Raw genomic sequence first — 107,717 nt, 5'->3', positions numbered from 1 at the left:
CGTGTGTAGGTCCTTGACCTGAAGAGAGTGAATTCAACTGAAGCATTATTATCATCAATAAGTTTGGAAACAGAGATAATATTTTTGTTGATGTCGGGAGCGTGAAGAACATCAGAAAGTTTAAGAGTGGAATATGGCATGGTAATGATAGTTTTTCCAACATGAGAAACAGGATGGTGGGATCCATCTCCAGTGACAATCTTACTTTTTCCAAAATAAGGAATAGGGTTAGAAAGTTTACCTGCATCGCCTGTCACATGAGTTGCTGCCTCTGAGTCGACAAACCAAGTGCCTTCATCACTCTGCTTCAATTTCAACTATGACAAGGCAGATATCAGCAGATCTTTAATCTCTCCATTGTCTTTGATATTTGTGAACTTTCTTTTGGTTTCTGTCTGTGGACCCTTTCCTTTATTTTCTGGATTATGCCAACAAGTCGCCTTGATATGCCCCTTTTGTTACAAAGGAAGCAAGTGGGGATGGATATTTGTCTTTGCACATGAGTTAACATATTGGGAGTGGGAAGCAGACCACATCCTCCGTGTCCACTTCGCCCTTGCCCTCCTCGTCCTCGTCCTCTACCATAAGTCACTCTTGTGGCAAAATTTTCTTGGGAATTTATGTGAATGTGAGTTTCTTTAGAGAAACCCTTCAGAGTCATTTCACACTGAATCAATTTAGCTCGTAGCTCATTAAAGGTAGGAAGGACAATGAGGCACAATAGTGAAGTGACTATCATATTGTAGTACGATCCCAATCCACTCAGAGTCTGTTGCACCATGTCACGGTCACTTACCGCACATCCTATTACTGCAAGCTGATATGTGATAATCTTTATCTTGTTCAAATATTTCATTATGGTCATGGAATTTTTTCTTAGCAACTGAAATTCTTTTTTGAGAAAAACCATCCTCGCTTGTGAAACCTATGAATACATCTGAACCAGTCGCTCCCAGAGTTGCAGTGTTGTACAATTGTCAGGGATGGCAACAAGGACCTCTTGAGACAAGGTAGAAGTAATGTATGCAACAACTGATTGATCTTTCCTTTTTCAGTTGAGAAATTCTACATTTTTGACATACACGATCGAACTCACCCCTTTATCATCTTTCTTTTCTCTCGAGACAAATTCTGGTGAGACTGGAGTGGTTCCATCCAGGTGACCTAAGAGACCTTGGCTCCTTATAAAATGAATAATTTGTCTCTTCCAAATCAAGAAGTTTGAGGTATTCAACTTTTCAGAAACGAGTTGGTTGAGAAAACTTGAAAAAATATAAGATTGAGAGGAATAAGGGTCCATTGAGAATAAAATTCAACAAGAGTGTTCACGAAATGCTCAGCCCTTCTTCTTTTTTTTAATGAACAGGAGATCGCAGGCTGTTAGATTCAGAGAATAGAGAGACTGAACCTTTTTCTATACACTCAAAGAACGAGATTGACATGATGAAAACACTTTCACACGTTAGATACATTTTCAGACAAGTATAGAAAATGAGAATCAGGAAGGAAATTACACAGCAGAAATAATAAAAATTCACGAGAAAAGCTGGAATATTTGAATATGTAAAAGTAGATGCGTGGAGGAGATTGGGCAAAAGGGAGATCAAACAAATGATATCAACAAAAAGAGATCAAGCAGATAATATCAAACGAAAACAGATCCAAAATAGGGGTCGTGATTGATTTGGTGTTTCACGTGAATCGATTTCAGTGATTCACGTGAAATACAGTGACCCCTTTTTCATGGTCTGGGTTCACGTGAACAGAATTCACGTGAATCTCATATCCACGAGAATATCAAGCCCGCGTGAGATGTGGGTACACAGAAAATTTCAGAAAGAGGGGAAGAATGAGAGAAGAAGAAAGGAAACGAAGAAGAGTAGAAAGGGAGGGAACGAAAAAACCTCAAATCTCTGATCGTCACACTTGTCGGAAACCTCTTCGACACTTAGATGGATCTCGGCTTTGATACCATGTTAGAATCTCCACCTGTACCGGTATCGAGAAAGGAGAGAGAGAGAAACGAAGAAGAGAAGCAAGAGGGGTCTGCGGCTGTCACGATTTCTGTTGAAAGGAATCGTGACCTAAAACTCATATTAATACTTGAATGTACAGTATGGGTCTGGATCCATTATAATATCCAGACTCGAAGAAAAGAAACAAAAGTAACAATAGTAACGTACGTACAATAGGTGGATGTGGGTCGGGTCTGGAGTCTTGATATCGAAACCCGAGACCCGTACACCTAAACACCTTTTTCAAGTTGAGCCCGATTATCTTAGTTAGTGGGTCAACAGGAGGGCCATGGGCCAGGTTTTATATCCAAACAAGCCGAGCTTGAAGTGTTCAAACTTGGCTCATTCTTGTGGCGAGCAGAGCTGAGTTCGAGCTTATACGTTGTTTCAGAGCTGGGAAGTAATGCAAATCAAATACGCCAATCATTTGTTTTACACTATATATAATATAAAACCTACCTAAACGTATTTATTACTGCTTATACGAGCTGAGCCAAGTCAAACATCTATTGTTCGTGTTTGGCTTTGCAAGCCCATTTTACAAGTTCAAACTAGTTCTTTATGAGCTCGGATTGTTTCCCAGCCCTACCAATAAGGCCTGGGCATAAACCTGGCCTACCAACTTATCTGGATGGGCTTTGTTAGTTTTTGGTTACTCTACAAAATATGGTAGATTGGATCATGTCAGGTTCAGTCAGGGCTGGGTCCGGCTTGATGCCCACTTTTTTCATCGTCAAGCCTTCTAAAGAAGCTTAAACACTGATCAATGGAACAAATACAAAACCCAAGTAAAATGGAGCTATAAACAAGCTCTCAAATCCTGCCCATGTAGAAACGCGAAACTCACCTTTTTGCCCAACCCAGACCCGAATTTGAAACTGGAATGTCTGAGAATATTAACCAAGCAACCCCATCCAAACTGCTTTTGGACAAAGCATATCGATATTGAGTAAACTACCGACTCTCTACATGGTATGTACCCACATAAACAGGGCAATATTCTTGTGCATGCTCCCTTCATGCACATACACTTAGGTATGAAATCACACGCACACTTCTGCATGCTTAAATGTGCTACACTAGCTACATACATGCACACATGGAATAATGCAATCCTATGAATCAGAATCTTATCGTACAAGCTGAGATTTTTGAAGTTTTTTTTTTTTAATCTGACTGCACGGATGGCAGTGGACCGGGGGAAAGCGGGGGCCCGCCCCGCCTCGGCCCGTTTGGACCGGGGATGAAGGGTATGAAACGGGGACGAAGGTTAAAATCCATCCTCGTTCCGGGATGGAGGCAGGGATGGACGTACCCTTCCCCCCCCCCCCCCTGCCACTTTTCCCCGCCTCACCTCATCCCCGTTTGAACCGGGGATGGAGGACATGAAACGGGGATGAAGGCGGGGTGGAGGTTAAAATCCATCCCCGCCGGGGATGGAGGTTCTAATCTTGAGGCGGGGCGGGGGTGGAGACCTTGTCTTCCGCCCCACTGCCATCCCTACTTGAATTTGTATGAATCAGCTCTTGGATCATCAGATTACGATAAATTGAATACGTTTTTGGGGGCTTTAAAATCAAGAGCCTAATATTTTTGCAAATATTCAACCTCCAGAAAAATTGTCAATTTTTTGCTAAAAAGTACGATTCAGGTATTGATTCCTGGCAAATGTATCGTGCTGACTGCAAGGATGGATTTTCAGCAAAAAAGGCGCCATAAATACCCAGTTCTCATATTCGCATGACTAGGGGTATCAATGGGTCAGGTTTACCCAGACCCAACCTGGACCAAACCTTATAGAGTCCAGGTATGATGATAAATAATAAGACCCGGGTCCAGACCCGAAGGCCCGATTAGTACATGGATCTGGGTATAGTTTGTAAATTTTTATACCAGACTCGGGCCTGACCCGAGTTCCGATTAAGACCTGCAATTTTTCAATGTAAAAATGATAAAAAAAACTATTATTTTACAGGGTATGGTTTGTGTCTAGTTCTTATCGGGTCCGGGTATGGTTTCTCTTGTAATGGACCCGATTAGACCTAGGCCCGGACCCGATACCATACAAGAAATCGTTCCCAAGTCTGGTTTTACCTGAGTACAAACCAAACTCCACCCATTAACCCTTACTCAGGACCCTACGCACATGCACTTATTTTGGTTTTTAAAAGTTCAAAAACCCCTTCAATATATCTAAGTTTTACCTGGCTTACTTAGATTGGGGTAATATTTTCTACCTCGTGGACAGTGAAAATATAATATTTAATCTTTTTCAGTTTTTCTTTTCACATGTACAGGTATGTCAGATTTTACATGTGTTGAAAAAATCAATATACCAAATTTTTAAAACTCAAAAAACATAATTTTACATCGAGAAACTATGATCCATGGGCTCATTCTTACTATTTTGACCATGCTGAAGTCAACCATGACTCCATTATGTCAGATTTGGTCAAAACAACCTCCCCCTATGAGTTTCAACTAGAGGGTTCTTTACCCACGATGGTAACAAATTGTTATCTCCCCTAGCTTCTTACCTCCGTCTACTGAGCACGGATCTGGGTGGGAGCAGATCAGGTCATGCTGAACATGAGCATTTTTTTTCATGCCGACATCGTGGCCATCCGATTTGCATTTTAAAAAGCTCAAAAGTCAACAAAACCACGTGGCATTCATCCGAAATGCAAACAGACGGCCACGATGTCGGCATGAGAAAAATGCTCATGTTCAGCATGACCTGATCTGCTTCCGATCTGGGTTGGTCTTATATCCGTACAAAACCCACATTACTGGCAGTTTGACATCCCTGCACAAGAATTTATTGGGGTCAACCCCGCCCCCGCCCCCAGCACCACCACCCCTCCCCTGCATACACACACATGCAAGCATAGACCAGCCAGGAGGGCGAAGACAGTGCAGTCCTAACCCCCAAGGCAGTAGTAACCCCAATAACTAGGGCACACACATATAAGGAGCGATTAGCCCTAGAATTGGTGGGGTCCAATTCAAAGGAGGGAATATGAACCGTCCGTGACTGCTAGGGTCCTACACCACAAAAAGCCCTTGGGCTGATACCAACAAAGTTGGCAGGGGCTGGTCTACATTTCACCAACTTATTGAAGGAGACCACAAAATTAACCAAGGAATGTGATGCATCATAAGCCCCCTGATAGGGTTCACATGCCTAACAAGACCACCACTTACCCTTTCCTGTTGCCAGTACTGGACCATCCCACTTTTATTCCCCCTCTGAGCTCTCCTTTTGGTTCCTTGCCTTCAACCGTGTCTTAGGGGCAACTTTCTACCTTACTATGCATCTACAAGAAGGAACCAAGTGGAAGGTTAATAATTTTCACCAAGATTGACACTATCATTATTGTTAATTAGTAGGACTGGGAAATGAGCCAAGCCGCTTGGAACTCAGCTTGGTAATAAGTTTGTTCGGGTTCCTAAAATGAGCTTGCATTCGACTCTATATGAAAGCTTTCCAACTCGGCTCGGATCCGGTAGGCCCGTAAAAACAAGACTACGCTTTGTGGGATATATGAATCACAGAATACTTATGTAAATAGACCTAAGGGGTTTGGTGTAGTGAGATGGGGCCTAGACCGTTTGACGAGGCAGTCTAGGTTCAAATCCCATGGGCATCACCCCTTGCGTAAGCCGAAGCTTGGTGACTCGTTGAGATCGAGGGGTAAGCCTTCAGAGTTTTACACCCACATGGACAGAGACTGCAAGTATGGTAGGCTGAGCCAACGCAGTTAGGTCTCTGCGCCTGGGGCGGTTTCTCCGAGTAAAAGAAAAAAAAACTTATGTAAATGAATTGGTTGTTAGGCATGATTTAGGCACAAAAGTAAAGATGTTTAAATGAGCATAAGTGTTCCATTCTTCAACTTCTCCTTCATGTTAGAGCTCGTATTGAACTAAAACAGACCAAGTTAGCATTAATAATTCTATTTATCCTCGGGGTCGAATAAAATAGGTGGATGGTTAAGTCTCACTATCATAACCAAGGATTCTCAGGTTTGAATAGGGCAAGTAGGGTTTAAGTGTTTAGACCAAACGGGTTTTACTCCCTTGTCTAGGTCCAAATATTTACTCAAATAGTGTGCTTGGTGGTAGTGCTGGTAACCTTTTGTTTTTGTTTTTTTATTTATAATCAGAAGAAACCGCACCTGACACAAAGACCTGGTTGTGCTTGCTCAGCCTGCCATACTTACAGTTATCATGTCTACAGCGTAAAACTCTAAGACTAAGACCCCTGACCTCCAGGTCTATGCTGGCATTGGCTTACGCAGAGGGGTGATGTTAACCTTACTTGCCCCTAGGAGTGTCATGAGACTCATACCCTTGGTGTAATACCTTGGAATAGGTTTTGTCTCTTTCTTTCTTTTTCCTTTTTTTTTTCTTGCTCCTTTTCTTATTGGTGACTTTTGAATACCTGGGCTCAAGGTCGGATATTGTGTGGGGCCCATGACAGATCCAACCATCAAGCAAACCCTCTTATCAAATCAAGAATCTCTGGCTCAATTTGGGGATGGGGAATGGGTCGGGCCAAAGATCACTACCAACATAAGTTTGTTAATTACACTAATCAAGAATCATCTTCTTGGTTCTCTTTCTAAAAGTAAGACGCATCTTGGACTATCTGTGGATCGGATCCCGGCCTAAGTCCTAATGTGACAAGATGATGGACCTAGAAGATCAAACGGACTTATTGGGTCTGTACCAAAATCTGATCCAGATCCAGCTCAGCGTATGTGTAGATTTCAGCCATGCTTAATTGTATCCATATAAGGACCCAAATGCATTCCCAAGCCAAATAAGGTGGGTCCCTTAAGTCAGATTGATGGCTAAAGTTCCTGTCATTGATTGGCCAGGCCATTGACCGGGCCGGGCCGGCCCGGTCAACATCCCGGTCAGCCTGATCCATTAGCAGGCCGGCCCATGCCCACCCATACCTGAAAATGTGCAGTAAGTAATGGAGTGATTTTTTTCTGGCTAAGAAAAGAAAAATGAAACATAGGCATTTAAATGTAACAGTCCAAAAGTTAGATGGCTATCTATAAATAGCTCACATTTTGGTGCATTCCTTGTAATTTGCTCCAAGGGGTTTGGCCTAGTGGGATTGAGCCTAGGCCCCTTGACGGGCAGTCTAGGTTTAAATCCCATGAGCGTCGCCCCTGCATAAGCTGAAGCTTGGTAACTCCCTGGGTCGAGTGGTATGCCCTCGGAGTTTTACGTTGACAGGACAGCGATCATACGTACGGCTCGCTGAGCCAGCGCGACTAGGTCTCTGAGCTTGGGGCAGTTTCTTCGAGTATAAAAATAAATAAAAAACATTACCTTAATTTCTTCTTCGATCCATAATTATTGAATTGCCAAAGAACATTGATCGAGAAAGAAAGTTACAAGTTGGATTTTTCTAAATAGATTATGGACTATCAATTATTTTGAGTGGATAAATGTAGATAATGAAAATATGAGTACTTGATTTGAGAAAAGGTTTTGTTTTTTGTGTCTCAGTTTCGAACCTGAGGGGGTCTATTCCCCCGATTGGCAATTAAAAAAAGTGAGAAAGAAAAACAGTTTTATTGAGTTTCACAAAAACTAGAATAGATAAAAATTATATGTCAATTTTAATTAACTATTTGTAAGAAAAAATATTGTTTTTTCTTCATAGAAATTGAGCAAAAAAAGTGTTTGTTTTATACTAAAATTGCCTTAAGAAATGTAACATGGAATTATAAAGTTCAAATTCAGTAAAAAAAAATTTGATCCGTTTAAGGTGATTAAAACCAGCTTTCTTTCATATTGTTTGGCCAAATGGGATCTAATTTTCTTTTATATTTGTATTTATGCTAAACTGGGATATTCTTAATTATTTGCCAACCCTTGACATTTTGAAATAAATAAGTTCGTTAGTCAAGTAAAAATATGAAAAAATTATCAATTACCAACGTGAAAAAAAATTAAACCCTAGGCCTAGATTTAAATCTTTTTTTCCTGGCTTTTTTTGTATATAAAAAAAAGAATGTATATCATTAAAAAGATAAAAGAAAAACACAACAAAAAATATGTAATTCACAAGTATTTTTGCTATAATTATGTGGATTAAACAAATAAAAATGTGAACATTTTCCTTGAGTTACCAAAGGGGAGAAAAAAAAACTAAACTCTAAAACCCTCGATTTGAATATTTTTTTGTTGAATCATGAGAACAAACACACTCAACTTGGATTTGTGATTGATGCTTGATTGCATGCAATAATGCATGCAAAATGGGTTCACGAGCAGCCCCTTGAGTTCACGAGCCCTAAACGCTAAAAGACGCCGTGTCATAACGCATAGTTTGTCCTCACCCATGTGGGGACCACAAGAAATTATTGGTTTTACCCCTAACAAATTTTATGCGAGCACGAATTTCGGTCCTCATAGCATGAGGCCTCCCTCACTTAGTAGCATGAAGCATCTTTTTGTGGACCTTCAGTTTCCTGGTAGGCAATCTAGGGCTGTCAATGGCGTCAAATCCAAGTTAGGTCTGGTCCCCACGTGGATCCATTTTTCGAGGACGTGGCACGAATATTTAGGGCATGATTCTTTGCATTGGGTCGGATCCTTAAGGGGGGTGATTGAGTTCCGTGGATCTCAAATTAAGGTTTATGACCCAATCAGTGGCTCGCCCACCCCAAAATTAGAAACCGAAAAAAAAAAATTCGAACAAGTGTCAGGTATAATATCAGTAATAGTTTTTTGCACATTATCCAATAATTTTGTTACTTTACCGTATATTTTTACATACATTAGCTTAAAAGAGTCGTTGATTAGCCCATAAATGAATTGATTTGACCTAAATTCACACGGGTCTGGACTGCAGTCCGACCTGTATGCAGCCTTAGACTCTCTATTTCGCTCTCTCTATATGTCTCTCTCCCTCTGCCACCAAGGCCGAAATAGAACAGGAGAAGACGACCATCTCTCTCTGAAACTGATGGCCTGCACCATCAATTTTTGGCGTCTAGATGAAGGGCTGGGAGACCACCTTCGGCAAGCCCACCTACGATGGAGTCATCGCCGGGAACTTCTGGCATTGTCCCTGAGACCCGAAGTCTGCCCACCCAACGAAAAACTTTTGGCTCCGCCACTGGACCCAATGATTTACCGATCCTTGAATTTCAACTGAAACATGCACCCTCCAGTTTTAATGTCCCTAAATATGGGTTTGGATCTGTATGGTCCCATTTGAAATGCTGGCATAGGTGAAACCAAGATCCGCTTGGTCCTAAAAGCTGATTTAGATCTGTACGGTCTGTTTGCAAAGAGTCAAATATGAATCGATTGGATAAAGGTTCAGAACGGGGTCCATCATATTTGATCCAGATGAAACTCTTTTTTTCCCAAGTTCATCTTTTTATTGGATTCGGATCTGAAGCCACTTTATCAGAGGTGCCGTCGCCCGACGTGGATGCCGGGTCCACAAATGCAGTACTTGCGGCACAAGCCCGGCAAAGATTTGGGAATTGAGAACACAGACTGGATTGAGATGGATAAAATTGGATTGTTTCTTGTTTAACATTCCAAAGAATGATGCAGTATTTCCGGATCGGGAATGATGATGCCCAGTTGGACCACATGCTTGCCCATCTGACCCACCGGGTCAAGGGTGCAATCAGTGGGTCCGAGGAATCGGAACGGACGGTCCGGAACACTAGCACTGCCTCATAGGGCGCACGTGACCTCACAATCTGGACCCGGTAGGGCCCACTGAATTCGCATGGCTAATGGGTCCTAGTGAACCATTACTGGTGGCCCAAATCATGGCCTCACTAGGAGTCACATGGGGACGCCCTCATGCCAAGACAACTAAAAACCTTTTTAACAAGTTCATTTCCCTATCTTCATCCCTCCAACGAAAAAGGGCCGAGGATCTCGGTTGTGTGGTCTGGATTGCACAAATGAAAAAGATTATAATACCCTTAGGGTTTTCTAAATATGACAACCGCAAAATTCCTGTGGTACGAACAGGACCAACTTGTGTACATCTCCTTATCATATGCTGGACATTTTTGTCATTTTTGAAAAGATAAAAACCAACCAGCCTGTCTTTAGCAAAATTGGCAATAAGGTCTGATCTCAAATACACATTTTCTACTTTACCAATGTATCGGCATATATATATATATATATATATATATATATATATATATATATATATATATATATATATATATATATATATATATATATATATATATATATATATATATATATATATATATATATGTGCTATAAAATAAAACAAAAAAATCTAAAATTGACTAGTATTTACAAGAACTAGATACATACCCATATCCATATCCATATCCATATCCATATCCAGTTATGTGCTACAAGATAGTAATAGAAGTTTTAAACAAGAAACCATGAAATTTTTTATTTTTATTTTTATTCATGAGAAAATATCACCAAAAATAAAATAATTTCAAAGATTTGAGAAAAAATATAAGTAAAACAGAATAAAATTAACAGCGTGTGAATGACATGCAATTGCAACCCAGTAAAAACAAAATTATCGTAATTTTTCAAAATAACAATATTTTTTGAAACTTCAATACTTAAATAGGTGACAGAATATAATGATGTTTTTGTAATATCTTAAACGAAATATTGTTGTATTTTTTTATACTTAAAATGGATATGGATCGACCGGTGTTAGACCATCAAATGTTTGAAACCTATGAATAGAGGGTATTTTGGTCATTTGCTAATAATCCAAAAGCCGTCCTATTCAGTTGGTCTTTGGGGTCATCACAGAAATTATGGAGGAATTTCGGTCCCTCTATCCGACGACGAACAATGATGGCATTTCCGTAATTTCTGCACGTTGTTGGAATGATTTCCGTATGATTCGTTACGGTTGGACGCTTTTGGTTAGTTGATAGTTGAGCCCCCGTGAGCACCCGTGACCCCGTCTTTACCCTAGTACAAAATGCCCCCTTGTTCAGTCAAATAATATCGAAAGTGCCACTTGAAATCCGGTTTGACTAGTATACCCCTAAACCATCTTCAAATGTCAAATCGTACCTCTATCCCTAAAGCACTATTATTGTATTATGGCAGCGTGCCCAATATCTGAAATGTGTTTTTGGCCTTTTCATCCAACCCCGCCCGAAACTTGACCAAGATCCGTATCAGTTTACGTGCAAATCTCGTTTTTGGAATTTTTCTAGGCATGGAAAAATCTCCCAAGAAATCAAATATATATATATATATATATATATATATATATATATATATATATATATATATATATATATATATATATATATTCTTGGAAAAATATTGTGAAAAATCTTAGTGCATTTAGATGTAAATAATAAAAAAATTAAGAATTGAAACTATAAAAACCATGAAAAAATATTGCAATTAAATATGTGAGATTCTGAAAATCTCAATATATATTATCATTGTTATTTCCCATTTTTTCGAATCTGTCCATAATATCACAAGATTTTCAAATTTTTAACAATATTTGTAACTATGGTTCAGACTACAAACCACATAATTTGGATCAGGATCCACCTCTTATTTGCTTCAGCACCTCAGTTATCACATTCAGGTTAACACCATATAGCCAAGTCGGATAGGATGCAGTGGATCTATGCCCACGAGGTCTAAGAATTCGGATATTTGATACAGATCCAAATATAAGACCACTAAGTATTCGGATATAGACCAGTTTCAGCCTACTCAATCATGGCTCTCTCTAAATTCACTAGGTGCATGGGTTTCTTAAAAAAATAAAAAACAAATGGAATCGATCTTGAATCGGCCCTTTTTACTATCAGATGACATTTGTCATTAAGAAATAGAAGATGTTAAAAATTATTTTTTACTCTTTTAAAAATATTAAAAACTAAACTTAATCATCCCCTTTTGAATCGCATTTGGGCTGGTTCCGATTTTGACCAGATTGCTCTCTAGAGACAGGAAAAACAAGCCAAACCCACGTCAGATCCAAATCCAATTTGCATAAGTTTTGCCATTATCTCAGCCCAATTTCAGCTGGAGGGTCCAGATCCAATCCATTTGCCACATAGGCAAGAAGTAGGTAATGTTGCTGCAGCAGCAAGATACCTACTATTGCTTACAGTTGTTCTTTATTCTTTTATAGAGAAAGGGAGGAAAAAAGAAGGAATTGGTTGCCATGCTGTGAATTGCAGGTGAGGTTCAGGTGCAACCATATAGTAAATTTTTGTGGGGTTTCTCATCATCATTATTTTATGATGTTTGCCTTTGCATGGAAAGGTCCCAAATTTGCATGCAAATAATGTGAGGCAAGTGGAGACTAAGAAGAACCAAAAAGAAGCAAGAATATGAAAAAAAAAAAAAAGGAAGAAAAATTGAGAGAGAGAGAGGGGGGGGGGGGGGCTGTACAGTGAGCTGAGCTGGCTCGGGCTGGGCTCGATTAAGCTTGTCTGAATAAGGGAAAGAAAACTGAGTCTAAGCAACATGATAGACTTAACGTATTAGAATAAGCTACCTTCAAGCTGAATTTTGAGCTCAATTAAATCGGATAACTTGATTAAACTTGGCTCATGGTAGACATGTAAAGGACATGTACTGTTTTTATTGACTAAAATGCAGAATAAAATGAGGGTGGATAGCGATCAATCACATTGCACATTTTTAGTGTGCAGCTGCACCTGATCGCTCTCTATATTTGGGATGCAAGGAGGTCAAGTGATGAGGCACACTAAAATTTTATGATTTAAAAAATCATACATTTTTATTGAAAAAGTGAATCCAAGGACGATTCTTACTAAATATACCGTGTTGAAACCATCTGTAGGGTCAGATTTGATCAAAACAATTGCATCATAAAATATAAGAGGTATGAAGATGGGGGAATGACATAGGGGATGAGCGGAACCGAACTATCTCACAGAAGGTCCTGTAAAGTAGGACACTTGCTTCATATAAAAGAGTAGGAAGCTTGCCTCACTTAAAAGAGGTGTGATGAATTCAATTCTAGTCCCCTCCACAATGCATCTATTTATTTCTTTTAATAAAATCAGTTCAGTTTGAGCTAACTAAACTAGGCTCGAGCTTGGCAAGTTCAAGCTCACCTCAGGCTTGAGTCAAGCTTGAACATTCTGTTGGGTGAATGAGCCGAGCTTAAACATCCCAAACCGGTCACAAGCTCGGCTCAATGTGCAGCCAGAGAGGTGAAAAGGATGTGCTGTTAGTGAGAGACACATTGCCCAAGGAGAGGGCATGTCCTATGGTGATTGTGACAAAGTACAGAGAGAGAGAGAGAGAGAGAGAGTACTCTGTTTTCTCGCCCGTGAGTGTTGCATGTGAAGGGAGGGAGGGGAGGAGGAGCTGTTGCCATCAATGCGACGACTCACATGTCTTCCTGTTTGCCCCTTTCTCCCAGACAGACAACGCCCTCTACCAACCAAACCAACAAAATTGCATGAACCCACATTACAATTTTTAATTTAAAAACAGTTAAAAAGGAGAATTGAGCATTAAATGTCTGATGCACACACACTAAAGAACTTGGTGTGGCTGCCCACACGTGTGTTTTGCATCTATCTACTGCCGTACATGTTTATGTCCATTGTTCCATTCATGTATACATGTTGACCATAAAACTACGATGCATGTAACATGGTATGTAAGCCACAAGCTATATCTATAAAAAGAGACCAATAGAGACTAGAGAATGAGGTAATGAGTGGTCTTAGAAAAGAATGTAGGATGATTAGAAGCCTAGCCCATGATGGTAATAAGCAAGAGAATAAGACTCATATAATAAAGCCCATGGTACAGGTGGGTGAGTCTAGAACTTGAGAGAAGGTTGATGATGAGCTGCTTGAAGTGGCCCTTACTCAAGTTGGAGCATATGTGAACATGAAAACATGGTATAACCATACAAGGACCAGTTCACTTGCTCCTGCTTGAGTACGTATTTTTGTGCCACTTGCTAGTTCTTGTAGATAATATAATCTAACTTCTATGCAAAGAGCGGCCAAGTGCCATGGCTAGCATTTCATCTGGGGCCTGCACTATGTAATTGTGGGCCTCATGCAATGCTGTCATGTGATTGGCTAGTATCACAAAGCCATGGCACTCCGCAACTGGTTGGTATTACTGATTATATGCGTGGTTGGTAAGAGCTGCCGGTGCACGGCATCTTGTGATGGGACATTGTATGATCAAAATCCAATAGTAGATAGAATAATAATCGGTAGGGGTCTGCCTAACCCCAGCTTGCCTTTTAAATAAAAAATTAATTATGTTTTCATGCATATATATATATATAGAGAGAGAGAGAGAGAATAATGGGTAGGTGCGAAATGATAGGTGTGAAATGATGGGTGCTAAATGATACGCGTTAAATGAATTTTTAGGGTTTTTTATTTTATTTTAAATTATAACCGTACAAATGTAATCTATGTACTTGATTTTATTGGGATCGAACTGTTCTATTCCGACACATTAGTAGGTTTTTATAAGGTTCAAAAACTTGATGCCTCAAAATGTTTGTAAAATTTTTAGGCTTCAAATATCATTTTTTCATCAATAATGACTACACTCTTCTGCTTAATGACAATAACCAAAATTCCCTTGACCTTTAGAAAACCAGCATACCCGCTGGCACCTCGCATCACAAACTTTCAAGGGCAAATTTGTCATTACAAAACTAGAATTACGTCCCTAAAGACCGGAGTGTTGAAACCTTTCATGTCAAATTATCAACTGTCATTTTTCAGGGGGCACGAGGGCCATACCCGTAATTACAAGAGGGTAAAACAGACCATTTCATAGGCAAATATTTGTGTGCGGCTACACCTATATAAACCCTCCATGTCCTACCATCCAACGCACGTAAAGAAAAAAGAAAGAATGGTGGGTGTTACAGTTAAGGGCCTCTCTCTGCTTGTTCTCTTCTCTTCTCTTCTTTGGCTGTCAAGCTTCCACGGTTGTGAGGCGAACAGAATGCACCATTGGAAGCACAAGAAGCCGTCTCCAGGCGCCACATTGGCCAAAAAGAAAGGCAAGAGTGATGGTGGTGGTGGAAAACACTCCGACCCAGCTGCTCCAGCACCTGCACACCCTCCATTGCCTGCAGGCGAATATGCTGCGATTTTTGATGTTCTTGATTTTGGAGCCATTGGTGATGGCGCTACCGATGACACTAAGGTTATTATTATTATTATTATTATTATTATTATTATTATTATTATTATTATTATTATTATTATTATTATTATTATTATTATTATTATTATTATAGCTACCGCTACCACCACTATCATCATCGTATCTCTCGTTGAAACATTGCTCTCATTCTGGGTATTCTGTCTCTGTTCTTTTCTACCACAGTAACTTTGTTTGCATGAAAACTGAACTCTCGTTAGAATAATTCTAATGCCAATCGGAGCCAACCGTATGACTCCAAAACGCTAAAAAAATGCGAGATTCATTCTATCGCAGCCCTGTTTTGCACCGTTTGCGATGACATGAGAAAATGGGACAAACACGACGAAAAAGAAGCTCATGAAAATCATTCTCCCACAAATGTGTGAGAAAATGTTTCTCACAATGGGCCAAGCAAAGCTCAACTCTCGATGAAAAACTGTCGCATGCTGTTCAAGCGTCAAATTATTTCAAATAGGACACTGCACGTTTGTGATTATTGTAGAAAGAGAGTATTATTTAATCATTTTATTAAATGATTGTGTTAACCGTTTGAAAGATGGAAGTGGCTGTCTCTGTTAACACATGCTGTCGTCACTGATTTATTTATTTTTTTAATAATTATGGAAACGTGTGGCAGAATAGTCATTTATGAAATTTTATGGGACATGGATGGCAATTTCGAATTCCACAGTGTTTGTTCTGCTGATCTTTCTCTAGAATGATAGTCATGTCCCTCATCACATCATGGCATTCTGGTTTCACTTTGGAGCCCAGATTGGCAATTCTGATTTAATCTAAGGGCATCAAGGTCATTTCCCTATAATCTATAGGGGTACCACCATCTAAATTGAAGCAGCTTTTTCTATCCTGGTATACAGAATTTTGCTGGTTGCTGTCTTGCTGATCAAAAGGGGCAGAATGTCCCGTGACATCTTTTTCAAAAATGCCAAGTATGTCCCCATAACCCTAATGTTCCTCGTGGGGTCCTCGTTTTTTTTTCAAGGAATGGAATGGTCATTTTCTAAAATATAGGGGTGGTCTAAGCCCATGAATGAAGGGAAGGGTTTTAAGATGTAAATCAATTAAAGAATGAGGGTATTTTCAAAATTTGATTTCGTCCATTCACGGGCAAGATATGTGGGGCCCATTATCGTAGGCCTGCTCTCAGATTCGTCGTGCCGCCATGCAGGTCAATTAATTGACCAAAATGCCCTTGATTTGAACTTTAATGCCAAAATTATTCTCTGCCAAGTGAAGCTAATTAGTTGTTTGGCGTTTGGGATGTGGTGTGCAGGCATTTCAAGCAGCATGGGCAGCTGCGTGCACGGTGGAGGCATCAACAATGGTGGTTCCATCCGAGTTTGAGTTCCTCGTCAGCCCGATCTCATTTTCTGGCCCGTATTGCGAGCCTAATATCGTTTTCCAGGCAAGTTTTCCTGCCAAGAATTTCCTAACAAGTTCTTTGTGAAAGCATATAATTCACAAACCAGTGTGCATGGTATTCAGTGTTGTGAGCCTAACAGAGGTATTTCTTGCAGTTGGACGGCACTATAATCGCACCCATGAGCGCGTCTCCATGGGGCTCGGGGTTGCTGCAATGGCTGGAGTTCACCAAGCTCAGAGGGCTAACTATTCAAGGTCAGGGCATCATCGACGGCCGGGGAGAGGCCTGGTGGGGCGGCACTCAGTCATATGATCCGGTAACTAGCACACTATAGCTCATAAGAGGTATTTTAGTCATTTAAGAAATGCATGAGAGCAGTTTGGACAGTTGCTTCCATAGCAGCCCAAAATACCCTGAATGCAGACTCCAATGTCCAAGTGACAAAAATATCCCTATAAAAAACTTTATGTACAACTGTATTTTCCTTTCCTGCAACAACATCGATCTTCAGGTGGTGATTTTGGTGGATGGTTTTTTGTGTGCAGATAATCAATGAAATGCTGAAATCAGTGATGCCAAGTATCAAACCAACGGTGAGGATTCCTTCCTTAACTCGTAATCAACGATTTTGGTGTATGGTCCTGTTATAGAGGACCAAGCACAACACTTTATGGTACTTGGTCGCCTATTCATCACCATGACCAACGCATCTCGCCCTTCTAGACATGGATAACATAGTCGCCAACATTGCCAATAGATCTAGAGACGTGATGAACACCGTCCATCTTATAGATGGATGGAGTTGGATGGGGGGGAGGGAAAAACCGCAGTAAACATCATGTTTGGCTCCTTCATCTGACTTTGGAGTCAGTAACAAAGAGACGAAAAGCTCAAATGTTTCTACATAATCAGCCTCTCTCTCTCTCTCTCTCTATATATATATATATATATATATATATAGGAAGAGGCCCTAGCACCATCTCAAGTAACAAATCATGACCAACGAGATCTTCTCCATGTAAAACCCGCCAGATCCATATCTACTAAATTTTTGTACGGACTGGAAGAGACCATGTGCTATGGCCGGAATCCAAAGTGACCCCATCCATTTCTAAGAGGATAGCAATGGATCGGGGAGGAACGGGGCTCCGCCTCGCCCTGTTTAGATCAGAGATGATGGACATAGAACGGAGAATGGATCGGGAATGAAGGTTGAAATCAAAACCCGTGCTGGGATGGACTTACTCTTGCCTCCGCCCTGTCCCGTCCCTGATCTCCATTAAAAATTACTATTATACCTTTATACATATTATAAAATCATATATATATATATATTAACTCTAACATAAAACCTTTTCTCGAGTCTCTCATTTCCTTCATCTAACAAGACGCACAATCTCTCATTTCTCTCCTCTCCTTCCTCTAACGGTAGAAGGCGACAACGGCAAAAGGACCGAAGGAACATAGCCCTGCCAAACCTCACTCTGCTTGGACCAAGGATGGAGGACATAAAATGGGATGTGGACTGAAGATGAAGGTTAAAATCAAAACCCATGCAGGGATGGAAGCAGGAATAGAAGGCAAAATTTTGAGACGGGGCAGGAGTGGAGACCTTGTCCCCCGCATGCCCCAGTCCACTGCCATACCTAAGCACTTTATCATGCTTGATCACTCAAAAGACAAACTTAGCTCAATATGAATCGATTGAGGTAAGGTAGATGACCAAGTGAAGAATTGTCTCAACATTATCTGGTCTGGTAGTCATACCTCCATTCTTTTTTTTATTTTCTTTTTATTTATTACCTGAAGAAACCACACTTGAGATCGAAGACCTGATCGTGCTGGCTCAGCCTGCCACTACGATCATCGTCCCCAAAGTGTAAAACTCCGAGGCAAGGAACCCTGTTCCCAGGGCCTATGCTGGGTGTTGGCTCGTGCAAAGAAATGACGCATGCAGGATTTGAACCTAGACCGCAAGGCCCAATCCCATTTCGAATGATGGATGGACAACAGAGAAGAGAACTAACAATTGGGAACCTGGTGTTGGACTTCCGTACAACCTTAATTCAAGAGTGCTAAGCATGATATGATCATGCATAGACCTCCATCACATGGCGATTAGCAGTGGATCAGTTCATCTATTTATATTTAGTAGTCAGTGCAAGTTAAAAGCTAAATATTGGGTCAAAGATAGGGATGTAATCGAGCCAGACTCAGTTTGGATATAAGCATTACTAAACGTGACCAAATCAGCACCTCATTTGGTTATATATCCAACCTGAGTCAGAACCATTTACATCACTATTTAAAGACGATCAAGTTGGCGTTTTAGTTAAAAGGCAAACAGACCCTTCAGTCAGAAGGGTAGTTTTTGTCACTTAAGACTCAAGAATAGAAGTTCTCTGTAGTTTCATGAAAGATCAATGGAAGCTTAAGGACCTCTGAATCTTCCTCCTCTTTCAGGCTTTGCGGTTCTATGGAAGCACGAACGTGACCGTCACAGGCATAACAATCCGAAACAGCCCCCAGTGCCACCTGAAATTCGATAGCTGTGCGACCGTGTCTGTCTACAACATGACCATTTCATCCCCAGGAAACAGTGCAAATACTGATGGGATCCATTTGCAAAACTCAGTGGATGTGAAAGTTCAACACTCAAACATATCTTCCGGTAACAGCCTAATACTCCAAAGACATTTTTGTCATTTTAAGCAATACAAGGTTGCTAGAGCAGTGACCAGCCTTTTGGAAAGCTTTGCCATGCAAAATAAGCTCAGTAGCTAATGCTACAATATTTCACCAAGCAGGGGATGACTGTGTATCCATACAAACCGGCTGCTCGAATATACGCATACACAACCTCAACTGTGGACCTGGCCATGGGATCAGCATTGGAGGGCTTGGGCGAGACAACACCAAAGCTTGTGTCTCGAACGTAACCGTGCGAGATATAGTGATGGAGGGTACAATGACAGCAGTCAGAATTAAGACTTGGCAGGTAAATTCAGCAAACTTCACCAGGCACAATAAGCATATACAGATCCTAGCTGGTTATTGAATACGAACCATGAATAACTTGACTTTAGCTACTTGAGTCAACTGCCCAAGTCAATTCTGAGTCTGTTAGTTAAGTCAGGCCAAGCCAACTTAGTGACTCATGTTTGGTTGGTCACTCATGGATAATTGGCCCCACCCTAACAGCTAGGTCTCTAACCTCAGCTGCAAGCCCATCCATTAGTCTAACACTTTCAGTAAATTTAACTGCAGGGAGGTTCAGGCTCTGTTCAAGGTGTACTCTTCTCCAACATACAGGTCTCTGAGGTACAATTCCCCATTGTGATCGACCAATTCTATTGCGACCGGAGCTCGTGCAAGAACCAGACATCAGCAGTAGCACTATCCGGCATAACCTATGAGAGGATAAGGGGCACCTACACTGTTAAACCGGTGCACTTTGCATGCAGCGACAATGTCCCATGCACGGATGTCATCCTAAATGATATTTCACTTCAACCAGTTCAGGAGGCCTACCACATGTCTCAACCATTCTGCTGGCAAGTTTTCGGAGAACTAGAAACTCCCACGGAGCCGCCGATAGATTGTCTACTGGTAGGAAAACCTGCTAATGCTCATATTCAGTCAGATCATGATTCATGCTGAGCACCAACGCATCATATGGTTCTTAGAATCCATGTGCATCTATGTAAGCAAGAGGCCTAGAAGTTCCATACCAGTTATGCCGATTTTGTGAGAAATAGCAGGAGCTTTAGCAGCAGGTTCCAGCTACCAAGATATGGTGTATATGTATGTGTGGTTGCGATATTCAACCCCGGCACACCATCATTGTACGTGTTTATACTAATTTTTATTGGGGAGTTTTGTATTCATATTCCATGCCTTTTCTCGCTCCTGATGCAAGATGAGCTCAGAATTTTCATCAAACTGAAGCCAATGCAAGTAAAACTTATCATGCTATCATAGCATCATCAATCAAAAGCAAAATCCACACATATAATAAGAATGTACAGCACTATCTCTGAAGAAAATATCATACTAAAGCAAGAAGAATCAAGAAGGTGATTCTTGAGCTACCTGATAAATGTCACAGGCCATTACCAACAGGAACTGTGTAGGGTTCGCTTCTACCGTTAGTAACTTGCATTACCTGAAATTATCTGTAAGAGGACATGAATTTCATTTAAGCAGCTTAAACAAGATCCTAGCACCTGGAAGATGGAGTTGACCAACTTACTGGAGTGAAGGATTCTGTTAATAATTCAACAGTTTGAAATGATGCATCATAAAAAAGGAAAAAGGTGGAAATTTTGCACAAGCAAAAAAACTGCCAAATGCCTAGATAGTAAGAGATCATGGGTGTGGGAGATGGGCAGAGAAGAGGATAGGAAACAATGAATGTCTTATTACAAACAAAATTACAATTAGATAAAAAGGTTTTGGATCCACATATGATACAGAAAATTTGTTAGGTCTCATTTCAAGTTTTTAGCCCAGTGGGCATCATACAAGATGCAGCTACCTCCAAGCAATGTCTTCTCCAAAATCAGCCAAGTCCATCTGTCGCTGATTATTGGTGCCTTCTGCATTACATCATTTTGTGAAGTTATAAATCACGCTCCCAAATTCTAGCTAGTTGCAGAAAATTAAGAAACCACAAGATAACAGCCTTAACAGAGTGCTATGCATTGAATCAGTGTAAATGGTTGACATATACACTTTCTGCAGTGTAAGTTGCTTTTATATCTATCTTAAGCAACAATAGACACAATCAATCAGTGTCGACAAATCTATGGCAGTTATTTTTCACTAATGGATGATTAAAAGTGAAATCCAATATCCAGAAAGCAAATTGCATATGAAAGAGTGACATGGCAGTTAAATATACAAATTTAACCGGACCGTGAACGCAAGTACCTTCCACCAAAAAAGTTCTGTGTAGAATGTTGCATGACAGTGCATATGTTCATATGAATTTCTCAACGTGCAGTTTCTATATCAATTTTATAGAAAATTAATGACAGTACTCACATAATTATCATAAGTATCGCATCAACAATCAACTGTCGGAGTCTCGCGATCATACGAAACCAACAACAGCCTTTTTTCCCTTAACATTCTCAATCTGCTCGGGGCTCGGCAACCCTGTTCTACTTTCATATCTCTTTTCCAGATCCTGACAAACATCAAACCAGATAGTTTAGCAAAAAAAAGAGAAGATTGAAAATTGGAAATGTATCCACATTACTGTTTCCAACATCACTTTAACATTCAGACTGTTATTTCAAATTGCAATTTTCGGTAGCCAAAGGCCATTTTTCATGTCTTTTTATCTAAACGTAAGCAGTCATTTATCCTGCAGAATCCTCATAATTGAGTAAATGAAATTCACATTTTAAAAGGATTAGAACTTGAAAGATCTTGAGGAACCGGCCAACAAAAAGACTTGTCAGATCCCACAAAAAGACTGCTTTCATCAAAATAAATCTCACTTGACAGATCAAATAATTCATGAAAAACAAATACCCGTTAATTCTGTATGGGGAGCACAATATCCCAAAATATTCTCATTAAGAATTGACACATTTATGAATACGTCAAATGTTCAATCAACTAGATAAACACCACATAGAAGTCTATTTAACAGTATGTTTTCAGGCAAATAAATACCCCCTTTTACATATATAATGATTAACATGGGAAGTTGCATTACATCAGACTGTGAAGATCAGATATTGTGAGAGCTATTAAAGAAACTTACAGGGCAGAAATGGTATCAACACTCACCTGTAATGATTGTCGAATACTGTCAAGCACTTCCTGAGTCATTCTCTCAAAGAAAAGAATTGCCTGGAGGACAAAGGACCAGCATCAGCTGTCAAAATTACTAGTTACATCACGATAACACTTATGCAGGCAGGAAACAATGTTAGTGCAAGGTGTTATAGTAGTGGCATGACAACATGTAGTACCTACACGTAGATGCGTAAGACAACCAGTAACCTTATGCACAGCAGCAGGCAATAACCATGTGCAACAATGACATGGTGCAAAAAGTTGCAGCTAGGTCATATTGTTGACCAGTACACACAAGTCCACCAGGTGGATGTTGGCAGATCAATATGTTCATGCCCATTGATTGGTACACATATAAGTGCATTGGTAGAATCAATTATTGCAATATTCAGTAGTCCATTGGAACTCATGAGTTCAATCTTTGATATATAGGAATGATGGGATAGATGGACATGCCTTAGCATCCATTGGATGGATTGAACGCCTCATGCTCCCCTATGATCGGGCTACTGACACATGGTTATGCGATACCCAAGTGGTCCATAACATAGTAATCACAGGTTTCCAATCATATCAGTGCTCCATGAAGCACCACAACTCTTGGAGAAATTTTGTTGGTTGGAAAGCGATAGTTCAAAGCCCACAGCCCACCCATGCACGCAAGTGCACACACACACACAGTGAACTTGAGCAAATTCCATTTCCTAGAATTGCCAATTTGTTGAAGAATCTATCTAGTTCTTAGACCCGGTTCAATGCAAACTCTGCTAGTATGCATGCCTAACCCTACTGATCTTATGGTACTGTCCAGATCCATCCAAAAATAATTGAAGAAAACTTCATAAGAATCAAAAACTAGTACGCAGCAGGGTTTCATTTATTCCACCTGAATATACTGATGCATGAAGAAGCTATATGTCATTTTCACTCTTGACATGTCATTACATCTAAAATCTTCAAAAAGCACGGGTTCCAGATTCAGTAACATGAGAGGGAATGAAAGTCGATTTTTCACATTTAGCTGACTAATAGTAACTTCATATCCTTTTGTTTTGAGAATAAACAGTCTAGCAATGTTGTACGTTAAATTATCAACTATAACTGATTTTCTACATCAATTATAGTATTTTGATCAAAGTCCAGTAGTAAGTATTTAACTACAAAGATCTAATTTTCCTCATTTCCAGCATCCAGTATGGTTCAAAGCTAGCTACAAATTTTACAGGAAAAGCACAAATGAACCAAGGCACGTCTGAAAAACTTAAATAGCAGAAATGTAAAGAGCTAAGTATTTCAGTAAGAAATTAAAAGGGCATCAAAATGTGAGTCCCATAGACAAATTACCATTACAAATTCTCAGAAAAGAACCAACTCCAAGGTATCATAAACTAAGATTCCTTGCTTGTTTCTTAATATGTAATTTAACTCCAGGTGGAAAACGTGAAAAGAAAAAACAAGTGTACAAGTGGCACCTGAAGATGGTCAAACTCATGCTGGAATACCCTTGCTGGAAGACCTTTCAGATTAATTGAAAATTTAGCACCATTAATGTCCTGAGCATCTACCTTTACTGCTGCAGGCCTCTGCATGATTGAATGAAGTATATGAACAACTTTAATTATTCACCTGAAAAAGTAATAGAAGTACCAAAATACATACGGCAGCAAGAGACATAAGCAAGAGTAGCATGAACAGTAATCATAACCTTTTTAAAATACGAGACAGAAGAGCTATAGGGCACAGTAACACAGGCTCTCGTCAGAAATGGATATTCACTAAAGAATTCTCTGGCACTAAAGGATCTTTCAAGTGAAAAGAACATGTGATGTCTGAGAGAGTACAACCATTGTGAAAATATAGTTATGTGTACATAGTACACACACACACACACACACACACACATGTGTGTGTGTGTGTGTGTGATATTTTCTATCTTGTAATAGGGAATACCCTCTAGAGGCATTTTGGGAATTCTGCACATGTAATAGGTTCTGCCCATTAGGGGCAGAATTGATATTTTCATTTTCTATATTTTTTTCCTTTTGTATTTTGCTAAGGGAAATATGGTCAAAAGACCATATAGTCATTGGGGCCTCCCCAAGAGCTATAATGGACCCTCTTGTGAGTATAAACAGGGACCTCTTGTAAAGACCCGAAATTTAACCCGAATTTCGAGAATTTTTTTTTTAATAACAGCAAAAATATTTAATTTAAACCAGGTTAAGCATCTCAGGCACGTCACAGGGAAATCAAAGCAAATACCATCCATTTCATTTCTAATAATAATTAATAATAAACCAAGTGTTCTTAACATTCTAATAACAGAATTGAAGTTAACTAAACTATTTCTAAACATCCCGAGAACATCAATAATTCATGCAACACAGCTCGTACAGCATCCTACAATCGCTCTAATTAATCTATTCTTCACCTGAAAAATGGTAAAGTAAATGAATCAGACTACAACCAGTCTGAGTAGTAAGATTTCTATACATGTTCATAAGTGCAATGTAACAAGGAAATATGATACCATGATTTTCAATAATTGAACTATGACATATCATGATATGATCAATTGAAAATTAAACGAAACAATCATTCTCATATGTTAACTAACTGCATGTCACAATAAACAATCAATGTCATGATTTTTTTTCGACATAAGAATAAGCATTGTTCATTATAAGCATATTCAGGTACAAATTCCACATGAACCAAGAACACAAAAAAAAATAATTCCAGTTTCTCTTTAATTATCCTACGGGTACTCGCAGGCCAAAGCAACCGTAACAGAAGAGAACAACCGGGGTTTATTATGTTGTGTGTTTAATTAACCCGAACGTCTAACTGAAACTGAAATCCTAAGAGAGCGGTGTAATAACCAAGAGAATCTCTCAAAGGCCAAAGAAACAGGATGCATCCCTAACTTCTGCAGAAGAACTTGGAACTACTGTAAAACCCACGACTTAAAACAAATAAAACAAAAAAAAAACTTTTATTAGATCTGAATCCGACCTGAACCTGAGTCGGGTACCCGATAACACCCCCCCTGTGCTTATTTAAAGCACGGGATGGGTAGGGTTTCTCATTCGAGAAACCCTCCTCCCTATCTCTGTGCTCGCCCTCTCTCCCCATCACCTGACCAACCCCCTGATCCCTCTCTGTTTCTTTCTCCGACCTCCGTCCGCTGCAACTCGTCGAAGTCCCCGCCGACGACCCCACCCTGCACACGGTCGAGCCTCCCCTCTGTTGTCCCCCTCTCCTCATGATCTCTCTCTCTCTCTCTCTTTGTTACCCTTTCCCTTTGTCCCTAGCTCACTGCAGCCACCCCGACAGTGGTGGCCTCCGCCAGGCAGCCTCCAACTGCTGCCTTCCCCGACATCGTCCCCGAGCTCCCCCTGCCCTGGTTCCCTCTCAAGTAACCCTCCTCCCTCTCTTCTTCTTCTTCTTCTCGTTGTCTTCTCTTCTTCGTCTTCTCTGTCTTATTCTGACATCCAGCCGGCAGGCAAGGGCAACGCCCCTGCCGCCGTGGGTTTTCCGGCCGGCAGGCAGGGGCAAAGCCCTGCCTCCCTTGTGATGTCGACTGGTAGGGGCTTTGCCTCCTCTGCCTCGTTGCCCCCAACAGGCAGGAGCTTTGTCCTTGCCTCTTTACCTTTTCAGCAAGCAGGGGCGAAGCGCCTACCTCCCTTTTTATCCCCTACCTCCTTGTTTTTCGGCAGGTAGGGGCGAAGCCTTTGCCTCTGCCTCGTTACCCCCAACAAGCAGGGGCAAAGCCTGGCAAAGCCTGGCAAAGCCCCTGCCTGCCTTTTTATCCCATGCCTCCTTGTTTTTCAGCAGGCAGGGGCGAAGCCCCTGCCTCCCCTACCATACTCCGTCAGGCAGGGGCAGGGCCCCTGCCTCCTCCTAACTTTGTCAGGCAGGGATTTTTGTCCCTACCTCCACCTTTCGTCTGCAAGGGAGGGGTGTTGCTATCCCCTCCCCTTTCGGTCAGGCCGGCGGGTAGGAGTCGCGCTTATGTCCCCCTACCCCTCTTTCCCTCTCAATAGGTCGGCGGGCAGGGGCACCCCTACCCCTCTTTCCCTCTCAATAGGTCGGCGGGCAGGGGCATGTTGCCCTACCCCTGCATCCTTTTCGGACCGAACAGTGGGCAGGGGTTGCGCCCCCTACCGCTTTCCTCCTTCCTTTCGTTGTGTGGCGGGCAGGGACGCAGCCCTGCCTTATTGGGGGTCTCAACCCCCTTTTCTCTTTTTTTTATTTTATTTTAAGAATGATTCCCACGCTTTTACTTTCGCAGCTTGCGCAACGAAGCCCGCCCGCGCCCCGTGGCCCAAGACTCACATTACTTATGCTCAAAGACGTACACAGCACCGTGACTCCCCAAGGTATGGGAAAGTTGCGCAAAGGACAATGGATGAATTAAAAATAAAGCAATTAAAATAAAATTTTAAAAATGGAAAAGAAATGACCAAAGAAAATATATATGTATACGTATATCTATATACGTACGCCTTTAACTCAAGGATGCGGTTTCACGATCCTTATCCTTTTTACTTTGTTTTATTTACTGCTTTTTGTTGTCGTTACGCTTGATATGCACAGGCTTTTCTTTCTGTATTTACTTTCATGTCTTTACTACTTTCTGTTGCCGCTGCGCTTGATGTGCATAGGATTTTCTTTCCGCATTTACTTTTCTGTCTTTATTATACTTGTCTTTACTTTGCTGCCACGCTTGATGTGCACAGGCTCTTTTTCGCATTTAATTCATGTCCTTACATTCCTGTCTTTACTTTCTTGTCTTTATCATTCTATATTGTCGTCGCCCTTTATGTGCATGGGCTTTGCTTTCACACTTTTGTTTTCTGCCTCTTTCCTTGCCGCCCTACTTTGGGCGTAGGCTTGCCTCTTGTGACTCCTCCCATGCAAGCCTCACAGGAACATCTACCAACTTCGCTCTTTGTAAGAAAGATGTGAAGTTGTATACAGGCGCTTTAGTATCGAGAAGAGAATTCCCTGTGCAGGGCTTCGGCTTCTCGAACGTGCAGTTGTGCAAAGCAAAGCTGAAGCAGTCTAGCTTCTAGCTCCACCCCGAGTCGATGCACTTCGGAGAGATATTTTGGATCCGTAGTAATCCTAGAATATGTATGATATTATCTGTTTTGCAAAGATTTAGCATGCTAAATGTACTTGTTGTATATCATATTATTGCGAAATTTTGTGTTGGTTATCCTCAAAAAACCCATACCCTTATCATCGTAACCATACCCTTAGACAGGTATGATTCTACGATGAGTAGGATGAGAGGTCATTGGTAACCTTGAAGTGTGTGATGTGCACATGTTGAAACACATAAGAATGGTGTCGTTTTGCTTTCACAGGCAAGATGCTCGAGTGGGTCTAACAGACCATAGCATATAGGATGAGGCGTCAGTTAAGTAACCTCTGACGTGCTCATTCGCCTCTTGTTTCTATCAAGAGAGAGGATGGATGGTACAAAAACTTTGATGGATAGGTTGTTAACAACCACCCCTCGAGCAAGTGGCTCGGTGTCCCCAGTCATCGAAGTCAGGGGACGGGACTATCAGAAATTATCTTAGGTGGTAGATCTGATGGACTTCTGCAGAAGTAGGATGCATCTGTAGTCATGAATGTCTTTGAGGAATCCTCTCTTGGTCACTAACCGTCCCCTTAAAAGCGAACTCAGCTAGTAATTTGAGGTATCATAAAATACATAGCATAACAAACCCTCGGATCAGTCTCAGTTGTTTCTACGTTTCGCGTCGGTGCGTACCCACAGGCCAGCTAATATCGAAACAAATAATATCTTATTCACAAGAACTGTTTGAATGCGCATTTTTTAGAATGATGAATTACTTTTTTTGTACATGTTTATAATTTGTGTCAACTGATGATTATTCGTTAATTGCTATCTGCTTGTGGAATTAATTATCCATGTTAAAGTAGATTATTTATTTGCATAAGATAATTGCTTGTGCTAGCGTAGCTAAATTTTTGTTCTAAATTGTTTATCATGTTAGTTTAGCTTAATTATTTTTTTAAACTGCTTATCATGCTAGCATAATATGTCCTGCAGTATTTTTTTATTTCATATTGTCTCGCTTGTGTACCTGTCAGTTTTTCGTGAAACTGACCCATTTTATGGGAACAGGTGACGAGTAGGTTTATCAGACAGCCAATGGCGGGATGCGAGATGGCCTGAGACTTCAGTTTGCTCGCAGTTTTGTGTTTGGGACACCTGTTTTAGTTGGAGTGTTGTATAAGGGGAAACCCTAACTTTTGTACAACGGATAGTTTTCATAATGAATATTTGGCTCACTAATTTTCTTGTTAAAATATTTTTGATAATGATGGCTTGATAATGGATTTTTACGGTAATGTGCCCAAAGTTGTCAACGTATTTTGCTTTTCAAAAAAAAATCGTTTCCGCTGATAAAAACTCTGAAAAAAAAAATGAAACCAAGAATAAAGATCAAGTACAAAAGTTACCCACATGTATCTCCTACCAATTGTTGATTAGTTGTGGTTGGTACAGAATAAAGATCACAAACCAAGAAGCATCGTTTCTTTCTTCGTTCCTTTCTTTCGGAGACGTATGCACAAATATCTTTTGTTGGCTATGCTTTGGTTGGAGAGAACATGTGCAGGCTCTTGAGTGTTTACGATTAGTCAGTTATAAAAGAAAATTTTCAGTGAAGGGTTGAGTTATCCTATATCAATACTTTTTTGTTTGATGCATGCGCTGATGACTTATTTTCCTTATTATCTCATAACAACTGTATTAGAAGCAGCGTACAGCCTATGCAGGTTCTGATATCACGTTTTACAGATTTTATAAAGCTTCGTCAGATTATCGATTTGCATAAGCTTTGGTTAATGTAAAGTCTGGTTATTAGTCTGTTTGTTTTGGGGTTTTATTAGCCTGAACCAGTTTTGTTTAAGTGAATAAGTTCTGGCATTGTTTAAGAACCTGAGCAGAGTTCTGTTCCATGCTCACATTTACCCATACCTTGATTATTTTCTCATGCATTAATTCATTTAGACTATGTTTCTTGTAAAGACTTTGGTGCATAGTGCTATTTTGAAATCTGATATCTTTCCTTGACTTAAAGCCTATTATTTTTAACAGCATGTGGAATTAATATCCTTAGTTATATGTTCAGTGTTAAATAAGCATGTTAAGTTGGTCACATATTTTAGATCTTGGATCTGATGTGATTATGCATTATGATTGTCAAGAGTTGGTACTGTTTGGGTTTTTGGGTTGATACAAAGAATCTATCCAAACACAATTTACGCTTGGATTGGACTGACTAAGGCCAAAGGGTTCGGTTGATCAGTTTCTCGACGGATTTGGACCGAACCAGAGTTTGGTTTGGGACTGGTTAGTGTGGGTGTCTCGGACTGAAAATAAAATTTTTATCCTTGCAAAGGGACTGTTTCAGCCGTGTGGTTTGGAAACTCCTTATTTTGATAAAGGTTTAAGTAAATCAATAATGGGTTTAAAACTTTAAATCTGGGTTAGGATTTAGCAATATAAACCTGAGTTTTATCCAATTGAAATTTAACTCAGGACCCAAGTAGGTGAACCAGAGTTTTCGTCTAAATGTTATTTGAGTCTGAAATTAATTAAAACTATCTGAGTTTTTAGTTAAACATGTAAATATGTGATGTTGCTAAATAAAATCTAAGTTTTTGTTTGTTTTCAAAATCTGATTTTTAGATTAAATAAAGTTTGGGCACTATATAGTTGATCAAATCTGATTTCTCTAGGTTAATAGATGAAAATCTGATCTTTTTTCTTCACCATTAGGAAACGAACCTTTGGGCTGAATCTTAAAAATTTAATTACTGATTTTAGAATCTAATTGAACGAGCTTTAAATTAAGAGTTTAAGAGTGGGCTTAAATATGGTTTTAGATTGAATACAAATCTAAGTTTTATGAAACAATTTAAAACTGAATTTAATTAGAGTAAAAATCTGATTTTGGTCTGTTATAAAAATCAGACTTTAGTCTGTCATAAAAAATTGATCTTTTGTCCATTATAGAATTCGATTACAGACTATTCTAAAAAATCTGGCCGTCTGTTATAAAATGTTTTTGTCATGTTATCGATTGGATTTTCGGCAGGGTATAAATCTGATTTTACTTACGATGTGCATTTAATTTTTAGCCATGAATATGCATCAGTATTATTGTTTCATATGAATACAAATCATTATTCTCTTATTTTTTGTGAGTTGTGTACTTAAATTTGTAATGTTATTTAAGTGTATTATGTGGCTTTGGTTGGAGCACTTGTGAGCCTTTGGAGGCCAGTTGCTTGTGCGTTGTTCTTGAAGTGTTAAATTGTGAATGCATTGATATAGTGTTTTATAATGCATCCGAATTAGTTTTGAGGTAGCACAAGTATTATACTCTTAAAATTAACGAGGGTAAAGGCCCAATCGGGTAATGCATGTTGATTTGCAAAATTGTTCTTATCTGAAGAACCCTTAATTAATTAAGAATGGTATAAGAGACCAAACGGTGTGATTAATTGTTCTTCCTTGGATGGCGGACATGGGGACCGTGAGGATAATAAACGTCGTGTGCATTGTTTACTTCAAGAACCCGATGAGTGGTTTGTGTTCTCATCTACGGTTACAGGAAACTTCCACTACTTTGCCTGGGGGTAGTATTGTTTGACTCGGTTGCAGTTATTGGTATAACAAGAAAGTGGCATTGAAGGGTAATGATGTCTTTATTGTCCCGATATTAGGTGATAATTCTTAATATTCTGATTTATGATGATAATTTTCGACGTCGGTCGAGGAATAAGTGTGGGACCCAGTTAATAAAATACAATTGTGTGATAAGATACAAACTGGGAACTGCCTTAGACCTCGAAATTTGGCCCGTTTTTAGTATTTGTGGGTTTTATGCAAGATGAAACTTAAATGTGTTGCATTAAGTATGAGCATATATTCAAAAGCAATGTTTGATAATTAAATTAAAAAGTCATTCGTGAAAGCTACATTGGTTCATGTATCCATAATGCGTTGTATAGCATATGATTTTGACTGCCTTAATTACTTTGGTTTATTGCAAGCCTGTTTTAGGTATGAGTTGTGCTTTAAGGCCCTCTTAAACTTATGTTTGATTTGATGTATGTTTCTTTTCTTACTGTTGGATTTTGAGAGGGTATCGTACGAGAACTTCGATTCTTACCCGTTTTCTTAAAACCATTTTTTAGGTACTGAGGCTCAGTCTTAGCTGCGCAAGGCGATGGTGGGACCGTTTAGCTGAAGGGAGCGACTCTTTATGTTTTGGTGGCCTGGATTATAACCGTTATAGGAGTTTTATATTTTTGGAAACTTATTGAACTTGAAATTTGGTTTATTAAGTTAATTACATTTTATTTAAATTTATGAATTGAATAAATTTATGTTTTGGAATGCATATTGGCTTGGTGGATAAAAAATTTGTAATGTGCCCCAGATCCGTGAGTTATCTTTCCGAAATGTTTTAAAATCATTTATTCATTCTAAAAAAATCTGCATTTTTCTGAGGGTTAGTTTGGGGTCGTTATACTCTTGAGTCCATCTCTTTCTTGTCTCTTACTTGTATATAAATAAGGGTGTTCCCCCTCTCTTGTAATACAATGCTTCTTGCATAGTGATGAATAAAATAATAATTATTTTAGCCCTCTTGTGAAATACCCCTTGTGTGGGATTGGTATTGAGTGTGCCCTTTTGTGGACACTAGTTGTGTATGTTCTTTTGTCTTTGGTGAGCATATTGAGTGTGATTGAAAGATTCTTATTTCTTTACAGTCCACCTCCACTTTTGATTTGCAGGCTTCCGTGGCCTCTAGGCTTGATTAGCTAACACAGCAAGTCCAATATCTCCTTTCACTATCAACTATGTCTAGTTAAGCTACACTCTTTGGTACCTCTTATTGTACTTATGCATGTATTCCTAGTATTGGTTTTGGTTGGTTGATATATTCAGGGGTGTCATGTTATATGACCTCTAATGAGTCTATACTAACCAATTATAGGCCATGTTATGGTGCCTTTCTCATTACAGATGGTTCCCTTATTGATATCTCTAAAGTTGGCTTAGTTACTTATGATTTCAATCCTTGTGAAAAACTTAGTGTATATAGAGTTTTTTTGGTTCCTTCTCTTGCCATGAACTTGCTTTCTATTGGTCAAAATACTCAATAAAACTGTAATGTAATCTTCATTCCTGATTGTTGTTTTGTGCAGGATCGGTTGTCACGAAAGAAGATTGGGACTAGGCATAGGCGAGGTCATCTATATTTCCATGACCAGTTAGATCAGTGTTTTGGCGGAGTAGATATGCAGAGTGTTGGTGCTATAGTTTTGGAGTCATCAATCTCGCGACACCAACATCTCGGTCATGTGTCTAGCTCTAGGTTATAGTATATGTTATCATCGGGTGTTTTGGGTAGTAGTTGTGCATACAGTGTCTCTGATGATGTTAGGTGTTGCGACAGTTGTAGGTTATCCAAAGGTCATGCTCTCTCATTCATTCTTAGAGAAGTTGAGTCTAGTAGCCCATTTGAGATGGTTCACTCTTATGATTGGGGTCCATCTTTGTGATGTCAAAATGTGCGTCCATGTATTTTATAACATTTATCGATGATTTTACCAGATATATAAATATATTTTATGAAAAATATGAGTGAATTATTTGATATTTATAAAAAAATTGTGTATGTTGAGACTCAATTTACAACTAAGGTAAAGATCCTGCACTCGAATTCAGAGGGAGAGTATGTGGGATATAACATATGTGAATTCTTATTGGAAAAAGACATGGTGCATCAGAGATCATGTCTCTATACTCCAAAACAAAATAGTGACAAAAAGAAAAAATAGACATATCCTGAAAATCACTAAAGCTTTGTTGTTTGATAGTGGGATGCCTGATGAGTCCTGGGAAAAAGATGTGGGAGTTGCAATCTATTTGATAAACCGGATTTATCTAAGGTTATTGGGAAGGATTCTCCATGTAAAAGGTTGTTTGGCAGGGAACTTGATTATAATTTGTTGAGAGCTTTTTTGGAGTATTTTGCTTTGTGCTTGTTCCTTCTCAACAAAGAGATAAGTTGTATCACAGGTCGGCTATGAAATGAAATGGGGATCTTCGAAACACGAGCTTAGATTAACAAGGGCAAGTGTCAAGAATGACACTAAAGCATAACCCTTAAAAAGGGTATAACTGGAAAGAAAATAAAAATAAAAATGTATTCTTTATTGATATGAAAAACCAATTGCTTAAGAAGCATTGGAATGAAATACAGGAGGGGCTGCACCCCTTTATATACACAGCTGAAAGAGGACTCAATAGAGCTGTTGGACACATTCCAATGGCTCTACTCTATTAAGAGCTGTTGGACTGTGTCAGTCCAACAGCTCTATTGCTAGTCAAGTCTGGACAGGACTTGACTAGCAACAGTCATTCTAGTTCAAACTGAACTAGATGACATAAAGACAAAAAATAAAAATAAAGGAAAAAAATTACAGAAAAGAAAGAAATGAAAAATGTATTTTTATATAGATATATAATATTATTATATATACATATATGTACAGTTTTACATTTTAACACTCCCCCTCAAACTTACGGTACAATGAGCGAAAGTTTGTCTAAGAGAAAGTGAAATCGGGGAGCAGCAAGAGGCTTTGTAAAGAAGTCTGCTAACTGATATTCTGAAGTGACATATGGCAGATCAATTATCCCGTGTAGATATTCCTCTCTGACGTAGTGACAATCCATTTCGATGTGTTTGGTGCGTTCGTGGAATGTTCTGTTACTGGCAATGTAGATCGCACTTTTGTTGTCACAACACATTTGTGAAGCCTTTGTTGCTTCAGCTCCCATGTCAACAAGCAGTCGTCGGAGCCAAACTACTTTCATGGTGGTGGTTGTCATGGCTCTGTATTCAGCTTCGGTGGATGAGAGGGATACCTTCTGCTGCTTTTTACACCTCCACGAGATCAATGATTCCCCTAAAAAGACACAAAAGCCAGTGGTTGAGTGTCTGTTATTGGGATCACCTCCCCAATCAGCATCAGTATATGCAATTAAATCAAGATAAGAGGAGGAAGATAAGAAAAGTCCTCGTGAAAGAGAGGACTTGATGTATCTGATAATACGCATGATTGCTCCCATATGAACAGAAGTAGGAGCATGTTGAAACTGACTTGCTGTATGAACAGCATGTGCTATATCTGGTCGGGTAATGGATAGATAGGAAAGTGCCCCGACAAGCTGTTTGTAAGGAGTAGGGTCTACAAGAAGTTCTCCATCATCAATCTTCATTTTAACATTAACAACTTCTGGAGTGTCAACTTTCTTATCATCAGTAATACCAGACCTGAAAACAATATCAAAAGCAAATTTAGTCTGAGATAATAAATATCCTCTAGGAGAATAAGCAACTTCAATGCCTAAAAAATATCTCAACAAGCCCAAAACAGTCATTTCAAAATGAGATTTAAGAAGTGTTTTGATTGTTTCAACTCCATGTTTATCGCTTCCGGTGATGATCATATCATCCACATAGAGAAGAAGCACAATGATCCCTGCATCAGAATTCTTAATAAATAAATCAGTGTCAGTTAAACAGAATTGAAAACCAATATCAATCATAACACGACTAAACCTATCATACCAAGCTTTTGGTGCTTGTTTAAGTCCATAAAGAGTTTTTTCTAAGCGAAGGACTTTACCCTTAGGAATACTTAAACCAGGAGGGGGTTCCATATATACTTCTTCAACTAGCTTTCCATTTAAAAAAGCATTTTTGACATCCATTTGAAAAATAGACCATTTTTTGATAGAAGCTAAGGCAATTAAGGTTCGGACAGTAGTCATACGAGCCACCGGAGCAAAGGTTTCTTCATAATCAATCTCATATTCTTGGGCATAACCTTTGGCTACTAAACGGGCTTTATATCTTTCAAGAGTACCATCACTCTTGGTTTTAATTTTATAAACCCATCGACATCCTATAGTTTTCTTCCCTAGAGGAAGATCTTGAATATTCCATGTAGAAGCCTTTTCAAGTGCATCTAATTCAACTTTCATGGCTTCTATCCATTTGATATCATTTTTTGCTTGAAAATATGTGGATGGTTCTTCATATGAGTGAATTAATGCAATAACTGCCCTATATGTGGGTGAGAAAGACTCGTATGATACAAACTTTCCTGGAGGCCTCGAGATTCGGGATGATTGTCTAGTTGGAATGTTAGAATATTTCTCAAGTGCACATGGAGGATTAGACTCTTGTCGCCTGGAATATTGAATACTAGTATCACTATGAACTTCTTCATTTTCAACATTAAGATCAATAATTCTTTGATCATCATCAAAGTTACAGTCAAGGTCATATTCATCAGATGTTGATGTTAGATCTAGCAAAAAGGAGTACTCAGTGACGTCTTTTAATTTTCTAAAATCAAAGAAGCTCTCCTTTTCAAGAAAGGAAACATTTCTAGACACATATAGTTTATTATTTTTGAAGTCAAAACATCTATAACCTTTCTGGTTTTCAGCATATCCTAAAAAGGCACAGGGAATCGCACGAGGGGAAAGTTTATCATTTTTGTCAGTAAATATGAAACATTTGCACCCAAATATTCTTAGTTTAGAGTAGTCTGGAGAAATGTTCATAAGTTTTTCAATGAGAGTGATATTTTGTAACGAAGAAGATGGCATCCTATTAATGAGATAGGTGGCAGTTAAGGCAGCTTCTGCCCAAAAGTCTTTCGGGACTTGATTTGCTATTAATAAAGTCCTAGTGGTTTCTATAATATGGCGATGTTTTCGTTCTGCCAGTCCATTTTGTTGAGGTGTATAAGGACAAGATCTTTGATGTGTGATGCCATGCAATTTAAGATAATTTTGAAAATCTGTGGATAAAAACTCTCTCCGTGAATCTGTGCGAAAAATAGTAATATCATTTTGAAACTTGTTTTTAACCATATTATGAAAAGTTTGAAAGTATGAAAATACTTTAGACTTATGTTTGAGAAAGTACATCCACGTATGTCGGGAGAAATCATCGACAAAAATAACATAGTAAACAAATCCTCCTTTAGAAATTACTGGTGCAGGACCCCAAACATCCGAGTGTATTAATTCAAGTGGTCTTGAAGAGAAAAAGGTTTTGTTCTGAAATGGTAATCTTTTCATTTTGCCGAGAATACAATCTTTACAATCAAATGATTCAGAGTTACAAAATTTCCCTAGATTTGGAAAATGTTAGATTTTGGCTATATGTGGGTGACCAAGTCTCTTATGCCACAGTTTCAACTCTATTTTTTGAATATTATAACAAAAAACTTTCTTCGGCATTTCCAAAAAATCCATGTAATAGAGTCCTCCTTCTCTATGGCCTTCCCCAATCAGCTTGCCTGACTGGCGATCCTGTACCCAACAACCATGAGAAGAAAATGAAATATTACACCCATAATCAGAAATTTGAGATACAGATAAAAGATTTAAATTTAATTTGGGAACGTCTAATTTCTGGAATAAAAAAAAAATTGTTTTATAAATTTTTTCAAAATTTCCTATTCCTTCTATTTCAAGAGAAGTCACATCAGCAGTAAAGACCTTTGACACACTTGTTTTATTTTTAACACATTTGGATAGGCTTTGATTATTTGGGGTCATATGAAAAGATGCACCAGAGTCAAGAAGCCAAGAAATTTTACCTAGATCAGAAAAAGATGAGGCTGCTGCGCCGGTTGAAGCTTCAGATGAGGAAGAGGCACCTTTGATGAGAGGCTGAAGAATCTCCATTAGTTGGGTCAGGGAAACTGGTGCATTCTGATCTTTAGGCTCCGATCCAGCAATTGCAGCACTTTTTTCTCTCAGCTCCTTAAGTTTGGGACATTGTGGCCTGTAGTGTCCCGGTTCATGACAGTGATGACAAATAACTTTCTTCTTATCATAGTCACCATTTTGTCGGTTAAAGTGAGAATGCCTATATGATCAAACATGATTCCCTGGTCTAGACACAGCTAAAACGGAATCATCTTCAATTTTTAAAGAACCTTTCCGGAGACGATTTTCTTTCATTGTTAACTCTTCAATAGTTTCAATAATAGAAGGAATTTTTCCCCGGTGAAGTAGGGTCGATTTAGTGGTTTCAAATTCCGGCCTTAATCCAGTGATAAACTGGTAAAAATGTTCAGCATCGAGTTGTTTCTGACGAAGCTCGATGTCTTCGGCACAATGCCACTTTGGTTCTAAAAGGGAAAGTTCTTCCCAAAGTTCGGACAACCCATTGTAATATTCACGAATAGTTTTGTCTCCTTGTGTCATCATTCGAACTTTTTCTTGGAGGTTGCACACGTGTGCAATATCTTTAAGGGAATACATATTCTTAAGGTATATCCATGCCTTATCGGCATGATCAAATTTGGCAAGACTTGAGCATTTTTTAATGTCAACGCTATTGATAAGTCATGACATTATCTTCGCATGAGATATTCTCCATTCTTTCCATTTCTTCTCGTATGAGGCAATAGCCTTGATTTTCTCTTCTTCCCATAGAGGGACCTCTTTATCTCCCTCCTTTTTAGTAAGAGATAGCTTAGGTTCCGAATCGGAACCATCCACAATCCCCATAAGCCTTTTCCCCATATATGGTGCTTCATGATTGAAGCCCATGTTACATAGTTCGTATCGCTTAGTTTCATAGGCATGATGGTGACTTTATCATTGTCATCCATCGATTACAAGGAGAGAAAGAATAGGGATAGAAGAGAAATAAGAAGGAAAATGAAAAAAAAAAAAAACAATACAACAAGATGTGAAATCTTCTTCAATGAAGTGATAAAACACTTCTCTTCAAGTAGCGAACACTTTTGCAAACGGGCACGGAAACCGAGGTAGCTTTTCCTCAAGATTTAGTACTTCCGCAGCTCTGATACCATGAAATGAAATGGGGATCTTCGAAAAACGAGCTTAGATTAACAAGGGCAAGTGTCAAGAATGACACTAAAGCATAACCCTTAAAAAGGGTATAACTGGAAAGAAAATAAAAATAAAAATGTATTCTTTATTGATATGAAAAACCAATTGCTTAAGAAGCATTGGAATGAAATACAAGAGGGGCTGCACCCCTTTATATACACAGCTGAAAGAGGACTCAATAGAGTTGTTGGACACAGTCCAACAGCTCTATTTAGAGCTGTTGGAATGTGTCAGTCCAACAGCTCTATTAAGAGTTGTTGGACTGTGTCAGTCCAACAGCTCTATTGCTAGTCAAGTCTGGACAGGACTTGACTAACAACAGTCATTCTAGTTCAAACTGAACTAGATGACATAAAGACAAAAAATAAAAATAAAGGGAAAAAAATACAGAAAAGAAAGAAATGAAAAATGTATTTATATATATATATAATAATATAATATTATTATATATACATATATGTACAGTTTTACATTTTAACAGGCTAAATGTTGTTTTATTAGATACTCTGAAGCACAAAAAGGTTACAAATGTTTTGATCCTACAAGTTTGGACCTCTGAACATAAAATGCTTAGAATACAAGACATATTACAAGAGCAAATATCAAGGTAAGAGTTTTGAGTCTACTTTTTCATTCTTGGTACCATTCTCAGAAGATTCAAAGAAAGATAAGGATAATAAATGGGTTATAGTAGAAGACTATTAGGTGTCCCCTCTCAGTCTTTCCTTGAGCAGCATGATCAGGAAGGTGAACCTTTGCCAGAGCCAAGTCTCAATGCTTCTCAGATTTATTCTACTAAGCAAGCACATGTGTAACGACCCCAACTCATATCCATTGAAAATGCGGAAATTTTTTTGTTTTAAACCATTGTGGAAGTATTCCCAGAAACCCGAGGCTTTTACAGTTTCACTCCCAATTAAATAAAACAACCAACCACAATAGAGCTTACAATTATCATCCATACCAAACCAAACCTTAGAATTTATAGTGCAATAACAACTAAATGAAACGAAAAGAAAATAAAAGAAGATTGAGTCACAATGTCCCTCTGTGAACTATCTAGCAAGTGCGTGGCACCCATAACTCCCCCAAAAGCCAGTCGTCTCACTGATCACCTGCAGCTGCGAAAAACCATAAATAGAAGGTGTCAAAAATCTGAAGAGTTCTGCGTAAGAATCCCTCTAATGAAATAAATGAGAATAAAGAATACAAATAAAATTTCATACAATAATTTAGAAGAATGCAATTATAACAATTACATAATTCAGTTTGAGCATTCATGCAATAAGAAACATTTATTAAGCATGAAAGAACATTAATCAACAACAGGAATCACAATTTAAAGAAGCAAGACATTTAACATGCATTAGAAATTAAACATTATGCATCCACCAACATGTAACAATTTAGGGAACAGGTAAAATATGCATGTTCTAATGCATAGCAGGATTATGCATGATTTATGTGCAATGCATGAACACTTTATTATCTTTCCTTAAAGTTTTTCTTTTTCCATATGCATGCCCTATTAAATGCATACAATTTAAGTTCCTTTTTTTAATTACTGTTGTCCGCGGATACACCAACCTCGAGGTCAAGGTTCTCAGGGTAGCTTAACATAAAAGTTGTATTTTATTACTACGTTTCAAACTTAGCCTTCGACTGAATCACCTTCGGAACATTAGACCTTCACGTCTAATGTCAAGAATACTCCACGCCCACAAGTGTCACTTTCTTGGTATACCAAAACAAAAACTGTGTCGAACACACCACCCCCAGGTCAAGTGGCGGACTCTCCCTAAAACCGTGGTCAGGAGAAAGAACTTCAATATCGGGTTCAAGGGTAAACATTAGTGCACACGGAGTCTTTTTTTGTATCCTCGTGGTCTCCCAAAAACCGAATCTCTAAGATTCTCATTCTTCCAATGAGATATCTCAGAACGTATATTACATTGTTCTTATTCATTATCTTTTTATTAAAAGTCAATTATTAAGTTTTGCAATTCAGCATGCAAAAGCAAAGGCAAAAGCTCGCATCTACCCCTGCGAGAACCATCACGGGACTCCTGCCCGTGGAAACACATAAAACAGTACAATATAGTGAAATCAAAATGAATGTGATTTTCGCGATGTATTTAAAATACGTAAAGAAATAGCAAATCAAAGCTCCAGGCCCATGATAATTCATTTCGAACATCGATGCATCGTATACAAAAATCATAACAATAAGCAATTTATGCAACGATACCAACATGATTCCAAATGCACATTCATTCATACCAATTTAACAATGTGCATGAGCTACCACAGTCATATGCATGTGTTCACCTTCCATGTGAAATTACTTTAATGAAATCACTTAACACACATGCATTCATTCATGATTCATAAGTATATGAGAACATTTATACAGGATTGTACATGCCAAACACACATCGATTTCATGTATACACATGCACTTGAAACTAATTCATAAATGCACGATGATTAAACATGTTCCATAAATGTAGGCACATGAAACTGTTTATCCATAACATATGTTAACATTCACACACATGAACATAACCCGGATCTAGAAATTGAATTTCATGGCAGCACACATTTATATCATGTATGCACCTGTACCAAAACAAACTTTTTCATCACATGTTAACAGGCATGCATTCATATCCAACACGTCATATAGGAAATAAACCACATGCTTTTTAAATGCACATTCATATATGCAAACCTTTATCATGCGTATGAAACAAAATTATTCATTAGCATGTATTTACTTAATTCATGTGCAACTATATCAAGTGCATGTTTTCATTTAATGCATTCACTCATATTGAATGCATGTTTTTAATTCACATACATCACATGCAAGCCTTCATTCATAAGTCTTTTTACACATGTGACTACTTGTGTAACTATATATATGCAGCATGACCCAACAATTCAGATTAGTACATATTCACAAAATACCCATGTAGTAACATTGCCTAAGAATATCGATCACGCAAAACGTATTAATCATAAGCAAGTAAAAATCTGGAATCTACAACGGGCAGCACACAATACAAATGATATATGTATTTTTTTTTTTAAAGAAATTTACACCCAGCCGACCTAGTCAGCTGGGGTTTCAAAACAGACCCACAAGGCTGCCCAGCCGAGCCACTCGGTTGGGCCCCAAGGGCTAAACAGGCCAGGCCAGCTGAATGAATTCAGCTGGGCCTATGGCCTGTCAAAGTATGGCCAAACTAGGCCACACCCGCAGCCCAAGACTCTAGCAGACTGCCCAGCCAAGCTCACTCGGTTGGGCCCTGCTGCACAGTCTATGTAAAACCCAAAATTTTTATTATAAAATAATTCAAATTATGCAAATTGGGCCTAGAATCCAGTTTCGGATCCAAGACCCATAGAGGGGTATTTATGCTTAAATAATGGAGTTATATTAAAATAATATTAATATTAGTAATAAAATAGAAATATACGTATATATATGTATATATATATTAAGCAAATTCGAGGATCCACAGTTGGATCCACTTGGATCCAACTTGCGGATCCATTTTGATGGGGGTAAAATTTTATATATAATGTGAAATTAAAATTAAATAAAATTTTATTTTTAAAACTTATCCGAGGATCCACAGTTGGATCCATTCGGATCCAACTTGTGGATCCATATAGTTTGGGGCCGGATTACGGGTCCCGGGTTCGGACCCGAGCCCCATATAACAGCCTTTTTAAGGATAAGGGGCAACCCGATAAGGGTTGCCCGATAAAACTCTTGCAGAAAACAGAAAGGGGGGGGGGGCAGGGGGTTACGCAGAGCGTAACGACCCCGCGCCCATCTCGGCAAAGGAGGGGGAATCTGGGTCGATAAAAGGAGGTGGAGAGGGAGCCCTCTCCACTCGTCTCTCCCTCTCCACTCAGTCCTTCCCTTCCCCCATCTCTTTTCCCTCGTTTCTCTCTCTCTCTCTCTGTCTGCGTGCGCGCACCGGAGGAAGAAGGGGTCGCCGGAAAAAAAGTTGCGGCAACCCACAGCCACCAAAGTCTTCCAACAAGCTCCCTTCTTCACGGCAGCAGCAGCGGGGAGCGACACCAGCCGTCCGTGCCTGCACGTCTCCAGCCTCCGATCGTCGGAAAAGTCTTCTCGAGGTACGGTGCTTCTCGGATTTCGGGTGAGGGATCGAACATAGGTTCGATTCCATGTGGGGGTTTGAGGGTAGTATTTGGGGTTTACATCAACCCTAAACCTAAAACCCCAAATCGGTGATTTGAGGGTTTCGGATCTTTCCAGGTGAGGGGTGTTTTTCCTTTGTTTTTGGCTGGATTGTATATAAGTTATCTCCTAAACTTAGTTCAGATTCAAGATAGTTATTTTATTTGGGTGGATGTCAATATTTGAACCTACGATTCCTTTTCTTGATTTGGAATTGAGGCATGATACATGTTAATTCTGTTTGGGGATATCGTTCTGGGTGAAATCCCAAACCCAGAATAGCAGTATTTTGTCACTACGCTACTCTGCTTAAAAGAAAAAAAAAACTGATTGTTTGCTAATTGGGACTTTAAATGAAAACTCTATGGCCCGATCCATTCTTTTGGAAAGAAAGAAATTTTCTGTGCAAGTTAATGAGCCCAACCTAGTTTTGCTCATGTTGAAATCTGTATATTTGATTGGCTTCTGTTCTTGCTGTTTCCATTTGGGGTCATCAAGCCTCAGAAATCTATTTCAATTTTTGTGTTGCCATGTCATACTGTGATGCGCCAAATAGAAGAACAGAATTATTAGATACACATAGCCGACCCCCACTCTTTTGTACAGTCCCCCATCCATACTCGGCATATCATGTAAACAGGGCACATTTGTTATCATTAGTTCACTGAATTTTTGTTTGTTGCAAGATCTTATTGAAAGTTCGACTGTTTCAGTAATGTGTTCTAAGTTATCCATTTACAGAAGTCTTGGTTATTCACACTGATATTTCAAGTTATTCATTAACGGAATCGTGAATGGGTTCATTAGTATTGTATTTCTGTCAGGCAATCTATTGATAGAAATTGGAATTTCTTCACTGTACTTTTCATTTTCACATTGACAGAATATTTCACCTCACCATTGTCGTTGGGATCATCATTTTCACTTTTCATATCCTGTAGCTTGAGGGTTATAAGTAGTGGTGTTATCCCCAACACCATTGTCGTTGGGATCATCATTGTATCTCTAATCTGCAACATTTGGGAAGTCATTGATGACATTGACCGTGTGGTTTCAGCATGATCGGTGGATTCGTAGTTGGCTGGGTCAAAATGATTTTTATTTCACCCTTATGACTTTCTTTCACAGCTCTTTTTTCTTGAAATAGTAGGGATTGACTTCAATTGATTAAAGTAATACTGACTATTGGTTTTTGTATTAGGTTACACCGATGGTTTACTTTTCCCTAATTATGAATATTTAAGATACCTTCTCTTGGATGTATCGTTCTGTTATTGCAAAATTGGTTGGTGGAGGGGCATACATGATAGGAATGCGTGCATCCCTTAATTATAAATTTCTAGGTTCGGTTTATGTGCATGATAACTCATGCTATGAATGAAAGGTTTCATGTATCTACATGATGGGACATGTTTAATTATCATGCATAAATATTCTCATATACTTATGAAACTATGGATGAATGCATGTGTGTTAAGTGATTACATAAAAGGACTTACACATGAATGGTCACACATGCATAGGTCTGTGGAAGCTCATGCACATTGTTAAAATGGTATGAATGAATGTGCATTTGGAATTATGTTGGTATTATTGCATACATTGCAAGTTATGATTTTTGCATACGATGCATCGATGGCCTAGATGGACCATCATCGGCCTGGAGAGCCGTGGGTTTGGTTTTCTTTCACATATGTTTTTAACTGCATCACTTAAACCACATAAGATGGTTTGGCACATTACTACACTGTTCTAATGGTTTATACGGGTTGGAGTCCCGAATGGGTCCCTGCAAGGGAGGATGCAGGGTTTTCACTTTACTTTTGCATGTGTGGCAAACTTAAAGAAATGGACTTAATTAAAAATATAATGAATAAGAACAGTGTAATATACATTCTGGGATATCTCATCTGGAGTATGAGAATCTTAGATATCCGGTCTTGGGGAGACTGTGAGGATACAAAAACTCCGTGTGCGTTGTTGCCCCTGAACCCGATATTGAGGTTATTCTCCTGGCCACGGTTTTAGGGAGAGCCCGCCACTTTACCCGGGAGTGGTGTGTTAGTCACAGCTGTGAGTTTATGGTACCAAGGAAGTGGCACTTGTGGGCGTGGGGTGTCCCTTGTGTCCCCGACATTAGATGTGGAGGTCTAATGTTCCGATGGATGGTGTTGTTTCCTGATATCGGTCGAGGGCTAAGTTGGAACCCAGTAATAAAATACAAATTGTGTGTTAAGCTACCCTGAGAACCTACTTGACCTCGGGGTTTGTACCCGTTTGGTGTATCCGCGGGCAACTGTAATTAAAAAGAGGAACTTAAGGATGTGTGCATCTAATAGGGCATGCATATAGAAAGATGGAACTTAAATGAAAGATAACAGAAGAAATCATGCATTGCACATAATCATGCATTTTTCTGGTATACATTAGATCATGCATGTTTGAATCATTCTTGATATCATGACATCATTTGGTGGTAACATATGATTTACTTTGTGAAATCATGCTGAAAGGTTCGATTATTTAGTTCTTGATATATGACACTGGTTTATTGTTCTTGACTGGTGAGTATATGCAATTATTGGTAGTTATGGATATTTGAATGTTGTAAATGTTATATCTGCACTCACTCAAATCATTGCATGAAATCTTATCAATGTTCTTTCTCTCACCTGGTTTCTTTAGAAGTAGTTGTGCTCAGAATTTCGGTTCTGACACCCTACTCTGTTGGTTTTTCACAGGAAATGGTGAACAGTGAAGTTGGACATGCATCTGGGGATGAATGAGTTATACTTGGGCTTGTCAGCTTCAGTAGAGGACATAGTGGCTCTTTCTTTTGTCTTTTAATTCTTTTAATTTCTGCAATTGTTATTTTACTTTCAGTTGAAGAAAACCTTGTCTTTGAAATTTACTTACTCATAATAAAAGAGTTTTAGTTGGTTGATATAGATGATGATTGCAACTTCGTTTGTGGTGGTTGGGCTATCCAATGGAAAGTGGAACTGTGAGGACCCCAGATCCCTGGGAAGGTTTCCGCAACTCTTAGAAAAAAAAATGTTCCACATTTTTAAAGGGTCTAGATTGGGGTCGTTACAGTCCAAACATGCCAATATATATATATATATATATATATATATATATATATATATATATAAAATCAACATAGGGTCCATAAGAAAAATAAAAAAAAATCATAAGTAAACAAATGCATGCTATCAAACTTGTAGTACGCATGCATATTAAGATTTAAGGACCCCTGTATTCACTTGGGTGCATACGTGACTTCAAGTATATGCATTAAGCATGATTAACACTAATATGCATGTACAGGTATACACACAACTCCAACAAGACTTGGTAACATATGCATTCCACTTGCATGTTTGCATATTATACTTAGATGAATTCATGCATTCAACATATGCACATTACATCTAGACGAATATATGCATGTCTACATATAAAGATTTATATTTAAAAAGATAAAGAGAATCAAGAACCGATCCATGGGGATCGATTTTATCATGATGCTAACACATAACCAGCTATCTTTATCATATCATAAACTTTGTTTTTGCATAAAACTAAGGATGTACAGAATTTTATTTTCGTAAGAATGAAAGGAGTCAAAGGCACATCTATGGGAATCGGTAGTACCATAACACAACCACAATCACAAGCTATTTTATCATGAAATAAATTTTGTTTTGACATAAAAGAAACATACATAGAAATTTATTGTAAAAAGGGTGAAGGAAATCGAAAACAAACCCACGGAAGAGAATCCATAGATCATTTCTCATGTATTATAGAGTAGACATATGGATCTACTCATTTTTTCATGGATTTTATGTCTAAATCTTGCATAGAATCGAACCGGCATTTGATTTCTCACTCATATTCAAAAGAGAGGACTTGTACCTCAGAATCGACGCGGGGGCGAGCGTGCTCTGTTGCGCCAGCTGCGAAAAAGGTAATCAATTAACCATTTGAAAGAAAACTGGAGGGGCGGGCGGACTCATCTGCGAGCATGACCCAACTTGGCATTCATTATGGGAGGTAGAGGCAGGGGCAAACGGCTTCACCCCTGCCGACCTGCAAAAGCTACAGAGGATGGCGAAAAACGATAGGGGACCTAGCCCTTGCCAATCCGCAGGGAAGACAGAAGGCAGCAGGGACTAAGTTCCCTGCCGACCTTCTGTTATCGCAAACAGGGGCAGTCTCTTCAATGGGCTTACCCTCCCTCCTAGGGAGTCACCACGCTTTGGCTTGCACAAGAGATGACGCCAATGAGATTTGAACATAGACTACCTGCCTAGCAGCCTAAGCTTCATCACACTACACAAAACCCCTTTGGGTTTCGAACTTGCAATGTCCCAACACACCGTGATGTGCACTAGCTGCTCCTACCAGACAAGTGGAGCCCCCTGTTGGTCTTACCAAAAAGGGGGATCAGGCAGGGGCATCGTCCTTGCCTGTCGGTCGAAAAAGGGAGGCGGCAGGGGCATGCCCCTACCTGTTGAAATTACAGAAGCGACAGGGGGCAAGCCCCTGCCTGCCGAGAACTGAGAGGCAGTAGGGGCGTCACCCCTGCCTACCGGAATCAGAGGTGGCAGGGGGCGAGCCCCTGCCTAGTGAAAATCGAGACGCGACAGGGGGCGAGCCCCTACCTGTCGAAAACAGAAGGGCGGCAGGGCCATCGCCCCTGCCTGCCGGGATCCTAGAGGCGGTAGGAGCGTCCCCTACCTACCGAAACTCCACGAGGCGACAGGGGGTGAGCCCCTGCCTGCCAGCAACAGAAAGGGAGAGAGAGATGGGGAGGGAAGGCAGGGGGTCGTCGGCCACCTGTCGGCCTCCCGGCGAACACAAAGAGAGGGGGGAGGCACGACAGGGGGCTGTCGGCCTCCCGACACACACAGAGGGAGAGGGGAGAAGCAGCAGGGGGTCGTCGGCCTCCCGGCGCACACAGAGAGAAGGGAGGAGGGTGCATACCTTCGAGGTCGCCGATGACGGTAACGGTGACGGCGGCGATGATCGGAACAAGAGGGAGGAGGCGGCATCGGCTCCCCCGAGAGGCGGCGGATGCGAGGTCTTCGACGCTGGGGTTCGGTTGCACGCCGGGAGCGAGAGAGGAGGAGGAAGAGCGCACGAGTGAGGGCTCCTCCCTCACCCTTGCGTGCTCTTAAAGGCACGGGGGGTGTAAATCGAGAAACCCTTCGTGAGTTTCCCTATTCGACGAGAGGGGAAAGGGGCGCAGCTGCGGCATGAGGGAGAGGGTTTAAAAGAAACCCTCGACCCTGCGGTTTTTAACCCTAACGGGTTGGCGGGTCCAGGTCCGGGTCCGACCCGTGTCCAATTTTTTTTTTAAATTTCGTGGGTTTTACAACATCTATGGCATTGATCCCATTCCTCAAGTGGATAGTTCTTGACCCTCTATTCCTCCTACTCGGTTTGTCTCTCATGAATCATTTTTTTGCTACTCACCAAGCCTTCTTAGCTATGATTCAGTCTTATTATGAGCCCAAACCCTATACTGAGGTTGTGTTAGAGCTTGAGTAGTAGAAGGTCATGTTTGAAGAGTTGGCGGCATTGGAGAAAATGAAAGCCTGGGAACTAGTTAGACTGCCAAAAGGGAAGAACGTAATTGGATGCAAGTGGATGTGTAAGATAAAGACTCGAACGGATGGATCAATAGAAATGTTTAAAGTGCATCTTGTGGCAAAGGGATATAATCAGCAGTATGTGATAAATTTTTCTGAGACCTTTGCTCCTAGGGACCATATGACTGCCATCAGAACCTTGTTGGCAATGGCAACGGTTAGGAGATGGAACTTATGGTAGTTAGATGTAAATGCATTTTTGAATGATGACTTAAAAAAGGATGTATATATGGAGTTGCCTTGGGGAATTTTTGACAAAGAATGCAGAGTATGAAAACTAAAGAGGGCTTTGTATGCTTGAAGCGAACTCCAAGAGCTTGGTTTGACAAATTCAGTTATTCAGCTATGAGATTGGGCTTCAAGCAAAGCTTTCATGATCCGGCTCTATTTGTAGTATCTTCTGCACGAGGTCAGTGTATTCTTTTGTTGTATGTGGATGATATGATAATTGTGGAAGAAGACAAGATTATGACCAAGAATGTGAAATATCAATTGGCAAAAAGTTTTGAGATAAAAGACTTAGGCAAGCTGAAAGACAAGATTATGATCAAGAATGTGAAATATGAATTGGAAAAAAGTTTTGAGATGAAAGACTTAGGCAAGCTGAAATACTTTTTGGGACTTGAAGTTGCATACTCAAAGAAAGGGTATCTGTTAACCCCTATGTCACATGGGTGTGGGTGCGGCACTTTCAAAAACCTTGGGTGCGGGGGTGCAGAAAATATATATATATATATATAATTTTTAAGTTTTATCAGTTAACAACATTAAAACTAATGAAATAAAAAACAATTATCACAATATCATCAAATCAATTCATCATGCATGCAATAAATCAAATTAACAATCTACAATTTTATTCTACAAGACTATTAGCTCTAGCTTTACTACGGTTATCCGAGTAGCAAGTACCATCAAACAAACTATAATTGATTTAATGAGTCATTCGTAGTTTCACAGTCTGAATTAGTTCATACTTACACATGCATGGCTTAATCTTTGAGACAAGCATATGACTACTGGAAGGATCAACCAGGTAGCATCCCTCGTAAACGTCGCAGCACTGGCCCGAAGACCGCACAACTGCGAAGCGTCATCCGTCGATTCCGACATGGAAAATATCAGTGCAGAAAGAAGAGTTGTTTCGACTCCCCACCTGAGCCAACAGATACCGAACATCTGAAAGCCCACATAGCGGCAAGGGGAGAGGCCGAGCCCCCTCCCTGCGCCCTCTTTGTGCAGGGGAGGGGCCGAGCCCCCTCCCTGCACTCTCTGTTAGCAGGGGAGGGGCCGAGCTCCCTCCCTGTGCCCTCTTTGTGCAGGGGAGGGGTCGAGCCCCCTCCCTACACTCTTTGTTGGCAGGGGATGTAACGCCCCGAAATTTTAACCCAGATTTTTGAGGTTTTTTTTTTTTTTTTAAAGCGGAAACAACTAATAATTCTCGAGTTAAGCATTTCAGAACGATACAGGAAGGTAAAAGCAAACCACACCATTTATTTCCACTTCAATAATAATAAAATCCAACATCAGAGTTTTCACATTGAATCTCAAAACAAAAGTCTCAATCTGAAAGTAAGCAGAACCGCCAGGGAACAAATAGATCAAGTCTCGGTCTGCGCCTCATCCCGTTTCACTCATGGACTACTCTGTGCCTGAAAATAATAAAAATTATAGGAATTAGACTACCACGTCTAAGTAGGAAAACTGTAATTATTCTTGCAAGTAGATCATGTGTCAGGTGTGTGATGTGGGTGTCGTGGTTGAATTTCAGTCTAAATATAAACACATAAGTAATTCGATGTAACAGCAATAACAGACCTATATAAAAAGGTAAATTATGTAACAGCTATACTTAAGCACAAAAAGCATTTTAGGCAACTTCACCAATTGAGCAAGTAAGGTATTAAGCAATTAAGGCAGAACTTACACTAACATGAACAACATCCATAATATGAATTCAATTAACTAATAAATACACAAATTAGGATGTCGTTTCATCATAAGCACCGAATATAAAACATGATGAAAGAGTAAGCAATTGTCTCTTTAATGACTCCCACACAGTGATACCTAACTGTTCTAGTTAGTGTTTATCTTTTCTTATCCCGCGGGTACTCACGGGCCAAGGCAACCATCACAGAAGAGAATGTCCGGGGGTATATTATTCAGGGTTGTTTTATTAACCCGAACCTTCTAACTGTGACTGAAATCCCAAGGGAGCGGCCAGTGACCGAGAGAAACTCCCAAAGGCCAAAACCAAGACAGGATGCATCCCTAATTTCTGCAGAAGAACATGGAACTACCGCCTAGGACACAATTGGTAGTCCGGGTCCCCCGACTCTGAGGACTGGGACCAACGAGTCGCTTTACGCTCGAAACCAAACACATGTCCCCAGAGTTTTGTACCACTTACCCTCTCCAAGGTAAGCCCGAAACTGAGTGGGTTACTCTTTTCATTAGTTAATTTCCCGAAGTATGGGGCATTTCCCCAACTTCTTTCTATTATCATAGTAGTAGGATTCTCAACCTTAGTCATTCTACCCAGGTGTATATAACAGTCTCAGTCATTTTAATTACATAACCCACCCACAGTGCTCCGGTGCCTTTAAACCAGTCAAGCACACAAGTTATTATTTAATTTCATTACCAACATACTTGAACCAGACCACACACCTTCATTAGGTACTTAACCCGGATCGGGTAGTCCAATCTGTCTTACCCATTAGGCAAGGCACATGTCTAAAGATTTCAGTGTACACCAAGTTATGTGTTGAATCAACATCTAATATGTAACCACTTCTATGTATGCTCAGCATAATTTATTATCATGTAGGGTCTCATTATGACAATTTCCAACAAACCTGGTAACTACCAGTATCTTCGATAGTTGACATGAGTTAACATAAGCATGCCACATCTCCCAACATAATACATAGACAAAATAAGCTAACAGGAATTTACCTAAACAAGTTAGGGTTTACATAATGGAATAGTGTCAACCGGCCAGCAGAAACATGCTATATTTTTACAGGATGAAACCATTAGCATCAGTCAACATAAATTATGTTATGTTTAACATAGATTTACATAATAATTAAATCAACATAGGCTAATTATAACTAATGCTAAGTTCAGCATCATTTTCCAGAATACTTTAACTATGAGAAAAAAAAAACTTATGGGACTGTGACATATAGAATTTCACCCAACATCATGCATACAATTCTACACTCTTATACATGGTTTCAAGTTCTCAGATCTGATCACATCTAACAACTAATAGAAAACTACGGACTTAATAGAAAACCCCAAATTTACGTATTGCTCTAGTATTATAACCAGCATAACATCTCTATACTGTCATACACTTAGAGATTTGTTATTTCAACCAAACACACATTCCTAATTTACTATTTTAATATGTCAATCATGCAAACTCACCATTTACTGTTTAAAACATGTCCCCAATTCCGATCAATAAATCATGCATATACAAGATGGAAACATGAATCATCCCACAGTGATTTATCACAGTTCCTAATACGATTTATTCAGGAAAGACCCAAATCCATTTTCTATAGAACACCCTAAGAGTTCAAACCCTGACTATATGTATGATTCCCGGAAATTTCTGAAGTATACCTACTTTAATGATACACAAACGTCATCACTGTACACATGTAATCCGAGGAATTCAATTCTGATAAAAATGAATAACGTATGGTTACCGGTAGTTAAAACATAGGTATTCAGTCTTAATAGCATTTAATAACAGCATATTAATCGAGAAAATGACCGGAAGGAAAATATGATAACCATTGTTACGAAATCTTAATTTCTCTTACCCAACTACAACTGAATCATACTAAGGGAATAATTTACAACTTTTCCCTATTATAACCCATTCTGCCCCATTTCGACAGGTTACACATATTCAGACCATAATTTAGTTCAAAGAATAATCATGTAACAAGGATTTCCAGAATTTTTCTTTTTACTTTTCAGCATAATCGAAATTACATCATACAAATAAAAAAAAACTATTTGCATAACACTGAATACAGGTTTCATAACAATGTAAAGATCTGAGAAGATAAACCCCAGATTCCCAGTTTAGATTTGGGCATTTATTTTTTTATTTTTTTATTTATTTATATATATATATTTTTTTTTTCAACAATCGAGATCTCCCAATTTAGTTGATTTGGGGTTAATCGGACCACCCTTCATACTTGACCTCAAACTCCCAAGAAACCATCAGGGAGATCTACTCACGAACATTGCGTTTGTAGAAATCCCCAACTGTCCCCACGCCACTCGTGATTTGGGGATGTTCTTTTCCCCACTCACTCACACCCCGAGCACGCGAGCTACCTACACAGAAAAAAAACAGCAACCTACTATTATCCGGCGAGGTTGTTGCAGCATCCACGAGAGGGGTCGGTCGGCTTGGACAGCACCACCACCGGCGAAGTTGGCTCCTCACTGCAAGGCCTCGAGCTGCGGCTTGGGATTGGAGGGGGCTTCGAGGTTTAGAAAGGTAGAAAAGAGTGAGAGAGAGAATGGGACAGCGAGAGAGGGAGAAGAAAGGGTTCGGGTCCCCCTTTGTAGGTGGGTGACCTTCCAAAAAGGAAGGAAGCCCGACGGCTGCGGGGTGCTTCCCCACCTCCCATCATTTTAGGTGTTAGGGTTCGGCTGAACCCTAACACTCGTTATCGCAGGGGAGAGGGTTTCCCCTCAAAAGCATTTTATCGGGCAACCCATATCGGGTTGCCCCCCCCCCCCCTTATTAACCCCTCTTTAAATTTTTTTTTTTTTTAACAGGGGGGGTGGATCGGGTCCGGGTCCGAACCACGACCCGAAATGCTGGACCCAAATTTGATTTGGGTCCGGGTCGCTTAAACAGCAGTGGACCCAAAGGTTGGATCCACTTGGGTCTGAACCGAGTATTTGAAGTATTTAATTTCTTTAAATATTTAAATTATATAATATTACTAAAATATTCTAATATCCGAAATTTTCTTTTGGGTCCAATAACGGATCCTAGGCCCAAATCCACATAATTCTTAAGTTTTTAGTGTAAAATTTGTGGTTCTTACAAGGGAGGGGTCGAACCCCCTCCCTACACTCTTTGTTGGCAGGGGAGGGTCCGAGCCCCCTCCCTACGCCCTCTTTCTGCAGAGGAGGGGTCGAAGAGGAGAAGAGGAGAGTAGAGGGAGTCGAAGAGGAGAGCAGAGAGCGTACCTGAGGAGGAGAGGTCCGACAGAGAGGTCGACGGCGGCGGCGGGGTCTGGACGGAGGCTTCAGGAGGAGAGGAAGGGAGGATTAGGGCAACAATTTGCCCTAATCCTCCCCTTGGCAGCACATTTATCGGGTGAAAAAAAATAAGTTTAAAAAAAAGACACAATGACCCTGGGTGTGTTGACCGCACCCAGGGTCGGGTTGACCACACCAGGTGCCACACCCGCATTGTGTCGCGTCGACGCGGGTGCGACACCCGTTTTGCCGAGTCCCTGTGACATAGGTTAACCCAACATAAATATGCAGCACATTTAATTAGCAAGGCTATGACAAGAAGCAAGTAGATAGTCCCTGTTAAATTATGTACATTAATCATATTATATAATATATATATTTTATATATATATGGTAATACATATACATATATTAATATATATGTATATGTATCTACTCAAATATATATATAAAATATATATTTCTATTTATTTTGTCATAAGGGTAGTTTAGTCTTTTCCCTATTTTTGCGCACATTCACTTTTCGGATGTGACTGTAATTATGTTTCTTTTATTTTTATTTTTATTTTTGTTCTTTTTATTTCTTTTTTGGATTTGTACCTAAAAGGTACCTTGGGGGGCCCACCAACATAGTCGTTGGGCCCTCTCCAACGGTCACATTTGTGACCGTTGGAGGGGCTCCAACGACTATGGGTGGAGCCCCTCCAAGGCCCCCTTTAGTGATGTTATAAATAGGGGTTCTCCCCTTTGTATTTCTTTATGGCTTTGAGTCAAAGCCCAAGTTCTCAATAAATTGATTCCATTATTTTATGCCTTTGTGCATTTGTGAGTTATTTGTGGGTTGTGCTTTTTGTGCACAAGTGTTCTAAAGTGTTCTTATTGTGCTTTCGTGGTGGGTTCAATATCAAGAATATTAAGGTCTTGATATTAGTATCTTGTTGGAGATACTTTCACATGGTATCAGAGCCTCGTTGGAAGAAAGAAGATCGTGTATCTCGCCTCGTGTGAAGCACCTCGAAAATCGTGCCCTCAAGCTAGTGAAGTTTTTGAGTAAAGCATTTGCTCCGGGCAATATTTTAGAAGCAACTTTTGTCAAGAAAAGGTTGAAAATCCGTTAAGGTACGCTTTATTTTTCATCTTCTCTTCTCCATAATGGGTGAAAAAGACTCCCACTTCTCCCTTGGTTTTAAACTTAGTGGTTCAAACTACCATGTTTGGGCCGGCAACATGGAAGCACACATCAAAGGGAAAGGTCTTTGGGGTTATGTTCAAGGATCCATATCGGAACCCGAACCCAAGCTTTCTATTATAGAGAAAGGGGAAATCAAAATTCTTGAAGGAGAAGATAGACAAAAGGCCTTAGAAGAATATTCCAAAAGGCATGATGAGTGGGAAATGAAGAACTTCAAAATTTTGTCTTGGATTTTTTCGTCCGTTGAAACCAAGATCAATGCCAACATCATCAAATTTAAAAGGGCCTCCGAAGCTTGGTTATACCTTGAAAAAATGTATACGTCAAGAGACTTGTCTCACAAATACTACCTCCAAAAGAAAGCCTTGACTCTTCAACAAAATGATTTATCTATTCGAGAATATTTTGCCGAATTATCATCTATTTGGGACGAGCTTGCCATGCTCGAACCAAAATGGAGTGGAGAAGCTATTGAGTTAAGGCACAAACAACTTGAGGAAGATCGTTTCTTCAACTTCTTAAATGGTCTTAGACCCGAATTTGAGCAAATTCGGTCCTCCCTTCTATCGGCTTTTACCTCCCCATCTATTGAAGATGTCATCACCAAGCTAAGTGGTGAGGAAACTCGTATGGGGATTAGTAAAAATAACCCAAGCATTCTTGCTACACCTTCTCAAAATGACTATGAAGTGGTCAATGCCGTGTCAAGACCCGGTAATAATTTGAAGACCTACAAACCGCCCCATTTCAAAAATCAAGGGCAAAATGATCGATATGGCAAGAGAGATTATAGCAAATTAACTTGCCATTTTTGTAAAGAACCGGGACATATCAAACCAAATTGTCCTAAATGGAAGAAATTCCTCGCCGCGGCTTTAGCATCCCAATCGGAGGAACGGCCTTCAACATCGAATGAACCTCTTTCGCTTCATCAAATTATGGATGCTCTTCAACCTCTTCTCAAAGGAGGCACTTCTGGAGCCGCCATGTCATCTTCTTCCTCTCTTGGTAAGACATCTTGGCTACTTGATTCTGGTGCTTCGTTTCATATGACTCCAAGTCATTGTTTTCTCTCTAATTATTCTGAAAATCGCCTTCCATCTTTTGTCTCAACCGCGGATGGAACCCCTCTTGAAATTAAAGGAATGGGTAATTTTGAAAAACAAGATTTTTTTATCCCAAAAATTTGTTTTATTCCAAAACTAAACTTAAATTTACTTTCCGTTTCTCAACTCTCGGACTATGGTTGCGATATAAAGTTCTCTTCTAATAAATGTTGGATACAGGATCGCCAGTCCGGGAAATTGATTGGGGAAGGCTCTAGGAGAGGAGACCTCTACTATGTTGATTTTCTTAAAATTCCCAAGAATCAATTTTGTAATGTTGCTCAAAACAAAGATATTCATGTATGGCATAAGAGATTGGGTCATCCCAACATTGTTAAAATCTCTTATTTGCCTTTTGTTAAGAATCTTTGTAATGAAAATTTTGTTTGTAATGAATGTATTCTTGGAAAAATGAGAAGTCTCCCTTTTCCTCAAAGATCCATGTTTACAACAAAACCTTTTGAAATCGTTCACTCCGATGTATGGGGTCCAGCTCCGGTGATATCCAAGGGAGGTTTTTCGTACTATGTTATCTTTGTGGATGATTTCACTAGGTTTAGTTGGATATATTTTCTCAAACATAAATATGAAGTTTTTTCAACTTTCAAAACATTTCATATGATGGTTTTAAATCAATTCAATGGAAATTTGAAAATTTTTAGAACCGATTCAGGTGGCGAATACCTTTCCAATGAATTTAAAAGCTATCTTGAAAACTATGGAATTCTTCATCAAAAATCTTGTCCCAAAACCCCCCAACAAAATGGGTTGGCTGAACGGAAACATAGGCATATTATTGAAACCACACGAACCTTGCTCATTTCTCAAAATATACCGAAAAAACTCTGGGCGGAGGCTGCTCTTACCTCTGTCTATCTCATAAATAGACTTCCATCTAAAAACTTGAACAAGATTTCCCCGTTTGAAAAATTATACGAAAAAGAACCTGATTACAGCAGGTTAAGGGTTTTTGGATGTAAATGTTTTGTCCTTACTGATAAAAATGACAAACTCTCCCCTAAGGCCATTCCTTGTGCCTTTCTTGGTTACTCTGAAACTCATAAAGGTTTTCGCTGTTATGATGTTAAGAGTGATAAACTTTATGTTTCCAGAAATGTAAGCTTCTTGGAAAATGTTAGTGGTTTCGAAAAACTTGAAACTAATGATGAGAATATAGATTATTCTTTTCTGTTTGATTTGTTAACTGAAGATGATGATACTAGCGATGATGAAACAAATCTAAATGTTGAATCTCATACTGATCAATCCATTAATGAAGAACCACATAGAGATCCTATAACCTACTCTCATAGAGATAGGAGTACTTTTAGAAGTGCTCTCGAAAGATATGATAGTGAGTCTACCCCTTCAAGTGAAGGAAATCTTCGTAGGACCGAAAGATCAAGAAAACCCCCTTCTAGGTTCATCTCATATGAGTCTTTTTCACCAAAATATAGAGTCTGTCTAAGCGCCATTCACTCGTACATAGAACCTAGGGATTTTGAGGAAGCACGTAAATACCCAGAATGGATAGTTGCTATGAACAATGAACTTGAAGCCCTAAAGAAAGCAAGAACCTGGAAGTTTCAAGACCTTCCTAAAGATAAGAAAGCAATAGGGTGTAGATGGGTGTTTAAAGTCAAAACTAAGTGTGATGGGTCTCTTGAGAGATATAAGGCCCGCTTAGTTGCAAAAGGGTATGGTAAAAAATATGGGATTGATTATGAGGAGACTTTTGCCCCCGTTGCTCGGATGGTCACCGTCCGATGTCTTATAACTGTTGCTTCAATAAACAAATGGAACATCTATCAGATGGATGTTAAGAATGTGTTTTTAAACGGAGATCTAAACGAAGAAGTATATATGGATGTTCTTCCTGGAATGGAGTATCCTAAAGAGAAGGTGCTTCGTCTTCGGAAAGCACTGTATGGTTTAAAACAAGCTCCCAAAGCTTGGTATGATAGGTTTAACTCTGTAATGTTAGATAATGGTTTTTCATCATGCTTTACTGATACTGCTTTGTTTGTTAGAAAGTCTAATGCAGGGATTGTTATTCTGTTGCTATATGTGGATGACATGCTTATTACTGGGAGTGATTCTAAAGGGATTAAAAGCATAAAGTCCATATTAAAGGATAAGTTTGAAATGTCTGATTTGGGTTTCTTAACTTATTTTCTGGGTATTGAGGTTGCATACTCTCATAGAGGGTACTTTTTGTCTCAAACTAAGCTTGCATCTGAGATTATTGACAGGTCAGGTATTACAGATGATAAAGTTTATGAAACTCCTGCTATAGTAGGAGCAAAAATGAAGATTGATGATGGTGTTCCTCTCTCCGATCCTACTCCCTACAGGCAACTAGTAGGCTCGTTGATGTATCTAAGTATCACCAGACCCGATATCTCACATGCAGTGCATACGGCAAGCCAATTTCAGCATGCACCAACTTCTGTTCACATGGGTGCTATCTTGCGTGTCGTGAGATACCTAAAGCACACTATTAATAAGAGAGTTTTTTTGTCTTCCTGTTCTGAGTTAAAATTAATTGCTTATACTGACTCTGATTGGGGAGGTGACCCAAATAACCGTCACTCCACCACTGGTTTTTGTGTTTTCTTAGGAGACTCATTGATCTCACGGAGATGCAAGAAGCAGCAAAAGGTATCTCTATCATCAACTGAAGCTGAATATCGTGCCATGGCAACTACTACCATGGAAATTGTTTGGATTCATCAGTTGCTGGAAGATATGGGAATCAAAATTGAAGGGCCTACCAAGCTTTGCTGTGACAACAAAAGTGCGATTTATATTGCTAAAAATCACACTTTTCATGAGCGGACTAAACATATCGAGATGGACTGTCACTATGTTCGGGAGGCGTATCTCCAAGGAATCATTGACCTTCCATATGTCACGTCCGAGTATCAGTTGGCAGACTTCTTCACTAAAGCCTTGTGTGCTCTGCGCTTCAACTTCTTTCTTAGCAAACTCTCGGTCATCCTGCCCTAAGTTTGAGGGGGGGGTGTTAAATTATGTACATTAATCATATTATGTAATATATATATTTTATATATATATGGTAATACATATACATATATTAATATATATGTATATGTATCTACTCAAATATATATATAAAATATATATTTCTATTTATTTTGTCATAAGGGTAGTTTAGTCTTTTCCCTATTTTTGCGCACATTCACTTTTCGGATGTGACTGTAATTATGTTTCTTTTATTTTTATTTTTATTTTTGTTCTTTTTATTTCTTTTTTGGATTTGTACCTAAAAGGTACCTTGGGGGGCCCACCAACATAGTCGTTGGGCCCTCTCCAACGGTCACATTTGTGACCGTTGGAGGGGCTCCAACGACTATGGGTGGAGCCCCTCCAAGGCCCCCTTTAGTGATGTTATAAATAGGGGTTCTCCCCTTTGTATTTCTTTATGGCTTTGAGTCAAAGCCCAAGTTCTCAATAAATTGATTCCATTATTTTATGCCTTTGTGCATTTGTGAGTTATTTGTGGGTTGTGCTTTTTGTGCACAAGTGTTCTAAAGTGTTCTTATTGTGCTTTCGTGGTGGGTTCAATATCAAGAATATTAAGGTCTTGATATTAGTATCTTGTTGGAGATACTTTCACAGTCCCATGGAAGCAAACTACAAGTTAAAGCATTATGATAGTATTAATTAATCAAGCATTTTCTTAAACATACAGATAAATGAGGAATGAAGAACTAAAGAACTTATTAATTAAAAATATTAATTAAGAATAGAGGCTTATCAATTCTAGGTTATTCACTCGTTTGATGAAAATGGTTTATTTTTAAGTTTGCTTAACATTTAACTTGATGCCTTATTACACTGTTGCTTGAATTATTCGAGTCACTTATTGTGGTATTGAGCCCTTATACATGGTATGCCCTTTTGTATTAGAAGAGTGGTGTGTCATGTTATATTGTATGGCATAGTATTGTATGATGCATTCCATATCATAAGATCTACCGCCTTTCGAGTATATGGAATATAAATCTTTTTATATCATACAGTGCATGAATGTAAAAGTTTGATGATCTTTTTATTTCCTTGTGTCTTACCATATGATGTGACGCAATATGATACCTTAGACCTTTTTTGCTGTATGTTATCTTGTGCTTTTCACAAGAAGAATAGAGGCTTATCTCGCAATTATATGTTACTTTATTGCTCATATTTCTTTTGAAGTTTCACATGCTTGAGAAATAATATTTTTAGTTAATAAGAGATATGAGCAATAAAGTAACATATAATTGCAAGATAAGCTTCTATTCTTCTTGTGAAAAGCACAAGATAACATGCAGCAAAAAGGGTCTAAGGTATCATATTGCATCACATCGTATGGTAAGACACAAGGAAATAAAAAGAAAAATGTATGAGTTCCAAATAACAATCATCAAACTTTTACATTCATGCACTGTATGATATAAAAAGATTTATATTCCATATACTCGAAAGGAGGTAGATCTTATGATATGGCATCATACAGTACTATGTCATACAATATAGCATGATACACCATTCTTCTAATACAAAGGGGCATACCAAGTTGTATAAGGGCTCAATACCACAATAAGTGACTCGAATCATTCAAGCGACAGTGTAAGTTAATGTTAAGCAAGCTTAAAAATAAATCGTTTTCAGCAAACGAGTGAATAATTTTTTTATTCACCTAAAAAATAAAGAAAAGGACACTTTAGTTGCACCTCCACATCTGCATAAATCCCTGGAAAGGATAGACAGCCCTCATTGAAAAGAACCATCTTCTTTGAGTACTTGTAAATTCTTGGATTGACAAGGACAAGCTCTTCCCCAACACCCCACTCCCCAGCAGGATTGAACACCATAAGTTGAACGTTGAGACCCACTTGTGGTGCTGAGAGACCAATTCCATCAGTCCTAAAAGACAGCAAAAGCAGTTCATTTGATAGCAAAATCAACTTTAGATGGTTTTTATACATCAGCTTTATTAGCAAATACAAAGACCATTCAAAGTCATAGGAAAGTGACAAAAGCAAAAAACTCCATCATTCAAGGACAAAAACAAAGGGCAATAAATTAACACTATTTTTCTCTTGAAAATAACAAGAAAGATAGTGTTCAAGGTAAAAATGTTCAGAAAAAAAAGCAGGTAGAGGGCTACCACGAAGCTATCGTTCACGTCGATCATAATACAAGTTATAATGTTCAAGCTAAAGTCAGGCAAGTCAATCCAAAAGTAACTCTTGCCTGCCCAATAAGTTTTTGTGGAAGTTGCAGCATCATGTCAAACCTATGCCTGTCAATCTTGGATCCAAATTTTAAAACGTTGTATTTCTCAAAGGTACCTATAAATATATAGCCTATTACAAGCATATAACCAGCTGCTTTTCCACAAACAAAAATGATGTAAGGTTTTTGAGCTTGAGGGTAAAAACAAAAATCATAACCCATTTGTAAACTTAAAACAAAAGGTCTAACTTAAAATCTTTAAATGTTTGAAGGCAATATTGACAGAAATGGACCTCCAGCTCTTGAGCTTGCAGCTGCACGTGAAGAGAAAAGGAAGAGAAGAAAGAAGGGAGAAGAAACTGCAGTGGGTCATTAACCTGCCTAGGTCATGCCCCATCTTATAAATATACTTTGGTCTACAAAACTACCCCTATGCATATGGGAAAATTACAAGTAAAAGCTAAATTATAAATAGACACAAATACCCTCAACTTATAGGGTATATTATATTCTTAACACGCCCCTCTCAAACTGAATATGGTTCCCACATAACCATATTCAGTTTGGCATTAAAAAACCAATGCCCGGCACATGTTAGGGGTCTTGTGAATAAATCCGCTGCTTGCTCTTCACCCTTAAAGAATAGGGGTTGAATCTCCTTGCTTTCAACTTTCTCTCTTATAAAATGTTGGTCTAACTCTACATGCTTCATCTTCCCATGTTGGACACGATTGGAGGCAATGGCAACGGCACTTTTATTGTCACAAAATAATATAGATCTAGTGATGGGTTGATATAGTGAAGAGAGAAGATGATGTATCCACAAGACCTCGGCAGTGACAACTGCCATGGCCCGGTACTCAGCTTCTATACTTGATCTTGCCATAGTCTGTTGCTTACGACTAGCCCATGATACGAGGTGGTCCCCAAGGAAAACTCTATACCCGCTCATAGAGCGTCTAGTCTCAGGATAGCCTGCCCAGTCAGCATATACGCCTGTATCACCAAGGAGTGGCCTATACCCTTGTTGGGACTCTCTCTATATAGCAATCCATCCATGAGAGTGTAATGAAACGAAGTGTACACAAATACAATGCCACTAAAGGGCTGCAAGATGCACAATCACAAAAAGCCACTAATGGGCAAACACAATATGTAAAAATAATAGCTTATTGAAACCTCACAAAAATGCAAGAAGCATTCTTGAATACAATGAGAGAGGATCACCCTTATTTATATACAAAAGAAGGGAGAGGAGAGCTCAAAAGAGTTGTTGGAGCTTGCTCCAACAACTCTTTTGACTAGTCAACCTGGTGTTGTGTAACACCCCAAAATTTTTAACCCAAATTTATGTGAAATTTTTTTTTCAGCGGAAAGAAGAACCAATATAGGGTTAAACATTTTGGAACATTACATTTGAGAGACAACTCAACACAGGTATTTCATTTCATTATGATATGAACATTTAAATTACCATAAACCCAAAGAATCACTGGAACAGTAAATCAACAATCTCGATCCAATGCCTCATTCCGCAACCGCTCATAAGTTTACTCGTTTACCTAAAAATGATAAAAATTATAGGAATTAGACTACCACGTATAAGTAGGAAAACTGTAACTTTTAATGAAGGTATGTCATAAATCTAGCATGTGATGTGGGTGTCAAAGGTGATTCTCAACATATGTCTAAACAAGTAAGCAGTTTATGCAACAGAAGCCAACATTCATATACATGAATATGTGAACAGTTATACAACAACCATAACTGAGCAGGTAAAGCATAGTGTGTAGCATTAATAAGCAAGAGATGTATGGTATGCAATAGTCATAATAATAACAGAGTGTAACATTAATAAGTAAGTGAGATGTGTATTGCAACAATCATAGCATTAACATGTACAACTCTCAGATAATTATTCAACTACCACGTATCTACACATTTCATAATTTTATATCATTACAAGCTCAGAATATAAAGCATGTTAAAGAACATAAACACATATCTCCAGTATTTTCACTCACTGTGATACCTAATTGCTCTAAATTGTGTTTAAATTATCTTACCCCGTGGGTACACACGGGCACAGGTGACCATCTCAGAAAGGAACGTTCGGAGGTATATTATTCCAGGTATTTTATTAACCTGAACATTTTAACAGAGACTAGATCCCCAAGGAAGCGACCAATAGCCGAGAGAATCTCCCAAGGGCTCAACTCAAAACAGGATGCATCCCTAACTTCTGCAGAAGACATGGAACTACCACCTAGGACACATAGGTAGTCCTGGTCCCTAACTCTGAGGACGGGGACCAACGAACTGCTTCACGCTCGAAACACAACACAAGTTCTCGAAGTTTTGTACCACCTACCCTCTCTAAGATAAGCCTCAAAAACTGGTTTCATTGTTTATTTATTGTTCTAAAGTTCAGGGCATTTCCCCAACCTCCGCCTACTACCATAGCAGTAGATCCCAACCTTAGTCACTTTACCAAGGTATATAAACCATCCATATCATTTTTCCACATTGATTTCTTAATCCCACTTAGAGTGCTCCGGTGCTTTTAAACCAGTCAAGCACGTAATAATTACAATTAAGTTTTCATCACTCTTATTAACATAGCACACAAGCCAATAACTCAAGTACCCACGTCGAGTAACCCATTCATATTGCCCTCTTAGGCAAAGCACATATCCATATATCACTAAATACACCATCATATGTGTGAAACCAATATAACAACCTCATTCCTCAACACAAGTAACAGGTTGCATACAAGCAATTCAAATTATATATTTTCAATTCATAATGAACCAAAGAAAAACAATTCCCATAATCTAAATATATGCAACAATTAGTGTCTTTACACAACATGTCTTTGATATGTCACACTCCTTTTCTACGAAAAGAGATAGAGAATTTATCATAAGAATTGGAAACTATCATTGAATATTAGAACATTTGCAGCTTAACATGCAGAAGCGAATATGCAACTAAATAGGCATTTGAGCATTAAAACTTTGCAACTAATCTTCTGAATGTATGGCTTATCATGCATTTGAAACAGTAAGGCATATACATCATAACAAGCAACTAACTTGACATTTGGAAATATGGAATGCATGCAGCTTCATAAGAAATCAAGGATCAATATAATAAGTATATAGATCATGGGTATCTACATATCAGGAACATTTCTATAGCACAAGCTAGCGGCATGTGCACACGTATGAACCCAACACAGAGTACCATACATGGTATTACATCAAACCCCATCACAGCATTTCCAGCTAGCCGCTTTCAGGAACAGTTTAGAAGATTCAGAAGTAACATCAAACTTATTATGTTTACCAAATAATAATAGAAATATTCGGTCAATCAATCAATAAAGCACACAATGTTAAGACATGGTTTACTTATATATTTTTCCACATGAAATCAGGCGCCCAAAACAGAACCAAGACACACAGCTTTGTAGATGATATAGAATCCAATGCAGGAATCAAGAAAAACCAATCGGCTCAAGAAGATAAATATGATCCAGAAAATAAATCTGATCAAGAAAACCCATAGAATCAAGAAACAAATCTGATCAAGACAATAAATATGATCAAGGAAATAAATCGGATCAAGAAAACCCATATGATCACATTATCTGAAATAATCCATTCAGACAAACAAGAAAACAATAAATGAGAAAGTGTCATCCAATCATCTTATACCATCTGCTAATAATTTAAACCAAAACAATGACGTCATCCATGTCGATTCATACATGGACCAAAAACTAGAAAAGGATATAAAACACCATCCAATCGGTTTATTTACTCCAAAGATAATATGCCAGCATCAGTTGCCAAAGAACCTTTGAGACAGTTTCAAGCATAAAAGTGAGGACCACTACAGTGAACTCTCATTATTCAAGCTTCAAACTACATAGAGTGATAATTTCCACCAAACTACCAAGATCCCATAGCACACCCAATAACTCAGTTGTCCAACAATAGAACATTAGGTTTACAAAGCAAGGGAAAACTCAGAAAAAGATAAACAGAATCTACATTCGTACTCAGTGGCTGCCGAAATCATACTAATACCCTCTAAGCAGAAATTTCAAATACGAAAATCAACTAATACACATACACAAATTTCATCATTCGTTGTTGGCACAGTTCAAACCGAAACACATGACAGCAAGATCGAAGTAACACTCGAAACCCCTTGATGACCATATGCAAACCCCCTCTATAAAACAAAAATCTGAAACCTCCAAATCGTAGATTTGGGGTTTTCGGACTAGGGTTGATATAACGCCCCCCCCCCCCCCCTCCCCTTCTTGACTGACAAGATTTCCCATTCTTGGCAGACAAGATTTCTCTTCCTTGTCAGTCCAAATCCCCAAATCGTAGATTTGGGTTCTTGGACTCACCAAATCCCTGTTACCACGACCGTAAACCCCGACTCCCAGGATTAGTTGATTTGGGTTTACGCCAGCACACACCTAACCCCCTTCCAACTTGTTGTCGCAGCTGCCGGAACCCCAACTTACAGGCTTGGGTTTTCTGGCAGCCCAGAATCGCACCAGGTGTTTAAGGCATGTCTTGCCCTTGACCAACCCAATCAAAGCACAGGATCCTACCTCTTTCCAGATGAAAAATCGTTGGAGGTGTCGGCAACAACAGTTGCAGGTGGTCGGCTTCCTCCGACGCCGGTGCTTCCACAGGCAAGCGCAAGATCGTCAACGGCGAGGATAAGGGGCTCCAGCGAGGTGGGAGGGAAGAGGCGAGAGAGGTGGGTTAGGCGAGGAGAGGCCGAACCCCAGCAAGAATCTTGCAGTAACCCTCCCCGTTCCCTTTCTTGTTTTAATTTCACAAGAATAGTGCCAGGCACAATTCTTATATACAGTGTTTATAAATAGTGAACCGGGTCCGGGTACGGGTATGGGTCCCGCGACCCGCGGTGCCGTTGTACCGGATCCACTCTAACGTGGATCTGAGTCAAAAAATGGATCGATGGATCCATAGTATGCTTTATTTGAGTCCCGCCCCAATTACCCAATACTTTTTAATTATATTCTTTTGGATCCGGGTAACGGATCTCGGACCCAAAATGCATAAAATTACTCAAAATTTTGGGTTATTACATGTTGACTGTTAAAATGTAACCTATATATATTGTCATACCCTATAAAGGCAAAATAGTCTTTTTCAGCTTCACGCATATTCCTTTTTTAATATGCTTTTCAGATTTTTTCTTTTTCTTGTTTTTTTCTTTTTATTTTTTTATTCTTTTTTGTCTTTAGCCATTGAGGGGCCCACATCTATAGATGTTGGTGTAATGAAGTAAGCAGAAATAGATATAAGGAATGCTAAAGCATACCCAATGTTCTACAACAGACACACCCAAGTGCAGCCACAATGAACAAGTCCACAAGGGACAAATACAAAAGCCAACAAAGGGCTTACAAATGAACAAAGGATGTTATTGAGCATAAGGGCTTGGACAAGCCTATTTTACAAAGGGGTGAACACCCCTATTTATACAACTAACAAGGGAGACCACTGGGGGGGCTCCCACTAAGAGTCGTTGGGGGTCCCAGCGACTCTTAGTTGGGACCCCCAATGCAATCCCATAAAAAAAGGAAAAAAGAAAAAAGAAAAGAAACTAAAATAAATGAAAATGACTGAAATGCCCCTATTGGGCAGAAATACAAGAATACCCTTTATCGGGTATGACACATGTTTTAACACCCTCCCTCAAGCTTTACGGGGAGATGACCGAAAGCTTGTTAAGTAGAAAGATAAAGCGAGGAGCAGCAACAGCTTTGGTGAAGAAGTTTGTCAACTAGTACTCGGATGTAACGTATGGCAATGTGATAGTTCCTCTTAGATATTCATCACGTACATAGTGATAGTTCATCTCAATGTGTTTAGTACACTCGTGGAAGGTGTGGTTGCTTGCGATATAAATGGTGTTTTTATTGTCACAACACATCTTCGAAGGTGTGGAGATGACTATGCTCATATCACCAAGATGGTTGCGAAGCCATACAAGCTCCATGGTTGTAGTGGTCATCGCACGATATTCAGCTTCTGTTGAGGACAAAGATACTTTGTACTGCTTCTTGCATCTCTAGGAAATCATAGTCACCTAAAAACACACAGAAACCTGTAGTTGAAACTCTATCATTGGGATTTCCTCCTCAATCAGCATCAATATAGGCAATTAAATCAAGTGACGAAGATGAGGAAAGAAAAACTTTCTTGGTTATAGTGTTTTTAATGTATCTGATGATTCTTAAGACTGCACTCATGTGCACCGTTGTAGGTGGATGTTGAAACTGACTGACTGAATGAACTGCATGAGCAATGTCTGGCCGAGTGATGGATAAATATGTCAGAGACTCGACAAGTTGACGGTAGGGAGTAGGATCTTCAAGAAAAGTCCCATCTTCCAATCTTAATTTGGCATTGATAACTTCAGGGGTTTCTGTCTTCTTGTCGTCGAAAATGTCGGACTTTGAACAAATGTCAGCTGCAAGTTTCATTTGAGAAAGAATGTACCCTCTGGGGGAGTACGCCACTTCAATACCTAAAAAATATCTTAAGAATCCAAGATCAGACATGTCAAAATTTTCTTTTAAAACTTTTTTGATATCATTAATTCCCTGCTTATCACTTTCAGTGATAATCATATCATCTACGTAAAGCAGGAGAATAACCACCAAAGACCCTGTACTTTTCACAAAAAGAGCAGTGTCAATATAGCACGAACGAAAACCCAAACGTGTCATTACATTGCTAAATTTATCATGTCAAGCTTTTGGGGCTTGTTTTAATCCATATAAAGCTTTGTTGAGTTTAAGAATTTTGTCATTACCAATACATACCCCTGGAGGTGGATCCATGTAAACCTCTTCATTTAGTTCACCATTTAAAAATGCATTTTTAACATCTAATTGATAAATAGGTCATTTTTTAATAGAAGCAATAGCGATAAGGGTCCTAACACTGGTCATTCTAGCAACCGGGGCGAAGGTTTCCTTATAATTAATACTATATTCTTGAGAGTATCCTTTAGCTACTAACCTAGCTTTTAAGCGTTCTAAGGACCCATCGCTCTTAGTTTTGACTTTATAGACTCATCTACATCCTATAGATTTCTTTCCCATAGATAACGAAGTTATTTCCCAAGTTTTTGTTTTTTCAAGTGCACTAAGTTCTAAGTTCATGGCTTCAACCCATTGGAGAAAATTCTTAGCCTCATTATAGTGGGATGGTTCATGGAATGAGTGTAATGCAATTAGGCATGACCTATATTTTGGTGTTAAGGAATCATAGGAAACAAACTTGTTAAGACGATTGGAGATACGATTGGATCTTATAAGTGAAGTTTCCTCTATGCTAGAATCCTGGGAGTATTTTTCCAATGTATTCATGGGAACTTGTTGACCACGCCGAATATAGGTTTGAATTGGTCTACCATCAATGATATTGTTTTCCTCAACATTTTCATTTTCAATATTGTTAAGAGGAGTGTCCTCTTGGTCATTCACCGAATTTTCATTAGGAATCTCTTCTTCTTGAGGAAGAAGATCAAAGAAGAAAGCATATTCGCTTTCATTAATGTCTTTAGTTTTCTCAAAACCATTTTCATGTTCTAAAAAGGTTACATCTTTAGATACATACAGTTTGTTATTTTTGGAGTCGAAACATCTAAATCCTTTTTTATTTTCTCCATAACCTAAGAATATATATTCAATAGCTTTTGGTGATAATTTATCTCTTTTATGTGAAAGAACAAAACATTTACAACCAAATTTTTTTAACGTATTAAAATTGGGTATTCTTTCAAATAGCTTTTCATAGGGAGATATATTTTGCAAAGATGATGAGATCATTCTATTTATCAAATAAATTGATGTTAGAGCAGCTTCGGCCCAAAAACTTTTTGGAATTTCTTTTGAAATAAGAAGAGTCCTAGTAGTTTCCAAAATGTGTCTATGTTTTCTTTCGGCTAAACCATTTTGTTGAGGAGTTCTAGGACAAGATTTTTGATGAAAAATTTCATTGGTTTCTAGATAATTTTGAAACTTTTTTTACAAGTATTTTCCACCCGAATCAGACCTAAGGATAGAGATATTACTTAAAAATTTATTTTTGACAATCATATAAATTTTCTTAAAGAATGAGAAGACATCGGATTTTAAGTTAAGAAAATAAATCCATACATATCTAGTAAAGTCATCAATAAAAGTAACATAATATGAATATCCTCCTTTTGATATGACAGGAGAAGGCCCCAATACATCCGAATGAACTAATTCAAAAGGCCTCTTAGACACAAAAGTTCTATTTGGAAAAAGAGTGGATTTCATTTTTCCAAGAATACAATCCTTACAAACAAAATTTTTCTCATTACAAACTTTTTTCCCAAAGAAAAAAGAATACATTTTGAGAAACTTGGATGTCCAAATCTTTTGTGCCAAGTCTCAAAGTTTTTATCTTGGACATAATTACAAAAAGAGTTGGTGGGGAGTTTCAAGTAGTTTATGTAATAGAGATCCCCCCTCCTATGGCCTTGCGCAATTTGCTTCTCGAACCGAAGATCCTGCACAGAACAACCCTTATTTGAGAAGGAGATTTCACATCCATGATAGGAAATTTGGGAAACGGAGAGAAGGTTTAAATTTAGTTGTGGAACAACTCTAACATTTGGCATGAGAAAATTTTTAAAAGAGCTTAATGTTCAAACACTTTTGATTTGTAAAGATGTTCCATCGGCAGTTGAAACATAGGAGGTTTTTGAATTAGAACATAAGTCAGATAGCCCATTTTCAACCGGTGTCATATGAAAAGAAGCTCCCAAGTCAAGGATAAAAGAAGACATACCTGGAGGAGAGGAAGAGGCAATGGTGGTACCGGATGTAGATAGAGATTTGAGTAGAATTTGAAGCGCCTCCGATAGTTGAGCAAGAGAAAAAGAATATTTTTCTTTATTTGAATCTTCCTTGGTGTGGTTTCTTCAACAGAATCAACTCTAGGTTTGGGTGCTTCATTTATCTTGAGACAATTTGGTCTTATGTGTCCCAGTTCTTGACAATGATGGCATATAGCCTTCTTATAGTTACCATTATAGTCATTTTTCCTTCCAAAATGTAGAGGCTTATAGGTCTTAACATGGTTGTCGGGTTTGGATACGACTAAGACTTCATCTCCTCATTTTATCATGCCAAGACGAGTTTTTTCTTGGCATATTTCGGCAACCGCATCTTTTAGAGGAAGAGGCTTAGATCTATGGAGGAGAGAAAATCTAACTTGATCATAATCGGGCCTAAGCCCATGTAAAAATTGGAAAAAGTGTTTTTTTTTCATTTGTTCTCTTCTAAGCTCTACATCTTCACTAGCCACCCACTTAGGTTCTAGGAGAGAGAACTCATCCCATAAGAGACTAAGAGAGCTAAAGTAGGATACACATGTCCCCTTGCTTATGTTAAATTATGTAAATCAAAACTTGTAATTTCATATATATATTTTATATATATAAGGTAATACATATACATATATTATATATATGTATATGTATTTACCGATTATATATATAAAATATATATATTCCTATCTTTAGTCTTAGGGGTAGTTTAGGTATTTTACACATATTCTTTTTCGAATATGTTTTGTATTTTCTTTTTTCTTTTTCTTTATTTCCTTTTTTTCTTTTTATTAAAGCATTGTACTTACCTTGGGAGGGGCCCAACACACTAGTCGTTGGACCCCCTCCAACGGTCACATTTGTGACCGTTGGAGGGGCTCCAACGACTATGAGGAGCCCCCTCCAAGGTCTCCTAATGCCCTATAAATATGGGCACTCCCTCTTGTATTTCGCTCAAGGGTGTTGGGGATTATTGCTCAACCTTTTTATTGTTTATGAAACTTATGAGTGCATTTGCACATTTGTGATTTCGTGATTTGTGCTTTTGAGCACAAGTGTTCCAAGTGTTCTTGGTGTGTGTATGTTCATACATTTATATCGTTCCACCGATTATAGTATCTTGTTAAAGATACTTTTACAGCTTAATGGTGTGAATCTTTTCTTGAAGAAAGAATTGTATAGCGAGGTCTTTTTAAGTATACATATCTTTCATGAAGAACCTTGCCTCGTCAGCTTTAGGGAATTTGGCAATGTTTGCACAAATTTTTAACTCCACATTGTTCATAAACCATGCAAGTATCTTTGCATGTTTACTCTCCCAATCCTCAATCTTGGATTGATATTCTTCAATTGCCTTGATTTGTGCACCTCCTTCCAAAGCCTTTTCTTGATCTCCTTCCATTTTGGTAAGTTGAAGTTGAGGTTCTGAAATGGTGCCCATCACGTAACCCCAAAGCTTTTTGCCTTAGAGGTTGTTCTCCATAGTGGATGCCCATACTAAATAGACTGAACCATTTAGCTTGAAAGAAAGATCTATCTTTTGTTTATCTTCCATGGTGATTAAGAGAGAGGATCAAGAGGAGAGATACAAGAAAAACAAATGCAACTTTATCAAGAATAAAGAGCACAACCTTGCTCTGATACCATGTAATGAAGTAAGCGAAAAAAGATATAAGGAATGCTAAAGCATACCCAATGTCCTACAACGGACACCCACAAGTGCAACCACAATGAACAAGTCCACAAGGGACAAATACAAAAGCCAACAAAGGGCTTACAAATGAAAAAAGGATGTTATTGAGCATAAGAGCTTGGAAAGCCTATTTTACAAAGGGGTGAACACCCCTATTTATACAACTAACAAGGGAGACCATTAGGGGGCTCCCACTAAGAGTCGTTGGGAGCCCCCAACTGTCATATTAATGATCGTTGGGGGTCACAACATCTCTTAGTTGGGACCCCAATGCAATCCCATAAAAAAAGGAAAAAATAAAAAATAAAGAAGAAAAAAGAAAAAGAAACTAAAATAAATGAAAATGACTGAAATGCCCATATTGGGCAGAAATACAATAATACCCTTTATCGGGTATGACACATGTTTTAACAGTTGGGCCCCTACAATGGTCAGTAATATGACTGTTGGAGGGGCTCCAATGTATATATGTGGAGCCCCTCCAAGGCCTCCATATGTGTATAAATGGGGTCTCATCCCCCTTGTATTTCTTAAGCTTTTTGTAAAAGCTCTCTCAAGGATTTAATAAAGATTATTTTTATTTCATGCCTTTGTGCATTTGTAATCTTTTGTTAGTGCTCATCTTGTGCCTTTATACACACACTTCAAGTGTTCATCTTGTGCCTTTGTGCACACATTTCACATTAAGAACTTAGTGCCTTTGTGCACATAGTCCCTTTGAAGACATTTTTACATTGACTAGTCAAACTCTAGCTCAAAAGTGAACTAGAACAAAGTTCTAGTTCAAAGAGAACTAGATAAAATAAAATAAAAAGAAAGGAAAAATAAAGAAATAAAAATATATACATCAAAAGAATATATATACATATAAAATATATATATATATACACATATATATAGATGTATATAATACATATATATACTCTCGTATGTATATATATAAATACATATATATATACCATATGTATAAATATATATATATACAATTTAACAGAGAGTTCCCTTAATATACCTCAATATTCTTTTAACAGCATCCATATGGCTCTTTCTGGGTTTATACATAAACTGGGAGACTTGATGTACAACAAAAATTAAATTCGAACGAGTAAAGGTGAGGTATTGCAATGCTCCAACCAAGCTACAAAAAGTTTGTGGTTCAGCAAGAGCATCATCATTAAGCCCACTCATTATTAGCTTAGCATTTACCGCTATGGCCGTGGACACAAGCTTGCAGTCTGACATGCCAAACCTGTTGAGGAGATCAAGAGCATACTTGTATTGTGTGAGAGTAATGGATTGATGTCTCCTATCAACTTCAACACCCAAAAACTATATGAGGCTTCCCAGATCCTTCATATGAAACTTGGAATTGAGGCATGAATATATATATATATATATATATATATATATATATATATATATATATATATATATTCTTTTAGGTCAGATTTTCCTTTTTCCTCTAATATTTTACATGAATCTGATTTAAAGCCCTCTCTTCCTATATGAATCTAGTGAGGAACCCGTACCTTGGATTAAAAACGAAAATAGATCGAAAAAATAGTCAAATAATGAGTGAAAATGATGGATCTTCCTCCTTTCTTCTTCTTCCTCTCTTTCTCTCTCTCTTCTCTTTTTTTTTCTCTCTTTCTTTCTTTTCTTTCTTTTCCCTTTTTCCTTCTCTCTCCCTCTTTCTCTCTCTCTAGAAAACAAAATCTAGAGAAAGAGACGAGTTAGACCCTTATATAATTTTTTTTTTGTCCTAGATAGAGGGTGACATCCCCTTTAGAGTCGTTTCTATAGAGGATATCTCTCTAACTACTACTTATCTTCTATATCTCTTATATTTTATTTTTATTATTAACTAATTTGGGAACACTTATCTAGGTAGAGTTCTACTGTGCTCCTTGAGGTTCATTGACCTACTAAAGATGCAGTCTCCATATGACCTACACCAACTATACTTTCTAGTGCCAGTTAGGGTGAAAAGTGGAAACTAGTTAAGCAAAGAAAAATTTTTTTTTGAGGCCACAGATAAATTTGTTAGAACTTAACAGTAGAATGGGACATAAATCAGCTAAAAAAGAGCTTGAAGGGTAATGGAAGTCACCAAGGAAAAGGGATTACAAGGAGGTGAAGGATATATGGTATACCTGATACTTCACTAAGATGAATAACACCCAACTAGCAGTAGTCCTTGCATGGCCAAGCCAATTACATGCGCCCATTTAAAATGGGTACTTCAAAATGCCAGTGCTCCCATGTTGATGCTGGTACTGGGTGCTTCTACATATGCATATATTAAATACTGTACATATGGATAATATATCTTTGTGTTTTCTACTTTTCTATACTTCTCATTTTCAGCAATCTCTCTCTCTCTCTCTCTCTCTCTCTCTCTCTCTCTTGTATGTTTATGTGTGTGTGTGTGTGTGTGATTCTGTAGACTCTTTTGCTAGGTGCCTAATGGTGTTGTAGTTGGAACTCATCAGGTGTCAATTCTTTTGGATGTTGGCTTTGTATCTGTCTTTTAGATTCCTTTTTTATCTTTTTAATGATGTCTATCTGCAGGAAATTTCTCATTTCCGATACGAATTATGTCCGCGCCATATGAAAGAGAGACGTTTTTGGAGAATATATTTCACAATTGTGAAAAGTCATGTGGCACCGTGTCTTTCATTTGTTAAATAGTTACATGTTGAAATTCTTTGTAACACAAGCAATTCATCTATTATTATCATTTTGCTGTAGTTCTTGCTTATATGCATGGATCGTTAAAAAGTCGGGGATAGGGGTGAAAACAGGTCAGGCTTGGATAAATTTACCGGTAATCTGCTTATAATCCAAGCTTTTAGAAAGCTAATCCAGATCAGGTTGTTGATAAGTGTGATAATATGCTGTTGCACCATATGTAATGTACTACACTCCTACTTGTATATAGATTATTTAATGAGGGGTATTCTTGTACTTTAGCAGGTGGTTAGAGGTCAATTAAAAATTTCCTGTAGTGCTGGAGGGGAAGTCGACCCCTATAAGCTTGTATTCTTCTTTCTTTGCTTGATAATGAAGTTTCTTTAGGGAGTTTCCTCACATCGTGCTCCCTCATTTTCTTTATGGTATTCCCTTGATATGGTATCTGAGCCACAATCAAGAAGAGATAGGGCTGTGTGAGGGTGCATTTGGGAGGAAAATGATTAATTTTTTTAAATATTACAGAGGGTATTGACCCCCCTGGAAGTCCTCTCATAACAGAATTCTCTCTTAATTTAACCTTTAAATTGATTTTAAAGCTTTAAATTGGCTACTCTTGGATTTTGGATCTAGATCTGGATCCAAAATCCAAATCCATATTCAAAATCTATATGGATCCAACCTGGATCAGATCCTAGTTAATATGAGTCCTGGACTGGGTCAAGATCCATATTAACTTGGATCAAATGGATCGGATCGGTTCCGATCCAATCCAGAAAATGGTAAAAATAAAGGCGAGTCATTTTTTAAAAATGCGATTTTCAGGCCAACCGTAACCCGATTTCAAAAAAACAAAATACCAATGTTCTCAAAATTACGAGACACATCTAACGGTATACTTACCTGATTTTTGCCTTCGAATTTCGTTTGCATTTAACCTAAATTTCGCTCAATTTTTGCTTAGATTTAAAGGTTAAAAACAAAAAGTTTTACAAATATTATTTGCCTCATTTTGGTCTTGTCAGTGGGCCCTAGACCACGCCCAGACACTGCTGACATCGCCTATAATTGAGGATATTTTTCATGATTTTTATCAACTTTATAAAACACTTAACCAAAATTTCAGATTTTAAAACTATAAAAAAACACACGATATTACACCCCTGCTTGTAAGGTGGGGTTCAGGTGTGGTAGCCTTTGAGGCAAATTTTTGAAGGGTATTTTTGTAATTTTGCCCTAGACTCCTTGTATGGTCCAACTACACTTATAGAATCTTTGTTATATCCAACAACACTAGTCGACTCCTTGTAAAATTCGTAGACTCCTATTTAAAGAGGCATTTGTCCTCTATATTCCTCATCCCAATCAAAAAAAGAAGAAGGCTCAGTGCGATCGTGGACGTATGCAGTTTTCACCGTACCACATAAAATTCTTGTTTTTGTGTGTGATTCTTTTCTCCTTTTGCTTTTCCGTGTTTGTCTTCAATTTATCGGTAGGTCGAAGGGTCGTTCCCTATCAAGGATAAGTCCACCAAAATCAAGAACAAGTGCACAAGAAAGGCCACTAAGGGCACAAGATCAATACCCTCAAAAGGCACAAGGTAGGATCACAAGACAGCCCACACAACACTCTTAAAAGTGTTAATTTTATGAAGGCAAATAATGCACAAAACATGCATAAATTTACAAAGGGGAAGAATCCCTATATATGCAAAAGAGAGGAGCCATATAGCCGTTAGACTAGTCTAACGGCAAGAATACCTAGCCGTTGGACTAGCTCTAATGGCTAGTCAACTCTGTTGACTACAAAAAAATGAAATAAAAAAAGAAAATAAAGAATATAAAAAAGATGGAAAGTATATATACATATATATAGGGTAACTGAAATATGTTTACCAACCAAATATGTTTATTGGTATGAACCAAGATTTTCATAGGGTTTTTTACCCTTTTTTTTTAAACTTCACCGTACTGATGTGATCTAGACGCTTGGTTTTATAGAAACAAACTCTTGGATAATCCAATTACGATATATAAAAAGGATCTTTCAAGGGTTGAAAATCAATGACTTGAAATTTTCATAAATATTCACGCATAAAAAACAGCATTTCTTGATCCAATTACGATGATCTAACAGTCGATTCCTAGCAAATGGACCACGCCGAATGCATCTGCAGGGTTAGATTTACAAAAAAAAACTATGAAAATCTTGATTCATACCAGCAAACATATTTGGTTGGTAAACATATTCCAGTTTCCCTATATATATATATATAGAGAGAGAGAGAGATAATACACAAGAAATATATACAATTTAACAGCAATGTGGCTGTAACAATGGGACCAAGTGGACCATTACCTAAACCAATAAGCATCATTATGAAACAGTTAAAGATTTACTCAGTAACAGTGATTCAACATTGCTCCTGGCTATGCAAATCATGATAGCAACCTAAACGTAGAAAATGGCTAAATTAACATTAGGTCAAGAAAATAACAAGCTTACATCTCTTTCATATTCACAGGGAAAAAGATTGCTTCCACAAAAGACTTGAAGATGTGAGTGGCTTGGTCATCTAAGAGTGGATCTCAAAAAGTGAAAGAAATCAAGCATAGAAAGATAGTTGCAAGGACACGAAAAAGGTCAACGTTCAGGAGGTAAAATCAGTTTACAGAAATAACCACTATGGGAGATTCAAAGCATTATATTTATAAATATCATCCATGGGAACAATCATTACAATCCAAATTTTTGGGATTGCCATAAAAAATTAAAATATCTAATATTTTTTCTTGTCAGATATTGGAACATCTAAATTGGATAATTAAAATGATATTAAACAGATTCTCCTAAGCAAAAGCATAGATCATAAGACCCTTTTCATAGTGTGATGGATATCATGTCACTGTATCACATCATGTTTCCTAGACGTGACCCTGTGTGTCCACGTGACATGAAAATTACTTAAAGGGAAATTTTGCTTCTCATAAATATAGAAAATAATTTCCAGTCAACAACACATTTATCTCTAAATTAAATGCATTAAACAAATGAAATTGCTTAATTACTAAAAGGGATAGAAAAACAATAAAGAAATTGGTTATTTGCTACAAACTTAAGCTACTTAAAACGCCACTAATTACTTCAAGGGAAATTTTATTCTTTATAAGCATACAGAAAATAGCACATAAATCTGTATGGCTAGTACTAAAAAACATTGATCCAAAAAGGGACAATGGATTATGATCAACTACAAAAAGCAAAAGAGAATAAATTCTGAGTCTTTCTTTCTACTGTTTGAACAGTTTCCAAACATAAAAGCACAACAATAACCAATCTGATGTCTTTACTCGTTATCTCTTGGTATGATTATTGATTAAGATAGATACTAGAAAGGGGCTGACCGTTACATACAGACTCCAACCCATCTATCATGAATGCATCAAGAAATAGTGCAGGAATTTGCTAACCCATCATCATCAGTTAAATTAATCCATTACTCATGGATAAGGAAGAAAACCAGAAACTGAATACAAAACTAAGGCCTTGATTAAGAAAAGTAAAACTTACTTGTACATAACGTCAAACATCTCATCAACCAGCTTTTTCAGATTATCATCAAACATGTTAATGCATTTGTTTCTCATCCTTAGCAATGGGTCTGGATACTCAACAATCTTAAGTGGTGATTCATAATGCAAATCAGCATCTGCATACACAATGGAAAGAAAAGATTCAGCACCATTATATTCAATTTTTCACCATTACGGAAAGCATCCAGACTTGGATTGCTCGTGAAAGTGGATTAAAAAATACAAGAAATCAATTTCCTTTTGTATGAAAAGATTAAGAGAAACATCTTTTAAACACTGGTAGATCCTGGAGAGTAGAAAAGAAAGTGAAAAGAAAATCCAGAAAATAAATATTTGATGACTATCGATGTTGCAGCAGCATGATATTTGGAGACTGCCTCGTAATGCAGATTACCTATGGAAATCAGATCTGAAACTTCAGTTGATTATGTGTCGATAAGCAAGCAATCATCAATAGGCAACATGATAAGAAAAAATGATAAGCTCTGAAATAATAAATCTTCGAACAAATCATGACTTACTGACAAATATCTTCTTCCTTAGTGTGCTGCAAACATCAACAACTAATAGTAGCTAGAGCACCTATGTTGCCCAATGGAGATTTTTTAGAAGAAAAAAAGTAAAAGTACATATTTGCGTGAAACTATATTGGTTTCACCTCATTAAACTTTACCAGTTTTTAATTAGTGAAAGTTGGAAACGTGAACAGTATAATGCATCTAGAGTCTAGACCCAACAAAAATGTGATGTTGGTGCAACCATTTGCACTTGACCAACTTATTGATTATAACTGAACAAGTGAACAGATAATCTGTCAGTACATGACAATGAAAAGCCTTCCAACTACATCGAATCATGGATTATTGTGCACATGATTGAGGTGACAAGCTACTGTAGTTAACTGGAAACTAATTAAAAGAAGAATATGAATGAGATAATCCTAGTGCTTGTCAATTGAAGTCATTTTCTATTTACAATATGGAAATTTTACTGTGTAAAAACTATAAACTATGGAAACAAACACAGAAATACATAAAAGAGTGAATTACATGTAGAAGGTTCCCTTATGAAGTTGAGATGGCCTTGGAAGGTAAGGTGAAACGGCCCTTGAAAACATTATTGAAACTAATTGATTAATTCCAAAAATATTAGCTATTTACAAAATGAAAAAAACTTAAACTCCAATTATCCACAAGTTTTTAATTTTAACCACTGAAGGAAAGCTTTGATCAGGTGACTCACTTGATATTGTACAAAAGATTTTCTTCTAAGGGTTAATTGAATTCCAGTTAATTCGTTGAGGATTTTCATAGAATTTCAAACATTGTAAGCCATGTAAGATTCTGATCAAGGTACCTTAGCAATGAGACGGATTGAGATCCTGATATTTCACCTAAACAATACTAAAAGTAACAAATGAAATAAAGAATATGGCTAACACCATCTACTCTCCATTCATATAACCTGAATGCAGTCATGTGACAGAAATAAGAAAATATACAAGGTGTAAATTTTATCATGGGCAGATTTAAATATGTAAATAGTCAGCAAAGTAGATGGTGACTAGAAAATTTCTGCATTTTCAACATAGTCACTACGCTCTTCATACAACAGAAATGATGGCAACACTGGAAATACTAATGACAAATTATTGTTGTTAAGAGCAAGGAAGGTTACATCATGACCATCCTGCCTTTTTCTTTGTGTTTTAGGAAAGCGAAATCTTTTTAATTTATTTAGCAAAAAAAATCATTAATACTGGATAGTCTATAGATATAAATTCGCAACCATAGCAACTTCCACATACTCCTAACAATTTCCATGTCCAAGATCATAAATTCCACAAAGGGAATGAAAAGAGAAGCTTAGAAAACTTGAACTCTTGCTCAAATTTCATAATTTTGACGTCACAAAAGCATCAAACATCCATCACTAAGGGACATACCATGGAAACATGAAAAATGACAGCGACAAATAACCAAGAAAGATATCAACTTCAACAAAGGAAACGAAAACAAATGCATAAAAGACTAGTACCCATTTACCCAATTTCATACATTTTCACATATTACCAAACATCCACTACGAAGGAACCCTCAAAACTCGCCTTTGCACAGCGGGAAAGCATGCAAATTGCATCACTAATTTATCAAGCAAATTATAAAAGAGAAACAGAGCAATACCAATACCCCCATAGATTTTCATTGAACAGGGATGCCACAACATGGTTTCCTGCTAAACTATAAATCCCACGAGAAGTAAAGAGCAAAACCCATACAATAATAAAAAATATGCAAATGGGTATGCCAAAAAATGTATGTGGTAGCACACCACTACACGGCTTCCTACAAATCAATGAATTCCAATGGAACGTAGAGGGGCGAAAGTTCATGTAGTAATCGAAAACATGCAAATGGGTACAAAAAAGTTAAGTGGTGACACAAAGAAGAGGCCTACGTGATGCAACTGGGTCGTCTGTGAAGGAGAAGCCTCTTCTAGCTAGAGCAAGAACAACTCTAGATGGTGAGGCCTTTTTAGATGGGCAAGATGTTAATGGCCTCAGAATTCTGAGATGAGGGAGCGGGATGTCTAGTGTGCAGAGCTTGCGAGTACTTGAGAGGATGGTATTGCAGAAAGGTGTGGTTTGTAGGCATGCAGTGTAAGCCATTCTCCTGGAGAGAGAGAGAGAGGTGCTCTATGTTTGTGCAAAGCTCTTTTGAGAGGAGTGATTGCTTTGAAAATATTGTCTGGTTGAAAATTAGTTCCCCTAACCGCTCTTTCAATCTTAAAAATTTCGCAAAACTGTTTTTGTTAAGCGTAATTCACATAAAGATTCTTATCCTATGGCGCCCTTTCCCTCTTAAAAATTATCAAAGCTGCTTTTTGTTAAAGTTATTTACATATAAACTCTTGTCCTATGGCAATTTTACGTTTATCCGTTTGAAGTTTGGAATATTTGAGATAGGGCCTTAACTTTTTTTAAAAATTACTTAAATGACCGCTTGGTTGCTATTTTATCTATTAACTCTAGGTAACTTTTGAACGTGATGAATTTAACTTCTTCTTAATTATTGATTGTCACTTTGTAGCCTTCTACTTCCATAGCTATTACTTAAAGGTAAATAAGTAATTTCTGGGAGAAAATGCAACTGAAGCAGTTAATTGAGAAATTTCATGAAATGTTAGGTGTCTCTTAAATATTTAAAATCTAAAGTAGTTAACCATAAATGTGTCATACGTTGAGCAGCTATGTGTAAATTCCCTCTTGTTACTTAACCAAGAAACATCGTTTGCAGATGTTTGTAGTATTTTGGATCAGCGATAAACACTTGTTAAATTAAAAAAAAATATGGAAACCTTACATCTAGGCGCCCATAGTATGGCATGTTTTTGTTTCACTGTTTGGATTTAAAATATTTAAGATGAGATTTACCATTTTAAGAAATTGGTTAAATGACTGCCAAAGTTACATTTTATTGACCTTTGCAGCCTTTTTTTTAAATAAGACAGTTACTTTGAGGAGAATAATGATGGTGATTTACTTTTTATTTGTTGGTATTTTGGATAAGTTGGTCCATGAAGAGAGTATAACGCATTTGGTCGTATATGAGAATTGAGATGGCCATTTTTCATGTTCACATAAGGAGGAGAGAGAGAGAAGTTAAAGGCAAATAAGTAATTTTATAGAAAGTAAAAGCAACTTGGTAAGCATGCTCGTCGAAGGTCCTTCCCAGATCCGTGGCGGATCATTCTCTCCTTGTTTTTTACTCCGAGGCTGTTCTTTGAGTGGTGGCTATTAGAGCCTAAATGCATGCATATTATTTCATACTGTTGGAACCAGCTTGAATTTGGGTGCCCTATGATCTGTATTTTGAACAAGATAGATGATGTAAGAGTGAAATTGCAAGATTGGAAAAAGTCTAGATATGGATTTCTAGAGGGTAAAATCAAAGATCTACGAAGCCAGCTCTCGGAGATTCAAAATTCGATGAACTGTGTCTCCCCTTCTCATTAAGATATTGAGTCTTAGTTTATCCTTCAGATAGAGTTGGAGAGATCACTGGTACAAGAGGAATCTCAGTTGAGACAAAAATCTCGTGTACTTTGACTTCGAGAGGAAGACATGAATACTAAATTCTTCATGGCTTCTATCAAGGTAAGAAGGTACCACAACAATATCAATCACCTTCTCATTGAAGGCTTCCACATATAGAAAGTAAGTGTTTCAAGTTCTTTCAAGAGCTACTTATGAAGGAAGAGGACAGTTCAAATTTCTTCCCCTCTTGAGATGGGTCGTGCGTATCTCAGGAGGAAAATGACTCCATGTCAATTTGGATTTTTTATGAAAAAGTGTACTTAGCAAGTTTTCAAGTTAAAAGTGACAAAGCTCTTGGACCAGATGGGTTTCTGGGTTTGTTCTTCCAAAAATGTTGGGATATAGTGAGTAGAGATACAATTGCAGTTGTCAAAGATTTTTTTCAGAAAGAAAAATTTGTTAAAAAAGTGAACGCATTAATTGTGCTTATTCTCAAAGCCAAAGGTGAAGATCAATTTGAAGAATTTCATATATATCGTTTTGTGCAATTTCTTGTAGAACGAGAGTTATCCTTACCAGAGTGATCTCTAAGAATCAAGGAGCTTTCCTGAAAGGTAAGGATATTAGTGAAAAAAATTTGCTTGCACATGAAATTATTGATTCTCTTGAAAATAATAAAATTTCTATGTTTTGTCTAAAACTAGATTTATCGAAAGTATATGATCAAGTGACTTCGAGTTTTTTGAAGAGCTCTCTTATTAGTTTGGGGTTCCACCCAACTTGGGTTAGTAGAGTTATGCTTTGTGTCTCTACAACTTATTTCCAAGTTTTAGTGAATGAAGTTTCAGGGAAAAAGTTTTGGAGCTCTTGGGGTCTCAGGTAGGGGGATGCTTTATCTCTTTATATATTATTAATTGTCATGGAAAAGCTGCCTAGAACATTTCACACCTATTTTCGCCTACGATGTGTTGCTTTTCTATAAGCCACCAGAGGACCAAGTGCAAAAGATTGTAAATATTTTCTTAAAATTTGAATCAGCAACAAGTACAAAAATAAATAATGATTAGTCTGTGATGATTTCATTAAACATGGACTCAAAAGTTGCTGCTAGGATCTCACATTTAGCTGAATGGTAGCTTAGTAGCTTTTAGTTAAAATATTTGGGTATGTCTCTTTGTGTGGGGAAATTAAACAATTCTTTATGCCAGCCTGTTATTGCAAAAAATCAACAATGACTATAATCATAAAAAGTCAAATTGTTATCATATGCTAGAAGATTGCTTCTTATTCAAAACACACTTATTGTAATTATTGTATTTTAGATCTTATCTTTTCAGGTTTCAAAGAAGGTAATAGTACAATTAGAAACCATGTTCACGAACTTCCTGTGGTAGGATTTAGATTCCAGAAAAAAAAAACCAATTGATGGCATAGGAGATGCTATGTAAATCGAAAAGTGAAGGAGGGGTTGGGCTTCGTAGGATTGAGGAGTTGAATCTTGCCTACCTGGCTAAGCTTGCGATTAATGTCTTTTTTAGAGAATCTCCTTGGGTTGATTTTATGTGTTCCAAATACTCTCCTTGGGCTGATTTCATACTATTCATGCTTCACGCCTTGGCAGTTGAGAGAAACCGGTATGCTTGATTCCTCTGTTTGGGGCCACAATCATCGACAGTAATCTCTCTGCCACATATGTTCATGCTCGTATGTGTCTGCTTTAATGTGTGCATGAGTTTCATTTCTCGGGTTGTAACCCCTTTTGAGTCGTGCTTTCAACTTTTGAATGTTACAGTCATGTGCTAAGTATGTTATGCTGCCCAAAGTAAAATAATGAAAACTAGCACAACTAGGGGGGTGGTTCTGGTCATTTTGTCTTTGTAGTTTTCTAGACTGGTAGTGTAAGTTTGAAGATTCGGTTTCAGTTGAAAAAAAAAACAAAAACAAAAGAAATCAACCTTCCAGATGAGAATGGGGATGTCATATTGTTTGCCTGAATACAAAGAAATGGGGGATGTAACAGCTCGAATGGCTATTATGTTGTTGGTCTGAACAAACCCATAGCATAGGAGGTTGTAACATCATGTTTCTTGGTATGCATCACTCTGTAATCCAAAGTAAACCAAATGAGAGAGAGATGTTATGCTTTAAATTATATTTTGGTCTGATTGGAGGCACATTCTAAGTAAATACAACAAATGAAAAAATGGGTCCGATAGATAACCAAGAGGGAATGCAAGATCTTTATGAAAAAAAAAAACAAATACATGAATCTTATGGTTTTTTAGTAATGGTTGGTCTAAAGCCGGTTGCTTGTGCTTGTGAAAACAATCAATTATATCCCCATCGAAGCTCTGTAAAATTTGAATCACTTGTGATGATGGGAGAAAGGAAATGTGGCATACCTATATTGTCCTTATTGCATGCTTGTTGATCTTGTCCAAATGCTTGTATTCTTGCTAATCTGAAGTTGCTAACATGCTCATACTTGCTGGAATTGAGCTTTGTACTTTTAGCACTTGGACTTACAGTTCTTGTTTCTAAGAATTGTTATTGTCTATATATTTGCATTATGAATATATAACTATTTAAGCCTCATTTAGATTTTTGTTTGCATAAGTATGCTTTTTTTATGGATGGTTTGCATGCAATTGTTGATTGGTCTATTAATCTTATAGTTGCCTTTGCTCCAAAATTTCAAGGATTGGAATTTCAAAATCTATCACAAGAAGTGCGAAAGAGTTGTCTAGTGCTATGGTGCCTTTAACCATTTGAGCATTTCACCTGCAAAGGTGAATCAATTAATTTATGTGTGCATGTATCATTCATAATGGTGCATTATTTGCACTTCTTGCGTTCTCATCAACCTACCTCACTCAAAAGTGACATGTAAAGGCATGCTTCACATGTTCTATAATACAACTTAATTTATATGCCACACTTACACTTAAGCATTAAAACACCATGCAAGCTCTAATATGAGCATCACATAGTGCATGCATACAGTTCATGTAATCTATCACTATAAATCAACAGGTAATATCATTATCCGGTATTTCAACATATCATGATAACATTTAACATCATGCTCAATATCATAGACATTATTCAATTTCAAATCTACATATTGTCAACATGCTTAATATACATTCTTGATACTAAAATAAGATATTTTTTCATACACCTGATATACTACTACCTTTACATGTAAATTTTAGTGCACATTAATATGACACAATAATCATTTATTGAATATGATTTTTAAGTGCTCATACATAGCACATTATCAAAAATAAGATTTCATAAAATATCCAGATTTCCACGAATGGGCATGTCTAAAAATCAATATATGCATATATGAGAAATCCCTATAGGCTCATCTGAAATTCGACATGCCTACACGTACATTTTTAGATTTAAAAAATCACAATGCATACCCATGCATTTCCAGATTTCTAAACTTTACATGCATGCACATTCATTTTCAGATTTTTGAAGAATAAAAATGCATATACATGTTGTAAAACCTATAAAATTTTAAGGGATAATAAATAAAAAAATTGCTTTATTTTGAGTTAAAAATATATTTTATCTTTTATTGTCAATTTTGTGTATTTTATAAGTTTAATTTTATCTTTCTGACAAAGAAGGGTAAAATGATCATTCCAAAAATTATTGTAAATAAAATATTCAATTTAATCATTTTAACGAATCACAAATGCATTTAAGCATTTTTTAGGTGTTTTGAATGTAATGGGGCATATTTTGATGGCTCTCGGAATGATTTTGTAAAAAGGGCATTTTAGTTATAAAATTCATTTCAGAAATGTTTGAATGGAATAAAGTATTATCTTTAAAACCAAATAATTTAATCCTAGTGATTAGTTAGTTTTATTTTAACCATTTCATTACCAAAAAAAAAAAGTTTTAAGTTACAAATGTTTTCTTTTCTTTTCTAGCATTTTTGCTTTTGTTTTTCTTTTCCTTTTTGTTCCTCGAGTCCGGCCGACCTGGACTCGAATCAAGTCCAATCCAGACGTCGTTCACCCCCGTAAAACCTAACACAAGCCCTAAGTCGCCCATTCTTTTTTCCCCTTTTCCTTTATGCAGTCGTCTGAATCTTCTTCTTCCTCTTTCCTTTCCCGTTCAAAAATTGGTCGGAGCCGGTTACCATCGCCAACCCCCACCTCGATGACGTTCCATTTTCCTCCTTCCTATTTTCTTTCCCTTCCTTCTTCTTCTCCCCTCTCTTTGTTGTGGTTGGTTCCGCGTTTCCCCTCAGTTTGAGTGTCAACCGTAGGTCACCACCACTGTGAATGTCGCACACTTTTTTTATTCCAATGTTTGAAGTTGTCAGACCTCCCTCCCCTTGACCAGCGAGTGAGTAGCCTCTATTGCACCTCCACCGTCGTTGCCTTTGTCGTTGTCGAAACCTATGACAGTGCCACATCACTCTGATGATCCCTGCCTTCCGAAACTCTCTTTCCGCCGACTTCGGCAAACCCAGGTGAGTCACTGCACCCTGTCTGAGTACTTCTACTCTCTCTCTCTCTCCCCTTTGTTCTGTAAGGCACAACCATAATCGTTGTTTTGCATTTTCTCGAGTAGATTTCTCTGTTTTGGGTAGAGCCTGAGCCACCGTAGGTGGCCAGATCCTTGCATTGCCTGAAAACAACCCCTAGTCGAGGGGGGTTCATTGTATGTGCATGCACGTAACTGTAGTACGCATGAGTTCAAAAAAAAAATATCAATAGCAGAGTTCTATTTTATTTATGTGTTAGATTGATTTAATTGTCTTTGCTTATCCTGTTTCTCTTTTCTGCACGACCCTGATCGGGGTTTCGCATAGCGCAAATGCACGAATATTGAACCAACCGATCGAGGTTGGCTTTCTTGTCGCCCTTTTCACTGTTTTATGCCTAAATTCGTGAACGCATGATCCATTTGCTGAGTTTTTTCTCTTTTTTTTTGATAGTTGATTATCTTCATGCTTCGCTGAGTAGCCTGCCCACCTGATTCCTAGCATAGGGAATCATGTAGGGTTGCGGTTGTGCGACAACAAGAATACCTCTGGTTTTAACGACAATCTTGTTTTGATTTCCTTATTTCAATACGTATTCCCAAAGGAATACAGATTTTCTTTTCAAAGCTGAGTGGCTCAGTTTTTGTGCCATCGTGAGGAGCGATGTTTTGGACTGCAAGCAGTCGTGGGTTTTCGTGACACGGTTGTCCAAATTGGTTGGACTTGTTGGTGCATTACTTTTTATTTTTTTATTTTTTTGCAATCGGGTTACCGATTCACATTTTTTATTTTCATTGCGTATATGCGAGAGCGAAGTTCGCTAAGTTGTCATGGTGTGTATGCAGCTATAGCGCTCTCTTCTTGTGAGAGGGATGATTAGATTGTGTCGTGTGACAGTTACACTAGACTTTTCGAATATTGAGTTTCGTTTTACTTTTCATCACATCGAAAGGTAAAATTCATAAACTAAAATTTTAAAAAGTTATTCATGTTATATGATAGAATCTAAAAGTTAGTTAATATACACACTCAATTCATAGCTTAGTCATATTGTTAGAAAATATTATAATTGTATTTTATTATCTATATAAATGTGCATTACAGGTGCGTAGCTGAGCAAATTGCGTGACGCTTAATGTTAAGCATCGCATGTGGCTAAAATTGCCATTCAAAAAGAAAAAGAAAAAAGCAAATGCAAAACCATACAAATCGGGTAATTACCTGTGGTAAGTAAGTAGTGCAAGTGCATCATAGGTTAGTTACTTCCTTGAATGCAACACTCTTATGCTCACACACTCACTTAGTTGTAGATATTTAAGACTGTTAATAATTGTAGTTTAGAGACCATGCTGGTCATAGTTGTAGTTAGCGGGATATTGAAGTGTATTTGTAAAACCCGCAAAATTTCGATAATTATCAAACTAAGTAAAGGATAAAATTCTTTGAAATAAATACGATAAAATGATATAGAGTCGATCCAAATGGATCTTGAAATCCAAAAAGGATCAAATGGACCCAGTATTTGGATTTGGATACGACGTATGGATTCAGATTCTGGATGGATCCGAAACCCAATTAGAATCCAATTGGATTTAATGGATCTAAATATGGTCGAATTTCGATCAAGAGACAAAAATCTAGTTAGAAGATTTAAAAGATCTAAAATACAATTCGTAATTGAAATTCGTCAAAAAAATCAATTCGTATATAAAAGAATTAAACATGGCCAATAATGCAACAAGATTAGAAGTAGTGTTGTGGTGAGGTGTATTGCCTAGTGATGAGGCAACCTGAGTTCAAATCCCATGAACTACACTCACACATATTTTAAAAAAAAGACGCGTCTCTTTGTCAAAAATGTTATTTTTGGAATTTCCACCAAAACCTTACTAAAGGTTAAATAAATTAACGTTGCAAGAATATGCAATGAAATTCAAAATAGCACACTGGAGGGGCTCGTTACCCCTTATAGAAGAGGTCCCTAGTTCAAATCCTCTAGTGCGCTAGGGATGCTTTTTGAAAAAAAAAAAACTACTCTATTATAACCAACGATTTTTTTTTGGTAACTCATACTTAAAGTGACTTGAATAGGTAAAAAAAAATGTTTTCAAGGTAAGAGAGGCTGAGCGATTTTCCCAAAGGGGAAACCCAACCATTTTCTCTTTATTAAGGCTTCCATTCCCACGAATTTTGAAAGGGGTTTCTATTTAATGAGCCATCTCATAAATGCTAATAGAAGGAACGTTTGGAAAATCCCTTCATGTGGAAAGGTGAAGAGGCGGCATCAAGAAGAGGGCCTGCCGTTTTGAGCAGGCTGTAATGAAAACAAAGGAAAAAAAAAACGGAAGTCTTGGGAGGGGGTTTTACAAAGTGAAACCCTTGGAATTCGCCTCTTCACTCTCTCACGCCCACCCTCTCTCAACCCATCCGTGAAGCATACCTGGTTGCTTCCACCATTATTTCTCTCTCTTTCCAGTTTCAGCCTCTACACGTTTTTTTCAAACTCTTCCTCTCTCAAGCCTACCCTGTCCAACCAGCCGCGTGATCCACCTTGGTCGGGCACTCCATTGATTCCAGGGAAGAAGTGTTGCGAGGTTGTTGGAAGTTCATGAAGAAGACAAATACTTTACCTTCGGGGTCACATTCTCACAAGGGGACTGCTTAAGGTGTAGCAACAATAGTTTTGATGATGGTGGCCACAAAATTGATCCACCATCTGACCGGACGATTCCAGTTTTTGGGGGTTTCTAACTCATTGAGAGGTAAGTGGTATAATGTTCTTATGTGTGTATTCAGTGCTATGTAGTATGAGTAGTCTGCAATATTTTTTTTAGTTTATATGGGATAACATGGGTCGGCTATACCTTAGGGTGTTGACGAAGTTCATTTCATCAAACCACACATGGGTGTATGTTCTGATATTTCTTTCATACCAGGATTATTCTAACTGAGCATGTAAATCATAGTTACTCGTAATAAACAACCATGTGCTTATTTGAATACACGGCATGACCCTTATGCATGCTGGATGTTAGCTTTTAGAGGAATATTCTAATGAAAGGAACGTCTCATGCCTATCTAGCCAGTTTATTTGAGGGTTGATTTATTCTAGTTATAAAATATGTTTCACGCATATGGTGGTGTTGGACTGTTGGTACCAAGCTTAGAAAAAAAAAACAATATGCTTATATAGCCTTTAGTCAAACACTTGATTTCCTATTGAATATGTTTACATAGTTTTTTCTTTTCAGCCATGTTATTTGACAAAACGTTGAATTCTTGTCTACAGATTTTTTTTTCATGTAGTATGTTGTATATGACAGCACGTGCTATTGTTGAAAATAAAATACTTAGTTGGTGGTTTTATTTAAATGGTATGTGTTATCATTATTTAGAGTATGTATGCATTGTAGAATTAACATTTTAACTATTCAAGACATGTATAAATAGAAGGCAAATAGTGATTATTGAATCATATTATGGTTTCCATTTTTAACTGGTCCAAAATAGGTATCATGTTACGTTGGATCTTTATCATTAGTAGATCAGCTATTGTGTTCCAATTCTCTTCCAAATTGATATGTCTTGAAAATATATATATATATATATATACATACATATCACAATTTTTAAATTTATATATATATATATAGCCTGCACGACCCCAGCCCACAAGGTGGCCCACCGGTTAGATCAGACAAATTGGTTGTTTTGACCCAGCTTGACCAAATGTCTACTATACCAGGTCTGGGTGCAGCTATTTCGGCAGGGTGCACCATACCCCGTTGGCGTGACTGCAGCCTACTGACATCAACAGGGTGTCTGCGGGTTGGTTGAAGCCATTAGTATGCGTTAACTTGTTTTGGGAAGTTGAAAATTTTAAACCTAATGACACTCTAGTATAGGTCTGCCTAGCTGAGTTGACATAACATTGGTGTCCTTTGTTTGGTACCCATACAACCATCCGAATGCACCACCCTGTTGGTGTTGTTAGCACCACTCGTGTCAATTGCACCGCTGGAAAGCTCACGCCCTACACACACATCATCAAACCGGATAGAAAAAAAAAACAAATTTCAGCATGGGAATAACATGCTTACATAATGTGTTAGTTGGTGGATTTTGCGGTTGTGCTAATCAGCTCGACCAACAAGCCGAGAGACTCTATCGACCCTACTCGGGGGGGGTGCTGCTGCTATGTTTTGGTTCATAGTTAGTGTAAGTGTTAGGTTGGCTTGAGAGCTGCAAACCATTACAACACTACGTGTTATCTCTATGGGGTTTGCCGCGGTACTAGCTTGACTTAAAAAATGTATATATGTATTCCCTTGGTTTGGTAGGAATTTTTATATCCGATTAATAGTTGAATTCAGGTTGTTCACTTAGTTGCACATTAAGTCGGATTTGGTAATGCCTAAATATGACCCGAGTTAGGTTAAAAAATATAAGTATTCATACGGGGTTTTTCTTTTGAGACCTTCCAATATCTAATATTAGATATACCATGGCTACTACATATTGATGGACAGTCGCATACTGACGATGGTTTTAAGAGTATAAAAATACATATAATAACTCTCTTTGATCAACGAGGGTTTTATGAAATCTTTAGATAATAAGGGCTCAAATTCGAAAGACATCAATTTTATACACATACTCATTTTTGTTCGACAACCTAAATTAATATGAGAAGTCAAATGGTTTTGTTGCTATCACCGTGTACACATACATAATTTCACAAAAGTTGTACATTGTCCAATTCGTTCCCTGAAAATGAGGGTTTCTCTCATTTATGAATTTATCGATGTCACATGATATTTCAAATGATATGAATAAAAATGGGAAATTCGTGACCATGCACATACTCACCTTAGGACTCAAAACTCACCAATGTATAAGGACATTGGTGATGGCACACCTCACTATAACGCTCATGTCTAAAATGGCATAATTCGTGTACTTTCTACCTAGAGAGAGAATGTATGTAATGAGGTAGTCACAATGCCTATGGTTTTGTATGTGGTTTGTCGATAAATACATACGCTGGCTATAATTGTTCAATCAACGAGAAACTACAGTGGCATGGTGGTAGGATATTATAATTATACTTACAATACTCTTGTAATGCTCTATGACCATTTATGATATGCATGAATTTCATGATGATCGTGTTTAAATAATTATCTTCATGTTTAGTGTCGGTCGTATGTGATCGTTTTGCAAATGAATAAGATGCTCGTGATGTATTCAAGGCGCACGTAGTTTTGTATGTGGTTGGAATATGAAGGTTGCGACAAATGTTTCAGTGCATGAACCACCGATTTGCATATTTTTGTTACGATAGCACAAGTAAGAAACTCTACAAAGGACACATTGTTACAAATTGAAAGTGAGCATGTCAAATCCTTGTGACGCCATATATGCACCTATGATGCTATGAGAATTGCATATAATTGAATCATGATTTCATGTTAGGACATGTTTACGTGCTAGTAGATTTATGTATTATGCAAAAGTTTGCATACATGAGGATATTTTCACGTCATGATCACGTGAAAGCTGAAAATCGAGCCTGCAGCTTTGCAGCAAGCTGATAGTGCCATACGAGCACTTATGAATTGTTAAAATTGGGTTATGCCATGTTGCGGCACAACCAGTGGGGTACGATATATATACCCTAGCACCAAAAACAGAACTAAATTAATACACTGTGACATAAAGGAAAATTCTAGACTCTGGGTATACCGAAAGACGGTATATGTTACCAGTTTCTATTTGGGATTCTGGGTATACCTGAAAGATGGTATATGTTACTGGTTTCTCAGGGTTCTGGGTACATCTGAAAGACGATGTATGTTACTGGATCCAAACAAAACAAGAATGAAAATTATGCACATATAAAATAATTAAGGGATTCTGGGTATACCTGAAATGGTATATGTTACTGGTTTCCCGGGATACTGGGTATACCTGACAACGATATATGTTACTGGTTTCCCAGGGCTCTAGGTACACCTGAAAGATGGTGTATGTTACTGGACCCATGGTCTACCTTGGAGAGGGTAGATGGTACAAGCTCCGTGGGACAATTTTTATTTTGGTGAGAGCGAGGCGTCTCACTCGGTCCCCAGTCCTCGGAGTTAGGGGACCAGGACTACCAATTCGTCCTAGGTGGTAGATCCAAGTCTTCTGCAGAAGTACATGGTGCATCTTAATTCTAGTTTTATCCATTGGGGAGTACTCTCTCGGTCGTGAACCGTCCCCTTTGGATATTCGTACGGCTAGTCATACGGGTTATAAAATAATAAACCCCTGTGTGGTCTCGGTCCGCTACGATGTCGAATGCCTGTGCGTACCCACAGGGTAATTAACAAGATGAAACATAAAGTTAGTGCATTAAGAAAGATCTTTAAGTAGTTGCATACTGCTCGATGTTGAAATTGTTGGAGTAAGTTGTGACTCCTGTAAAGCATGATTCAAATTAGTTTTCCGTTACATGGAAATTGGGATAACTTATGAATGATGTGTTTAACGTTAATGGTTGTGCTTTATACACACTTTACATGAATTGCTTTAGTTAAGTCAGGTGTACATCCTCATTAGTTCCAAAGTTGTTATTGCTTATATAAATATGGTTCATGCATATGATGTATCGTGCTTTGACGTTGATGGAATATATCATGAAATACTTGACTTTAGTGACCTGTACATTTATCACTTGTTAAATGGTTATTAGTTCTATCTAAACATGTTGCACATATACTTGTACACGTGACACTCATGTGCACATTCATATGGATATTATGCTTCTTACTCAGACGTGGTAGTCTGACCCTTTTTGAATTAATGTTTTTCAGGAAACTGAATGACGAGTAATTGCGGTCGTCGCTGCGACAGTGTCATGTGACCATATCTTCTTCGGATGTCCTGGGGAATATGACTTGTAATAAATCATTAAGTTGTAAATGATAACTTGTAGTATTTCAATGCAAGAATTTATTTTACTTAAATGCCTTGAGTCTGTGCTATTACTTGTAACCCGCCCAAATATTTTGACGAAGGATTTAATAAAGCTTTTCCGTTGTTGTTTAGAAAAAAAAAATTATTCCAAAATTTTTAAGATAAATATTTGGGGCGTTACAATATTTGTTGTAGGTACATGTTTGACATTGTTGTGAAATGAATGGTTGACGGTATTGTTCTATTTGAATTGACTGCATCAAATGCTTGCATGACATTATTTTTTTATTGAGCTTGCCATGCATGTGAAAATTGTATCATAAAAACATATTTAAAATAAATGTATCATAATTGTGAATATGATTACATTTTTATGTATATCATGTTAATGTGTACAAGTATGATGTGATGTATTTTGCGCATGAAATAGTAAAATTATCTACGCATGCATAATAACTCATGTGAGTGCATCTTGTGTTAAGCATGTTGAGATTAAATCATGCATAAAATCATGTTATAAATGAATCATGCAAGAGAACATTTAAATCTGAATTATGCAAGTGACATAGATTTTGATATCATGCATGAGAGCATGTAAATTTGAATTATGCAATTGGCATAGACCTTTATATCATGCATGTGAGCATATAAATTTGAATTACGCAAGTGGCATAGACTTTGATATCATGCATGAGAGCATGTAAATTTGAATTATGCAAGTGACATAGACCTTGATATCATGTCTGAGAGCATATAAATTTAAATTATGCAAGTGGTATAGACTTTGATATCATGCATGAGAGCATATAAATTTGAATTATGCAAGTGACATAGCCATTGATATCATACATGAGAGCATGTAAGTTTAAGTTATGCAAGTAGGATAGATCTTTGAATTCATGGGCTCTAACTTATGACTTAATAATAAAGATAACCCTGGACCACGGGTCTATTTGAGGCACCGGCAAGGCCGATCTCTTTGAGATGGCTGGATCCATTCTGATCTCATGTTCTCCTAGGAGAGGGAAGGGTGGCACAAGCCTCGTGAGACATGTGTTTTTTGAGGGTTGAAGGTGTCTCTTATCCTCGTCTCACGGAGGTTAGGAGATAGGTCTATCAATGAGTCCTAGGTGGTAGGACCACAGCTCTGCAGAGTTTGGGACGCATGCCCATTTTTTTGCTGATGATTTTGGTTTGGCATAGGCCAAGACCTGAGACCATGGGTTCGTTCTCTCAATTGTTGCATTGCATGGTTGAATCGCTCGAGAAAGAACTAGTTAAGCCATAGGATGTCAATAAAAAATATATAAAATAAAAAATATTCCTATTATTGTTTTGGGATGTCTATGCTCTGTTTTGTACTAGATAGGTTTGAATAAGCAAGAGAAATAATTAATTAGATTTTTTAAGATAATTGTTTTCATATGCATAATCATATATTGTGAACATGTACAGACTTATAAGGTTTTGCATGATTATTGCAAATGAATTGTTACATATAAATGAAAAAGACATGTTTATGATTAGTCATGTGATTTAACTTGTTGTTACAAGCCAAAGGCTTGGTTGATGCATGTGAGGTGCTTGTTTGTGTAAGGTACACAAAAAGGGTCAAGATATGACCTATTTTATTGTTATATTTGAATGCAAAGTGCATAAATGTTCTGATAAATGACATGTGAATTTGTAATTGAAATAATGCATGCCTTAGTCATAAGTTGGACATGAGCATGTTTCTTTTGAGCACAAAGAAAGTAAATGATGGCATTGCATGATAGTTTGTATTTTTACTTCACTTTAGAGTATGCTATAAATTGTTAGTTTAATACATTTATGCAAATGATTATCATGTATATGAATGATTATGGAATTGAATACCGTGGATTAAAATGAGAATAATTTTGAGTTTTCATGCATACAAGTGATGTAATTATGAATGCCATGAAATGAATTATGATCTATGTAATTGAATATCATGTTCTTATTATGATATGAATTTTCTTGACGCTCATTTCTAAAATGATGAGAATTACACTTGATTGCATTATTTCAACTTGAATTATATTCTTCAAATTTATTTTTGGTTTCTTACGGGCATGTGGTTGATGCCCTACAATATTACAGATGACCTCGTAGAAAATTGAAATAAAGTGCAGGTTGCTGCGTGGCTGAAGGCTTCACTCTTACCTACTACAATTCCTAGAGGGATCAACCAAAAGTTTGAGATAGTTAAAAACTTGTGTAAATTTTACTTTTTGTCTGAATCCTTATATTTAAAGAAGTGTAATATTTTGGAATGAGAACATTTTTAAATTTTGTTGTTTTATTCTTATTATGTTATTGCATATAGTTTAGAACTTTAAATCTTTATGTAACTCCTCAATTATCTTAAATCTTGATACGTTTTGTCTTCCGTATTTTCTTTTTCACATGTGAGAAGCCTTTAGAGTAATAGTCTCAATCAAGTTGTGTTTATAGATAATTTTGTACTGGATCTGATACTGGGAGGCTAATATACACTTGCGCTCAGGTGGGTCATTTAGTATTTGGAACAGTTAGAATGTGGTTATAGATGAACTTGTTAGCATATTACTTTTGAGAACCATGTACATTGTTTATATAAATAAAAAGTTTTAAATTGTTCTCAAAATTTGGGGTTTGAGAAAGTTTTAAAATTTCGAATTTTTTAGGAACATTACAGTTGGTATCAGAGCAAGGGTAAGAGTGACCTCAAGTCGCGAGAAAAACCACCTTCACAGATATAATATCTGTTATGTTGATGTTGTTGATATGCACATATGTGATATGTTGTTATAATTTGTGAAAACATGGTTTGATGTCTGCTAAAAAACTTAGAAATATACTAGGGCTCACTATTATTTTGTGTGTGGTTGTTTGCCTATCTAGATGCCATGGGCAAGATAGTGACTTAATCCAAGGCACTATTTTGGTTGTGGGTCGAGCCGCTCTAGTGTTATTTGATAGTGGAGCAAAACATTCCTTTATTGTTGCTCGTTTTGCTAGTAAGTTATAATTGCCTGTAGAATTCTGAAAGCATGTGTTAGATGTTAGTAATTCTATAAACGATAATTGTCGATGTGCTTATTATACACCTCTTTTGTTGGTTGAGTTGGGTGGGCAAAATCTGCTAGACAATCTAGTTGTGTTTGACATGATAACATTTGATGTTATTCTGGGAATGGATTGGCTCTATGAGCACTATGTCATTATTTGTTGTCGTAAGGGCACAATGGTCCTATCACAACCTGATTGTATCGAGATTGTTTATCGTGTATTTAGACCTTCTTTGTGACATTAGACTGTTCTATCTCTTAAGGCTCAAAAGTAAGTGAGTTAAAGAGATCACTGTGGACTTTATCGTGGGACTACCTAAGACTCGTCATCAGCACGATGACATTTGGGTAATCATTGATAAATTGACCAAGTCAGCACATTTCTTGACTATTTGTGTGGCTCAGACTCCTAAAAGTCTTGCAGATCTATGTATTAAAGAGGTAGTTCATTTTCATGACATACCTATATCAATTATATATGATCGTGATACTCGTTTTACTTTTCATTTTTGGGGTCAGTTTCAACAAGCTTTGGGTAAGAGGTTAAAGTTTAGCACGTCATTTCACCCTCATACAGTTGGTCAGTCTAAGAGGACCATTCAAACCCTCAAGGATATGCTTCGGGCATACGCTTAAGATTGGAGAGGCGATTGAGATAGTCAGGTAATTCTCTTAAAATTCGCATATAACAATAGTTATTATGCAAGCATTGACATGGCACCCATTGAGACACTCTATGGGAGGCCATGTAGATCGACTATTTACTGAGATGATGTTGGCAATCACAGTATTGAGTCGCCTACGACAATTCAGCATTATGCATATCATGTATGAATTATTCGTGATCATTTGCGCACAACACAAAGTTGTCAGAAGAGCTATGCAGATCATCGTTGTAGAGAGCTTACTTTTAAGGTTGATTACCTTGTATTCATCAAGATCTCTCATACCAATAGCGATTTTCATTTTAGCAAGAAGGGTAAACTCAGTTCAAGGTATGTTGATTCATTCATTTCCAAAAAAATTAAAAATCAATGCATACACGTGCACTTTTAGATTTTCTAAAATCATAAGTATGCATACATCTATTCCAAATTTCAAAAATCAAAATTTTGCAAACATCTTATTTCAGATTTCAAAAATCCCAAGTATGCATACATCTATTCTAGATTTAAAAAATCATAAGCATGCATATGATCATTCTAGATTTTATGAAAACATAAGCATGCATATAATCAATTCTAAATTTGCAAAATCATAAGCATGCATATCATCATTACAAATTTTATAAAAACATAGGCATGCATATAATCAAATTCATATTTATAAATTTATAAGCATGCATATCATTATTCAAGGTTTTATAAAAATATAAACATACATATAGTCAATTTCATATTTGTAAAATCATAAGCATGATATCATTATTTCAGATTTTACAACATCATAAACATGCATATAACTAGTTCCAAAATCATAAGCATGCATACCATTATTTTATATTTTATATCATAAGTATGCAAATAATCAATTCCACTTTTGTAAAATCATAAGCATGCATATCATCATTCCAGATTTTATAAAAGCATAAACATGCATAACATTATTTCATATTTTACTAAATCATATACATGCATATAACCAGTTTCAGATTTATAAAATCATAAGCATGCATATCATTATTTCAGATTTTACAATATCATAAGCATGCACATAACCAGTTCTAGATTTATAGAATCATAAGCATACATATTATTATTTCAAATTTTACAACATCATATGCATGTTTCCAACCAATTTCAGATTTGTAAAATCATAAGCACACATATCATTATTTCAAGTTTTATAAAAATATAAGCATGCATATAATCATTATAAATTTTATAAAATCATATGTATACAAAAAACTCAACAAGCATGCTCTAGATTTTACAACTATTTCAAGGTTATGGTGTCTTTTATCTTGTAAAAAAATACCAAATGAATGAGAACTCCAAGAAACCACGTAATTGTAATAAAATATACAAAAATACAAAAAAATAACCTATAAGGGCTTGGAAGATCATAAACACAAAGTGCACATGCCCAAGACAAGTCCAACTAAGGGACAATAAAATAACACACCGACACTACACAAGTACTAAGTGCATTCAAAACAACAAAGAATTTAAAAGAAGAATAAAAAAACATAAAAGATATATTTTTTATTGAGCATGAATACTTAAGAGAAGCATTATAGTATAAGAGGGGGGTTCACCCTTATTTATACATAAGCGGTAGTCTCATATAGGGTTGTTGGACTGTTCCAACAGTTCTATTGACTAGTCAACTCTATGTTCATTAGTCCAAAAAAAAAACAATAGCTTTATTTGGTTTTTGGCCAAATAGTTCATATAAAAACAAAAAAGAGCAAAAATAACAAAATAAAATAAAAGAACTATAGTACTCATAATGGGCACAACTTATTATAATATTATAAAATAACAAAAATACCCTAGAGTGTATTACCTATAACATCATTATAAATAATATATATATATATATATATATATATATATATATATATATATATATATATACAACCTAACACTCTCCCTCAAACATACGGTGTGAAATACAAAAAAGAATCAACGGGAAGGATTCAAGTCTTCAAATGTCTTTAGTGAGATTCTTCATCTTTATGATGCATAAGACAAATTTACAAATATAAGTCTTTCAATGTGTTCATTAGTGATCATCCTCAAACGCCTTCATCGACTATTGAAGATATTCTTTTCTCAATCTCTAACATTTTTAAGAACCTATAGAGAGAACAAAACACATATTCAAACTACAAAAAAAGAAGATATTCTAACTAAATAGTTATATAGTTTTAAAAAAAAACTAGTATGTATATTTTGAATAAGAATAACACTAAGTAGAACAAAGTAATAATTTTAAAAAATTTAGAAACATTAGTAACAATTCAAACAAGTTGAAAGGAACATACCTCATATATAAAATTTAAATTTTAGACAAGTATACGACTATAATCAACATATTTTTAAGAAAGCCTAAATTTTGATTACAAGATAATTTAATCACTTAAATAACTTTTAAATTATCTATGATGAACAAAAAGAAATGCCATAAGGAAGCAATATGAAATTAATTTTCAAATAATAATAATCAAATAAAATAAATAAAATTCCAAATCAAATTCAATAAAGGTAGATTAAACCTCAGAATAAATATAGTGCAATCATATGCATGGACAATGTAAGCAAGTCTATTATGACACAACAAAGACATACAACATTAAAGAGTGTCAAAACATATATAGAGATTCTCAAAGAAACATATAAAAAACCAAAGTGCATACACAAGTACAATTAATTATGGATACTCATAAAGGAATCAAAATTCAGGTTTATGCAATAATCTTAATAACTTAAAGTCACATAGGTATAAGAACACATTTAAGCATATATGAAAATAATAGATTACTCTAATGAAAGATACATATGATACATGACATAATTATCTATAAGGGATAATCACAAGGGCCATAAAAGAAATACCAACAATAACATAACTATTTTTTAATAATTTTAAAAATATTCATAAAAGTGAATAACTGCCATAAAAAGAATTTATACTCAATACCTTGTGCATAAGAATCCTATATCAATATTAAAAAAATATTTATTCAAATTTAAAAATTAACAAAGGATCGATAATCACTAAGATCCTAACCACATAATTTTTTTAATGTTTCATAAAATATTTTATGTTTTACGTAATAATACATCAAATCAAATTCTCATAAAATACTTGTGAATGTCACACCAAACCATTTTAAAATACATATTTTAAATTGTTTTAAAGTATTTGACAAAACTTTAAAAAAAAAATTTAATATATCAATAAATACGAGCATGATTTGACATTTACAATCATGAAGTGTTCGAATAAAACATTTAAATACTAACAACACACACATAAAAATACTAGACCATATACATACATATAAAACAAGTTAAGAAATCTAATATTCAAACTAAATCTCATAACAACATACATGTATATCATTTAACAAGATCAAACAAATTTTATAAACCTTACAAAATATTTAATAAGAATAAATAAATCAATTTTTTTGAAAAACATTTAAAGATTTTAGTTTTTAATAAAAAATACTTTTTAAATATAAGAAAATTAAGTGATTTATCATGCATAATACATGAGATAGATAACTAAAATTGTAATATCGTGCTTTTTCACACTTTGCCAATTTATGATTTTTCAAAAAATTGGCTGTCTGAGAGAAAAATCAGTTGGACCCCATTATTTAGACTAATGTTTTTGAGTTTGAGCCTGGCTCAAGTCTCATTTACAAGGTCGAAATGAGTCAATTGAAACGTAAGGAAGAGTTTTAAATTCGACATTTAAATTCAAGCAAAATTTGAGTGAAATTCAGGTTATTTTTGGGTGAAGTTTGGGATTTCATAGTAGTATAATATGTCGTTAGATTCGTCTCTAAATGCCGAGAGCAACGATATATTATTTTGCAGGATTCGAGTTCTGGTTGGCCCGAAAATTGTGTTTTTACAAAAAAGGAATAATTTGTTAAACTGGATCTAGATTTGGACCGGATAGGACCCGATACATTTGACCCAAATTAATATGGATTTGGACTCTATCCAAGACCCATATTAATCTGGATTTGGTCCAATCCAAAATCCACTTGGATTTCTAGAGTTGGATTTATAACTTGGATCTGGATCCAAATCCAAATCCATGCCTAACATATTTACAACTTTAATTTTAGTTAGGAGCTATAAATTAGAGTTAATTAAGTATAAAAAGTCTTCCTAGTCAACGTGACTATTTTTCGAAGCTTTTAAACAATTAATAATTAATAAATACTTAAATATTTAATTAATTAATTTTTATTAATTCTGAGATTTTAATGGGGGCTGACTAGGGCTTCCTAAAATGGGTCCTCTTGCTTACTTAAGAGGTCTTGAGGGACTTTTAAGAAAGAAGGTTTGAAAATAAAAATATATATAGAAACTTTTAAAAAGGGAGGATCTTAAAAAAATTGAAAACCTTAGTAAAAATAAAAAATGGGAGGGACCAAGAGGAAAACCCACCCTCTCCAACCCATCTAAAGAGGGCTAAAGAAGGGGAGGAATCACCTCATATTGACCCTCTTAAACAAAAGAGAAAAAAAATATAAGAAAAAAAGAGAGAAGACAGAAAGAGAGGAGGAAGAAGAAGGATATCTCCTCATCTCCAGCCGTCTGGTGCTTGCAACCATCCTTTTTCGTCTTTCTTTCGATCTTCGGTTAAAGTGCGGGTTCCTTCTCTTGATTTGAGTGAGGTATTGATTATGGGTGGAGTTTTCATGCACGATTTAGATGAAAAGTCTATGGAAGAGGGTAGATCTAGACGTCTGCCCCAAAAATTTATGAAAGCGGATTTAAGGATCCTCTTTTATAGAGTCAACCTTTTTTTATTCACTTTTTCAAAAAGAAAATTCTGTGTGTGTTTCTTTTTACGCCAAAAATAGAATTTTATCTCATGTCATAATGACCTATCGAGTGCTGGTTCATGATATATTTCTCAACATGCTTATGGTTTTTATTGTTTTGGAGTCATACATAGGCATCTAATTAGGTGTAGGCATGAGAATACAGTTATGCACATATCTGAATATGTGATATGCTAATACTCTAGTTTCTTTTATATAACTTTACTGGAGCTTGCTATTTATTTCCAGTTCTCTTTTTACTGCAGTCCCTCTTTTACGTTAATAGTAAATTTGAATATAATCAGGTTGTGATAATTCCTTGAATCATATTAGTTTCCATCTTGATTTGGTTACTGAATGGTTGGAACTTATCATTCTTTATATAAATCTTTCAGTGTATTTATGATACATTCTGCACATGCCATTCAAAATATTTTGAAAGAATGTTTCTATGATGTGGATGTCAGTCGTGAATAAAAGAAACTACATCCTACGTTTAAATTGAAAAAAATATGAAAGACTGATCTCCTGGTATAGATTCTGGAGCTGAAGGAACAAGTTATGGTTTCTTATATATGGAAAATATCTGAAGTGGTTGATCATTTTTCTTCATTATTATCAAGTATTGTTTTGCTATAAAAGTGTTTCTTTTGAATGGTTATTATGATTATAATTGGCTAACGGTACACACTTATGAGTAGTCCATACATCTTGTTGTTTAACAATCTTAGCATGACATAGGATGAATGAGAAATGAATTATTTGATGCTTGAGTGAAACACTAAATGTTCTGAAAGTTGGAAGAAATCTTACTTGAATCAAATTAGGCATGAAATTTCCTAAATATTATAAAAGCAGTTGGGGTAATAGGTGTCAAAAATTGGATGCTCCATTACTTTTTCTAAATTGATATCCTGGCCATGTTTTTGACAATGTCATTAAAAACTTGGCTGCCCTTCTTTATATAGCTTTAAAAAAAAAAGGGAGGGGGGGGGGAGGGGGGGATATAATGGTCTGGCTGGCATCCAACCGAGCAGGGCTCGATTGTTTGTCAGACTCTGGCAGTAGCCTACATAGGGCCTGTGCACTGGCTGTCAGGCCTGGGCTAGCTTGACAGTCCAGTGTTGGACCCCAGCAGGGGCCCTGCCATGCCTCTGCAGGGCAACCCTGACCCCTCCCAGCCGAGTTGGCTCGGTTGGGACTGGGCCAATGGCTCCAGCCAAGTGGGGCTCGGTTGGGGCTGCAAAAAATAAAAATAAAAATAAATAAAAGATATATATATATATATGTATAATATACATATGCTCTTGGCAGCGGTCTGGCCAGTTGACTGAGCCAAGTGGTCCAAGATTACTGAACCTGATAGGCAACAACCCTCTTTCACAGGGTCATCAAGCATATACATATGTATATATATAGTCAATGTGTGTGTCTATTTTTATGGTCTATATATATATGGCTATATATAGATATAGTCATACATATGCATATTTGTATACATATACATACATATGCCTGGTGATGTATCCAAAGTTGTCAGAGTTACTAAATGTGTACATCTTATGTTGATGGAACACATGCACTCAACTATGGTGGTTCATGTGCACTATCCGATTGGTACAAATGATTGAGCCTATGGAAGCATTTGATATTAACACATGAATCAAATAGAAGTATTTCAATTAACATGCTCATATGAACTCATGAACATGCATCTGAACAATGTTGTTGTGTCACATACATCTAATACTTGCACACATGAATACACATAGATAATAATTCAAGGTAGTGTATAGTGGTATTGTTCCTTGTGATTTTTGCATATGAATGCATCGATTATCAAATTGATCATCCTGGGTTGTGTGATCCTTGAGCATGTGATGCTCTTTATTTTAGTTGTTCTATGCATTGCAAAAATCAAACATGATATTATTGTTCTATGGCACTATCTTATGTTGTCACGGGCATGTGGTCCCGTGAAGAGCTTCGCATGTTGAGTTGCGAGCTTATACTGTTAATTTTGCATGTTGAATTGCAATTAATTTCAAAATAAAAGAATTCAACATTGTAGAAGGGACATCAAGGAGACATAAACTCCAGTATAAGCTCCTTTTAGTTATTGCATAAACTCCTATCTGTATTCTTTATACTCATTTGATTCATTAGATAGATTCGTACGCAGAATTTATCTAATTTCTCACATCCTATTTATGTGTTTTTTCACAGCCGCAAATGATCAGTAAAGTGACTTGCTTCTAGGAGAGCTACAAATGCTACACGTTTGATAGACAGCTTCACAGAGGGACACCGTGGCTCACCTTTTTTTTACATTCCCTTTACATTTAATTATTCATGCACTTTAAATTTTCTTATGCAATTGTCTCGATACTATCATCAATTATTCAATAAAAGTTTAGTTTGGTTTGCTATGGATCATAAATGTAAGATCTCTTGTGGTTGGTTGAGTTATCCAATGGTGAGTGAAACTGTAAGGCCCTGGTCTCTGGGAATGTTCCGCAATGGTTCTTAAAAATAAATAAATAAAAAAATTCTACATTTTCAAGGGGTATGAGTTGGGGTCGTTAAAAAAACAACACTAAATATTTAAGATATATATCGGGTCAAGATTTTTCTTTAATCCAAACCACACAACATTCACGAACATTGAGAAGCACGAACTTGAACCAAAGAACCCCATGACTTAAAAGGTAAAATACTAAGAAAGATTTTTTGACTTTGATACCATGTAATAAAATATGTGAAAATATAAAATAAGAGCCTCTAAAGGCTTATAAGATCATAAACACAAAGTGCACATTCACAACACAAGTCCACATAAGGGACAATATGAGAGCATAAAGACACTACAGAAGCACTAAGTGCATTAAAGACAATTAAGAATTTAAAATATAAATACAAGAACATAAAAAATATATATTTTATTGAGCATGAATTCTTAAGAGAAGCATTAGAGAACAAGAGGGGGGTTCACCTATATTTATACACAAGAGGTAGTCTCAAATAGAGCTATTGGATTGTTCCAACAACTTTATTTGATCTTTGACCAAACAGTTCTTATAAAAACTGAAGAATAAAAAAAAAAAATAATAAAAGAACTAAAGCACCCCTAATGGCCACAACCTATTACAATATTGTGAAATAATGAAAATACCCTTAGAGGATATTACCTATAACAACATTATATATATATATATATATATATATATATATATATATATATATATATATATATATATATATATATATATATATAATGCACAACTTAATAGTGATGAAAAGAGAAATCTCCTATTTAAGAAAATCAACAATGGAAGAAGAGAGCAAATGAGAGAGAGATGGATAAGAACCAAGCTCAATAACTCTTCAACACCAATCAAATTGGAGAGATTAAGAGAGTGATGTGTTATCCTTCTCAGATTTGGCTAAGGGATAAAATAGTGAAGAGGAAAAGGGAAATTTAGAAGAAAGAGGGAGGGCCTCCTTCCAAAACTCATGAAAAGAGAGAGAGGGGGGCAGAGGTGAAGGACTATTTATAGCCAATGGCAGTGAAAGAGAGATTTTTTTTAAAGTCTTTAAAAGATTATACTCAAGGAGGAAAGAGGGTGGTCGACCAAAGGGGTGGGGTAGTGGAATATTCTTGACACATTCCTCTACTACTTGGCCACTATCATGCTTTCCCACCATTCCTTGATTGTCTTTAGAGCCTTCTAGAGAGTTCTCAAAAAAATCGACCCCACTTGGGTCCAACATGGGATCCAAATTCAATGGATCTGCATTGGGTATCCATGCCCTAAAAATAAGTTAATTAATTTCTTAAATATTGTTATATTGCTAAATTTATTAATTGCATAACCATATGCCAATTAAAATGTGCTTAACCATTACATGTTAATTAAATATAGTTAAATAAGTGTTAATTAAATGTAAGTAACAAACAATGTTTCATTAAGTATATTTAATTAATTGATAATTAAATCTAATCAATAAATAAATGCCCAATTAAATTTAATCAAATAATTGCAAATTAAATCTAATTAGCAAATTTATGTCAATTAAATATAAAAAATGGATGCCAATTAAAATGCTAATTAAATAAAATGCCACAGAAAATAACTTTAAATACACTTTTAATATAAATTAAATTGCCAACCATATTTGGGTAGAAATTTCACTTTTATTTATGAATAATCATGAAAATTCTTGGATTTTATAGTTCTTGTTTGACATACACTACAAACCCTTGTCTAGGATTTATGTTCGAACTTTAATTCACCAATGAATGAGAATCCCAATGTGATGGTAATGGATTCCGGTAACTTTGAGTTAAGTTGGGCTTCAACATTTTGAACATATCACAAATTTCAAAGTGCATTAGTTATTGGACATATCATTATAAAATCACAATACTTCAAATATCATCTTTCTTTTTTTTGATAATCAGAGAAAAGCACCTCACTCTGCTGTTAAAACCCCAAGTCCTCTTTACCCACTAGAAAGTAAACCCAACTTCAGTCTCGTGGCAAGGAACACACATATTCATCGATTTTGAATTTGTGATGCTCCTTCGGCTGAGTATACGGCTGTCAGTGAGTCCAGTTTGTATCGAGTACCTGACCCGAACCCAAACAACCCTAATAATATATATATATATATATTTAAATTATGCAGGTTTGAGTTTGAGATTCTATTTTAGTGACCCGACAAAACCCGAATCTGACTGTTAGTATATGGGCGGGTCCAGGTCAACCCTGACCCGACCCATTGACAACCCTATCTGAGTAATATTCATGAGTTACCACTATGAGGTAAGTGGATCCCTCGCACGTGAACCGATATATCAATCTTGTTTTTTTTTTGAAAGGCAAACTGGGGTTAGGAGACCCCTACCAGAAAACATCCGCCCTATGTGGCAGAGGGATTCGATCCTGGGTCTTCAGCTCGACACAGGACCCCGCTTACCACATGGGATACCACCTCGGTCAATATATCAATCTTTGCAACATAGTAAATTAACATTGAACCCATATTAAACTTAAGTTATAGTGGGTGAAAAAAACTGAGCGTTTGCATCGAGCTGACAAGAGGTAGGAGCCATCTGAAAAGTCTGAAAGCTCGGTGAGCATGCTAATTAGGATAAGACGTTTACTCATTTATGTATAAGGCCAATAATGGCTCCTTAACAATGTTGTCAGTATCGTTGTGAATCAGCCTGTTCATAGCGTATTGGCTCAAAACCATAGAAAACCAAGCTGATTCGGCTTACTTTTAAATATTCAAAAAAATGTAAATTATTTTTAAATGTTATTAATTATTTTAATAATTTTGTGCCACATGTTGGGTTAAAAATTGGCCAATTCACTTAGATTCGATTCAAAATTGGAATCGGTTGATTCCTTGATTCGTTTGGAAAATTGATTCAGTGTTCGATACGATTCTGACAACGTTGATCCTTACAATTTTTTTCAAAACAAAGACACTAGGACACGTTTTTTTTTAATGTTCTCATTGATGTCAAAATATGTTTTGCTAATTACCAATGGGGTTCCTCTTGTTTGGCAAAACCCAGT

At 37.3% G+C, this 107,717-nt stretch overlaps 2 protein-coding genes across 2 annotated transcripts; one reads left to right on the top strand and one right to left on the bottom strand.

The window, feature by feature from the left end:
- The first annotated feature begins 14,930 nt into the window (after positions 1-14,930).
- LOC149833936 (polygalacturonase At1g48100-like) lies at positions 14,931-20,271 on the top strand. Its single transcript, XM_090009235.1, has 7 exons — positions 14,931-15,227; positions 16,522-16,653; positions 16,766-16,927; positions 17,157-17,204; positions 19,075-19,282; positions 19,419-19,609; positions 19,879-20,271. Exons 1-7 carry the CDS (start codon positions 14,931-14,933, stop codon positions 20,269-20,271), a joined length of 1,431 nt encoding a protein of 476 aa, XP_089865361.1.
- A 740-nt stretch (positions 20,272-21,011) lies between these two features.
- On the bottom strand, positions 21,012-80,747 carry LOC149833935 (peptide deformylase 1B, chloroplastic-like). The gene is made up of 7 exons (XM_090011122.1): positions 80,483-80,747; positions 78,003-78,141; positions 60,613-60,805; positions 23,895-24,005; positions 22,414-22,476; positions 21,658-21,802; positions 21,012-21,209 (listed from the first exon to the last, which is right to left on the bottom strand). The coding sequence occupies exons 1-6, from the start codon at positions 80,691-80,693 to the stop codon at positions 21,707-21,709; spliced, it is 813 nt and encodes a 270-aa protein (XP_089867248.1). The 5' UTR covers positions 80,694-80,747; the 3' UTR covers positions 21,012-21,209; positions 21,658-21,706.
- Between the last annotated feature and the right edge of the window lie 26,970 nt (positions 80,748-107,717).

Source organism: Nuphar pumila, chromosome 6 (genome assembly GCF_984573655.1).
Source record: "Nuphar pumila chromosome 6, dmNupPumi1.hap1.1, whole genome shotgun sequence".
Classification (NCBI taxonomy): Eukaryota; Viridiplantae; Streptophyta; class Magnoliopsida; order Nymphaeales; family Nymphaeaceae; genus Nuphar; species Nuphar pumila.
The sequence above is the reverse complement of the archived record's forward strand: the minus strand, read 5'-3'. Positions and strand labels throughout refer to the sequence as shown.

Bases quoted from the DNA above. Each gene is read 5' to 3' on its own strand.
- LOC149833936 (XM_090009235.1), top strand. From the start codon at position 14,931: ATGGTGGGTGTTACAGTTAAGGGCCTCTCTCTGCTTGTTCTCTTCTCT. The intron at 16,654-16,765 runs GCAAGTTTTCCT...TATTTCTTGCAG, and splicing joins AGCCTAATATCGTTTTCCAG to TTGGACGGCACTATAATCGC. The intron at 17,205-19,074 runs GTGAGGATTCCT...CTCCTCTTTCAG, and splicing joins TGCCAAGTATCAAACCAACG to GCTTTGCGGTTCTATGGAAG.
- LOC149833935 (XM_090011122.1), bottom strand. From the start codon at position 80,693: ATGGCTTACACTGCATGCCTACAAACCACACCTTTCTGCAATACCATC. The intron at 78,142-80,482 runs GTAGGCCTCTTC...TTGTGTATGCAG, and splicing joins AGACGACCCAGTTGCATCAC to ATGCTGATTTGCATTATGAA. The intron at 22,477-23,894 runs GTGCCACTTGTA...TTTGTCCTCCAG, and splicing joins ATGAGTTTGACCATCTTCAG to GCAATTCTTTTCTTTGAGAG.